The sequence below is a fragment of the Rhopalosiphum maidis genome, chromosome 3 (genome assembly GCF_003676215.2).
Source record: "Rhopalosiphum maidis isolate BTI-1 chromosome 3, ASM367621v3, whole genome shotgun sequence".
NCBI lineage: Eukaryota > Metazoa > Arthropoda > Insecta > Hemiptera > Aphididae > Rhopalosiphum > Rhopalosiphum maidis.
Genome location: NC_040879.1, coordinates 7598862 through 7722183, shown reverse-complemented (window position 1 = coordinate 7722183; position 123322 = coordinate 7598862). Strand labels below are relative to the sequence as shown.

The window sequence follows — 123322 nt, the reverse complement described above, 5'->3', positions numbered from 1 at the left end:
AGTGGACAAACATTTTGCGGGGTAACCCCGTACCACTCCACTCCACACATCAATACTTTAAATACTTATCACTCATAAACTTAAATATATTTTATAAATTTTGTGATATTATTTATAAATTCAATTCAATGACATGTTTCTATTGTTTTGGTTTATTATAATTATCTTTCACTAATTATAATAGCATTAAAAAGATGAAACACAATGTTTATTTTTAATTGCAAGCAGAGTGGAGAGTTTACTCGTATTGTTTTTCAATGATCTGTGATTTTTTGTTTGTCGCAACATTTTTGAGTAAATAACATTTTTATTTGGTTTATTTTTCTTTTTACTTTATTTTTTAGGGGAGATCAGAAGTTGGCAGTTTATAGAACATTCATTAATTGAGAAAAAGCTATTAAAAATAGTGAGAAAACGGGAATATTTGATAAATTTTAGTCGACACAATCGATTTAGTTTCTTTGTTGTACCTAATATAGAAATAAATATCTATTAAGACTTGAAACACTTGAAACTTTCACAAAATATTAATTATATATTTTTTTTTTTTTTTTTTTTTATTGGTCTTGAAATTTATACAATTTCTGCTTCGACTACTAGGTCATTAGCATATCACTATACATATAAATTAATTATACTTAACAGAAAAAAAATAAAAAAGAGTACAAGAGAAATAGTTAGAATTAATTAGTTGATTTATACATTGAAAGGTTGGCTAAAGTAGTTTGAGTAGCTTGGTTGTTTTGAAGAATTCAATGGTGTTGGTTTCATTGTCGGGATTTGGGCCTAGGCTTGTTCCAATTTGATGGCTTATGTTGAGATCCTTTCTTTGATTGATGTACGTTCTGCATTCTTCAAAAATGTGTTTGATTGTGATTGTTGTGCCACATGATTGACATATTGGAGGGTCGCTTTTTGTCATTAGGTATTCATGGGTTAGTCTGGTGTGGCCAATTCTGGCCCTATTTAGTTTTTTTTCGTTTGATGTACTAATATTTGGGTTTCTTCTCCATCGTTTGACCGTTTGTTTGACCTCGTTTAATTTGTTGTTTTGGGTGGTCCATATATTTTGCCACAGTAAGGTGGTGTCCTGTTTTATTTGTTTTCTTATATCAGAGTATGATGAAATGTTAATGTATTGTGAGTCCGGTGAGCTGATAGCTAGTTTTGCTTGTTTATCTGCCTTTTCATTACCGATTATTCCTATGTGTCCAGGTACCCACATTATTATTATGTTGTTGTTTTTTTGGTTTGCTTCTTCTAATCTATTTTGAATTTGGATTGCTATGTCGCTAGGATTGAATTTATTTTGTACACTAATAAGTGTGCTTAGCGAATCACTTAGAATGATATGTTTTTGGTTTTCCTTTTTGTTAATGTATTTTATGGCAAGTAATATAGCAAGAGCTTCGGCTGTATATATAGAGCATGTTGATGGTAGTTTGAACGATGTCTGTGAGTTGTTTTTTATTATGGCTATTCCTACTCCTTCGTCACTTTTGAAGGCATCGGTGTATAGTTCTTGAAATTCATTTTGATTTTCAAGGACATATTTCAGAAGGTTTTTGTAGATATATGGTGGTGTGTTTTCCTTAGGTAGGGTGTTCAATTCTGTGTTTATTTTGTATAAGCTTGTCCATGGAGGACTGATTATTTTTTCTTTTTTTAGTATTTGTGGGATCTTGGTGTAGTTTTGATTTTTTTGTAGTTCAAGGGTTATGTTGTTGGTTGATGCTGGGTTATTTGTTAATCTAGTTAGTCTCGCAGCGTATAGGAGTTTCAACTCTCTTCTTTTTAGGTCTGGCGTAGGTTCTCCCGCTATATTATAGATACTTTTAATTGGGCTGCTTTTGAAGGCCCCTATAGCCATTCGCATCCCTGTGTTGTGATTCGAGTCAATGAATTTTATTAATGTGTTTTTGGCTGAGTTATAAAGGAATGAACCGTAATAGAGTTTTGCTTGGATTGTTGCTTTACATATTTTGATCAATGTTTCTGTTTCACCTCCCCAATTTGTGTGGAATAATAGTTTTATTATTCTAAGTGCTTTATTTGTAGATATTTTCAGGGATTTTATGTGTTGTGACCATGTAAGCCTAGAATCGAATGTGATACCCAATATTTTTATGCATTTTTTGTTGGGTATAGTTTTGTCCTCCATTTTAATAATTAGTTCCCCTACATTTGATTTCCTAGTAAAGGTTATGCAGTTTGATTTTTCTATTGAAAAGCTGAAGCCCGTTTTTGCTGACCATTTTTCTAGGTGTTTTGCTGTTTCTTGTAGATGGTATTGTACTGTTTTAATATTATTGCTTCTACAGTGGAAGTTAGCATCATCTGCAAATATGTTGGATTTTATCGGAAAATTGCATTGTTTATCAATTTTGTTAATAGCCACCAAAAATAGTGTAACAGAAAGTGCGGAACCTTGGGGTACACCATTTTCCATCCAGTGTGAATGTGTCGGATAGTTGGTTTGCTGTTTTGACTTGGAATGTTCTATTTTTTAGGAAGTTCGTTATAAAATTTATCATGTTACTCTTACATATGACTTTATTTAGTTTTGATAGAATGTAATGTCTCCAGGTGACGTCATATGCCTTTGATATATCTATACTGAGAAGACCTAAGATTTGTTTATTTTGAAGAGCTTTCTGGGCTTCTTTTATTGTGGTAAGGTTATTGTATGTGGAGCGATTTTTTCTAAAACCACTTTGAAACGGCGTTATATAGTTAATTATTAATTATTTAAACATTTCTTTATAGACCATAAGTGATATAATTTTTTAATGATAACATGTTTGTTTCATAACAAGAAACTTTAACATTTAATACTGTCTACTATCTAGGTAACCCATTAATTTAATTTAATTAATTTGATTAATATCAAGAGGTTCTATTAATATTTTTAAGCGTTTAATTTTGTAATCGATTATTAGGCTAACCACTCAACTTAGTAAAAAAACTATATGGTTCCTAGACAAAACACACAACAGCCCCAGATGAACAATAATTTGAAAGCTTTGAGTATCGGAACTTGGAACGTGCGCACACTTATGCAACATGCGCAATATAGATAATCACTTCAGCTATCGAAAAATAAATAAATATAGCAGCAATACAAGAATTAAGATGGATAGGAGTAGGCAACATAAAGTAAAAGACTCGACAATATTCAATAGCTGCGGAGATAAACACGAGTATGGAGTGGGATTTGTTGTAAAAAACGACTTTTTACCACACATCAAAAAGTTTGAAGCGTGTAATGAGTGATTATGCTAGCTACAGATAGAATGCAAATAGATATATATACAGCACCAATAAAGAAAAAATTTTTAGCCAGCTAGATATGATATACAATAGTATCTCTTGAAGAAAACAAAAAAAATATAGTGGGTGACTTCAATGCGAAGGTCGAAGAGAGGATTTTTTTAGATCAATGATTAGAAGAGAAAGTCTTCAAAAAGAATCAAATGATAATGACGTGAGATTGATAACTCTCGTGACTTCAAAAGAAATGATGTCGATTAGCACATGCTACCCTCACAAAAATATTCATAAACAAACTTGGACGTCTCAAAGGGGTTCAACACATAATCAGATAGACCATGTGTTAGTAGATAACCAAATAAAACACTGGTTTCATGACGTGAATCTAAAACATTGGTTTTCATTACACCTGCATTTCATTTACGACGAACAACTATACTAACATTACTAACACTATTATACAATAGAACGACTTTGATTTACATACAAATATAATATAACTATGCCTTACTAATGTAGTTATATATTTCTTAAAATCTATTATAATTCTTCAAAGGTTATAAGTAATTTATTAACGTCATATTGCTATGCATTAAAAAATAATAAAATTTACAAGGTTTTTTTTTTTGTTTTACCTTATTAATAGCCGCAATATTACGTTCCATCAAGAACATACTGTATAGTTCATGAGCTTCTAAATTCCTCACGCGATCCTAAATATTAGTGAATATTAAAAAATAATAAAATATTTTATGATGTCATATTAGATAATGCTATGTTTTAAATATTTATAACTTTATAGTTATAACTTTTTATCTTGATATGGCATTATTTTTCAATTTTATATAATCTAAATTCGTAAAACGATATTTATATAATATGTACCTAAAATTTTCCAAAAAGTGTACTCATATTTGTATATTTTTTTTTTGTTTATAGAAATTTAAAAATGTCTTAGATTACTAAAACATGGGGAATCTGATAAAAACAATAATTAATCAATTAAATAAACTGAAAAACATTGCTTTATATTATCTTATTATTGTTTTTAGTACAATATTATAGTTAAATTTAGAAAACTTACCAATAGTAACTCATTAAACTATACTACAAGCAGTCATACTAATTATAGAATATTTTAATGTTTTTTTTTTATATAAAATAAATAACCTAATAGAGCCATGAACACGAAAATATCATGTATATTATATTTAATTTAATTCGAAAATGACAAAAATTAATCAGATGCCTATTTTTTCAAAACAATATAAAACAAAGTTTTTCCGTTTCTAACCTTAACACTGCTTTTTCCAAGCTTCCAAGCTGTGGCTTTGTGAGTTATTAAATATATTATGTTGAATATAGAAGATTATGTATTTTAATGTAGATATACCTCAGAAGTAATGACTGGAATGTACAAAGCACTCTCTATGAATGATTTTGCTGATTCGTGATCCCCTTTCATCCAATGCAATCTAAATAGTAGAGTATATACTTCTATAATATTAAAGAATGGACTATCTGAATGTATCTGACTTAACATTTGTGAAATGCATTCTGATTCGATATCTGTAAATGCTTTTTTTGACCATACTAAAAAAATATTTGTTTCATTCAGAATCCAACCATCTGGTTTCGTAGAATTTTCCCATTTCTGTAATCCTACTAATTCCTGAAAAAAAGAATTACAATGTAATGTTTATATTTAATTTTGTTTTTTAACAAAATATGACATTGTATACAATATATAAGATTTAAGTTGTGTGTATATTTTTAGTAAATGAAATAACTTAGATTAGATTGTGAGTTGAGGATACTTGTTAAAAAGTACCTAGTCATTTATAGAGTTATTGATTAATGTAATTTAAGTGAAACTAAAATGGTTAGTCCTTGCTTATATTATAAATTATAATCTATTTGAGTATAGTAAGAGAAAATATCTACACAATCTCTCTCAGAAATGAAAAGATTAAAAATACGAATTTGTCAGATAAAGACGACAATATGTACATAAATGAGTCAACAATCGACGTTAGATTTAGGTATGTTAGAAAAAAGATCGTTTCTATGATAAAAAATAAAATAGAATAATATCCTATTTAACAATAATGTTGAATGAATGTATAAAATTGGTAAAAGTAAAAACATTTGTATATTAAATTAAACATCTCGGTTCATATAAAAAATAATTTTGAATTATTTTTTAAGATCACAATTTTTCGATAAAAATAACTGACATAATTTTGTTTCTGATTTATTATGGTGTAATCCCATTTATTTAAATATTTAAATAATTAATATGACTTGAAAAACTGATACAAATACAAATATATTTGCTAACGATACTATGTTGTTCTATGCATGAAAAAGCACGATACTTCGAATAAAATCCTAACTCAAGTAAACGTGATCACAATCTGGATAAAAAAATAAAAGATCTTGGTTAAACTGTATAATACAGTGATGTTATGGTAAAAAGACTATAAAGATAATATATTTTTAAAAAAATGGACAATACAACGACTAGAACAGGTATTTATATAAAACACTTGGAGTAACATTCAATACCTACCTAAATTACATTTTAAAAACTAGCCACATTTATCTGCAATAAAACCAGTAAAATGCATACTGGTAATAAATACCTAATACTTAATTTTTCTAAAAAAAGTTATTTTAAACATTTCTCCAGACCTCATCTACGCTAGTCAAACATAGGAATCATTAAAATTTCCAAGTATGAACAAAAAAATCTAATTTAATATTCCATTAAAGATTCATTAGATGTTTTCATAGTATTTGGTGAATCCAATAGTCCATTGATATAATGTAGCACTTGCAGAAAATTATGAGCTTCCAGAAATCAGGAGGATTCTATCCAATTTTTTATTGAAACTGACAAAATTATTATTAATTATTTTTAATTATTTCCCCTATTGTATAAAGCAGTGTAATATAATGCCAACATATTCACTTAATTTCTAACCTTCAAATAAAACACATCAATTCAAGCACAAAGACATAGAAGATCCCTAGAATAAGAAGTGTAATATAACACACCTAGGTTATATGCATCTGAACTATGATTCTCAAAAACAAAATAAAAATACTCACCGGCTCTGAAAAATCTTCTATAAAAGATTACAACTTATTGCATATTTGGAGCAATATAATTTTATGGTATATGTAAATTATTTTACTATTTATTGATATTACGTATACCCACAGAGCTTATACTGAATGCATATCGTAATATTGTCTATGTGTGTGTCATATATATATATATATATATATGTATATATTTATGTATGTGTATATATTTATGTATATATATATTTATATTGTAAGAATAACACCTACTTGAGCTGTTAAAAGACAATTTACCTTTCATATTTAGGTAGACGTTATATTATGATAGTTATAATGAAATAATACTTTTAGCTAAACTAATTTTGTTGTTTATTTTATATTTTGTCAAATCACTTGATAATGCGAAATACTTATTATCACGTATTAAAATAATATAATTATACAATCCTCATTCAAAATTGCAATTAAATAAATATTTAAATATATAGGTGAAATTGATCTATGTTAAATGACGTACGTATATAACGTACGTGTATCGTATGTAAATTGTAGGCAAATACTTAATCGGTGAATTCGTATAGGTACTAAAAATTAATTTGGCTTATTAAAAATAATTACTTTGCATTTTTTTTTATTTATTAAAAACTGTAAATGATCTTCTACAGATAATAATCGATCATCATCGAAATTCCGTTTATTTTTTAATTCAACTGCTCTTCTAAGAGATCTTGAAAGTTCTTTTTGATATAGTTTAATATAAGGCTGTGAATTCATACAAAGTAATCCGTTCAATTCAGCTAACCACTTAAAGGCTAAAATAACGTTTTTTAATCTGGTGCCTTGGTCTGGGGTATATTCTGTTACTGTATTTGATATATCATTTATTTCGTCTCTATCGTCGTTATTATTTTCATTATTTATTATATTAGAACTTTCTTCATCATCATCGTTCGTTTCTTCAATTTCATTTTCATTATTTTCTATATTATTTTCTTCAACTGTAGAAATTTGTTTTTTGTTTTTTTTTACTTCATTTAGTTGTCTAAATATGAATCTCTGTAATATTTTCATTGCTATAAAATAAAAATGATATGGATTATAAATAAATAAATAGACTTCTTCTATTTACATATTTTAAGTATCTACGCGGATGAGCCCATTTATCCACCCTAACACATGAAATAAACTAATTAAGGATATATGTACCTACAACGTTTTACTATCATTATAATAGTATTAACTAGGCAGTAAATATAATTATGATTATTATTTATAATATATTGTGATATATAATAATATAATACATTAAATTTTAAATTAAATAAAAATTTGGGGTCTTGTGCAATAAGCATGCTATAATTTATAGCCTATAAACATACATTAAACTGAATAAACTGAATTTATTAACTTTCTTTTTACTTATTGAATAGTATCTGAAATCTTTTCGGACCTTTACAAAATAACAGATATATCTTTCTTACACAAATTAATAAACGGCATTAAATCTTCAATTTTTTTTTTATATTTTCTCTGTCTGAACGTATTTTTTTCCATATGACATAGTATTACTCCTGATAATTTACAATATTGAATCTAAAAACTTACCATACTATTTATTATTGTCCACATACGAACAATTCTCTAAATTCAATTATCCTTAATTTCTTTGCAGAAGGTAATTTATCTCGTTTTTTAATTGTATTGATAGTCTACTCTATTTTAAATTACATCACTACCCTAATCATTAAATATTATTATTAGCTTTTAATATTTTAATATTAATTTCTGCAATATTTATGTTACATAACCTAATTTATTATCGTATATGTTAAATAATTAATTATCAATCTGTGCTTGAGCCTATCTGGTGTCAATACTATTTATAAATATACATATATGTATATTTATTTATTTTTTACCTTGTTTAGCAATTTCAATCTTTTTCTGATATTTTTCAGATGTGTAATCGATATCTATTGCCGTAGTCACAATTAGATGCAATACATTTTCATCAATAATTTTGCAGTTATCTGTTAAATTCTAAATACATATCGACATTATATTATTTAAAATTCATTAATAATAGCAAAATAAAAAGTGGTAAAGTGGGTACTGCTTTGATCTACTATTTCAACCCATCTAAAAGCAATAAGGACGATAGTTTTAACTTCATAATTGAATAAGCTTTTGCTAAATTTACATTCCACACAGTTATACCTTTCATGATTTATAAAGTTTATATAAAATAACTTTTTCAACCTTATACAATCATGAGACTAGAATAGTCAAAACGTATCTTGTGGATGTAACCTAATTATGAGGTCCTCATAGACACCTGTGGTAAAATAATGTAACAAGTAATCAAAAATAAACAATCCGTTATATTATTCAATAACAGAGTACCTACCAAATATAATAGGTTTAACTTTCTGCAATAGACCTAACCAAATCCACTTCTAACCTAGTACCCTCAATAAAATTACAAAGGATTTCACATAGCGGGAGTAAATACTGGCCTATAAAAATTAGTATCCAAAATACAAACACTTTGTATGATTCCCTCCTAAACAAAACTGGAAACTGTTTGCTAATTAATTAGGCCGGGCGCACACTGATAGAGCAAAACTGTTCCGAGCTAGTCAAAACATTTTGTTTCAAACGGCTCCGAACAAATTTCATTCATACTGACAAAACAAAACCGAACAAGACAAAATAATTTCCGATTCATTTTTTGTTTTTACACCAGTCGTCAAGATGAGTTCTGATGAAGATGATGTTGTTATACCGCTTTTGTGGCAATTTTTGTTAAATAGTGAAATAAATGAAAATAATCGTAAACGTAAAATTTGGGTGCATGAAATAAATAAAAAACGTACTGAAAATAATACAATTTTTAATTTTTTGGCCGAATTGCGTAAAGATGAGTTAAAATTTAAAAATTTCACTCGCATGAGTTCAACTACTTTTGACTTAATATTAAATGAAATTGGAGAGGCAATAAGATCACAAGACACAAATTTTCGTCAAAGTATTGCTCCTGCAGAAAAATTGTTAGTAACCTTGAGGTGAGTTCAAATAATAATACTATAATTATATACTAGAAATATTTATTAATCAAACTTTAGTAAGTAAGTGAAGTAAGTGAAAAACAAATTTATACAATACAATTTATTATTATTTTTTATTTAATAATTTTATTTTTTATTTATTTACTTAAAATGTATTATTTCTTATTTCTTATTTATTTTTAAATTTATACGATAAGTATTAATAATTTAATAAGTATTTAAAATAAGTAGTCAGTATGTTGAGCTATTTGATGATGAATATCCGGGTGGACTGAAAGTATAGTTGTAGGTTTGAAATTCCTGTACTGGTACATTTGATGTAGTATTATCATATGATACTTTATCATTACCTACTGATTCTTGAGCTTCTTGACTGTCTATGTATGTATTTAAAGTTGTTAACACAAACTGTTTAAACTGCCGCTGGTTTTTTCCATTTAATTTTTTGAAATCGGGCAAAAGACTTTTAAAAAATAATAAATCAACATCTTCTACAGCTGACTTATTTGTTTTTGAACGTAAAAATTCGATCATAGGCCCTGCAACTTGTTCTGCAGCCGAATTTTTAACTTGAGTTTTTTTTGGTTTTTTAAATACAGGTTCAGAAGATACTCTTCTCAGCTCTTGTCTGTCAATTAAACATGTAGTATTTGTACCTTCATTTTCAATTTCATTTACGCTCTCATTGAGATTTGGATTTTCTGTACTATTCTCAGTATCAGTTGCTTCACTTTCATCATCTGATGCTTCCAGATTACTTGATGTTTGCTTGTGTTGCAACATGAAACTTGACAAAAACGACATTTCATTGAATAAATACCACTTTTTTTTTCTCGAAGCAGCAGAACCAGATATTTTTGATTTTTCTTCACGTAAAGCTCTTGCGAAACTATTACGAAGACACGCCCACTTAGTTTTACACTCTGCCACTAGAAAATGTATATTTAATTAATTATTGTTTTATGCATTTAAAGTTTTCACAGACAGCATCAAAATCTCAAAAAACGGTTAATGTATAGATATTTTAGACTGAGCGAGCGATGAATGTATTGGTTTAAAAAAAATATATAAATTTAAATATCCAATTTCAATAAAAAAATTAACTTTTTATTCTATTAAGATTTCTTTTCATCTGATAGTTTTATTAAAATATAAATTTTTGTCCTCAACCTAACCAAATAAGATTTTTTATTCATCGTTTGATAAAATAATAAAATTTAGCAGGCGCGTCCTCAAGGGGGGGGGGGCGAAGGAGAGTTCACCCCTCATAACAATATTTAATGTTTAAAATACTATTATGTCAACAACATTTTAATGATCAAAATTTTAATTTACCATTATGCTTAAGTAGAAAATTCGAAGCATTATTTTCTTCGTGTACATACATATAAAAAACAAACAACTCTGTAAAATCAAAACATTCATCACTCCGTTCAGAATTTAAAATTGACGTAAAAAATAAAATATGCATTTATGGCTAAAATGCCCAAAAATGTGAAATAAAATTAGTATAATAAATAGGTATAATAGAATAAATAATTATTTTTCAGCTATTTAGCTTCTGGAGGACACTTTAAACGCTTACATTATCATTTTCGTCTTGGCGCTTCAACTATTGGAAAAATTATAAGTGATGTATGTTGTGCCATATGCGATATTTTATGTCCTACTTATATGCCACCACCTACAACTGAACATTGGATAAAAGCAGCAAAAGCTTTTGAAGAACTGTGGAACTTTCCGAATTGTCTTGGCGCGATTGACGGCAAACATATATCAATACAATGCCCTCCTAATGCTGGTTCAGAATATTATAATCATAAGGGATTTCATTCTATTGTACTTCAAGCTGTCGTTGATGCTAATGCTAAATTCATAGCTGTAGATATCGGTGATTATGGACGAAACAGTGATAGTGGTATTTTTAAAGAATCCAATTTTGGAAAATTATTAAAAAACAATAAATTAAATATTCCACAGTCAAAAAAAATTGACCCTAAAATTAACGACGAGTTTCCGTTTGTATTTGTTGGGGACGAAGCATATCCTTTGCAAACAAACTTAATGAGACCTTTTCCAAGAAAAAATTTAACTAATGAAAAAAGAATTTTTAATTATCGTTTATCGAGAGTCAGAAGAATAGTAGAATGTGCATTTGGGATTCTTGTGAAACGATTTAATGTTCTAGAGAATAAAATGCTAGTTTTTCCTGAAAAAGCTACTATTATCACAAAGGCGTGTTGTATTTTACATAACATAATAATGGATAAAGAAGGAGCCTCATCTGAAATCCATGATGAACTTCAACTTCAAACAACCCAAACGGTTGCTAAAAGCCAAATTACATCAAGATCAATTAATAGGGCATCTACTGCAGCAATGGATATCCGAGAGAAGTTCATGAATTATTTCAATTCAGACATTGGTGCAGTTCCATGGCAAAATATGTACAATTTATAAGTTTTGATATAACATTTCTTTAAATTTTAAAATTAATCAATTAAAATATTATAATATTATAATACTATAATTTTAAATAGCTCAAAAATGTAAATGTATAAATAGTTTGACTATTGATTTAATTTTGATTTATATTACAGATACATAAATACACTACTTACTCATCATGTAAAAATTATTTTATTTTTATATTTTTATTAACTAACCTGATGTTTCCATTTCTGTGCTGATTTCATTCCATAATCTATCTTGGATGATTCTATTACTATGCTCTTTATCGGTAAAATCGTAAATAGATATTCTTAAAAAAACAAGATTGATCAATTTCTCTGGATCGCATCCCATTTTAAAATAATTATGAAGTATAGTATGAAGTATAAAATAAATCTGTGAGTGACACCAAAATAACGATAGTGTTCAGTTGTAAGCTAATCGTATAAATAAACAAATTTATTTATTTATTTATTTATTTAGATAACATTTTCGTATTTTGCTCGGAGAAAAAATAGAACCAGACCGAACAAGACCGATCATGCTTCGTTTTGTCTTGTCGTGTGTTGATGTTGACTGATTAGTGTGCGCGCGTTACTTACTTTACATATGTTATAATTGCCTACAAACAGCTCCGAGCTGCTTCAAGCAGCTCGGAACAGTTTTGCTCTATCAGTGTGCGCCCGGCCTTAGACATGACTTGACATTACATCCGATTTATCTCAGTTTAAATATCATATAAATGATTGTTATCAACGATTGCTTTAATATGATATTAAAATAAAAATTGAATAAAATTTAAGAAACTCACTAAACACTGAGCGGTACCCAGATGGAATGATAATTGCAAAAAGGTTATAAAAAAAATATGAAACATCTTTTAATCGTTTATAAAGAAAACTCAATAGAATTCTTTCTAACACAGAAAATCCTACTTCAAATCATTACTAACATCAATACTATCAAACATATAGTTAAGACATAAACCATGCCGAACCATATATACCATCCTATTCTTCACAACTTCTAAAACTAAGACGCCCACCTCGATCTTTGAAAATTACACCTGAATTAAGAAGAAAATTAGTCTTAGATATTACTCTTAATATGGATCCAGCCAAAAAATCTTTCACGTGCACTTTGATTTAGTTTCTTGATATAAATACAGATATTTTCAAGTAAATATCAATCATAAATTCGAACATTGATCCTCATTTTCACGAACCCGTAGACCACCAATATTACGACCACACACTAATTTATACAGATGCATAATAACAAACGCAACTGGTATTGTCATAAACGGTCCCTAAGTCAGAACCTACTAATTTCTTTCATTTACCAGCATATGCACACCGAAATCCTACGTAATATACACGCCAGTTCAATTTACAGTCTCATTAGACAATAAATGTGGTCTTATAATGAGTAGCTCTCGCTTAACAATGTTACTCTAAGACCAACACCCGTATAACAATATAGTCCAACTCACTAAAGTACTTATTTTCTCATAAATAAACAATATACATTTTATTTGGGCCCTGTATAAAGAAGAAATTCGAGGAAACGAAAAAAAGGCACAAAGACTCATGAACCAGTTACTTTTGCAACTAAATACATTATAAATTAAGTTCAAAAACGAATTATAAAAAACACGACAAAACCACTGTGATTCTGTTCCAGACAACAAAAAACAGAAGAACGTCATAAAAGTATTAACCAAATTAATATAACTAGACATCTATAATAAAACTAAAAAACTTAAAACAGATTCGAAATAGGCCACTCCCATCTTACTCACTTCTATTTAATAACTAAGGAACCCAATCAATCTTGGGATGTATGAAAAACTATTCTTACAATTGTAAACATAATTATAAACTGCTCTAAATACTTAACCTCGCGTCATCTAACTAGAAACAAATATCAATCAAAGAAACCCTTGATGAAGAAACATAGTAACGCCAATTTGTGTACATTTTTTAAACAAATATATTTTGATAAAATACTGTAATTATAACTGTAAATGTTAAATGTTATCTCTTGTATTGTAAAAATCCATTATAGTATATAAATGTTACCTTAGGCTAATAATCGTTTTAAGCTTTAATATTAATAATGTTAACAATAATAATCACTTTGTCGTTTTGGAAACTGTCACGAAAAAATATAAAAAACTTACATCTTTAAGCTGCATTATTAAATTCACATTTTCCAGACTTGTATAATGTATCGAAGTTAGTTTAGGAAGTATTATCTTGTCTAATACTAAAAATTAATATAACATAAATTAATACAGTGAATAAATTAACTATAAATAAATAGCTAGGTTTATAGTAATTATTTTCAAGTGATTGATTAGAGTTTGACATTTCGGTGTTTTTTTAACAGTTTTATTAAAATAATTTGAAATCTTAGGTGTAACTGTTTTACGCCAAAATGACTTGCTCCTCATTACTATGGCTGTTGTCTGTCAAAGGTGTCCATTTTTCGCCAAAATAATAAATGATATATTATTTTAGATATTTTTTTGAAAACCATTTTATGAGTTATATCTTGCATTACTCGTATTATTATAGTTAATTCATCACAGGTGGAACCTGTTATTTATAAAAACTCACCCTCAATGTTGTTACAGAGCAACACAGATGACAATATCATTCGATAGATAATAACAACAACACAATACAAATTACGCGATGTCGACAGGAAAACAATAATAACTAAATACAAATCTTATCAAGAGAGCGCGCTTACAGCAGACCTGATATATGTATAATTGCCTATATATTCACACTAATTATATAATTAATTGTAACAAATTAAAATAAAGATAATAGTTTATGATCGTTGATTAATATCTATGATACACGATGTGGCGCATTTATTATAACCTAAATGAATTGATAAATTTTAGTTCAGGTGTTCTAAGCAAATATCTAAAATAAGTTATTATTTTTTTTTTTTTGGTAGATATCGGTTTATAATCTTTGGAGAAACGATTAAGGTCCGTGTTGATAACAAGCGAGGATAATTTTGCTGGAAAACAGAAACCCCGAAAATTTTAATTAGTAGTGAAATAAAAACACTACCAGCAAGAAAAATACTCTAAAAATCTTATACAAGCGGTCAGCATTATTGTAAACGATGAAAATATGACCTTATCGTCGCTCTTAATTACTGGTCATTCAACGCAGATGAAACAAGGTTCACTGAATTCTTCCATACTTCAGGAACTACATTTCTAGTTTGATGTGACTACAATGCCAATCATACTTATTGGGGATTGAGACTTTTCTATCTAAACGAATATACTCTCCTAAAATTTGCAAACAGTATACGAAGAAGTTGATAACTAATAAAAATAAACAAATTGGGACCTCTGCAGAGCTAATCTAGATGCAATGATAACCCTCTCAGTAACACTAAGAATACCGATAGAGATTGATAATGCTGTAGAAGCACTAACATACAACATCACCAAAGCAGCGAAATCAGCAATAACTGAAATAATATTAAGAAGAAATCAATAAGTCTCCTACTCAATTTAAGACAGGGAACTTGTCAAAGAAAAGCACGAAGTATGAACAAATTGGAACTGAACAAGTGACCCTTCAGATAAAACTATTTAGAATCGCACTAGTAAACTCTTACATGATGAAATAAAAGAGGTAGAGGTAAAAAATTTTATTTTAGTGAACTTTCTGCAATAAATGACACCAATTTTTTAGTATGGAAAGCTACAAGGCCAATAAAGAGGCCTATGCGTGACTAATTTGTAAAAGAGACGCTATGACCAAAACAAAGTTGACAAAATATCTCACCTGGAATGTATTTTCCAGTCAAACAGCATCGCTTCTAAATAATATAGTACAATTTAACTATTAAATGAAATACATGAAAAGATTAAATATTTCACTCCAATTAAAATCGCAAAAAATCGATAAGAATATCAATCCAAGAAAAGCATTTGGCTACAACCAAATAAACCCAACAATAATGAGTTACCTAAAAATGCTTTGATTCATCTAAATCTTATATATAATGCAACCCAACGTACAAAATAAGTTCCTTAACAATGGAAATAAGCTTAGGTTATCACGCTGCCTAAATCAGGTAAATTACCTGAACTTAATTCAAGTAACTTAACTTATACCGATATCGCTTCTACCGAGCTCATCAAAATAAAAAAAAAACTGCGTTTAAAAAGATTAAAAGGGTAAGACTAGGTCGAACGGCCTGACAAACGTTACAATTCCGGAATATTTCAATTATTGCAACATTAGTCACCGCAAAACGCCTAACGAGGTATCGGATAGATGTCTATTTACCCACCAAAAGTAAGTTTGTCTCGGATGAGTCTTACTATAATGCAGGTAAAAACTGAATAATGATCCGTCGATCACGTGGTCTTTTATACGTGACTTATCGGCGATTACGCGATGGCAATCCCGTATTTTGTGACTACAATATTTATAAGATATTGAAGAGTAATACAAAATAATGGTTGCATAATGACAATATAGATTGTTATTATGTGAAGCGTTAACAACCACAATGTAGTGTAATTGGACCTAATTTATACTTGCTCCACACAGGTTATATTATAACCAATACCTATTTAATGGCAGACGTTTGACAAATTTTTTAATTAGTTTTTAGTCAAACATGGTGTGACATTAGTATGCATTTGTGCAATACTGATGGAGAACAATTACAATTTTCCGATTACACATTTAATAAATATAAATATATATAAATAAACTAGAATTATTTTGCAACAATGAGGTTATTATTAGATGTATATTCTTATGCACAATGCACAAGAGTTCATCAGACGGTTAGGAATATCTGAGAGGTTCAGAGGCAGACCGTAACATCACTCACAAATTTAAACATCAATAGCCAGTGTTAGTTTATAATACTGCTCACCATCTAATAGCTTACTATTGTCATTTTGTATTTTAAGTAAATATTAAATAAAAACAATATTATACTTTATACATTGCGTTTTTATTAATGCGTCAATGGATGAATTGATGAGTCAGTATGAAACAATATTATAATATTTTGTATATTATTAATAAATAATAAGTCAGTCATAAATATATTAAAAACAAAATTACTTGAATTTGTGTTTCGATCAATATTAAGTTGATTACAAAAAGGATAAATAGATTCTTTAAAATTCCATCCATTTTCATCAATGCAGATTTTAACTTTTTCTAATGCCAATTCAGTTGCTTTATAATTTAATAACCTATCCTAAAATAATAAAAACGAATATACTCAAAAATAATAATAGTGCATTTTACACGTTAATCCGTCGATTTTGTTCTTTTTTTTGTAATATAACAAGATTTAGCAAAAAAAAAAACCTTATTGACGTAACTAAGTATTCATTAGTATTCATTCACAAGTCAATTAAGGTTTGAGAGATTGTCTAGAAATTATATCTCATAATATCAATTTCTGAATTTTATATACACAACAAAACCAATTTTAATGTTCTCTAGTTTCTAGGGATTAAGTTCTATAATATCACCATTGTACCATTATACTATAGGTACCATATAAGTTGGTTTTGATTTTATTTACAAATTAAAAATGTACATCTTTCATAGATTTTTTTATTTCTTACTCAATTTATATAGTAATTATTATTATTCTACGTATTTATGATAATCTTTTCTGTACATCATTCAAATTAATAAAAGCTCGTAAAAAAGGTTTTTAATAACTAAATTGCCCACAGAGAAACGTATAGAAGAAATATATAATTTCAATCGATTTCACAAGAGCGGATTTTAAATATCAACAAAATTCGTCTAAATCACAAAAATTCGATAACAATTGTATAGCTAAAAATTTATTTATAAAATATGATTTAAAAAGAATGAACATTTTTAAAATCTAAATAAAAAATTCTTAAACAAATTCTTGAAATTAAAAAAAAAATATATATAATTTGAAAATAATTGGATATTTAATCATAGAATCGTGACATATAAAATGGTTTTAGTAATTGAGATGTAATTCAAAATGTATAATTTGTAGAAACTTGAAAATTGTTACCTATACCTACATAATTACATTTTTTAAATAGTAATTTTCAATTTATGTTCAGTACCTATCATTTTTAGATTATTTGCCTTGATGCTTTCAAAACTTACTAAACTGGTATAGGCGAGTTTTCTTATTTTTTTTATTTAATATTTGAATAATAAATAGTAATCTAAATATTGGATAGTGATTCATACTGAACACTGATTGTTTTAAAATATGTAATATTATGCTTTAAAAAAAATTTACCAATACAATATATATATTTTTAATTTATCTTTATAATAGAACTTTTAAACTAAATAATTCAAATATATAGACAAATAGATAAATGTAAATATGTAGGTGTAGCTAGTCAATTACAATAGCGCAATATTAGGATCTATCTATTAAATAATTGAAATAACGATAATGATTTATGATAATTTATTATAGTTATTATAGAAATATTATCGTCATGAAAATCATTAACAGCCTGTTTAAAATATTGTCAACGTGCCAGACATTTATTCCTTACTAGTCGTTATAAACAACTCAATCGTTAGTCATCGATGGTTTTTATTAACTTTTGTTGCATGGTAACTGATTATAGCAATTATAATTATAATTATTTTTTTCAAATACAATTTATTATTTATACATCGATATTATAATTACACATGTATATGTAATCTCATAAGTCTGCCATACAACAAATACTAATTTAAAAAAAGACAATATCTAAAATATAAAATAAATAGGTATCTAATAAAAAGAAAAAAACATTGATTTTGATTATATTATAAGATCGATTATTTCGTTTTATAATTAGATTGATATAAATAAACCATAAACATAATTGTATAATTAATGTCAATGTTTTAAAATATTCTAGAATTTTTTTTAAAACACAAAATAGTTTATATCAATATAAAATACCTAGGTACCTAAGAATAACGACTTTGAAAAAACAAATTATCAATGAAAAATTAATTGAACAATTATGAATAACTGCTTATACAACTTAAAGATAAGTGATCTGATTTTTCTGTATTTAAAGAGTATATATATATATATACATAGTAATATCTTTACACACTTACTTCAGTAGATAAGACTGGTTTTATAATTGCTCTGCTTAAATATTCGAAGTTAGTTTTCCCAAAATCGTCTTCGGTATGACTCATTGAAAGTATTAAAAGTGAGTACATATTCATATCATCATCTTCATCTTCAAACTTCAAAAAATTAGTTTTTAACCAAATGTCTAGCTTAATTTTTTTATATTCATTAGGATCCTAAAAACGGAGACAATTGTACTATAATACTATCCTCATTCTTGTATTAAAATTATAAAAAAAATAATAAAAAATTTGAATAAAACAAAAATGTACAATTATTGAATAAACATCTATTTTAGCTAATTATGTATGCGATTTAGGTAGATCAGCGCCGATTCAAACAACTTTTGGTTTGGAACTGATTAAGTTATGTTAGGTGATAAATAGTATACTTAGTTATAATAAATCCGGTAAATAATTCGGTAGAAATTTGGCGATAACACTCTCATCTGCTTATGTTACAAATATTGTAGATTGTAAAAGAAAACCAAAAAGAATGTTGATAAAATAAAATGTAGAAACAGTGGATTAGTTTGGATATTAAAGAGAGAAAAACTGTGAGTTTTTATTGTTAGCAAGACTCAGTAGCGGAGGTCATAAGATAGTCAGTTAAATTGCTACAAGAATTAGAGTAGATGTGATAAGATCATGATGAAAGAAATCGTGGTAGGGTTATGGACTACAGAGAAAGTTATAAGTTGGAAGCAAAAAACTAGAGTTTGCACTGATTTACTAATAAGAAATTATTAAGATTTTTTACAGGAAGATAAATGATGATATAACTTATGAGTGAATTAAATAGGCTACTACTTTTTTTACGTGAAAAAGAGAGAGTTTAAAGAATCCTAAAGGTTGTTAAGTTATTTTAAAAGAAAGTCAATTAACACATTATAATGGTCTTAAATGTGTGATGTAAAGAAAGGAAAGTAGATAAGAAGAAAGAAGGTAAAAAATTAAGAGGAAAAGTTAAAAAAAAATTATTTATAAAGAAACTGTAACAGAAAAACAGCGTGAAAAATATAGAGAAATATAAATTAATTCAGAAATAATTGTTATTTAAAATCTAACGATAGATATTTTTGTGAGAGTTGAAACAGTATATTACAAGCTAATATGTATTATTGAGATTACATAGTAAAGCAAATAATAGTGAAAAAGAAAACATTACTTAAGAAATTTAAGAAGAATAAAAGGAAAAAAGAGTCTTGGAGCTTAAGACTAAATAAAGCGGCTAAAAGTTCAGTTAAAGTAGCGAAATTTTAAAGATAATATGACTTCTCTTATTATTTAAGCTGGATACAAAATAAGGAGAAAAGGAAATGTAAAAAAAGGTCTTGAGAATCTGTAGAATTCTGTATGAGTGTATAAATAGGGTCGGAGAAAGTGAAAAAAAAAATAGAAAAATTATTTCGAAGAAATTACATGTTTGTGGAAATTATATATCTAAATGATATTTATTAATTTAAAGATGAGTATAATGAGTATAATATAAGTATGATAAAAGTTCTGGATGGCTTATTGTGGTGAATATTAAGATGGAAATAAATACTGAGAGCGTATGTGAATTGTGAAAGTAAAAATTTATTGCAGAAACGATAGTGAAATATGTAAATACTTAATATATTAAGAATTTGGATATCAAAAATAATACGTACCTTATAATTTATTACATTATTACAATATTTATTAATATTAACTAAAATCATATTTATCGTGTGTAGGTACCTACAATACATACCGTGTCTAAGAAATATTTTCGATACAATAATGCTGCTGAACTGGGAAGAAATCCAAATTCAGGACTATCCAATTTCATTTCTTCTTCAAATAATATTAATTCTAAATTTGATAATATTTCGTTCGCATCAGTTACATATATTATAGCATTCAGTATATCCATTTTCAATGTTAAGCATAGTACTAACCACACATTTATATCCTGATCGTTTATACTATCATCATTAAGTAATTGTTCTTTTATTGAGTTGAAAAAATCTAAACCTGAAAATAAGATTCTCATAATTCATAACCAGAGTTCGTGACATAATATAGCACCTATAATTATTAAAATAAGAACTTAGTCATTTAAAAATGAGTAAAATAAAGAAATTTCAAAAACTCCTTCTACCGCTACAGTTTAAAAAAGATTTAAAAAAATCGAATTTCAAAAATGTCAAAGTTTTTTTAAAACTTTTTAAAACAAAACTTATATTTGTACCTAAATTAAGCTTGTGAGTTAAAGATAAAAAAAAATTATAAACACAATAGTTATTTTTAGTATTCCGTTTAGTTCCATAATATAGTTATGGTAATTTGTAGCGTACCGTGATCAGCAACGACTGATGCGCCAATTAGTTCAGTGAACTATACTAATGTAGTAATATATTACTAAGCATTAGAATACAAAGATGAGCAATTATTTTTAGATCTAATTGGGTCATAAACACACAAACACACACATACAAAATAGAGAATAAATAATAAATAAGTTGTAATTGGGAACCTGTATCGTATTGTAGAAGAGATAAACAAAGAAATCAATAAAAAATACGAGAAAAAAGCAATTTTAAAAAAAAAAAAACCCATTAAAATAAGATTAAAAAAGCATGTTCAAATTTCATATTTAATTATGAACATGACATTGGTTTCTAGATCATTCTGCTAAATAATATATTGAGCAACAAATATACATTATTTGAATTAAAGATAGTTAAACAATTGTATAACATATGTATTATATATTATTAAATTAAATTTACCATATGTATTAAAGCCTATAGGTACAATGTACATATTATTTCCAGAGGTGTTCCCAATATTTTTTTTGAGAGTATACTAAGACTCTAGTCAAGGTGAAGATCCATGATTTAAACAAGGGAGGGTAGAATGATACAAATAGAACCTTTTTTTAAGTATTTAAAAATACTCATAAATCTTTTTAAAATAAAAGTAATAAACATGAATATTTAATAATATACAAATATTTTTACTGTGGTCTATAATTATAAAGGATGTGTTAAAAATATGAAAAAAAAAATCAAACTTTTAAAAAAAGCTTGAAATTACCTTTATAAGTCAATAAAATATGAAAATATACAAATACTAAAAAATTTAATTAAATAAATTGTTAAAAAATAATTTCTGCATCTTATTTTCGTCGTCTATTTCTTTTCTTTCTTTACCTCTAGGAGTGGAAACGGCAGAACGGTGATCTCTTAACCAAATTTTAATATAAGGTCTAGGATTAAAATCTGCAATTGAAGGGCCATTGATAGAGATGAACATCAAATCTGACACATTTTCAATGTTTAAGCTAGTCCTTAAATCAGTTATTGTCAAATTCATATCGGAAAACCCTCGTTCACAATCAGCTGTTGAAGTTGGGAGTATATTTAATGCTTTCATGAAACTAGAAAAAACATTTCTTGAACGGAAGTCAACTACACTTTCAAATTCAGAAAAACCTAATGTCCGTGATACTCTTTTAACTTCATCTTCTCCCTTTGCATCATTAATTGCTACTTTGAACACTTCATCAATTACCTATAAAATAAAAGACGATTTATTAAATATTCATTTATTCTGTTTAAATAATCAAAATATTGAAATAAATTATCAAAATAATAGTTTTTTTCTTTACCTGAATGTCTTCTAGCATTGTTTTATTTTTTGAGTCATCAAATAAGCGTTGACGCATTCTGTCTACTAAATTTTGCAAAAATTGTAACCTGTTAATCCCTCCTGATTTTGTCATTGTAATATTGACACCTTTGTTAATTCCTTTCTGAATAGCTTCTATAATTTCCTTTTCTTTTTCCCCAGGTTCAGCTTTCAGACTTTCTAAAATTCTAATCGTTCTATTTATCTCCGACTGGGCACGCATTAGAGTTGTTTTTCTGGACTGTAATATACAAGATAACATTGCAAGCTCAGAAAGAACATCGTAAAAAAGTCCAAGTTCCTCCAAAAAAGAAGAGGATTCTAATTTTTTTTTTATGCCATTTGATGTCACATCATGTGTTTTACTAACATGTAAATATATTCCCGGATAATTATTCCATATGGCTTTTATAGTTCGAAAACTGCTTGCAGACCAGCGTACATTCAAAACACGACCTATTTTTTTCATTTCAATGCCTACTTCAACACAAGATTTATCTAAACCCATTGAATTTTTAGGACTTTGATGATAGTAAGCGTAGAGTTTGTCCATTAGACTTTGGAAACGAGAGACTCCAGTACAATCTTTTATTACGTCATGTACTGAGAGTTCGAGGCGATGACATAAACAATGCCAGGTAAATAGATTCGGAATTTTTTCGCGTAGTTTAGTAGCAACTCCAGCTTTCTTACCCGTCATTACACTTGCTCCGTCACTGGCAAAAGCAATCCAGTTGTTTAATGCAAACGATGTTGATATCCCATTACATTCTAAACTTAACCAAATAGATTTTTCGATAGTTTCAGCATCTTGTCTATCTAAGTCAATCAGGTCTAAGAATGCTACAACCGGCGATTCTACGTCAAAATATGATGAAATATACAAAATTAGTGTACATTTGGTACTCAGCGTTGTTGATTCGTCAATCATTATGGTAAATTTCGAATTCGACTGTATAAGGCGTAAAATAAGTCGTTTGCGCATCTCCTTTGCAATGACGTTTACCATTCGAGTGGCAGTTATTCTGCTATGTAAGGAAGATCCCATGTCCAATCCATTGATTTGTTGTAATTGAACAAGTTCTTCAAACTGTTTAAAGGGACGGTGATTTTTTGCCAAGCAATATACAGTTCTAAAAAGTCGCGTATTGGAATCAATCTCTACTTCAGATATACGTTCGAACATTTTATCTAATACTTTGTCTGAGCTTTTTTTCAATATGTTTTCAGCTAACACATGAGCTTTGCTTTCTGAATGTTGTTTAATTTTATTTCTTAATGAAGCCAGTTGATTTGTACGATTACACCCAGCAGCTATGATTTCAAAGCCTACCCACTCAGAAGAAATTCGAACTTTGCTATCGATGTTAGATTTTTGAAAATTGATACTATTTTTAGCTTGAATGCAATTATTACATCCTAGTTTCCCATTTTTGCTACTTAACCATGAGTTTTTCTTTTGAAACTCTATTACCTGTTCTTTTGTCCATAATGCAGGCCAAATTTTGGAAGTATCCCATACATCTTGTATTTGATTATCGATTTGACTATCACTAACAAAATTATCTTCATTGGGCATCACTAGCTCGTGTGAACTAGTAGCACAAATGGCAGTATTAGTCGCATTTTTAGGTTTTTTTTCTCGGGGCATAAAAAAACTATCAAGTGTTCCGCTTTCACGTTTAAAATTCGAACTCATATTTTGATAAAAATTTAAATAACACTTTATACAGTAAAACAGATTAGGATAGTTAATTAAACTCAATTAAATAAATTAATAAAACTGCTCAAATAAAATGAATACGTTAGTAAATAATAATTAATAAAAGAATTAAGAACTTATTCACGGTAAACACAAACGGTAGATCACACAACGCACAATCGATTTATAAAAATAATAAAATGTTACAAGTCGGCGGTAACGGATGTACTGATTAAATTAATCGTGTTCAGAGTCAGACGCATTTCCATCATCTAACGCGATAGTTCGTTTCTTGTTTTCTGAGAATCTAATAATAGTTGTAAGATATAAGTGTCATATTTCCGTTATCAGCGTCATAAATAATAATTGACTTTCGTAGCATTTTCTGAGTAACCAAAACCAGTTTTTTTTTGTATATAATTTGAGAGTATACGCAGTATACCCATATTTCTGACAAAATATCTTGAGAGTATACGGCGTATATGTAGTATACCCTATGGGAACACCCCTGATTATTTCTCATTAAAAAAAAAGTATCTTTTTTACAATACGTTTTTGGCAACTATCTGGTTGGGTCAATTTGGATAGAGACAAATACACACTTTACGTGTCTCATTTTAAAGTTTATTACATTTCACTTAATTACTATAATTGTTTACCTATTCCTGAGGTTTATTGTGGTAATAAACGACACGATTATAGACAAGAAATAATAGACATTTGGGAAATGATTTCTGCTAAATTACGATAATATATAATATTGAAATACAATAAACAATGTTTCTCCAACCAGGCATCTGATTAAATTTATTTGAACTGATTTAACTATTCTAACTTAGAGGTTTCTTCTAGAGGTTCTGACCAAAGTTATTTGTTGAGCATTTCCTGCCGTCTCACACTTATATTATTTTCAATTTATTTAGAGGATCAAAATATATGTGTTTTCTTCAAATTATAGACATTTTCCAGGGGACTTGGTCGTTTGTGGTTTAGTTCAATTTATGGGATTTTTAAAATTATTGAATAATATTTCATTAAATATTAAAATTGCAAAAATCAACAAATGATCACGTCCATAATACTTAGACAAACAAAAACATAATTCAAACTTGTGTATTTTTAATTTTTATGATATCCCACTACCAATATTTTATTATTATTTATGTATTGTATTGATTACCGTCACTTATCACAATAAATGCAGCTTCTGAATGCTTTGCAAAATACAAGGTACTTGCTGAATTATAATACGATTGAATAAACACCATACACTCTTTACTCGAGAGCTGTTCTTTTTCTGGCTTATTCTAAAAAATATTTTTTTATTCATCGATATTATTACGTATCTACGAATGCAAATTTATAGAAAATATTGATTAATGTAAATAAAAATATTTCAAATCATGAATTCGTTATTACCGTTCGTATGATCAAGTGATAAATTATATAATATATTTACAAACATATAACTAATAGTTTTTACGTATCAAATGAAATAATGATGACACTACAGATTTACCGGGTCTAAAAATCATACCTTATATTTGTTTAATAATTGGTTATGTAATTTAAGTATATATGTGTCAGTGCTTTTTGTAAGAGCACCATCCCAAAGTGTTTCTATGGCTGAAAAGAAAAGTAATTCAATTAATATACATTCTCAGTGTTTAAAATATACTAGAATTTATTGACAAGATCAGTGGGTCCCAACCTGAGGTACGCGAGATTATCTCAAAGTGTACGCAAATATAAATTGAGTTATGGTGGAATGATGAATAAAGATGATTAAAGTTTAAAATTTACGATGGTGGGTACAAACCAGCAAAATATTTAGTTTAGGGGTACGGAAGTAAAAAAAGGTTGAGAATCGCTAAACTAGTTGACTGCTGCTTGTGGTAGAAAAATTATGTGAAGCTACGCAATTGAATTTCGTAATCTTTGACAAACTTAACTTAAGAATTACCAACTGTTCGCATAATAATATTGCGTTAAATTTGAAATACACGATAGGCCGAGAGCTGAATTGCTATTGTTTTTACGTACAATTGTCTTTTATGAGTTTACTCGTCGTGTGTGTTGTGCAAGTTTCACAGTCCCGTGGCTCACATGCGAGTGCCATTGCGTATATGACTTTCATCTGACGTATTACATATCAGTATATTACATAATATAAATATTATCATAGTATACATGCCAGGCCGACATTGGACGGTTATTTTATCTTCTTACATGATAAATTACTAACTCGCAATTTTACATAAAACAATTTATAATATATGAAATAGTATTTTATAAAAATAAATAGAATTCAGATTACACAATATTAGTCCGTGTTCGATAGTAATCATTATGCACAATTCTATCAAAACATGTCTGTAATCACCCCCAATATATTTGGCTGCCATTGTTACCGACCTCCAATAATCACGATCCTGTTTTTTTTTTCCCAAACTGTTATTTCTAGTATTTTTAGATCTTGACGTACTCCGTCCTTCCAATGTTTGTTGGATCTGCCTCTGGGTCTTCTACTTGTTGGTTTGTAGTTAACTGCTACCCTAACTAAATTTGTTTCCTCTCTTTTTCATTTGTTGTCCAAACCACTGAATTCTCTGGCCCTTTACATAACTTGTTATACAAGGTACTTTGGTGATTTTCCTTATTTCTGTGTTTCTCCTTCCACCCCGGTATTGAAAACTGGTCCACATAATGTTCTTAGTACTCTATTCTCAAAGGCTCTAAGTTTTTGTTCAATTTGTACTGTTATTGGCCATACCCCTTATTCATAAGTTAACTTCGGTCTCATAATACTCATGTAAAGGCGTGAATTTATTTCTCTGGAAAATAGTTTTGACTTGAAATATTTTATTAGTACAAAAAACCCTTTTCGTTTTAAACAAGCGACTGGTTATTTCAGCATTCCGATCGCAGTTACCAGTAATTGCTACTCTTAAGTACTTTAAGCTTGAGGTTTTTTTTTAAAAAAACATGTCTATTTAGTATCTACTGTAAGGTCCTCCCCGCCTCTAACATCCAACGTTTCCATTACTTTCGTTTTCTTTTCATTTATTTCTAGGCCAATATTGTTTGCTTCATGTTTGAATGTTTTTGTGTGTCGTATTATCATTTCTTTTTTATCTCCTACTAAGTTGAGATTATCTGTAAAACAGTACATCTAGTGTAATTTTGCCAATATTAATTCCAAAATTTATTACTTTGCACTATGCATATCAATTTTTCTAATGCTATGTTGAAAAGTATAGGGCATCTTGTTTAAGCCCCTTCATCACTTCGAATTCTTCCGATATTGTACAATCCACTCTTAATTTCATAACTGGTCCCATTCATACACATTTTTGTCAATGATATGAGTTTTTTAAAAAGCCAAACTCATACATTATATTATATAGACTGATGTGAATTAATTTTATATATTTTATAGGACACTTGAGGTATTTTTAAATGTTGTATTACATTATGAAATGTAAACTATAGTGAAAAGTACAACTGACTTAGATTAATAAACGTATATAATAGTAGAATTAACTATAATGCCATGTGAACGAACTATGACTTTCGAAGGACGCAACAGCGGATAGTGGCTGAGTTATGGACTTCAGGTATAAGAAAATAGTACCAGGATAGCCATATAACCCTTATATTATAAGGAAGCACATGGCATAATATAATTAGATGTATCAAAGCCCTTGAATCCACGGCACCTTCACACCTCACACGTATGTACAACTTATATGTACACTACAATATCAACGATAAAAACATATAATACGACACCTTTAGTTACACTCCGCGGTATCATTCAAAACGACTATAGCTACCTATTTATAATTGCATTATTCCTGTATTCACTTTTAATTTGTGACGGATCATTGTTCTTAAACCTACTATGTTTTGTGTAGTTCTCTATTTATTCCACTCGTATGACCGTCCGTTTATTCATTTTTCTATAATATGCATATTTTTCCGTTTATTACAAATATCTTCTTTTATACACATAAATGTACACAATATTTTCTTTTAACATAAGTACAAAAAAAATATTTTTACATATGAACATAAATACGAGGATAAATAATAGGGACTCACGATCTTATTCACCAGTACCTTTGAACCAGCACTCATACAGCGGCAATAATACGGGCAAACCGTATTCCAGCCGTGTTAACGCCGGTGGTAGATGGTAAATCGGCTCCTCGACTGCTGGGCGGCGGCTCCTAGCTGTGGCTTGATCCGGGTGTAACGACGGCGTCAGTCATCGGGTTAGGTCAAGAAAACGTGTAGCGTCGTTAATACGGGCCTACCGTATTCCAATTATGTATGGAATTCAATCCTAATCTCGGCTTCTTCAGTTCGGCGGTTGAGATTCGAAATTCTGGCTGCGGCCGGGTCGTATATATGGACTTTAAGAATATCGGCGGCGCAGCAGAATTTCATTTCGTTGTAATACTTTTTCATTGACGTTCTGTGATTGTTCTTTGTGGATATTGATCTTTAATGTGCTGGTAGTGTTTTTTAAGGTGCACTTTATGATCTCGCTTAATAATTTAGTACTTTTTATTTATTGAAACACTTAAACGGCTGTCGTCCACGGCGACAGCAAAAAACAAATTCTGATCATCGCGCTCTAACGGTACTAAGTGCCGCGCGTGGTGATCGACGTCGTGTAAATTACTGCTGTTAAAATATTAGTCGCGTGCTCTATGAGTACCCGTATTCATTACATACTACAGTATTATAATATATGTTTATGTTTAAAAATAAAAAATTATAGATTCATAACAATAACTAGTTCTAAATAACTACAGTTCTGTAAGATTTTGGGTTAATAGACAATTTTAATATTTTTTACTATGTAACATACTATATTTTATTAATTTTTATACTTCAGTTAATATACTTACAATCATTTTCGTTTAAAGCTAAAGAACATCCTTTAAGTAGAAACAAAGCATTCAATCAGAACACTTTTTGACTAACATATTTTGGTTCAAAAAAAGTTTGACTAGTAAATATAGTTTATACTCACTACATGTTAAATATCTTATTCCAGGAGGTGTTGCTAATTAACATTAAATAAAATATTTAGTATATCATAAACAGTTTTTTATCCGTGTTGAACCACAAAACGTCTAACCAAATGAACAACAAAGCAATAAATAATTTATCGCAAAACTAGTTCTAATCAATTTTAAATTAGACAAAATATACTAGAATCAATTTATTTAAATTCCGTTTTTATTTTTGGCGTAATACGGTTGGACACAAAATGATATTTTTACCTGCGATTTTGGAGAACGATTGGGAACACACGTTTTGGCGCACTTTTTTCAGAACCAAAAATTCAATACGTTTGGGTACATAATATTTTTAAAATAATACCACATTTAGGTACACTTTTTTTTACTTTTAAACTTTAAAATTTAAAACTTAAAAGTAAGTTTTAGAATTTAAAACGATCAATAATCACACACTTTTTTCCGGGTTTCAAACACTTCAGTAATACGATAATCCATGACCGTTTGTATGAAATTGAAGACACATCTGAGACACAGTCACACTGAATGACAAAGAAATTTGCAAAGATATTGCTACGTGCTCTGACGACTTAGATAATAATAGTATTACATTATAATGAAACCATTTACACTCTATAGTAATAACAATAGACAACATTAATAATACTGTTTTTATTGTCTGTATAAGGCGACTAGTGAGGCAAAACACTAGAATTCATATCGAGACTAGTGCCAACAAAATACTAAGAAAACTGAGAGTATCAAAAAGAATAGGCTTAAGGGACCTAGCCTACCGAAATACACCAGCTATAAATTATAAATAATATTAGAATATAAATCCTTCGCTAGAAGAACTAATCACCTTGGTTCATAACAAACTACGCAGTAGCAATATGACGAAGAATACCATATATGGACATATACAGAAAGGGCTACACCCTCCTCCGTATCTAACTAGGTCATCGCACATTCGCAGAATCCTATACCGCGTAAACCACTCGTGAACAACAAATGAGTCACATCCTTTAACTAAAAGGGTCAGAGGAAGAGTAGGAAGGGGGAAACTGACTATATAAGGGGGCCCCGAAGAGGACCCCGGCAGACGTGATCTACCAGAGCCAGCACAAGCACCTTCGCATCACTCGACACTACGCAATTATTTGTACTTTTGTACTTTTGTACTAATTTACACATTGATTACTTTGTCAATAAATTAAAACTTTAACGTATTTACATCACTCTTATTATTTAGCTACGGCTACACCACCACTGCATACCCCGTTACTGATTGGCTCACTACAATATATATAATAGCAGGCGTAATAGAGATTATAGTCAATAACAAGTACAGCATGTTTTACCTACGAATAAATTTGTAGTCGCGTATACTACGATAATATTCATAGAATGATCAAAATAATATAAGTAGTTGATATTAATTGGTTTGGAGATAAAGTATATGACTATGAGTATTATATTTAGAATATACTACTATTGTAGATCACATGTTTATGAAGTGTACTCAAACGTTCTCTGACTTACCAGGTAAAAACGAAAATACCTTTTTTTTTTATGTGCCCAAATGTTCAATCCCCATATTTTTCAAATATAAACTGAAATTTTGGTTTTTTTAATTCATTAAAATCTTTTTAATTTTACTGGTGGAAAATGTATAAAAAAAATTTTTCAAGAATTATATGAATTATGTTTTAAACAGATTATTAAAAAATATTTAATAAATTCTATTACAGTTTTTTACCCGGTATTTATATATTATTGTATGTGAACGTGTGATTATAATATAATATGATGTAGTACATATTATTGTATTGTATTATTTATACTATATTTTTATTCTTGCTATTGATTAATGGAATTGAGTTTTTTCTGAAATACTCTGAACGTAGATAATCACCAAATATATCTGATAGTTATATAATTATAGTCTTAAGATTGATTGATAAGGTTGAAAAAGGTTAGGTTGTACAATTGAATTCTAGGTAAATAGTAAACACTTAAAACTTTTAAATGCATTCTATAAAAACATAACGCTTTTATGTAAAATAGGTATATATTAATTTTAAAAGAATATTTGAGTAGGTTTACTTACTTATATTAAGTTTGATTTTAATCTTAGAAATTAGATCTGTATCTGTATGAAAAATAGTATGAAAATATTAATATAATAATTAAAGCAATATGATAATATTTAGAATAATTGATAAAAATATGATTTTAGTCTTGTGTTAGGACCGAAATTAATGTCATTAGAGTAATGATGACATTAAAGAGTAGGATGTTCGAGAAACATTTAGTCCCATATTCATACTAGTCTTACTAATTAGTTATATCGATGTAAATAGGATGGACTTAGGTTACTAAGTACACTAGTAGCCACTTTATGGGAGTAGATTTAATTGATCCAGTTATAATTCTCATATACCCAGTGTTAAGATGGGTATCTATTTTATTTGTGTAGGTACTTTGTAGCCATACTGGTGAGCAATAATCAGCTACCGATCGTGTAAGTGCTAATGTTGATATTTTGAGGGTATAAGTATCCGCTCCCTATTCTGAATTTGTTAGTTTTTGAATGATATTGTTCCTTGTTTTCAGTTTTGCAGCAGTATTTATCAGGTGTTATGTACATGAAGGTTTTATCCAAGGTTAGGTACTTCAAGATATTTGGGATTTCGACTGTTATTAATCTCATGTCTGTCAAAATATACGTTGATTTTGTCCTAGTAAGAGTTTATCTGACAAATTTACAAACCCGGTTTGATTTCATCTCCACTTATTGATTTATGTCATTAATATATTGCAAAATATATAAATATTATATAGTATGTATGTATAATATTTTTTCTGATGTGTGAGATAAAAATTTTTTTAAGAATAGTTTGAATATGTATGATTAGTTAAATCTTTTTAGTGTAATGTAATTCACTGTACTTATATCTCAAACGCAATAATATTTTAATTACATATCAACAACTAATCTTAGGTCTACCGTTATGGATATAAAAACCATTATTTCACTTGATTCCATTTAGCAGCGTTCATAAGTAAATAAGCCGTTATAATTGTTTTAAGACTTGTTTGCCGAGTATATATTGAATCAAGTACTTAAATCTGAATACAAAATATATACAATTAATTTATATACACATTTGAAAAAGTTAAAATTTTATCAAAATTATATAAAAAAAAAAAAATATAGCGTAAAATAAACTTGGTTATTTTTGCTGACAGAATGTCTTTGATTAGAATCTCTTTTGATATACATTATACAATGATATGCATTGAATTTAGTTAAACATATCCATAACAACTCACTTGATACATAATGTAGTACAGCAGAGCGATACCTATTGTTTATTTTTTTATTTTTTTTTTTATTCACAAAGTTCAAATATTCAAATCATAGTTCTATTCCGTAATATTATTTTTTAATTTACCATTTTAACATTCAGTATAATTTGCCTAATTTATCTGACATAAATATAGTATTAAGTACATATAAACGTTCATAATGACTTAAGTCTAGATTTGATTTAAGTAATATAGTTACTATTTACGATTTAGGTTACTTTTAATTAGAACTTAATTTTCTTATTACAGTGTTTTTTATAGTAGTAAATATTTAAAGGGCTATATGTAAGGCGCTTATTTAATATATTTTTTTAAAGTTATTCGTTTATCTGGGATCCGTTGTCAGTAAAAATATCTTCTCATTAATAGATTATTTAAATTGATTTTTGAAATATATCATATAAATAATTATCATAGTCTCTTTTATAACAATATGAACAACCGTATCATGCATAAGTATAGTATTAATAGTATTATCCCTTTATAGAGCATAATATTAGAGGTGATGTTGTGTGTCACCTAGAGATCGTCGAATGTGAATATTGATTCCACTTCTCAGTATCCAAATTATATTTTAATATTCCTTGCCGATCCCTACAAATTCGAGGTCTTATTACTATACCCATTTATATTACCAACTACCTTAAATACAGTATAATGTTTCAAAGTAAACGATTAGCCTCAACATTAATTATATTAGTTTACTAAAACAATTTGTTTTTTGTTTGTCTTTGATTATTTATATTTTAACATATGTATATAATTATAGTTATCATAAAACGGGTTGAAGTAAAGTAGGTTTATATAGCATAACAAAATTATTAGTGTGAAATATCCTTAAATGATGATAATTATAAACAAAATAATGTAATGTAAAAATAAAATTTGATGCAACTTACATTTAATGGACTTTTTTTCATCTGTATAAGTTTCAATCTCTTCTATAAAAATAAATATCATAAAATAGTGATTAAACTTATAAATCTTATTATTAAACTTAAATAATTAAAATATTATCTTTTTGAGTTACTCAACCACTTATCTCTTTCCAATTTACTTTTAACAGCGTTTATACTAAAAAACTTACCAACATTATCCTATAGTAATCACACGATTACCTATTTAAATTTAATCTAATTTTTAATAAACATTTTGTTCTGTTTTAGTTTAACTTTAAACTTTTTGTAAATACTAAGTTAATCAAACCGAACTGAGTAGAGGAAAATTGAATATTTTAAATTCAATAGAATTAAAGTTGTATTTTTTATGATTTTAAGTAATTTTTAAATTTTAAATATTTGAATATGCATATAATTGCAATAGATCAAGAGATATAACTTTCATTTTTTTTTTAATTTAAACTAGAAAAACTTTGGTTGGAAAAACTAGAACTCTGTTATTTTCTCATCTTCATATCATTGAATAGTTTTTGATTCTTGAATTTATTTGTCAAATATTGTGGAGTTTACCAATAACACACTATTTACCACAGTATATGTAAATTTAGTATTTTTTTTTTTTTTTAATGAAAAATAAAATAAAAAATAACATAAAGTATACATTAGTTTAGTGCTACTCGCATAATTAAATTACGTCTTATATCACAGGACGGACTGCATATTTTTTTGTAAAAATAAAAACAAAATATAGATCATGATCGAATGTGTCAAGTAGCTTGAAAAATTGTTTATACAACTGTATCGCCTAAACTGTCCTAAATTGATAACGTTAAGGTCATAGTAATTTATTAGTAGTTTATATTTAATACTAATGCTAAACATTTTGCTTACCATAAACTGTTTCATCAAGTAAGAAATTGTTATTATTTTCTGTAAATAATAATAAGAATATTTAACCTTAATTTAAATGTACATACAATACATTGGTACTCTGAATAACTTTAGTTACATTGCATTATTATACATTCATAATATTGAAAATTATTAATTTGTGAAAAATGTTTGAATCATTTTTCTACGAATTATTATTCATATTAGAATTTCAAAAAAGACAGTGATTAAACGGTTAAAATATCTTATGTTTTTAGCGTTTTTTATTAAAACGTATTAAAGTTTTCTAAAAAAATGTAAATGTAAACTACAATACCTATTAATTACGAATTGATTAAAATTGTTAATATGTGCTCTGGTAAGCTTTTTACCACTAAATGTCTATAATTTATTCGGTTGAGTTTATTAATATTCCGCTGGTAGTAGCTGTTGACCCATATAGAACCATACGTGTACTGGCGGGATTTGTATTTCGTATTCGTGTTTATACTTTAAGATTTTAGCAAGCCTGGGCAAGTTAATGATAATTTTTAACTGAGTTAAGTTAAGTCAATAGAAAATTTTTTAGTAAGTTAATAGTTAATCTAATTTTTTTTTTTCAACTCAGTTAAGTTAGAAGTTATATGGAAACTTTCAATTAACTCATTAACTCAAGTTAAGTTATTATTTTTTATAAATGTGTATAAATACTAAATAGGCAGTAATATGGTTTGAAATAATAATATTCATAAATATTATTAAGCCCAGAAAATTACTTTACATGTGTAGTTGCGTACTGCGAGAACCGAGAACGAAAAGTGAACCACCAAGAACTATTTTGTCTAGTGACAATATTAGCTGTTTATAAATATAAACATTTTAAATAAACATGACCATTACCAAAAACGGCAAAAACAGAAATAACTGATTGGTTATTTATGACGAAATATTTTATAATATTATATTCTTGTTTTTTGAGAATTGTATATTTTTGATTTATGCGTCGTACCTTTTACCCATATCATATTATATATTATAAAAAATAGTTATTACTATATTAGTATTTACTATTAACTATTGAATATTATCATTATTACAATATGCCCGTATGCCGCGGTATAGAATGCTATACCTACATAATATATTTAATTAAGTTATTTTTATTAAACAATTCTGGTTAATAGGAGAATAATTAAATTAAATTAAATTAATTCTAGTAAATGTTTATGTTTATGTTTTATGCAATATGCATCGTAAATCAATAATAATTTTATTATATTTATTATTTAATTATTTATAAAATAATGTAACTTGGATTTGATTAAAAATAACTCGTTATTTATTAAGTTAATGTCAATAAGAATTTATTAAGTTAAAAATTAAGTTAGTGAAAATTAAATTTAAAAAAGTTAAGTTACAAGGTTAAAATTAACTTAACTTTAACTTTTTAAATCGTTTATGCCCAGGCTTGGATTTTAGTAATTTTAGTTTGACTATAATAGAAAATTGTTATTTAAATTATATTAAACTATTCAAATTAATTTAAAAACTACTTACTTATAGTAGTATTTAAACTTGCTAAGAAAATATAATATTACAATAATAATTATTTACATATTTTGAATAAAACTAGACTAGAATAATTTTATAAATTATAACAATTAATAGTTTATAATTATTTTGTATGACAACTGATTTATTCAACTCAAAAGACGTATATAATATGAATTATTTAAAAAATTAAGATTTTCTAAAAAATATGTCATTATACTTACATAGATAACATTTTTGCAAAACACTTTCTGTAAATAAACTAAATCTATAATTTAAATTCTGAGTGGATCAAAAAATGTTTTTGTATGACAATGTATGGTTTTTTGTTCTCGGTATTAATAAATAAACCATTCACCAGATACAGTCTTAGTTTGATACGAGTAATAATGAATGAGATACACAAAGCAAAAAAGTTCGATGTCTTTAAAATTAACATATTCGTTATTTTCGAATGAGATTAAATAGAACCTTATTACTTCATAACTTTTTTTGAGGACAAAATGATTCTATATTGAATAACAAAAACATTATTAAGAGTAAAAGAGTCCTATCATTACCAATAACACAATAATATCAATATGTTGATACGATAATTATTGTGTCGTGATCAAAACAAATGTTTCCTATCCCGCCAATCGGATATAATAATATGAGTATGCATTACTATAATATTGTTATCAGCTTATGTTACTGTTATTGAATACAATTTATAAATAGATTGTTTTCTGGGTAGTGGATACCTACTCATGAATTCGTGTTTATAGTTTTGAGTTAATTTTTTTTAAAATCTAATTTTCCATTACATGATGAAAATACATTATGAAATAAAATAGAATAAATTGAAATACCTAGCTAAAATGAATTTGAGGAAGAGGACTCTACAAATGTCTTCTATGTCTAGAATGGCTAGTCAACAAAATTATGACAAACAATTGTCTGTTGATTCTAAATCAACTGATGAAACTATGTATTGTTATGACTCTGATGCTGACAAAGAGTATAAGCCTCACACTGAGAAAAAAATGTCAAATAAGTAAGTACCTATTATGTCCTATATATTATACTGTATAGGTACCTATTTAGATATAAATAATAGTCTTGTAGGCGCTTAATTAGATTTTGTGTGTACCTATATTACAGCACTTTTTTTCTTAAACACCAATACATCATTATAAACAATAAAAGTTATCTCGTACCATTAATATCCAATTTTGAGCCAATTAGAATTACATACCTAGTTCATTCGAACAAATATTTAAATAATATACTATGAAGGAGGGTACCTATTTGGAAACAATGTTAAATGTATTGTTTAAATATATCATTAAATTATTCATTTTTTTTTTTGCAATTATAATTATCATTGGTATCTACAGTTCATAATAATAGCATAATATAGAACACAAGTTACCTACTTTAATATTATTATGTAGATTACTTACCTAGTTATTTTTATTTTAGAAAAAGTTACTCTAATACGAGTGATTCAAATGATACTAAAGTTCACAATTGGCTCAATAATAATTGTAATGAATCACCACAATGTAAAAAACACAGTATTTATCGGAGGTAAGAAGAGTGTTATTAAAGAAAAAAAAATATTTTAATTTATTTTAATACAGAATATTCTATATTGACACATTTATTCAATTTATTAAATTTGAGTTATAACAGTTAAATTTAAGTGTAATTTAAAAATATTTATATATTTATGCTCTCATATGTTAGGTTTTTTATTTCAAACCATACAAAAACTTAAGACAAAAGTAAAGATTTTTCTGAGAATGTGAATACTCTGGATGTCTCCTCAAATTATAATAATGGCGAACAAAATATAGTTCAAAATAGTGTTTCAGGCATGTTTAATCTAGTTGATGTAGATGCCAATGCTGAAAATGATGATTTAGAACTGCTTAAAAAACAAAAGCAGTTTTTTTTTTACTTATATATATAATACAATAACTATTAAACTATTTTATTATTTATTTTATACAATTTAAGGATCCGTGTATCTCTAGTTGAGGATGAATTAAATATGAACATAGATCAGGGGCGTCATTTCACATTTTTTCATGGGATGCCAAACCAATATTGAAAATTTAAAGTAATACCAGTCACTCGCATGGTCGAGTCATCCAATGAATTTTTCATCACACTTTTTTTGTAAATGTAGATCATTTTATAGATATTATAGTATAAAACAAATAACAATAATTTTGTTCACGGGATGCATTTGTACACCCTTGCATCCCACAAATGACGTCACTAACATAGATTTTGCTGAGAATGTGAATATTCTGGATATCTACTCAAATTTTAATAATGGCAAACAAAATATATTTCAAACTAATGTTTCAAACATTTTAAATCTAGTTGATATAGATACTAATGCTGAAAATTATGATAGAGAACTGCATAACAAAGCAAGGTATTTCATTATTTTTTAATTGGAGCTTTAAGTTAATATATTTACAATTAATCATTTATAGCATAAATACTAAATAGAAAATATAATTTTTATTTTTTTCAGGCTTGTAATTTATACTGACTCATCAACTGAAGAATCGGAAACCGAAAAGTCACCTTTAAAATTTATTAAAAAAACTAGAAAGCGTCAAAAACATCCTTTAACACGGAAGAAAAATATTACCAAACAATTGGTCAATAGTGGTACATATATCGACAAATGGAAAAATTATTAAAACAAAAGAAATTAACATTGAAAATACATGTAAGGAAAATTGCACTTTTAAGTGAAGCCTTAATTTTTCTATCTCCAATATTAAAGACATATATAATCTTTACTATTCATTAAGTAGGAAGGATAAATTAAGTTATTTAATTAACTATTCAGAAAGAGTTGAGTGTTTTAAATCTAAAAAGAATAGATATTTTTTTTGATATTATTTTCCTAAACATGATTTACCCAAAACTCGCGTTTGTAAAGTATTTTTTCTTAATAGCTTGTCTATAAGTCAAAAAGTTGTGTACAATGTACATGAAAATAAAAATCCACTGTCCCTTACTCCTCCAGATGAAAAAATAGGTAAAAAAATTAATAATAGAATCTCTAGTGCACGCAAAGACTTTGTTTTTAAATATATTTCTTCATATCCAACTAAACAATGGCATTACATTAGAGTAGATTCTCAAAGAAAATATCTTGACTCAAACTTGAATATTTCTAAAATGTATAACCAATATGTTACTCTATGCTTATCTCAAAATGAGACACCAGTTAAATCTCATATGTACAGAAGTATTTTTAATAATAATTTTAATTTGTCATTTTATTCACCCAAAAAAGACTTGTGTGAAGTGTGTGTTGAATATAATTATTTAAAAATATCTAATTCTCATGATACCCAAAAAACTAATTTTTATGAAGAGTACATCTTAAAAAAAGACTCCATGAGACTAGAGAGAAATACAGACAAAAATATTAATCCAAATACTATTGTAGTATGTTTTGATTTAGAGAATTTAATTAATTTACCCATGACAAATTTTGGTTGCGCTTTTTACACAAGAAAACTAAATGTTTATAATATGACTGCTCATGTAAATGTATCTTCTCAAGTGTATTGTGCGATATGGAACGAGGCTTTGGTTGGATGCTCGGGCAATGTTGTAGCTAGTACTGTTATTTTTATCTTAACTAAAATTGTAAAATACATAAATAGTATAGAACATATAACCTAGTCTGACAGTTGTGTACCCCAAAATAGAAATTCCATTATATCCACTGCTATGATCAATTTTTTATTGAATAATCCAAAATAAAAATAATAACTATGAAATATTCTATTCCAGGCCATTCTTGTATACAAGAAGTAGATAATGCATACTCTCAGATTGAAAAAAAAAATAAAAAATTTAGAAATTTGGTCCCTACTTGGGTTCATTAGAACGTTATTAAGAGTTAATGAAAAAAAACCGTTTAAAATTTTACAGTTAAATGAGAATACTTTTAAAAATTACCACTTTACATCCAAACAATTTAAGTTTAATCTCATTCCTTTCAATTCTGTAGTTCAACTTCAATTTTCCAATATGAATATAAATATAGTTAAGTATAATACATTACATGGTGTAGATGATTTTATTTAAATTAACTTGTGTTCTAACTCAACTCCAAATTTTATACAATCTTTAAAAAATATGAACTTAGCTGTGTCAACTAAAAATAATCCAAAAAGAAAAAAAGAAAAAAAATTCAAGATGTAGAGTATTTATACAAATTTATGCCTGAAGAATAACGTACGTTTTATACTAATTTATTCCACCGATATAAAGAAACTTTTACATAAAAAATTAACAAAAAATAATACATAGCTGAGTATCTTATTAGTTGAAAAAAAATTGTTTTGAAATTTGATTTTATTTTTATGAATTTATTATTAAATGTTGCTTCACAGTATTATACATTTACACAGAATATTTAAATAAAAAGTGATTTAATAAAATATTAATAATTGACGTTTTAAATAAAATAAAATAATATTATGTTGGCCTGGCTGATCAAAACTATGTAATGTGCTATAGGGTAAATAGGTTCTAACTATTAAATAAAAAATATTTAGCGAGTAAAATAGTCCTTTGTATAGAACCTTTTTACTCCAAACTGTTTTTTTGATGTTTTATATTTTTAGAGATTTAACTAAAAAAGTGAGATGTTTTATTTGCATGTTATATTATTATAGACAACATGCTTGATTTTTTGATATCAGTTATAAACAATTATTCCCGTATGATAAAAAGATATTGACAACAAACCTTAAAAATGCTTTTCTGAAAAATTAAATATTTTGACATAGAACCTTTTTACTCTCAGCCCACGAAATACGTAACGTAGAGGTAATTAAAATAAAAAAAAATATAAATGGAAAAAAAATTTTTTGAAACAAGAAATGTTGAAATATGAAAATAAAAATATTTCAAGATTTAAATTTGTTAAGTGGACGTTATACACGCATGGGTTGCCTCTGTCTTACGAACGTAAGACATGGCAAATTTGCGTTCAGCAGATTCAATTTTTATGCTGTTAAATTTAATATTAGAGTCAATTTACCTATTATCAAACTTAAAGGTAATAATATTATCTGGGGAATCTCATAGGCTTTTATTGATATTTTAATTTTTAAGTAAGTTACAAGCATTTTAAAGTTTTAATATTTTACATAACTATAACTCACTTAAAAATTAAGATATTAATAAAAACCTACGAGATGCCCTAGATAATATTATTTCCTTTAAGTTTGATAATAAGTAAACTGATTCTAATATTAAAGTTAACATTATAAAATTGAACCTGCTGAACACAAATTTGTTATGTCTTACGTTCGTAAGACAGAGACAACACATGCGGGTATGACGTCCTCTTAAGAACATATCAAATACATTTTTAATTATGTACATAATAACAATAACAGATAGTCTTAAGCCTGTAAAAGTGAGAAGGAAAATGTGCTGTTTTGGAAACTAAACCTATTATAACCAAGGCCTCAATTTACCCTATACCTTTTCAAATCCGGGACTCAGTTTATCACAAAAACGGTATTTCGCACTCAATTTACCTAGCTCCAATTAGAGGTTACATTTAAATATATTTCCACTAATATTAATAAAATTAATAGATTTTCATTTTTCTTAAAAAATTCCAATACAAAACTCTTATAAAATAGGATGTGGCATTTTTTTAAATTTTAAACATTTTTGTCTAATTGCTGTGAAAAAAATTAATAAAACGGACTTTATGGTACCTATTTAAATTCTGTTAAAAATATTTTTTTTAAATTATTCAGAATACTTAAAAAATATTTTAAAAATTATTTTCTATTTTTTTTTCCTAACAAATTCTAATATATCAATTATTATTCTATTTTAATAAATTAATGTAAATATTTTTATTTTATTGAAATATATCTTAATGAGTACAATACCTGTTATTAATTCTTCGCAAAGACCTATATTAGTTACTCCTCCTAAAAAAATATTGATTCATTTAGGTTAAGCCATAAATGATATAACTCATAATCAATTATAAAAAGAATAGTTTAAATATGCATTTGTATCGATTTATATTAACAATATATTTGCTTATTATATAGTATATACGTATTTAGTATTTACCAATTGGACATTGAATTAAAGCTCCGTGAATACATACAAAACTTAGCCATAGAAGTCCTAAAGTGATATACATGACGTCTTGTGACTGATAAATTTTCTCTATTTATAAAATGAAATTCTGTAGAAACCAAAATTATTGAACGAAATTCTAATTGTTATTAAAATTTAATATCAACTGATCAATGATAACACTACTGTTGAGCATAATATTATATTAGGTTAGAAAATCTTTCAATGTTTAAATAAATAATTTTTTTTTTTTTTATAGAATCAAAGAAGTGTTGTATGTAAACATAATACTATTGGTATATTTGTATAATACCAATGTATATTTCATTTATACTTGACGTATGTATAGTTTATTTATTCACAATTTTATGATTGGGTATTTTGCCTTTTACGTTTGATTGTATATTTTTGATTTTTTCAAATTACTTCCCAGCCTCTTAAATCGGTGTCATTTACAAATAATGTTAGAAAAATTGTTTATTTTTATCCCTTGCCGTAAAATCTCTTAAATTTAAAAAATAGTTATAAAAATATTTAGTTTTTTTTTAAATATTATCAACCGTAATTCTATAACTCAAAAAAGAAAATATATACAACACAATTATAAGCATAAAAAACCTATTTAATTTTATGTTGGATAAATTATTATTTTCAAATTTATCAATAATTACTAATTAGCAATAGTTATAACTCCAAATATCTAACACAAGTTACATAGCTTACAGAATATAGTAGCAGGTTAATCAAATAGAAATCATGATAATATAAAAATATGTATTAAATTTGCTTGATTTTTTGACAAACTACTACTTGTAAACTTAATTACAGTCTTGAAAATATTATATAATTACAATGTTGTTATCAACTATTTATGATGGTTCTAACTTTTAGTTGAGCCTTTCCTACATAATAAATTATCAGTCCCCCCAAAATGAATTATATATTTTGCTTAAACAAAATTTTCTTTATTACATTGGGTTTACCTTTACAATTTTTGAAACGCTCTTCTATACACGTCATATATTGATAGAATATTTTGTAAGTCGCTACTACTTGATTTGTTTTTTTTTCTAACTCTACTTGTGCAAATTAAGACTATATTTATAATAATTTAGTAACCCAATTTGTACACGCATGTATTTTAAACTTTTCAAAATAACATCATACCTAAAAAAATATATGACCTCATACAAAATCAACATAGTGTAGCCACCTATTCTATATTAAAATTAAACATGATTAATTTAAAAAAATAACCTATATTTTTTTATTTTTTTATTTCATATTTCACTGCAAATATTTTATGAATATGACAGTATCAAAATATATTAGTAACATTGTAAACGAATTGATGGCTTGAATTATCAAGTACCTACACAAATGTGAATTGTATAGTTCTTATCACACTCAATCTTTTATCAAACATATCCATTATTAAAAATAAAAATTTAGTCCAAAATATTCATAGTATTATTATTTATATAATATTATTTAACAATTTATTTTTTAGTAATTTTCTGTGCTAGGCATTATAGTGTATCGTATGGTTACTACGATATACCTAAATCAAATTTGAATTTGCGTGTGTCTAAAAAAAAATATGACATTATACAAAATCAACATAGACTTTATATAGATTTGTACACCTATTTTTTTTTTTTTTTTTTTTTATTGAAAATATAAAATGCTAGTTATACAAATGCATATTATGTCTCAATGTTGATCAATATCTAATAATATCTATGATTATTGTAGTAATGTCATTGTACATCGGTTACGGTTACAGAAATGTTTAAATTCGTTTGTGTAATATCAAAAAGATGATTACCATCTACAAAAGTTATAAAATGTAAACTTAAATTTCAAGTTACATGTACAACCAAATTTTATTTAATTAACACAAACAACATCTACAAGTACAATCACGTATTTTTCTGCAAGTTACATCTGAAATTCGTTCCGGATAGTTGATGTTCACTCCCATGACTTTAGATACGTGTCTCTAGCACTCTCCAATTTTTTAAAATAACTGAATACCAATGATATTTTGATTTTTGTCTCTTCCATTACTATATCTTGGTAAATTGGTCACTTATTGGATGATTGATAACAGTCACAGATACATAATGAAAATCTGGTAGAGTATATTGATTTATATTAACACTAAATACCAATCAGCAATCACAGTATTTATTAATAATTTAAATAAGAAGACATAGAATACCTATTACCTATATAATATGTAATTATTATGAATATTAAAATAAATTATTATTCAATTATCACATTTTAATTTTAAATTAACTGAAAAAAAGGGATAAGTGAGTTTGTATGTTTAGTTGAAATGAAGGTTCCCAATAAGTTTATCTTATAACAATTAAAAAATATTGAAAATAAATAAGAACTCACTATGTTTTGATTATGTATATATGCTTGAAACTGAAATTTTGATAATTGTTTTAAAATTTATTTAGTTATTAAAAGTATGAATTATTAATTCTAATATGACTATAAGGAATGGACTTTACGTTACTCACAAAAAGTCAAAAATACATAGTTGCACAATTTTCGTTTGTTGAATTTTATGTTTGTTTGATCTAAAATAGATTTTTCCTTCAACAATTATTATTTTTGGCACATTATATTTTTATTCTCATCCAGTGATCGTGATACCTTAGATATAACATTTCAATTAGCTTATAATACTAATAGAGCTTATACACATTTATATAGATATTTATAATTTCAAACTTCTATAGCTTAAATATTTATTTATCATAAAATTTTAAAAGTTTACAATGTTAAAAACACATTTTAAAATGTGCAATTTATTATTGCAGTTATAATTTGTGGAAACAATAATAATAGTATTAATTGTAAAAATAATAATTTAGAATTATTTTAATAATAAAAATAATAATTTATAATAAATATATAATAAGTAACTAATACTACTGCGAATAATAACAATAATAATAATAATAATAATCATAGTGTTAGCATTAATAATAATTATTATTATAATTATAGTAATTCATAAAACTATACTATGGCTCAGCTAAATAAATAGACTACACACAAACAGTATAACTATTAAACTACTTTGATAACAATGTTTATAAACTAATAATATAATAAATATTATATTATATGGTATTCATCGTCGTAAAAATGAGAGAGAAAGACACTCGAATATAATAAATCACATTATAAAAAAAAAAAAAAAAAATCGTAAAATATTAAAATGCTTAAAATTTGTGTTGGAAGACGAGGACGTCGATATGCATTTTATTAACAATATAATACCTTTATTATATTGATTTTTATCTTTAGTAAATATTTATGAAAACGGTGATCACACCGCAACACTTAAATGTATTCTCTAAACAATCAAAAATAGTGTTAATTATAATTATTAATGTGTTTGTGGAACAGTCTAATATAAGAATAATTTCACAGTAAAGATAATGATAATACATATTTTAACCATAAGCGTTAAGTTTTCACATACGAAGTCTACTCAATTTTATTAATTCAATTATAATATTTTTGCAAAAATTTAATAATTACGATGTATTTTATCAACTATGGTATTCAATAATAAAAAATCTATTCAAATATAATTTAAGCGACAAAAGAATTAAAAAATTAAATCATGTTTAGGTAAATAGATAAACAATTTAATAATTTGTTAATCTTCAATACATTTAATACTTGGTTATATATCATAGGTATTCTATATCAACATAATCATCAAGCAGGTATTTAATATATTTATGTATCGAATATATTTATCACATATTATTGACGAATATGATATGATATTATTATTTTTTAAATAGTGATGTTTTTTTAAATATATTACTTATTAAGTAAGAGCTATCTTATAAAATTGTAATATTAAGACTAGTATAGAGAAATTTAAAATTTTTGACCATTAAGATGTAACCTTATAAGATATGTAAAAACATCAAAAATTTGTTAACACTCGTTTAGCGAATATTTGCATTTATTTTTTTAGAAATTTATCATTTATATAATTCTTTCCAAAATTATAAATAATTTATCCATATAAACTAGTTTACTTGGAAACCATTAAATATGAATCATCAATTTTCTGTTGATATAAATCGAGGCTTAACACCGGTATTTAAGCAAAAATAATATCCAAACAAAAATTGGGAAAAAATCAATAATGGAATTCGAAAACGAAATGAAAATTGTGAAAATTCAATAACGATGTATGAAACAGAAATTGAATTGAAAAAAATTAATAGCGATATTCTAAAATTAAAATCAGCATTAAAAAAAAAAAAAATGTTTTATGTTTAAAATCCGATAAAATGTTATATGCCATGTTAAGTGAAATATTTTTATACGGTTAAGTAAATATACAATATAGTTTATAGTACTAGAGTAAGTCGCTTTTATTTAAAATATGGTTTTAAAAACATTGTAGTTATTGGTTTTATATGAAAATTAATTTGTTAATGGGATGTATGGTCGTTTTTATACATTATTGAATTTATTTGTCTATTACCCGTTAGAAAAAAAAGGATGTTTAATACAACTAAAATAAAAAATATTCAAGTAATATTGATGAAGATAAACTGATGTGTATGAATTTATATCAATTAATAATGAAGAGAATGGGACAATGATATGCAATAAATTTAACACGTGTGTATAAAAACGGATATGAGATTTCTAATTTTGTCCAAATATTAGTTATTACGAACACAGTAAAATAGTCCTTAAATTGAACTAATAATATACTAATGATGGTCCTTATAACAAACGCAAATCTTGTGTTTTTTGTTTTTTTGTTTTTTTTTTTTTTAAGAATTAAGTGTTAGCATAATTTTGTATTTCATTATAGCCCATTTGATTCCTCAAAAGATGGCTAAGGATTTTCTAAATTCACTATTGTCTACGAAATGTATTTAATTAGAATATGTTGATAATGGGCGTTATACTTAAGACTGTACACACTTACAATACTAAATAATAACATCAAAGATAATAATATCATTTAATTAACTAAAATCTTGCATTTCCAAATTAATTTTCGATAAAATGACTGTATTTAAAGATAATTTGAAATTTGAAAATGGCGATTTAATGTTCAACGTGTACTGTGTGCTGGGTAGTGATCATATTTGTAAATCAGTTTATATTTTTTATACTAACAACTTAATGGTAAAATATAATAATAGACAATCTATGACTTAGCCGAAATAAAAAATATAATCAAGCAGAAAAGGTGATAAATCTTATATGAAATTTGACTTACTACCTTTGTAAATCCAAAACATAAAACTTAATTACTGATAAGAATATAAAATATAAAGAGCTTCATTAATATTGCTTACAACAATACAATCTGATATCCTAAAACAAAATAAATATAAAAATGCATTATATACTAAATTAATTTTAGAACTTTCATATAATAATATTGCTAATTTATTATTAATAATAATGTTGTAATGACCAGTCAATAAAGGGTTAAGTAACATAGGTGTTACACGAGTAATTTGTTTTGCTACAAAACTATATTAGTTTTAAAAGATTTCACGAAAATCAATCCAATTACCCAATGCGTTACTACAAATCGTCGAAACAAAAGCATATTATGTAGGTAATTGACATCTGAATAACAATAGTTTCTCTTGTAACTTATACACAAAGAGGTTAAAAGTTTAAAACCATTTTAAATACATTGAATAAAAACAAAACTAATCCATATTTATAATAATATTTAAAAAAATTCCTAGTCATTTACACTATTAGTAATAATTATTTATATAGCACATATGGTTTAACGTAGGTATACAGTACAAGTGTAAGCAAACATATTGAAAATAATATGTAGATTTTGCTATTACAATATCATATTATATAAATAAAAAAATACGTACCTATAATAACAATTTTAAATAAGCTTTTTAAGTTGAATAATATCAAATTAACTATATAATGGGATAAAGTTGACAAATAAATACTCAATAATAATAATAATAATAATAATAATGAGATTTTAATGTGTCTAAAAATGAAATAGTTAAAGTGTATAGCTAATTTATTTAATACCGATTAATATAATGATAAAAATTGATTTTTTTTTAAATAAATAAGAAAGAATACTTCAGTAATAAATTACTTAGGTATATAAATTAGTTTTAGAATTTAGTTTTTTTAACGTTATAAAACAATTAAAAATATTAAAAAAAAAAAAATCTACGCCAAGTAAATTGGTTACGAGGGCTAAAAAAATGAAAAAAATATGATAGAAATTTATGATAAATTAGTCAAGTTTTTAATACCAATGCTTAGGTACTTAAAATAATTATCAAATAAGTACCTGAAATTTACACTTTAAATAAAATTGTACGTTGAATGTTCTTTTAAACGTCGACAGTACAAAAAAACTCTAAAAAGAAAACAAAATGTACAAAAAATGTGTCATTGCAGTATCGAGTAATAGCCTAATCATATTATTATTATAATATAAACTATATTATGATAAAATAAAAACGTCGTCTATGCGATTATTGCTGTTTGATCAAAACAATTGAAAAACGGTATAATCAAAACAAAATCCCAGTTGTTCAGTTCGTCTAGAGTTCCCATGATTCAAATAATTTATTCCATCGTGTCGTACTGGACTTTCTTGATTTTAAAGTGTCTAAATACCGCATATCCACCAACCGTGAGTATGGCGACGGCCGCTAGAGTGATTCCGAATATGAATGGTACGGTTTCGTTCCGCATGGCGCCAGCACCGATCGACGAACACTGGTAAGCTATAACATCATGAAATAAGTGTCACATCGTCGAAATAGATTACTGTTCAATAGGCATAATTCATTTTGTGGGCACATTGAATATATTGTATACGGAACACCATTTAATAATATTGCTACTACCGAGTAGGTACTAATTTTGCGCACATTTTTAAACGGCTCACTTGAAAACAGGAAACAGTTTATGCGCAAAACATCATATAGACTTAACTACTCATTTGCGCAATAATATACCTATTGCGCATATAATATGCTCTAGTAAACATTTTTTATTTGAGTATAAATACATACACGCAGACAATGACGAGAAAAATGATTACGTTTCGATAAACTGTTTCTTTTAAATGTATTTACGTATTACCTATAAAGATAAAGTTTTATCGTTATATTGTATATTTGCATAAAAGTTATCAACTTTAATTCGGAAAATTCTATTATACATGCAATTATGTTAAATACCAACAATATTATAGATAACTGCAAATTAAAAATGATTTAAAAATATAGTTAGTTAAAACAGAGATCAACTAAATTCTAAAAAAAATATTAAAATATTTTCAAGAATAGGTGGTTTTTTTAACTTCAACACCGTTGATAGAGAGTTCGAGCTATTATTTCTTCCACCGGTAGTGTGTTAGTGTGTGTCGAACTTTTTTAATAACCCCAATAAGATTTATAATATATGATGGTATAAAAGATTATTATACCATGCATTTGTGTCAATGTGCCAAAATAGTTAGAGTTTATTTTATTAATAAATTTGTTCTTCTTCTCGGATGGAAGTTTTTACGTTTATTCGAGCTTTAAAAATCCAGCGTCACAATAAAATAAGTATAAATCTCTTTCAAATTACAAGTTTATTTTTTTCCACGCACCTTTTAACCACATAAAAAAAAACAACACAAAAACCATATATCCCGGCTTAAATGGATATCGTTTTGCAGTTGGCTACCATTGCTATATTTGGGCGATATACCAGATTGGACTTGTTTTTCCGAAATGTAACAATCCGTAATTATTATTTATTCCGTAATAGAAGTTATAAAGAATATACTTAATAAGTATAACTTATAACTTATAACTTATAACTTATGACTGTTTTACCAAAAACTTCATACATTCAATATTCATACCGACTAAAAATATTCAAAATTGAATTTTTAGTTTGAAAATCACTAATGGAATTGTACTGCTTATTTACAATTTTAATATGCAGTGAATAATATCTGCTTTTAAATATTGCAATGCATTAATTATAAATAAGTGGGTTCGAGTACTAGTCACGACTTGTTTTGCAAGTTCTGTTGTTAATACCTGTGGTGTCGAGTAAAATTAAAAACTATAGTGCTTTTTATGTACGTTCTTTTATATTGTTTTTAATACTTACAATACATAAAGCTTGGAATTTTTAAAAATAAAGATCTCTAGCGGTTATATTAATACTAAAAGCAAAATGTTATAATTAAATGTAAAAATAACCTTTCATAAACAACCTACGCAATACGCATAGGATTAATTTCATAATATAAATTAAATAATATTTGCTTAACGATTTAATGATTCGATTATTAATATAATAAAATTAAAACAATAATAACTAATTTATAAAATAATTAATTGCGATAATTATTCATTATTTTTAATACTTTAACTCAAATCCTTGAATTTAAAACTAAAAATTATTGGTGTTTACATTAAACTTTTAAGTTGCCTGTGATCATTAAAACACCTTGAGTTTCATGTAATAAAGATAAAAAAAAATATTGATTGGTTGTTTTTTCTATAATCATATAATATTATAATATTATGTATGTATATTATATTAAAAAAAAATTTAATATGCATTATCTTTGATATTTTTAACCATTGTAAAAAATATTGTACAGAGAATACTGTTAATCAAATTATTAAGTGATACATATATTTTTTTTCTAATCTAACTTCTCTATCTAAAACTCTGTATATGTATAAGTAATACACTTATGGGATTTGTGAAAACAATTTAGAATCAAACCTTAATGATCCAGCAAATCGAAAATGAAAAATAATACCATTAAAGTAGGGCTTGCAGTGAACTCAATTTTGGATAATGGGTTACACAGAATGACACTATTGTAATACATTATACTTTATAAAAGTGTTTCTTAACCTGGAGGTCGCCAACTTATTATTTAGGGTCACTAACCTATGATTAAAATCAATACAATGAATTATAATTTATAATCTCAAATAATAAAATAAAGTAATAAAAAATAAAATCAATACGTTATATTGGTTTTACTTGACGGATCTTCTGATATTAATAATTAAGATACGAATACTATAAGAATTTTATTGTTGCTTAAATGTATAAAAACATAATATATGCAGGAGTCGCTAATTGAAATTTGAAAAAAGGGTTGCCACAATAAAAAGGTTGAGAATCACTGCTTTGATTACAAATAATGCAATTGGATGCATGGGTATTTGGAAACTTAACCTATAGTTTTACTATTTAAAATTAAAAAAAAAATATTTTTAATTTTATTGTTAAGAATAAATTGTCTTTTTAACTTGTTTATACAAATTATATCTATCTATTTGAATATGTAAAATATTATTTTGAAAAGTTTTTATTCAGACTTTTTTTGAAGATTAATAATTATAAATCATTATTGGTTACATTACTGAAATATTCGGTCCCAAATTATCATAAATTGAACGCATGTCTATAGAGATAGTATTATATTTATATAAGTAATGTTATAGATAATCGACTTTCAATGTATTTAAAAATAAAAATATTAAATTAATGATTTTATAAAGACCAGTATACTTTTATATTACGCTTCGTAAATCCTTTTTTATGTCAACATAATATTAATTAATCGCATTATTTAATATTCATACTAAATTAAGTTATATAAAATACTCTTTTTACAATTTTCCACGTAACTAATAGTATTAATATGGGTTATAAACCAGCATAGTATGTTTCATTTTATATGTATTCTCACTAAGTTATAAAATGGAATATGGATGATAAATAGTGTATGAGAAAATCAAAATTAGTGGCCGTCATGCGTACAACGTATTCATGCATTATAATGTGTATTAAATTATATTACATGCGTTAAGTCTCATCTGATGTTTAGTTAACTGTATGATATTAAGGATGTGGTTTAGCGTATTTTTACTGTTAAAACATAGTTTATTCTAAATAGGTCATATATGTATCTAAATATATATTCTACCGTATGTTAAAAAGTCGATAAGTAATATAAACTAATAGACACGGAATGGAATCGGGAGATTCTAAAGAAGAATTTAATATCGTTCAATGCCACACGGAGTTTAAATAAAAGTATCAGTTCAATGCAAAATTTTTTTTATAAAATAATCAAGTTAGTCAAGTATATAATTATAAATTATCTTCTATTAAATTTTATGATATACTCTAATTTAAATATGGTCAAAATATGAAACACACTAACTGACGAATTAACTAGAAAACTTGTAATGAAATTAAAATGTTGAAACGTCAATATTTTCAGAAAAACGAACTCTACAAAATGGCTATCTTTAATTTTTTTGAAAATAATTAAATAAAAAAATATATTTGTTTAACTTTTTAACTAAAACATTAAAATAAATTAAAACATAAAATATTCGTAGTTATAGTCTCTGTGAAACTTATTAAAAAATCAAAATTATGATATCTTCATGATATTTCAGGAAATATCGCATTGAGTAAATCCTCACAGGACACTCTGTACATATATTTTATTTTTAGTGATAATTTGTGTGTAGCAAAAATAAGTATAATTCTTTAATTATGATTTCAAGAAATAAATATTAGAAGTTTATCATATGTATTAAAGCAAAAAATGAAATAAATTAATGCATAAATATTTTAAAACGCATTACTTTGAGGATAGTATTATACAAGATATTTAAAATGAGAAAAATAAATTATGATTTTAGGATTACTCAAATACTTAGGTATATAATTTAAAATATAAACGGATGGATTAAGATAATAGTTAAATTAAAATAATTACAAAATAACGAATAAAGTTATTTGATATAATTATTACAAATTTATTTGTTAGTATCATCACACGAGTTTTAGTTAAATAATAATTTAGAGGATTCTATTTATTCATTTATTCTGTTGAAAAAATCAGTTGATCGTATTTAAAGTCATTATAAATTCCAATTAACATTGCTTTTTAAATGTAGTCTTACCTGGTCCAAATTCATTATTTTTGAATATAAACGGCTGAACAGTAAATGCTCTGAGCAATACGTATCCTTTCATCGTAGGTACATTTTGATCACTCAATACTACGCTAATTTCTTTTTGACACGAATATGACTGTCCAACTGGCGTCATGAACAGCAGTGTACCATAACTGGATACAGTTGACAAGCGTACGATTTTATCTGAAAATTAAAAATAAATAATTATATCTTAAAATATAACTAAATCCCTATAAAGTACGCACACGATAATATAAAAGATTATTTTATGTAATATTTTTGTATGTATATTTATTTATCTGTATAAATTCTATACCTACACCGACTGCATCACATAAAATATTCTTCTACAAAATTAAATGAGACAATGAATAAGAGCTCGATTAAGTCTATTTCTGAATGAATTTGTGATATTTTTTAAATTAATTTTAATTTTACAAAAAATGTGATTGATAATTTAAGTTTTTATAATATTATTCCTACAAAAAATAAATTTAAATAATATAATGTCAAACAAATAGAAAATTTTATAAACAATGCTAGGACTTATGAATTATCGAAAATCTACCTGTCAAATATAAAATATATATTCTGTATGTGAATGTATGTACCTAATTTACTTTTTTCCTGGTTTAAATGATATATTATAGCAGATATTATATGGCTTTTAATACATTTGCTGCATTCATTATTATACGGAGCAAAAAAACACCAGAGAAAATTTCGATTTTTTTCGTTACATAAAAGAAAAAAAGTTTGATATTTCATGAATTTTAATAATATCTTATGCATCTTTTGACTATTGTTAATGTACAATTTCTATAAAGTATAATTTTATATAGCATTGTAAGTTAGTCATACTTAGATTTTATGTATACTACTAAATTAAAATATTTTCATGAATAATATGAATATTAATAATAATATGATTAGATAATAGTTAATTTATTCAAAGATATTTTGAAATGTTTGATTTAACAACAAATGTTATATACTGTTTGAGAAAAAAGAGTTGTAAGTTAGTTTTTGATATTTAATAACTTACTGTTACTTCAAATCTTCAACTCTATAATTACAATATTGAAAAAATGTATGTTTAAATCATGTGATAAATAAAAACAAAACGAGTTATTTATACTTTTATTTTATGACATAGGATAATAGGATAAAACACATATTTAAAATTAAATATTGATTTTTTTTTTATTTTAATAAACAAAAGAGAATTTAAATATAAATTGTTTATATATAATGAATTTAATCTTAGGAAAAGTGCATTTCAATTTTATATCTATTTACGATCTATTGAATAATAATAATAATATATTCAGAAAATAATACTATTGAAACATAGTAGGTACTTTTTTACTTCGTACTTTTTTTTTAAAAATCTTTGATTAAGCTGATTTTTCATGGAATAAACTTAGTCAGAGAGGCAGAATACTAATAAAAAAAAAAGGTTTGTCCGTTGTTGAATGGATACTAAACATCGCCGTTAAGTGCTAAGAGCGAAGAAACTGTTGCGTATATTTTTTTGACTAGGGAACAATGCAAAACTAAGAAATAAAGAATTACCGTGAAAATTAATCAACACGTTGAAAAGGATTTTGGAAGGCATTGTAAACTGACGTGAGCTCGAAAATTGCCGAAATTATACATCCCGCTATTCTTCATTAAATACATTTATGAAATAACCGCTGTCGTGGTTTCGCTCTATGGTTATCCGAACCCTTATTAATTTAACGTCATCCGTGTCAAACCTTTGAATAATATGGATTATAAAAGTCGGTTGAATGAATAATAAAAAACCATAAAAAAATTAGATTTTGAATTCATAGGGTTTAGCTCGATGTAAATTTTCTAATGATTTTCCATATAATAATAATAAAAAAAAAACAAAAATAAGCTATCTATGGTAAATTATCAGGTGATCAATAGCATTAATGATGATATTAAAAGGAAAATGATACACTGTAATTGAATTTCCGGCCATAGACTGAAAAAGAAAAAGAAGTATAGGTAGTAAATAATGAAACGATAGATGGTGGTGGTGGTAAACGGTTAAATAAGAATATTTAAAAAATGAGAAATAATTTAAATTAAAAATTTTTTTTTTAAGGAAATTACTTAAACTGAAAATCAGAGATATTTAACTATAAGCCATCTTATGGAAAAAGGCAATAAGAAATAATATTATCCGGTTTAGTGAAAAATTATAGTTTAATTTATTGCTCAACATTTTTATTGGCATCTTTTTTTTTATATATATAAATAGGAATCCTTAATCTAAATTAGCATGTTTATAAATTATAAACAATATAATTTTTAAATGCGGCTATTAAAATGTAAGAATTAATAATGATGATTTGACCAAAAATGAATCAGCAATATATTTGAAATAATTAATATTATACAAAACAATTAAATGTTTTACGAATCATATTTTGTATCATACCGTCCTCCAACTTGTCTCTGTATATAAATAATAATAATAATAATAATAATAATAATAATAGGAATCTATAAATATTAAAAAATATTATAATTATAATAGACATGATCTTAATCAAATCAAAAAAGGTTTATTAAATTTTTTTAAATATTTATTTTAAAACAACAAACTATGAGAATTTATAGTTTAATGTACCTATGTGTTTTTTAGATTACGATAAAAATCTTGAGGAAAACCGGAGCTGCGTATACTGCTTTTAATGTTTATAAAAGGTCTATTTTTAAATTGTATGATTTTTTTCTCTATCTACCATTGTGATGTACCTCTACTTTCATATTGTATTAATCGGTGTTATAGGTATTATACAATAAAACAAAACATACAGTGAGAGTAACAGTGATGTAAATGTAATGTTGGGTATACATCCATACGGATTGAATAGGAAGGATGTAATAAGAAATAAATTGATCAGATGTAGTGTGGGAGTGTTATATATTTTAGATACAACGAGGGTGAATAATTTGTTATTTGTGATGAGTTACGTTGTGTTATGAGGATAGGAGACTGTGAGAGTGGATATGAAAATTAATGTAGTAGGTAAGAGAGGAAGAGCGAGACAAAGAAGAGGTGGATAAACAGAATAGAGAATGGCATAATAGTAGCTAGTGTGAGTAAAGAAGAGGTAGAGAATAGAGCTTTAAAGAGGGTTAAGCCACGATTGGTCGAGCCTATATATATGTTGGGAGTGAAGGGCGAAGAAAATGAAGAAGAAAACTAATTTAAGATGATTAATCAGCCTTGAAGGTGTTCAAAGTTTATTTTATAATATTATATATTTTATATTAACAGAAATGTCAGTAACAATCTCAGTGTGTCAGTGTATTTATACAATGACAGTCACTGATTAAGCACTTTTATTCAAACAATTATTTTTAAATTATAATTGAATACACGAAGACGCGAAGAACAAATTGATTATAATAGTGTTTTTTTTCTTTGAACTATTTTATACCTATCTTGGAACTCTGTTTTAGTTTAAAGTGATGCTGAAATGTAATACTTAAATCTTGAGTTCATTTTTTTTTTTTCAATAAATAAAAGTCTGAGAAGATTAGTTAAATTTGTGAATGGAGTTTAGTTAGAACAAATAATATTAAATAATAAATGAAATATATTTTTATTTGTATTTTTTTTTGATTATCTCTAACGGAATTTGTAATGGTTTATCCATAGCTTACACGAAATCACTTTATACTTTTCTGATTTATTTTTTATTTACAGAATATTGATCAGATAATTAATTAAGGGATAGTAATAAGAATAAATTAATCTAGATATAATTATTACATTCTTAAATAATTTGAAAAAAAAATAAAAAATATATTAATCAAAATATACAACATAGTTATAACAAAATTTAAGACTTGTTAAGTAATAAAAATTAATCTAATTAGTTTATTATTATTAAAACACTCATATTTAGACTAAGTTCTACTATGAGGTATATTTTTTTTTTAGAAAAAAATAAAATACAAAATGATTGAACAATATTTATATAGTTATTTACAAATTATATTGTATTTCCAATAAAAATAAAGTATTGTTCATGATTTATTAAAAAAATTATTGTTTCATGTTTCAATATTTTATCAACATTTCTTAAGGCTGTTGAAAGCGAACCATTTTTAAGGGGTTGTATTTAGGCAATATTAGATATCCATCGTTAGTTATGTTTAACTGTGTGTGTTGTAACTGATCATTAGTGTGCGTGAGTTCCCCGAACGCTTTATGTAATTAAAGATAAATTACGGTTAAGATTCTTGGAAATCAGTATCATACATACGTGCAGTTAAACGTCACTAAATTTTGCGATAAAAAAAGATTTTACATGAAAATCCCAAAAAGAGGAAGAAAAATGCACCCAGTACCAAAAGTCCGATTTGAATTTTAAAAACATATTTGAATTCATTATTCTCTTTTCTAGGTTACGTAGGAAATGGATTTTTGATTTATTGTATTATTTAATTACTATATAGTAACAAATGAATTATATTTATATATAATTTTTTTTAAAAATTCACACCATACTTTAGTGTTACTTAAAAAAAAAAAAAAATCAAAAATCCATCTCCTACATAACCTAGAAAAGAGAATAAGGAATTCAAATATGTTTTTAAAATTAAAATCGGACTTGGTATTGGGTGAATTTTTCTTTCACTTATTGGTCTAAAGGCACGAAAAAATGACCCGCTTTCAACAGCCTTAAATCGAAATTGGCTTTGAATTCGAATTATTCTGAAATCCTAAAATTATCTAAAATTTCAAAAAAAACCTATAGCCGAAATAACACGAAATACACGTTGAATATCAGTAGTATTAAAAAAACTAAACAAAATAATTATATAAATTACATAAGTATTTATTAAAATAAAATATATTGAAAAAAATTCCAATTTCCATCTAGAATAAGAAATATTAATCTATATTTACGCACTTAAATCACAATAGTTAAATTATAAATTATTTTATATCGAAACTATGATTTAAACGTGTAATTCGAATCGTTTATAAATACCCAATACCTAAATTCAGAATTTCTTATACCTATATAACACAATATGAAATATTAATAAAGCTATTAATAATAATATCTAGTGTCAAATTATTTCTAAACACTATTAACTTAAAACGTGAATTAAATTAGTGTGTTTAATTTGTTAAAGTTATAATATATATGTAAACTAAATATGAATAATTTATACGATTATTATGACTAACAATATAAATTATAATTGACAATTTTATTTTGCTTTTTTTTCGGTAATAAAGTCATATCCATTTTGACATACATGACAAAAAAATTATATAAAAATAAATTGCATACATATTATCTTCGTGACCTACGTATCAAACAGTTTCATTATAAACGTACGAAATGTAATTTGTAGACAATTGTATTGGCTTCATACAGCCGTAGCGATTATAGTCAAACGATCAATGTTATTACTGAAGGAAAAAACATATTGTGTAATTTAATTATTTAAAAATAATCAAAAACATCGTGTTTAATAATGTGAAGGACATCATAAACACGAGACTAAACCATAAGAGTCATTTTATCATCGAATCAATTGTATTAATCATAATTGTGTTATACCATTTACGCAGGCAAAAAGTACACTATCAGTAGTCATAAATCGTATTATAAATCAATGTATTTGCTATTGATTATGTCATGACCTTGTCAAAAATCTAATGTATTTTGTAAAGTTATTTTGAATTATAAAAAATATTATGTTGTCTTCCCTAGTTTCAAGTGTTTCGACGCGTACATGCCTTTTAACTGCCTATACAATGCGCCGTGTTAAGTTTTATTTTACCATAACGTCCATAACATAGATAATAATTAAACATTAAAATATACATAAAATAATATTATGATTATAAAATTGTAATTTATGGTAAAGTTATTAGTGGTTAGTAGTGAGAACGATGTTTTTCAATTGTATTATTGTGTATCCACTTTATTATAAGTTATAGATATTTTAGATTATATATAATCAAAATGTAATGTATAACATGCCTATGACAATATATTAAGTATAAAAATTATTTTGTATTTTATATACACAGTAATTCTAATATCGAATTAAAATTTAGTAAAAATGTTAATACATATTTTATGAATAATAATTTAAAAATTAAAACTTCGACAACGCAAAATAAGAAAGATTCAAAGTATTTTTGTTTGAGATCATGTATGTATTATTGAAAGCAAAATGTTATTTGAATCGAAATGTCTTAATACTGAAATAAACATTTTTAATGAAGTATTTGTTAAATGTAATCCTTACCTTTAGTTTTAATATGATCGAAATGTTTGTCAGCTGTATTTATTTCGAGTTCCAATGCCTTTACAAACCATCTTTCTCCTCCAAGAGTCTAAAACATTAAAACAGTTATAACTGCGTTTTTGAATTTTAACATAATTTTTTTATATATTTTAGATTGTAGTACTATTTTAAAGGTTTTTTTTTAAATACTTATATATATATTTATAAAACTACAATCAAATTTGTTAATTTATTATTAACTCCGTAGAATTTCTTTAATATTTGTGGAAATCGGATTTATCAGTTTTCACAATCCACACTTATGTTTATGTCATTAACATTCATTTATATGTTCTAAAATACTTTAAATAACTCCTTATAAATATATATAATCCATAAAAAATGTTTTCAGTGGCATTCTTTTGTTGGAGATTCTTTGTATACAAATCTACCTTATAATATATTCATTCCTGTTTTATTTTAGCATTTTCTCGCAATACACTGGTGAAAAATAAGAATATTCTTCATCATATTCCAGTTTTTTTTCTATAAGTTACAACCATTGGCTAATTTTGTATTTACATACAGTAACATAAAGTTATCTAAGTGTAATAATGAATTAAATTTAATCCTGTAAGTATTATTATATGCATATTTTTGTCATTAGTGTATCTCTAGAATAACTAATTAAATTTAATAAAATATCACCAGTCATAACTAGACATTCAAATATTTTTATTTTGTTATAAAAAGTACATTAGTATTAAACAAAATACCTTTACTTTTTCTACCAGAACTGATTTTGATTATTACGAAATAATTTTAAATCCGTCAAACTATAATACAGAATTAAATGGATTTATAAGTTTTCAACCCAACATACAACTTTATTAACAAACTAAAATAAAATATACATTCCTACTTAATTCATATTAAATTCCAAATATCTTGTTTAACATAAAATATATTTTTACAAAATTCTTATACTTAAATTTATATCTTACAAATTAATTATTGCAATACAAATTAATATTTTTGAAAGAATTTATATTTTATTACATTATGCATAAATATATTTGTTTAAGAAAACTAAAGATTTTCGAATGATCAACATATTATTCTTTAACTATTTTTTTTTTCACAAATTCCATATTTAATTTTAATCATTATAGAAATAAAAATTCCATACTTAAACAAAAAATATTTTTATTTTTCTCAACTAACATTATATTTGTAAATAATATATTGCTTTAATAATAAGTACATAAAAAGGATAAACTACCTACGAAGGTAGGATTTTTTAACTATCATATATTTTACTGTAAAAGAATTTAATTACATATTATTTATGGCTGGTGAATATTAAATGCTAAGAATATCTAATCGATGAATTTAAAATTAATTTATGTTTAAAGTTTTAGTTTAAATTCTCTTTAGCAATATACAATAAAATGATGGCTAAGAATTTAATATAAAACATGTGATGTTATTCAATATTTACTATGGATATTAAAATAATATGTATATGTATACAAACATTTTTAATTATGTTAACTTACTTAAAATAGTTTTATAAAATGTTATTGTATTATGTAATTTTTATTTTTTAATTCAAAATCAAAATACAACATTATTCTTTATAATCTTAGTGGGTTCAATAGTTAAAAAAATCATAGTTAAATAGTTAATAAAAGTGTACTTATGGTCTCCAGTTCTGAGGAAATGCTAAGAAAATCCAATACTGACAAAGTTTATACCTTGTAAAATAATATCTTACGTAAAATCAACAATACACTATCTTATATCTTAAATTTAACATTACATACCGATCCAAAAATCAAGACCCTCCACGAGGAAGCAGTATCCTCTTATAAAAGATTCCACTTTAGACTTCAGTTTCATATCGACCCTCTCATACCTAACCTTGCCATTCTCATAATTCCTGAGGATTATCCAAGATTATTCAAAAAGCACTGGTGTCGTCGTGACCTAATTAAGGTTTAATGATTACAAATATAAATTATTAAAAATAAATAAATAAATACCAAGTTACGGTAGTGTTACCACTGGGTAACTTCTTCTATCATGCTATTCTTGTATAAAATGAATTCTGTTATCACATATTATTGTTGTTTTTTAGGGAATAGATTGTATACACATTTAAATTTAAAAAAAAATCAGAATGTACGTGTTAAGGGGAAGAGAGTTGTATTTTTTATAGTGGATATGGACGTATATACTTAAGAACTCACATCAACAGCCGTGAATTGTGATATACAGTTTTAGAAGCATATAATAACATAAACTCGTGTACCACGTATGGAAATAATTTATTATAATAATGTACAATGTAAATGTTTTTGAATCAAGTATTTTCTGTAAATTATAATTGAATATTTCTGAGTGTCTTTTCTCCAAAATACAATATTGTTATAGAGAAGTATTTATACGATGAAATTAAAACTTCTGCACAACAGTTAACTGGAAAGATGAAAATTAAACGGTACATATACTACACAAATTAGTTAAGTATATATTAATTAAAATATTTCTGATGGTTTTTTTTATTAACTGTTAAATATCTTATCTTGTGTTATGTATTATAAGTAGTGATGTATTATGTGAATACATTTTCTCGGAGTATGACTCGTGGTTTATTAAGTATGCAGCTATAGCTTACATAATTAATTAATATCCAAACATCGATAAACTCAATTACAGTTACGTCTTCATGACGTGATCAGTTTAATACACTACGGTTTATTATATACGAGCTTAAACATTTTAATTATTCAAAAATAATACCACATGTTGGTTAATTATAACTCAGTCTTCTGATAAAAACTTTTAATACTTGGAATACATAATTTAAGAGAAAATGTATCGTATTATGTTTAATGGTTATAAATTATACATTCCCAATTATATTAAAAATAAATACATATTAAAATCTTTAAAAACAAATAAGATATTTAATTATATTACCACATTTAACTGATGCATATAATCAGTAATTTTATTTAAAAAAATACTTATAGGTTTGGAATAAAAATTTTAAATCACTACGAACTTTGTAAACATAAATGCTAATATTGATTATATTGTTTATTTATTATTAACGTGGTACCTAGCTCTTATTATTTATTTATATAGGAAATATCCTTCCTAGATACGTATAAAAATGTATATAATTTTTTTTTACACTGTATTAAAACACACACACATATATATTATATACATATTGGCTTTATAATGCAATTATTATTAAATATGTAAATTAACATATTATGAATTATATAAAGTAAACAGATAATGTAATATATGTATTGATTTTACGATGATGTGCGTTTCTTTTGTGGATAAGTATACGATAAGCTGTCAATAAAATGCATTTATATTAAAAAATGGGAGTGGTTTCGGATATACAATTAGATCTAGTTTGTACTTTAAAGTGGTAAAACTGAAAAACTTCCCAGTACTTATTTTTATGATCAGGATTTTTTTATATAATAATATTTTCAAAATATTTTGACTATTTTTGAGCTATATATATATATACGAGAAGTTAAAATAATTAAAACAATTTTTTTATACTTTAATTTATTAAAATAAATAATTAAATAATGATTGATACTTGACATTTTTACATACTGCTTGTATTTTTATTTAAATTATACGATAACATTTTATCATTTTTTTGAAGTTTATTGAGTTATTTAAGAGCACTAGAAATTTTAATATTTTTAGTTTTTTTTAGTTTTAAAAATTATTTACTGGGTAAAAATACTTGAAAAATGTATACATGAATCCATAAACTATATTCTTATATCTGTATAAAAGTATTAAAAAATATAGGCACATTTTTTTTTTTTTTTTGTACGTATTTAAAGTTAGAAATTGACGAAATTTGTTAAAATCACAAGCTATTTAATTATTTTGAAGTTAATAATTCCTAATAACTTTTATTTCTGTATCTAAGATTTGAAAATTTAAATCAAGGTTCTTCATAAATAGCTTACACTAAAATCATAAAAATCTAAAAAATGAACGATGATTATTATTTGTTATAGACATTCTAAGTTTCAATTTGGACAAAATTACGAATTTAAATGATAAATAACGATATATTAATTATTGTGTTATAATCTAAAAACATTATTCGTGGCAACTTAAACATTTTAAGTAAGTATTTTATATTATTATACATCTTACTACAATAAGCAATAATATTTTTGATATATTTTAAAATAATAAATATTTATAGTATGAAACTATTTTTACTGGTTTTCGGGACTTGCGAAAATATATTATTACATTTTGTGTTATATAAGTTGATATAATATGGTATACACATGTATTTCTATAATATTTAAATATTAATAATGAAATAAATGCAATATTTTTAGAAAAAATTATGCCATATTACTGTAATATTAAAAGAAAAATAAATGACTGTAATAGCTATGTAAAAAAAAACATATCACTCGGTGATATAGGCTGATAGACCGTTTCCGCTCAGAATCGTTTTTGATGTACAATAATATATCATTAAATTCAAATTTAACACACATATAATAAAGGCCCACTCAACGCCTAATGTACAACAGAGTGGTACCTATTTATCTCCCATCTTTATTATACTATATTTGAGTATAATTCAACAAAATAATAGTGTCTACAAAACATCTACATGAAAAATATAATTATTTAAATATTTATGATGCAAACAATATATGTTGTTACTTGATCAATTTTTTAGAAACCAGCAATACCCATATTTATTCCTCCAAGTAAAAACAGCTTTTTTTTTACTCAAGATAGTAAAATAATTAAGAAAATGATTATATTTTTACCTTTGTAAAGTACCAAGTAAAGACGAAATTTTTCCATTTGAGTATTAATGTTGCATCATCTTCATTGCTGCAATCACCAGTTACTTCTGCGTCGTCAGGAACATAGAGATCAGTTTGCTGTAGCTCACATAATATCCATAGAATAATATTATAATAAATACAAATTGATATTTAAATAATTTATTTCTGACCCTTACGTCTTCAGAACCTAGTTTAGTTTTGAACTTTACTTCTATGACAGCATCTACCCTCAACAGAATACACGTATTACCTTCCTCCTCGTTTAGTCGGAAAAGTGACGCAACAATATTCGATTGAGTTGCTGAAAAAATACACATATTTCTTTATCATAGATTACAACCAACTCTTATAAATAAACCATTACTATACAAATTACGCTTGTGCACAGTGTTCAGCACCATAATGTATTATTATGTAAATATAATGTGAATATTTTATAATTGTATTTAGTATTTTAAACATATGCACTTTATTTTATTATTTATATCAACAATGAAGAATAAATATCAATATTTATCATAATATAAATACTAAATACTTATATTCACATACTAATTTTTTTTTTTTTATCAGAATAATATATAATAATATTATAAAAAAAAACTAATTTATAAGAGAAATTTATAGTTATATATTATACATACATTTTACTATAAATGGTTAAGGTTTTGATTTTAAAAGTGTAAGATAAACATATGCACACAAAGTATACACTTATAAATTAAAATATATCCTATAAATTATATATCTTTATATTTACTTGTTGTTATGTCAGCTTTATTATACAAAACAGCGCTTTTTCGGACCGATCTCTGAGTTTCATCGTCTGCATTCGACACGGGATCTAGTGAGCTTTCGTCCGGTAAACGTTTCTAAATATACAAGACGAAAAAATGATTAATGCTTTGAATATTATATGTTATAATTCAAAATTTTGTAAACTTAATTCTGACAACCCTATCAAATAATTTGAGATCTCTTTACCTTCATCACAAAGAGGTTTAGGCCCAAGATTTATGATCCCTGTTCTAGACCGTTCTCTTGTTATGCATATTCGAACGCTTTTAAAAAATTTTAATCACGAGGGACTTATGGTTAAGTCACGTTTTTTATGGGTCACTACCTTTAGGGTGTTGTAAATAAATCCAAATGTAGGTAGTTTTAGTTTTTATTGTAACAAATAATGTACAACATAAAAACTATACCATCTTTGGTTTGACATTTAATATACGTTTTAATTATATTTATTTTTGTTTTACTTTTAACTTAAAGAAAAAAATTTTAAATTATTTTAAGGAATGAAATCTTACTTAGTATATAGTGGTATATTTTCGCAATTATTGCGTTTATTGACTGTATTAATGAAAAAATTATGTCAATAATACTAAAATTATTTCTGAATTACTATAATTCGTTTAAAATTATTTTGAAGACCCTAAATAAATAAAAATATAAGAATGTACAAAATAGTGAAATATACATAAAATGTATAATATATGTTTTTTTTTTGACAAAACATATAATTTCATTACCCCAAACTATTCTTATTTTACTCGGGATCGTTTGAGCATATTAAAAAAATATAATAAATGACTTTAAAAATAAAAAGTATAGACAATACGAGCTATAAAGAACTTATGCATATGGATTAATTATTACCGATTTTATATTTATATATATATATATACCTATACAGACGTTATGGATTTATTCTCCAAATAAACTAACACTGACCATAGCATAATAGTCAGAGTAATTGGATGTCAACGGTTGAACTTTTATTTCGTATTCTAAAATGTATTTCAAGATTTTGGCACCTTGATATTGCAATTGTTTTAACTTCTCTACTTTTTTCCATTACACATATAAATATAATCAAAAATTTAATTGAAAAAAACTGTAAGTACACATTTACTGTATATTTTTTAATGATTCACTACACTTTATAATTAATCTTACTCCAATTTTAAAGTATTTATATAAATATCAAAATTATTTTACTATTTATATTCTATATTTTTTGAGCATTTAAGTGTATAAAAATAACTATACGATACATACAACATAGAAAATATAAATGGCTTATGGTTAAATAGTATATAAAAGTATTCAATATTTAAAAGTAAATGTATAGTATGGAACACTTGGAACAAGCACAGATAAATATCTGAAATTTATATACTAATTCTATAAATACAACAAAATTCGAAATTCAAGTATCCAGATTGAATTTTACAAATAACGGAATGATACTAAATATTACAAACACAATCTATTTCAAAAGTACTTTATCTATAAAACTTCCAACCAAACAATGGGAAATACTATATTGGAGAGAACTAGGTTAAGAGAAGGTGAATAATCTAATATGTATATTATTATTTTTTACCATTTGTCATCCATATTATTGTTTGCTTACTTTAATGAATAAGTTGAATTGTTCAAATGTATTTATAATTATAAATTGTATTGTTGTATTGCCCGTTAATTAATTAATGAATAATAAATAAATATTGTTATTGTTAGAGTATAAGACAATAATTAAATAATTTTTAAAAACTATCAAGCACAGCAAATACTCAATTATTATCACTACTATTTAAAAAGTAGTTATTTGAATTTTAAATTGAGTGGACAATTTAAAATCTGTTAATTGCAATACCTTTAAAAAGTCATAATCACATGTGAAACATATCATGTCTGTATAAGTTTAATAGATAAAATTGCAGTCTTAGGAATCAAACAATTCTCTTTTATTAAATATCACAACAATTCATAAATCATAACATTATTATAATATAGATAATAAAAGAGTAAATTACTTAATGAAACCGTGTATTACACATTTATATTAAAATAGAACAATATCAGTGTACAAAATAAAAATAAAATAGGGTTACCCTATCGTACTTATATTTATAGATTTCAAACCAACAAAAAACATCAATACACTTCATAATACTGAAAGGTTAGTTAATTAATAAATTCATTTTTGTTTAAAAAAATCAAATTCTTCTAAAAGTGTATAAAAAAAAAATGCGAGTATTTATTCTTTGATCGATGTTTTGAAAATTGTTGGCAATTCTAATGCGTGGCAAGATTTTTTTACGAAACTTCTATGAATCTATTAGTATAGACGTTATATTAACTAGAATTTATGTACCGAAAAATGAATATAAAATAACAAACATTTCTTGACACTTATAAGCCCCGCGGATTAACACGAAAAAGTTGTTATTTTTCGCCATTTATTATCAAAAGTATTTTCCAATTTTTTTTCATTTTGTTATTCAATAATAAGGAGATTCTATAACAAAATTTTTACTAGTGTTCCATAAAAATAATTTTCTAAGTATTAATACTTGCGTGAGTTTTTTGTGAATGTGTGCAGAGAAAATTATGAGAAGTGTAAGTGACTGTAATGTAAAATGGATAGCGGGGCACTATCGTACATTTCGCTAATCTGTAGTCGATCAATAATATTTTTTAACAAAAAACCTGTACATTTTGTGCATTACACTAAGAAATTTAGTGATCCTACATGAAATATATATACATTTTTCGTGAATTTTACTTGATAACAATTAGCTGTGTTTTTTAATTTTCCTTAAAATTCGTGAACATTTACAATAATTATTTATATTAATTAAATATTATAGGTATATTAAATATTTAAATATTATTATACATTTCTTATGGTAATACTAGTTTTATCGAAACTATAAAAGTATAAATAACATGATAATAAAAAAATGGTTTTTATCGAATTCCCATAAAATGTCAATGGGTAGACTATAACTTCCATGTTATGATAATATTAGATATAACATATATATATATTATTTAACACAAACTACTTTTCATTTATAGTCTAGTCCAAGCATTACATTTAACTATCCATTAAATAATACAGAAAAAGCTGAAAGAGACTCAATATTGTACCCATTATTATTACCTAGTATTAGTTTTGGAAATGTACATACCTAATATGAGTTGGATTCAAAAAAAGAGTATATCAATACAAATAACAATTATTACATCAATTCAATTGTGCCTATTATTCTACAATATATTTACGTTTAAATTATCAATGCAATGTATTTCTATTAAACTTTGAGCTTTTAATTTTAAGTGAAACTATACTTGTATAGTTGTATGTAATAATAAAACAATCAATGTAAAAAAAAAATTGTTTTGTATTTGTTACTTATAGTATATACTATAATAAATATAAAAATAAATGCATTCTTAATAATTATTTAATAGTTTAATCAATAAAATAATATAAATAATCAAAATATTTATGGTAATTATCTCAGATAAGAATGTATTTTTAAATAAAACAAAATGTAAAAGAATAAGTCATTTGTATATATATTAATTGATAAGGACAACAATTAAATTATTTATATCACTCCAAATTTGATTATTTGACAGATTAATTATTAAGAAAAAATGTTATTTTTGGAATATTTAAAAATAAAAAATAATTAATAAAATAATTTATAAAATGAATAACTACCTACATACACTAAGTTGGCAATAATTCTTTGATTTTTATGATAACATATTATGCATATTTGTTACAAAATATTAACATTCATAAATGCATTTTTACATTATTATTTTCGAACTAATAAATCTGCATCCTTAAATATATAAAAGCGCATTACATTTTGTGCATGTATCACGTTTTTGATGATACTATTGAACTTTAGTTTGCAAAGCTGTTCTATATAACTCTTTGCCCTTTTTTAATTATTAGCCAAGGAAGGAGATTTCATAATATTTTACAACAGGTGAATTTGTGTAATTTTGGGGTATTTTTAAATTCAGCCCATAACTTCACTCAATTTGATCCAGAAACCATTATTTAGTAATGTAAAATAAATAAGCATAATAGGAAAATTTTAACATTTATGCTATTTTTGCTCACAATGCATATAATTTAATTTTGACTTGTAAAAAAGTTTACCCATCTCAGAACTAAACTATTTTTTTATTACAGACATGCTATGATATTTAAAATAATTAAATCACTAAAATAAAATAGATAACTAAATAATCATAAAACAAATCACTTACCAATTTTTGAAATGCAGAAATTGGATATGGTTTTGTGTTATTTTGTTCATTAATTTGTAAGGCATTTATTGGAGCGACGAGAATATGATTGAATATCACAATTGCTAAAAATCAAATAAATAAATAAATATTGTATATTTTTTTTAAAAAAATTGTCATTGATAAATTTTTAAATATATAATTAATAATTTAACATATTTCAACAAAATAATATCAAGTGTTTCTTTGAATATCATTTTATTAAAATGCTATGTGTTGAATGTTATTAAGGAAACTTTAATAAATACATCACAGATTAATTTAATTATAAGTTAAGAGTTGTAAACTGTAAATACATTGGAGCAATGTAATAATGAAGAACGTATTAGTTTATGAACAAAAATTATTATGTTTTATAAAAATATCTTGCCAATAAAATGTTCATATATATAATCTACATTTTTGAAATTATAAAAATGTATAATACCTAAGACTATAAAAATAATAATTTCCATAGTCTTATACAAGTCCCTGTTGTTTTTTAGAATGCTAATAATAGGTTGATATTACAATTCTGAATAACTTATTAGTACTATTTACGTTCAATTTCCATTTTTGAACATATTTAATGAATGCTTATAAATATATTTATACATAAACATTTTTCGAGAACTAATAAAATAATTTCGTCTCTGTAGCATTTTATTTTATATATAATATTAAAAATATCAATGATTAATAGCTAAATTTTAATTTCCATGGTATAAAAATGCACATAAATAAAAAAATAAAACTATTAATAATTTATATTGGTCGATATAAGGAAAGGTATTGTGACTTGTTTTACTATTTTACAGTTGCTGTATTTAAAAAAAAAATTAAATACATAAGTTTATAAGTCGTCCGATTGTCGTCTTTTACAGGTTTAGTATAGGTAATTTTAACGAAGTTTTTAGAAAAATATAAAACTTCTAAGTAACTTAATGGTGTACCTGCCATGTTATTATAAAGAAAAATTGTTGCGTGATATTACGGTATTACATAGGAAACAAAATAAATAAATAAAATCAAGTTTAAAAAGATCGGCAATAACTATTTTTATGAATCTTATTGTACAATAGGTATTTAACTTTAACAGAATTAGTGCATTTAATTTTTACTTTTCACTACATTAATTAGTAGGAATAGGTATTATGGGATTTTTTTTTTCTTTAAATATTTTACGATTTTTAATTAAATAATAGCATATATTTAAACATATTATTGAATTTAATTATGTTGATTTCTGGCATCAAAAAAAAAATATATATGTATATATATTTTCGAAGAAACAATTCTTTTTAAGGTGTTTGATATAAATTTTTAATTAGTTTGGTTTCTGGAAAATAAATAAAACATTTTTAAATTAAAATACATATTGTTTTAAAAAAAATCCAAGATTGTGTTTTATACTTGCGATGAATTTTTAGTCAGCCAATAATGCGGAAAATAGATAAGTGAGAACATCAAATAATTTAAAAATTACAGTTAAGCATAAAATTATAAATTTATTATATTTACGAGCATAAAATAATTCACAAGTTAAATAAAAATGTATGTCACTGATATGGAATATATGCAAACTACCACTTATATATGTAACTGTGTAAAACAAATTGATAATTAAATGATATAATTTTAATTATATCTTATACAAACTATATGGGTTTTGATTACTACGGGTACCTAAAATTATATTTTATTATTTTATTTAAGTATAATACTATCGTTAACCAAAGTTATAGTACAAATTCAATAAAACTAATTAAATTACATTGTATTTTAAAATCATATATATTAATTTATTTATACGTTCAAATAATTATTTTTCATTTTAAAAATGTATTTTTGTATACTAGCAATACTTAAAATTATTTATATTAGTTTATAAATTAGAGAATTCATTAAAAGTTTAAAACCATTGATTTTATATAATATGCAACTAGCTAATTTAAATAAGTGGAATATTATTGATATATTCTGGTTTAGACTTATGTTTAAGACATTTACAGAATTAATAAAACATTTTTGAAATAAAGCATTTTATTTATTTTTAACACATCACTATTTTCTTATGTTTTTAATCTATCATAAAAATATTTCACTGCAGTTTAGAATTATTTTATGGTAATAAAAGTTCTAAGTTGTAAAAAAACAAATAAAAATGATCTTATGTTTACTAGAAAAATAGAAGAAAAGATTCAATAAAATAACAATGGATTTAAGAAGAAACTATTAGCGAATATGAATAGATGCATAATATTATAAATTATGTTTAGTGGTTTATTTTGTATTTTGTTTTCAGGGAAAACCATTTTTAATATTACAAATTTCAATTGATAATTGGATTTTGGACAGTAACTACTGGATTTATATTTACATTCACTAAGAAGCTGATTATTTATGTAAACAAAAAACTAAAATAACAATTTAATAGAAATTACAATGGTCTTGAAAGTCAACAAAATTAGCAAGCAATAAATTAAATTATAAATCCTCAAAATTGTTCGCTCGAAGAACAGGTAACGATTTTTTTTTTTTTTTTAATATTTAACGAAGAAGGTCATTCAAATGTAGAGATGATACAATTGAAATATTCTAAAACCAACTATATTTTATTGTAAAAAATCATAGATCACTAATGAAAATAAACATTATGATAAAATAAAAATAAATACAATGCTGTTTTTATAAAACGTATATACAATGAAAACACTTAACTTTCAAAATAATAAGCTCTAATGATTGAATACATAATGAAAATGTGTTTATTGTTTTAGATAATTATAAATGATAAAATAAAAATTCAATTATGGGATGTTTATTCAGAAAATAAATTAAAACAAGTACCAAATATTTTTTAGTTATATAAAGAGGAATTTACGACATTACAACATGCAATATCAAATTAAGTAAAATTGTTAGTGTAATATGATGTATAACATAGATTATAGTGTAATTAGAGTATTTTAGACACAGACATTGTTAAAGGATTTGCATGGTTAATATTATTTATTCAAGGCCGTTAAAATGTATCAATAAATTAAAGGTAATTTATGATTTAACCATTATATTATTTGGATTATTTCACCTGCACCATCAATAAAATATTAAAATGGTTAATGAAAGTCAACGTATATAAATTTGATTTTAATTAGTTTATTCCATCAATAAAATATATGTATAAGAAAAAATTAGTCAACTGTTTATTATAATACATATATAACTTAATATAAACGTATTTAAAATTAAAACATTTTAATTAAAAACTATAATACACGTAGGTATCATATAATAAGCTAAGATAGTGTTAACTAAGTATAGCCGTAAGTAATTAAAATTTACTAAAAATGTAATATAAATGAATATAATATTAAATTGAAACAAAAAGGTTTGGCCTCCGAGAATTTATTTTTTTGTTTATGTATCTCGATAATAAGAAAAGGTTTACTACCACTAAGTTAACATAAAATAAGATTTAAAAGTATATTGACTATGATTTCTCATTGTGCAATATGAAGCATTGTATATTTGATGCCAAACACGTGACTATAGATTATGTAGTTCCATGTTGATGAATAATCAATTCTAAAATAAAATGTTATATCTACCTATCGCGTTATAAACGTCAAAATGTATTCAATATAATGTGAAAAGGAACCAACATTTTTTTATTTAAATTATAGTGTAATATTTTATTTGTGTGTCTACCATTTGTACACAGTATTATTTTATTCGTATCAAAAGCAGTAATAAATTGTTATTCGTAATTATTAAATCTTATTTCAAAACATTTAAAATAAACATTTTAGTATTCTATGTTTAAAAAGGAAAATCTGATATTTTTTTATATTTAATGAATTATTGTTTTTCTTAAGTACAACATGTAAATTTTAATAAAATTAGTAAATCTTATATTAGAAACGTATGTTGTAAAAATAAAAAAAATATTTTTTGAAATTAAATCATTGTAAATCGTATTCAAGAAAAAAACGATTTAAGTGTACCTTATACAGTTTCAAGTTTAGTTTTGAATAAAATATAATTTTAAAGCATAAATACGTGAGACATAGGGATATACCGCGTGCACATGCCATACGTTAGTCCAGTATTTTGTATTATTAAACATTATACGCAATAATACAACTTCAAATTCAAAAATTGTTTTTCTGCAAAAAGCATTTTACTAAAATATAGTTTTTAGATTGTAAGATCGTTAAGTATGATTAAGATCATAAATTAATGTCCATTTTACTATTTTATTTAATTCATTACCTATATTTATATACAATATACATAGTATGTGTAAATTAAGTGTACAAATGTGTGTCTTAAAGTTTTCGGACTAAATTATTTACATTATTTTATCTTATATGTAACCCATTTCAATGTTAAATTTTAGTATGAGTGGTATTTTAATCCGCAAACTAGTAAATTAAAACACCTCACATGGCATCAAACTTACAAACTCGATTTTTAATTTTATATTTGCTTAAACTAAAACCATCAAATTATCTTTTTATCTAAAGAAATATATATATTTAAATTTATATAATCTATAAAATACAAATAATTTAAATATATATTTGGGCTCATTTTCACTATATTTCTCTCAGGAAAAAATATTTTTCAATCACAATAATTGTAATAACAGATATAGAAGAATATTTTAATAGTCATTTTCAACTAACTTAAAAAACTAAAAAAAACTCAAACTTACTCTAATGACAAAAAATCGACTTATACCTTTGTATGTTTAACCTCATAATATATACATGATCGCATTTAATATTTATGAACGTTTTGATTCTACTTAAAGCAAGAGAGCTATGGTTCTACATCACAGCGGTGGTTATTTTCTTCAGAAGTCACCTTTCGAGTGCACTAAAAACTTTTATGCATGTTGGATTTTACTTTTGTGAGGTAATGTTAAGTATTTAGCAATTGTTTTTGAAAAAAATTCAAAGCATGATGATAAAATGTAAGTTAACCTATATTTTAACAAAAACTTTATTATTATCCTATAAATATATTAGCTAAACTATTTACCACATAAAATCGGCTTTTAGAACCAATTAAATTTAAAAATATCCAATCTAGTGTTACTATCGCGCCTTTACTTCTGAAATGTAGTATTGATTTTTTATAATTGGTGGTATTTTATTCATAAGACATGGTTAACTAATTTAAATATAGTTAATCATGATGAGTTAATTTTTTTATCTATTCATTTTTTTATTATTATTATTTATGTAAATGATACCCATTCTTTAGAATAAAACAATTTTAATTATCTTTATTTATTTTATTTATTAAATAAAACATAATACTTTATTGACGCTTATCAAAGGACGCTCTTTAAATTATATAAATAAGTTTCTTAGTATAGGTATTTAAATATTCACAAAATTAAAAGTTGACTAAGTTTATTATTAGACGAAAATGTGGTTGAACATACTTAGTGAATCTGAACCACCTTGTTTAGAAACAAAGTTGAGAAGACAAAAACAAGAAGAATGTTCTCGGATGAGCTACCTACACCATTAGTTTACATAATTGAGTTTTATATAAGTATCTGTTATAAATTTATAATATTATAACAGTTAGTTCGAATATTACATTATACCCTAGATTAGATTTAGTAAATATAATCTATAGTTTTTTCCCCATCAAAATTGTCCAAATCACGCCTACGGACTTACATATTATGTTATTTTTTAATAATACATTAATATTAATTATAAACTAATTAGGTAAGCAAATTAAATATAATATAATAGAGTTATATATATAAATTAAGGGAATTACTAAGAAATAAAAGTAATCTACACGTGTTCAATACTCATTTTCAAATAAGTAATACAATAGAATACATAATATAAAGTATTATAAATTATAATTCCACGAGAATAGTAAATTTTACAGAATAAAATACAAAATAACGTAAATTTTCGATTCAAATTCAAATTAAATTTGTGTTCAAACTGATAACAAGTAGCTAGCAATTACTTACTATTATACTGGGTGTATCTGTGTACCTAATAAATGAAAATATGAAAAGGATTTTGCCGTTCATGTATTTTATAACATGATCTACGGACATACGTAGACAATATACATAAGACGTAATTAATAACAATTAATATCATTATAAATTATACTAAAGGCAGATGTCGAGTAAACTGTTTGTAATATGTAATGCAAAACAAATAATGGCAATATTATAATGTACCTAGTCATCGTAATTCGTAAACATACTATTCAACCTAATAATACATTCACTATAGCTATACCGTGTTTGTGTTTACGGAACGCAGCGTCGTGGATCATAGCCCTCTGAAAGCAATCGGATATAGGCTTTGGGTAACTAGGTATTTAGTTCACAGCGTTAAGCAGCTAAATAAAGCAGCCGATTGCTATCGGTAGTTATCGTTCGCGGGATACGAACCAGTCTCGTTCGAAAACTGCTCGTAGGACGTGATAAAAACGAGTGTGATGGTAGTACCGGTTAGGTAGCCCGCGAAATGCGTATTTCATGAGGCGAGAGAAGAATCTCGGAGGACGGTGGTAGAGAATAAGACAAAAAAAAGAAAAAAGTTCAACGCGACGTGCGAGGTGATCGTCGCTGCAGATATCACAAACGACAAACAATTATACGACTTCTACTGATAACTACCATAATAATAATAATATGTAATATAATATACGACCATCATTGGTCATAAACAGTGGCTACCTATAACACTACGGTCAATTAATCAGCGGGTACGCTGCAACCATGTCGTCTGTCGAGTCGTGTCACTTTCAGAAGTCAAGGGAGGCCTAATTTTGGAAGTGTACTGATACGACGAAAGCCACGCCACAACACGACAAACGACGTAAGTGCAGAGCGGGTCCAGCTATAATATATTTGGGGCCAAATCTACGTACGATCTACAATCGTGAGATGCGCGAGAATGTAATAACGATAAAAATTTTTCTATCGATATAAAAACACGACATCGTATAGCCGATCGCGATTTTTCTTATTTTATTTTTTACCTGCAGTAAACAGAACGCATCGGGACGCGGTGGACCGGTAGGCGACGGACATCGTGCGGCCGCGTGTTACTCCGACGACGACGTGGGGTTGGCTCTCGAGAGACGGTGGGCAACCGCGGCGGCAGTGAGATGGTACCGGTGCAAACTGCGTCCGTCGACTGAGTCGGATATCGCGCGGCGGCCGTCGACCGCTTCGGTGTGACGTGCGTGTGCGAGTGGCGTGCGGTGCTCGGCGTCAGGTGCGTGCTAGCTTGTGTGTGCGTGTTTGTGTATGTGTGCGCGCGCGCGTGCGCGTGTGTGTTGTGTGTGTGCGCGCACGCGTGTACGTGTGTGTGAGTGCGTGTACCGTCCGCACGAATCTGTCGTCGATCGAACGACGATCGCGGCAACGATGGAGGTGGTGCCGTCGGCGTCGGGGCGCTGAAGGAGGCGGCCTAGGCGGCGGCGGTAGCGACGGTGGCGGTGACGACGATGGTGACGATGATGATGACGATGGCGATGGTGGTAAACGCGCTGTTATTGTGCGGCTGTAAAATGGAACGACAGAATCCGCGATATTATATTATTATAGTAATAATAATAATAATAATAATATTGTTATACTTTAAATTACTGTCGAGGAAACGGTTTTGGGGTAGGTTTGCGGCGGGAATGGGGTAAATTAGAATCGTTATCCGAACGACGCGCGGGGAGGACAACGACAGACGGCGGTGTTCGTGCGCGTGGACGAAACTGCGCGTGCGGTGGCGCGACAACGATGAGACAACCGCGACGGTGGTGGCGATGGCGGCGGCGGCGTGTGCAATGCGTGCGGCGCGCCGAGTGGATGGGCGAAAAATTGGGAGAGAAAAAAATGCCAACTCTTTGTGTATCGACGCGCGGGTAACACCCCTGAGCGGCTGCTACAATCTAAAACGCCTGTCTACCGCGAGATTCCGCAGTCGAGAGGCCAACTTTTTTTTTGGTCTATGCGTACATAACGTACGAACGTTTTCGCGTTTTCATGTATACATTTCTCGCTTCCTCTCTCTCGCTCCATAGGCTCCCCCCTCCCCATCCTTCCGACGGCCGCTGCCGAGGGTCGCGGTCAACGGTGTCGCGCGACCACCGCTTCGGAGTCGTAATTGACCGTAATAGATACGACGATAATTGCGACGGCTATTGAAGCGTGCACAAATAATAACGTGGGTTTATACCGCCGAAAACCGCGTGAACGTCACTCCGGCGGTACAATGCGTCACGACGAAGAATGCAGTTGCGTACAGCCCGCGCGCCCCCGTAGATTGCACGTTATTATAATGTGTACACTCGCGCGCGGCGCCGAATCAATATCATAACGTGTGCCGGCCCGACCTCGCCCTCACCGAAAGCTACGAACCGATGCGGCGGTGGCGGTGACGGCGGCGTGGGCGGCGACGGCGCGCGCGTATCACCAACGACCACTGGTGTAGTAGTAGTGTAGGGTTTTCCTCGGTGTATGCGACCGGCTCTCACTCACCCAACAACCCTTACGCTGCCGCCGCCGTGCCCCTGCCACCGTATGCTTCTTCGCGCCGCCACCGCCACCGCCACCACTCGTCGCCGACACCCCCGCGATGGTCAGGTGTGTACTCGCCCTCGGTGCGTCATCGCGCGGCCGCCTACGACGGCGGTAAGTCGCAGGCACCCACACGGATTTTACATACGTCGTCGTACCATAATACTCGGGCGACTAACGCGTATACGTATGTGCATGCGTTGTACGTGGGCGTGCGGGTGAATGTGTGAATGTGTGTGTGTGTGTGTGTAAGGCGACGACGACGACAACGCCGAAGGCGCTCGAGGCGGGCCATTCGACGGCAGCGGTCGCCGAACTTTTTCGTTTTTAATTTGATCCTCTCGCGTTCTCCGCCGACCGCCGTCCGCTTTCCGGTGCGTTTTTCGTTTCGCTTTTCCGCCCCCGCGAAACCATGCACGGGTCACGTGATCGCGTTAGCCCAAATCGCCAGAGCCGGTTGCGGGGTTCGTTCGTTTTGGGTTGGGTTAGGTTAGTGAACCGGCTTTGGATTTAAACCTATAAGCTTTGGTTACACACGCTTTTACAATCTATATATTGTATAGATATAAATTCTGAAACTTTGATTTTCAATCTTCGAAACAGTGACGGATTTACACAATTGCCGCCCCTAGGTAAATTTCATTTTGCCGCCCCATTAAACTTATCAACGAGAAAACGTATTTATAAGTACTTATATTTAACATAACTACTAGAAAAACATAAAGGCTGATACTAGACAATAATTATTGGTTATGATCACAAACTGTTCTAATCAAGAAAATAGTATACCAATACAATAAATCTATTAAAATATAATCTATCACCATTTTTTTGAATAAATATGCCACCCTAGGCAACCGCCTACTTTACCTGACGCTAAGTCCACCACTGCTTCGAAAACACTCCAGTTATACAATAACATCATAATACATTTCATGACTTATACATTGTGTGCGAGCATATCATGATATTATGCAAATAGAATATACGCAAAACATTGCACGTAGATCGATTTTAAATGATCGTCGTCCGTTACAATGGTTATGAACATTTCATTACAATACGTATGTGTGTGTATATATATATATATATATATATATATCGGCAATGGATATGAACTGCAATGCGATGCGATGTGGACGTAACAATATTATATAACATCTTACCCGCTGCTTCGCAATCGCCTTTTTGCCATACGTTTTTCATTATTGTAAACACAAACGAAGGTTATTTGTTTATTAATAACAATAATAATCAATTGGCCGCATTTATTCAGTGTCGAGTTTTTCAGTAGAAATGTAATTTTAATCCTATCTAGAATAGATTGATATCGGGAATATTAATTATCTGAGCTCTTGTGTTGCGTACATAATTAGGTAATATAAACAAAACTGTCGATTAATATTACCTATAATAATCGTCGTTTCTCATCCAATATTAAAATACATAAATATACTCAATTTATACGTTTTATAAATGAACCGATTTTCAGTTTTATAATATAAAATACAACCTTTATATTTTGCCACGGTGTAAACTATTTCGTCGTCTCACTTTGCACCAGGTATCTAATTAAAAATTGAAATAAATAATACCAGACGACATTATATCGTTTATTGTAAATGTAATGTTATTAAATAAAAATAATGATACATACTAGATAAATATCAATGTTAAACTTTATAAATGGTGGCAATATAATTACGGTACACGATAACTCAAAAGCCACCAGTGACAAAATTGACGAATGCGTCGCTAGATATATTAATGATATTGTTATCGAAACATCGAAAACACGGTTCAACTACATTATTATTGTGTGCACTATGTGCACTCGTCATTAAATGTATTGTAAAAAAGAAACATAATATACCTACTCCCAGAGTTCAATACATTTTGGTTACATTATCAGTTTTATTCAATATTTATCAGTGTCAAATGTCGATGCCCTTCTTTGTTGTTTGTTAGTGAATGGTGAAAAAGTCGACAGTACAACTGCAAAGTTATGATTTACATTAGTATTAGCTCAAATGAATAGTAACCTGTGGAAATTATTACTAATTAATATAAATAATACGTCGAGTATACTTATTCAATTCTGAAATATTTTTTATAAAATCGGGGAATTCATCATTTGATAGGTACTGGTTTAATGTATGTATATACTATATATGCTTGGACGATGAATATTAATTATTAATTTGTATGGGTTATATGTAATTATATATTAAATAACAATGCAATTATTTACAACAGGAAGTAAGATGTATTACAATTAGGTGTTAAGAATAATATCATGCATTAATTAAAAATAATTAAAATCATTTAGTTATTGGTACTTATCGATTTATAAACTATACAAGATGTTTAATGAGTACAATTAATACTTAAAATTAATATCATAATGAAAAAATTATGATAAGATTATATTTAAAAAAGGCGAAGAAGTGTGTACCACTCTGTTACACGGTAAGCGTTGAGCGGGTTACTGTATAATGGATGTGTGAAATTTGAATTCAATAATATATATTTATATATCAATGTGTACGAAAAATGATTTTGAGCAGACGGTCTATCAGCACATTATATTACTAAATAAGTACATATTATGATATGTTTTTTTACATTGCCATTTGAGAGTAATTTATTTTATTATTAATTGGTAGTATAATAAATAAGTTGAATTAATTTAAAATAATTTAAGTATTAAATAACTTATATTCGTATTAAAGTTACACAAATATACGAAATCTATTTTTTGTTTTCCCGTTATTTATAAAATACTAATAATTTTTTAAATTTGACCTCATAAAATTACGAACTAAACAAAAAACACCCTCAATGTCTATAACCGAAGCATTTTTTGAATTTCAAACGTATATATATATATATATAAACAAAAAAAAACCCATACATACATCATTCTAAGATCAATACATTCATTGTTCTGTTCAGAATCTTAAATAAATTTCCTAAATTTAAATAAATGTAAGCTTTATTTCCTTCATATATTAATAGATACATTGATAGTACAATGTTAATTGTTCACTTAATGAATTAATTTATAATTCAACAATAGTATTTATTTATTAGTAATAGTCTTTTAATGTCGTTATTTTTTGCATACGAGTAAACAGGTTCACACGATGAGTTTTAAATAAATTCTCATAAGTATTTAAAAAAGATACCTATTCTAATTGGTTATTTTAATTATTTTAATATTATCTAGGAAATCGGTGATTAATACGAATACGGATGCACAAGTGTATTGGGATAATTATGCAGTTGTAAGGATTCATATTAATTATATAGAGTATAATGATATTAAAGTACCTAGGTAGATGAAAAACGCCACTAAGCCCGAATAAAAAAGATAAAAAAAATAAAAAAAATCAATCACTCGTTTGAAACCAATATTAAAATATTATTATCCCTTGGTCTATAATGAAGTAAATATTGTTTATGTAAAAACAACGGTTATTTTACCGATTTGTTCTTAAGTTAAATATTTATTTAAATGTCAATGTGTAAAATGTACTTAATTAAATATTTGATACCTCTCGGAAAAGGCACTTAGCGTGAACTAAGCATCATACCTCATCCCTGTTTCTCCAGCTATGGTGTATGGAATTTGTTCGCTATATAGCTTTCAAAGATGTTTACTTTGTACTGGTAAATAATTAACCACCTCTCACATTTTTTTTTTATAATGTTATCATGTCTGTAAGCTTTTCACAGTGAGCCACATTATTTGAATACGAGTTATTATGAGTTGTTTGCACGCTAGGTATATCGGACCTACATTGAGTTTATATGTGTATTTTTTGTTATGTAAATTGTCAATATATTTTAATAACATTTTGTTTAGGATTGTTTAAAACAGAACAGAAAGTTCATACATAAAATATATTTGACGATGTCAAATTACCATTTTATATTATAACAGCACGAGGATTATATATTTAGAAAAATGATGTTTTATATACGGTTTTTATCTTTGTAATTGTTTTTTTGAGAAGAATCAATAAGCATATTATTATGGGCTATGAGTTCTGCCGACGTTTTTTTCGTCGACCTAGTACGGCTTGCTCGTGTGTCGCTGAAAAATTCATCGAAAGTTTTTTTTACAAATTATAACAATAATTTAAATTATTGGCTCTAAAATTTAAATTATGTGAGCTTTACATTTCTCTTATGTTCATATTTCGTTTTTTTCTTTATTAAAGTTTAATTTGATGTAATAATTTGTAATGTTTGTATACAACCATAAATTTACTCAAAAATACAAGTTTAGTTAACTATTTTGCTCAAACCAATCGAAATATAAAAGTTATTCCCAACATAGTTTACTAATCAAAATGCAGTTTATTGAAAGGTGTGTTGTATATTCATTTACTAAAATGCACATCTATGTATAAGTAGGTACCCAACAATATAAATCAAGTAAACTGAATGTTTTGGCGTTTTGCTCAAACCAATCAACATTTTTATCAATAATCGAATAATCGAATAACACAAATTTGTGGTACTCATCGGTGCTCGCATGGAGTATTTTTTCAGAATGTGTATTTTCCAACTACCACAGCGCGGACCGCGGTTAAAAGATATAAACCCGGACGAGTTTCAGTTCCATATCTCTCGACTATTTTCCTTGTTTTTCACGTTACTCGTGAGTAGGTAATTTTTACTTTTTATCAGCCGTTTTCTTCGCGTTAATCGTGCCATCTAGTCCATAACGATTCTCGGTCAAACGATTTTTGCTTCTCCATTCGTGAATGCGTAATATGTTGTGTGGTGCGGTGTCATAACAGCAGCACTTATGTTTATTTGCAATCCTCGAGACCCGTAATTAATAATAATGCACTCGTTATAATGACGTATTTGGACATGAATTTTTTAAATGCTAAATTATTTAAATACGGTTTTAAATATCTGGATACGATGTGTCAAAAAATCGGATATCTGCACACTGTGTGCCAGTGAAATATATACGATTGCGTTTAGTTGAATGCATCGATTTTAACTTCGTACCAAGTCAAAAATAAACACTATATTTCTAATGATATTATCAGTAGGTATTTATACTATAATACACAGAAATAATATTGTTTGAAAAACGTACATTGTGTGTCTGAATAATATCATTACAATAAATACTTTGTACATTAAAATATGCTTATACTTATAATATGATAATTCTGAGTACATCCCTGATTATACATAAACATTGTATAATAATTTCTCAGGTATCATTAAACTCTTAGAATGAATTGAATCTTACATTTTTCGAAAATCTACAAGGCACATAAACACACATTTTTAAAACATTTTAAATTGTTAACCCGACTTGTATCTACCCAAATATCCAGTAAGACTTAAAGATATTTTTACAACATATTTTTTATACATAACGTGGTTGTTAAACTTGCTTAAATGTATTGAAATATTGCAAACCAAACAATTTGTTACATAATAAATAATAATTTTGTTTTAATATTAGGAGTATTTATAAGTCGCTATATAATTGCTTAATTGCTCAATATTAATAAGTATGATATATATTATTAATTACTACATTTAACAAAAAATATCTAAAATAAATAAAAAACTAACTATTACTAACAAATGGGTTTCAATAATTTAATACGTCGATAAAACGTTTATTTTATGATTAAATTAGAAATTATTGTAATTCTGTCAATTTGTATACTAAATACATGGTTTTAATGTAAAAAAATCTTTAACAAACAAGTCCACTCAACTATATAGAAATCAGAAAATGTATATTAATACAAAACAGAAAATAAATGTTTTACCGCACACGCGCATCGTGAGAGATCTAAAATGGAAAAACATTCCTTAAAGTTTGTAAAAAAAAAAACCCAATTCAATTAAAAATAATCCAACTGGGAAATGTTAAAAAATGATCACACAATATACGTATATTATAATTTAAGGTTAATACTAAGAAACATAGAGATACATTTCACTAATAAATAAATATTAATAGATAATTTATTAATAAATATTACATGTGCATGTTGATATATTATATTGTAACTGTATAATATTCCGTTACAATAAAATGGTAAAAAAAAAAATAAGAAAAAATTCCCATGTGTAAAGATTTTTTCTAAACATTTATTAAAAGACAGGAGCTCACTTTTTTATAGTTTTGAGAAATAACTTGAATTTAATGCGTTAGAATAATGATCTTAAATCGTCTAAACGACTATTTTTACTATACTGATTAGTAATGTCATTGTATTATGAAGTAGGATTGAAATATCAATTTGTTTGTAGATATGATTGTTACACTTCACATACACCAAACTTCGAGTAACCTTAAAGATTTGCTTATGAATAATTAATTTGCTGCTATAATTATCCTCGAGTGATGGTAGATTATTTAGTTGTGTAGTTTTAGCAGTTATAACGTAAATTGTAGTATAAATAGCTGCTCATGAGAGAATTTCATGTGAATTTACAACGTATTTTCTTTTGTAAGAGTTAACGGTAAATGAAATATGAATAATGTAAAGTGTAAACTAAATAAATTAGTTTTTAGTCAAACTAGTTCATATTAATTGTCGATTGATGTATAAAACATCATTATAATATTAAACAAATATAATATTGCACGAAAATAACAACAATTTTGTTTGCCTAAAATAATTGTATATATGAATTTAAGTTAATTTAATTATTTCAATCAATAAATAAAATATGAGATTAAACTGTATTAATTGTATAGGGTCTTGCAGTATTTACTTTAGCTTAATATACTTTATAATCACTATAGACTTGTTACACATGGATATTAAAATCTAATATCTAAACATTTATGTACATTTTTCAAACATTATCGTTAAAATAGTTTAACATTCACAACATTGAAACACAAAAGTAGTGTTTGTAATATATTGCTACATCTGCACTCCGATGACTTTAGATCTATTCATTGTCCTTTTGTATGTCATTAATCACTATTTTTTTTCAATAGTATTGGTTATCTATATTTTGATTAATGGTTTTGTATTTCGAGCTTAAAATGTTTGTTATTAATAAATGTATTAGTATTTGTAATCCACAATAGTTGTAAAAATATTAGTTTTATTAATAAATACTTATAATATTATGTAATAGTAATTCATCAATGTATAATATATTGCAGTGGTTCCCAACCTGGGGGTAATTACCCAAAAGAGGGTAAAAACACGATTTTTTGAGGGGTAAAGGTTAAATTATTTATTTTAATTTTAAGTAGTTATTATCTATTTAGTCATGTGTACTATGACTGTAAATGTAATCGTAATAACTTTTGTTTTCTTTCTTTGAAAAATTAAAATAAATTATAACTATAATCATAATATATATTTGTTTTCGTTATTTTTTTACTTAATTTTTTTGGGGGAGGGAGAAGTATTTCTTAATATCTAACCTGACTTATGGGTAATAGTTTCAAAAAGGTTTGGAACCGCTAATATATTGGAATGTTTAATTTTCTATTTTAGTTTGCCGTCTTTAGTATTGGTAATGCATAGCAATATATAATAGTGGTCACTTTATTTTGATAATTATTAACTATTGGGGTACCTAATACAAATTGAGATTTAACTCGATTATAACTCTCATAAATCTATTAATTGTCTGTTTGTTATTTGTGCGATACATGTTTCACCAAAATATTGTCAGCCATTTCTGACAGTGAGATTTTGGAAATAAATTATTTTAGGTTATAGTTAATGTACAATGCAATTTTGTACCAAGTAAAAGTGCTTTGAAATTGTTTGATAATCATCGACCGATGACCATACGATAGTATACAGAGATAACCGTCATAATTACGATATTTGGAGTATCTATACTGCTATGGAATATTCGTAAACCGTTTCTTTTAATTGTGTAATTTTATTTAAATTTTAATTTATCTGTGTTTTTATTTGTCTTATATTTATTTTTATCATTAATTTTTTTAATATTTTAACATGATCAAATTGTGATTTTTTTGAAAATAAATAATAATAATTATCATTTATATAGTACCTAATGTACAACTTATAAAATCATATTTTCCTTAGTTTTTAGTTATTTAATAGTTAAAACTCGAAATAACATTTCATTTATTACATTTTCCTATTATATATCTTAGAAATTGTATAAAATGCCCGATCCGTATATGATAATTTCTATATTGCACCTAAATAGGATACACTTTAAACTATACGTTGCCAAGTGTATTATAGGGTAGAGTTGCCTACGTTGGACCACTTTGGACATTTATGAGTATTACAGCTAACAATTTAAAATAATAAGTATTTAACTGCACTAAGATGATAGCTAAACATGTAAACAACATTTTGGCATGGTTGGTTTTTTTTTTTAATGTTTCAACAGTAACATCTTTTTACTTTTCAAAAATGCACCAAGTGGTCCAACATAGACAACCGGTTGCCCAATTTGGACCGCCTATATCTTTAATTGGACCACCTATATCTTGTCCATATACACTCCTAATATTTAATTATACATTTTGTTCATAAATAAATTAGAAATAATTAAATCAAATTATCTCTTTTGGAATATGTAAAAATATACATACATTATATTTATTAATAAAAACAGATACTTTTATAAACAAACAAATTTTTAAAATAATAAAATAATAAGTACAATTTAAAAGTTATCAGTCATACCATACTGACTAGTAATTTTTATAAAATAAACAACATTTTTATACCTTCTTGGTTAAATTTAAAAAATAAACAACATTTTTAGAATAATATAATAAAAAACAATTTAAAAGTTATCAGTCACTACTTTACTGACTAGTTTAAAATCAATCATTTTACAAAATTAATATTTTCAGTCTTAAGTTATAATTAAGTCTTTATACCTAATAAATTTAAAATATAGGTAATCATGGTCTTTATTTAATTTTAAATATTGAATCTGTAGTAATTTTTACTGGTCACTTTTTTCAGTACACCAATGACACTCTTCAAATGTGTCACCACGATTCAATCCTAAACACTCTTCATGAAACCATATTGAACATTTTTTGCACATGACCATATCAATTATTTTTTCTTCCTGACAGAGAGGACAGTACCAACTAACATTACCAACATTTTTTGATGTAGATGGTATATTTTTCAATTTTTTCTTTTTATGATGACTTCCTTGTTCATTCAGTATCTTTTTCTTTTCTAATTCCTTAGATTTTTCAATTTTTTTATTTTTGGTTTTAACACCATCAATTTTTGCTGCAGAAAAAAGTTTTTTTTTTGGTGGTCCTTTTTTTATTGTTTGCTGTGCTCTACTGCTTTCTAGTAAGTTTTTATAGGGACTGCTTGTTAAAACAATTGCCTTTTGTGCAGATTTTTTTGGTTTTGCATTAGTATCTCTTTGAGTTTTGGGTATAGGTGAGATTTCTTCAATAACTTTCAAAAATGTAGACCTATTTATAGTTTTATCAGTGACAGTAATATTTTTATTTTCTTCCATATCATTTGTTTTACTGTTTAAATACACTTGATCATTTTCCATGTCTTCACTTACATTCTCATTAGGAGTAGGAGATCTATTTAAATTATTTGAAACAATAAAATGATGATCTTCAAATAAATGTCTATTTACTGGCCAAATTCCAGAGCCTCGGAAACCATTTTCAGCTGTACCTATTGTTGCTGCACGACCATACGCTTCATTTAACAAACCTGTAACCTGGTATTGAGAAATAGTTTTACCATAATTCTGTCTTAACCACTTTTCTTGAGTTTGTATGTAGTATAATCCCAATGGTTTGAAAAATGCAACGTCGAGAGGTTGTAAACGATGAGTGGTGTGCCCAGGTAGTTGCAATAAAATGATACCATGTTCCTTAGCAAATAATAATGCCTCCAAATTTTTGCTGTGTGTTGTGTGTCCATCCAATAATAATAAAACTGGCTCATCAATTGTAGATTTTACACATGAATGAAAATGTTTTAACCAAGATACAAATAGTTCAGAATTAATGTATCCAGTGTCAGAAATCTCAACTATACTACCTGAAGGTGCACCAATTTCTAATTCTGGCGCTTTACGTTTCCTTTTAAAAATTATCATGGGTGGAATATAAAATCCAGCAGCATTTGTGCAGCAAACAATAGTGGTATTAATACCCCTTTCTCCACTAGTTATGGACCCAACATAACGTTTGCCTTTTTGAGAGATAACTTTTTGTGGTTTCTTCTGTACTGTTGTAAACCCTGACTCATCAACGTTAAAAACTCTATTAGCAGTTAATTTATTTTGATCTACAATTTTTTCCAATAAGTCAAAAAAGCTCATAACATTTTCTTTGTTAAACCCTTTGGCTCTAGCCATCGATGTTGCTTCAGGTTGTCTGAGTACTATATTTGGATTTCGTTTCATAAACAAATAAAACCATTTTTTACCTGCCATTTTCTTCTCTTTATTAAATTTGTGATTTAGAGAATACTTTTCTGCTATATCGTATGCTAATTTTCTTATATCAGTAATAGTATATCCAAAAAATAAGGAGTCTAAAGCTAAAATATGACTAACCAATTCTTTTTCCATGTCTATGTTAAACGTAGTTGGTGTACCAAATTTTTTCTGTCCATTAACAAATATATTTTTATTGTCGGAGTGCCTCTTAATTGTAGCTTTTGGAACACCATATACTCTTTGGCACTGATTGAGACCATAAATGTTGTTACTATATGCTCTGATAGCATGTTGTAGGTCTTCTTCTGACCATTTTCCATATTTTCCACGTTTAGCCATGTCTATAAAATAAAATATATGAACTATTTGAATGGTCCATTTTTGGAAACTATTGGTGGTTCAATACAAGCAACTTTGTTTTTTTTTAGAATAATTAATGAATACATTTCAATATCAATATAAATGTAAATTATTTTAAACGATTAGCTTCTATACAAAATTGCTTATAACACCATTTATAAATTAAGTGTAGTTTACTTACCTATTTTACTGTAAAAGCTTAAGGGATATTTAAAAAAAACAGCATGAAAATGACGGTTTTTGGATTAAGTGATATCACATTGATAGCGATGATTGATAACAATATGTGATAATTCCAAAGACGTTTTAAAACGGTTTTAAACAAATGTATGAATGTTATAATCATTAGTTATGTTTAACAGCTGATTAATTGAGGTGGTCCAATTAAAGAGCCGGTCCAATATTGGCGACTTTACCCTACAATTTTTAATCTTATACTATGACCTTAACAGATACATTTCTGCAACCTAAAACAGTAACAATTGTAAAATTGTGCTAAATTATAGTCGTTGCTAAAAGGGATGTGTAATCTGTACTTATTTTAAAGAGTATTGGCCAGTATTTTTTATTCAAAAGTAATAAACTCCCATACTATGATGTTATTCAAAACAGTTATAATATAAGTATAGTACTATATTAATATGTTTTATGACCTATATGCATATGAGTCCAACCATACCTAACCAGACCAATATACTTTGGACATAGTTGCATAACATTTAAAAATGCAGAAAATATATAATAATTTATAATAGTTATTTAACTAATAATTATAAGTTGCTTTAAAAGTATAAATTAACAAACATAATAGGCCATGCATAGTGAGTAATTATAAAGGTTATTTTAACTCGGCAAATTTTAATATTCTTCAATTCTATACACATTTAATATTATTTATATAAGTATGTTAATTTTATTTTTGATTGAAGTTTCATCTTACATTATTAGACAAAGTAAAGTTCACATTTATATGTATCTTCTTACACTATAAGTATTTTGACACCGTGAAATGTACCGTACTTAAAACGGTAGTCAAAGACTTATAGTTCCTATAGTAACATCTTAATAGTTGTATCAAGAGTATAAGCATAATATAAATAAAGTAAGTAAATATAACTTATATAAACATAACCCTTGTATAATTATACTCCTTTAATCATATTTTTACTGTCAAAAAAAATTTACAGACGCGAAGAAAGTGAAGTCTACAACTGGTGAGCCAGCTACCAAAAAACCGAAAAACACTGTTGCATAGATTCAACAGCGTCAATGTTGCCTTCGTGTTTGGTTACTATGCAAGACATTTCATGAAAGTGAAAATAAATGTACATAATACAGTTTTGCTTAAATACATAATCAATTTGATTAAATATTAAATGGTATTAAATTTATATATTTTATTAAAATTGATGACGATTAACATCGGTTGCGGTATGAACTAGTTTTCGGTGGTGGCGGGCGACCTTTTATCGATTACCACCGTTACACCACACCACGAACGAGCTGTTGGATGTTTACACAAAACGAAATCTTGATACCTTTTGGATAAATCACTTTCACGACGATATATTTTCCAAAAAACTTTAATCGTTTATAGAAATCATGAACCACTGAAATTCTTCATTTTATAAAACTTTATAAAGAGTCTACATTAAGCTAACTAAAGGTGCGTCGGCGGCCTGACATTCCATACACTTTTTTTTTTTTAAATTGGTAACCATTTTTTTTTATTCTTTGTAATCACAAAATTAGAGTATTTAACCTAAGTCTTAATCCTATATTATATATGGGGTGCTCAGTGTAGTTATGTTTAATTTTTGTGAAATACGTATGTTTGTTTTATAATTTTCATGTTCTTGACCATAGAAAAATATCCTGTGAATTTATAAGCACAACTCACTAAAACTTGTGTAGTTTATATTTGTTATACTCGAAACAGTCGAAACCACAATATGAAATTTAATTATGTACATATTAATAATATAAATATTTTATTTCATGTTGTATTATATGTGAAGATCAGGAATAAGCTAAATACTTAGGTGGGTAATTTATTAATTTAAATACAATTATGAATATTTATGTTTGTATAAATATTATAAATTACTTGCTGAAATATAAAATGCCGTGTATAAAATTAAAAAAATAATAAAATATAACATACAAATGGTTATAATATAATAAAATTTACAAAATTATTGTTAATTTATTCAATATTTTAGTATTATATTAATAAAATAGGTATATTTTTGCAGAAAAAATCTATTTGAGATGTTTTCTAGATCTACTTTGATATTTGTATGAACACTTAATAAAACTACACCATTTTATTGGTTTTCTTCAGTTGGGTTTCAAGAACATGTTAGCTTACATTGTTAATATAAATTGTATACATTGTTAAAGTAGTAACCGATACCATTATTATTATTAATCTCAATTGTTCTATTAACGCTTGAAATAAGCCCATTATTACGTTTTGCATTTGATTCAAAATCTAACGTTAAATTAATAAATGAATTAAGTGATTTTTATAAATATTTACGTTAAAATAGTAGTTTTTGTAAGTATATAAAGTAAAGCAGAATTACGAAAAAAATTGACATGGACATTAAATGAAATAAAAAAAAAAAAGAGATGCTATACTAGTATACTATTTAGTGGTTCTGAAGAGAAACATTAATGACATCTCAATAGACATCATACTGCTTTGTCAAATGGAATTTGGGAATGTTATTATGGCACAAAAGATCATATTTCCAGGAAACAAAAACATAAATGTAGAACTTAATTATTCATTATGAAAAATTGAGTTTTTTTTTCTTAGTATAGTAAGCTCTTTGTACCAAAGATGTGAACATATCTTTGTTTAATACTGTTTTAATTATTTATTTTTAAACTATTTTATTTAAGACAAAGGTTGATCAACGTTTAATTTAGTTTTATTATATAAATATTAATTTTAAAAACATATTAAAAATCCATGTATATATTTTGTTTGAAATGTTCTACGATTATATTGTCTATTTTTTTTTTTTAAATACTTTGATCTAAATATACTCGTATGCTTACAGTGAATCATTAAATCAAGAAGTGATTTTATAGCTAAGTCAAAAAGATTTTAAAAGACGACAAATTGCATAGTATTTTTTTTAATTTGGTTTGAATTAAAAAATTGTAATATACCTATGGTTAGGTTAATCTAAATTATATAAATATAATTTATATTTATTATTTATAATAAAATACATAGAATTTCCTTGATATTAAGTTAAAAGAACGTAATTCTATAATGATATGATTTGTATACAATAATTTATCATTGAATTCATATTTAATACATACATTTCACTGACTTACTTAATGATGAGGTACAATCGATATCTGCTGTAGTGAATATTAGCTAATTTTCTCCTACTTTTTTACAACGATAGAATTCTACAGTAATTGTATCAATAATTATTTAATTAGAATCGATCTTGTATTTGGTTTTTCTTCATGATAACACACACACACACACACACACACACACACACACACACACACACACACACACACACACATATATATATTACAAATATTCAATGTACTTACCTACGTTTGTATTACCAACATACTTTTTATGAATAAGCATTTAAATTTAGAATTTTGTATAATAATTATTTCTTTCCAAACGATATTTGGTTTTGCTGTCATTTAAAAACGAGTAACCGTATAGATACTTAAATTTTCACAGTATGCTTAATTGCTAATATTATCATTTTCTATACATGGTATAATTTTCACTCTTTTTAAGCTATTTAGAGTCATAAGCATTTTTTGATTTTTTTTTTTAGTATTTTTTCTGTAAATTTCGATAATATATTGGATCGATATTTCTTGAATTTGAACCTGTATTAATTGACTAACCTAAACTCCTCTCTCAAAGCCAGATTATTTCCACATTAATGGGCTTCTATTTTTACGTTATTATATGTTGTGGTTATCTTAGTTCAGCTGTAAAATTTAAGTATATATCTAATTATAGTACAGATTATAAATATACTTTTGTTTAAGTAAAAAAATAAAATATATAGATAAAAAACTATTTTCTGGGTCAACATTTTTAAAAATTGAATACAAATTAAACATAAGTTTTTGTTTATATCTGTATATAAATATGAAATTAATTTTTTTACTATGCATTCTTGAAGAAAGAATTTTGTCAAAATCGTAAAAAATTGTGTAAACTATTTTTAGTAAGAATCTTATAAACTTCTCTTTTTATATCTAAGATTTGGAACATTAATACATGATTCCTCATAAATAGTTCATATTAAAAACTTAAAATCTAAAATATATATGGAAACAATTATTTCTTATAGACATTTTAAGTTTCAATCTGGACGAAATTACTTATTTAAACGATAGATAACGATTTTTATTATTATTCTGTTAAAATTTTTGAGAACTTACAACTTTTTCATAATATATTATATTATTATACATTTTACTAAGGACATTTTCATTTTTGATTTATTTTAAAATATTAAATATTAAACTATGCGCCATTTTTTATTGTTTCTCTGTATCTGCAGAAAAATAATATTAAATTTCGAGTTATATAAGTTGATATAATAAAGGTATAGTATAAATATATATTATTATAATAATTCGGTACTAATAATAATATAATACGTAAATGCAATATTTTAGGAAAAATATATAACAAACTATCGTTATAAATTATTATAAAAATAAAATAAATATCTTTATTAGCTAAGTATATATATATATATATAAAAATGTATTATGAAAAATATACTTATAGTGATATCGGCTGATGTGCTGTCTTCGCTCATAATCGTTTTTTGTATACAATAATATATATCATTGAATTGAAATTTAACAGTGGGCCATTCGACACCTACTGTACAGCTGAGTGATATAATTTGTCTACCTTTCTATTTTTATAAATATTGGAAACAATTTTTAGATCAGATAGGTTAAAAAATGTTACACAATATTTATTTAAGTTGATATAACTAATAAAATCATTAAAGGCACTAAGGAACGGTTTATGTACATATAATAATATTTAAATTAAATGTTTGTTAAATTTCGTAAAAATTACGAAAATGTATAAAATGTTTAATTTGTTTATCTAAAGATTCTATTTTAAAATTGAAAGTGATTTGCGATGTTTAACAACTGTGCGACTATCAACATGGGTGGAGATGATATTTTACGCTAATTTTATTACTAGTAATTTGCGCTACCAATAGGTAATTTTAAGTACGCAGGTATGTAATTCGCGTCAAAATATACAAATATAATATGTATTTTACGCCACGTCTAAAAATTGGTTTTGATTATTTGCACCATGACAGAAAATAAAACGGAATATATAATCTGCATGCGCCACGCTTTTAACTTCAATTGTTGGAATACTTATATACATTTATTTACCTAATTACACTGATTTTTATGTGTTTTTTTTTTTTAATAACCGAAATTGTACTTGTTTAATACTTTTTAAAATAATTTTATATGTTAATCTGTAAAAATAAATAAATTAGTTATTTTAAAGTTGTATAAATTACAATTTGAATAAGGTGAATAATGGCGTAAATTATAATTTTTGAAGTTACAAGATGGCACAGACTACACAATGCTCTTTTATTTAGTTTTATTATACAGCGCAAACTGCGATCTTAAAAAGTGGCGGAAATTACATACTCTTTATTTTAATATAATATAATATAATCTAGAATTGAACTATGTTATACAGCGAACACTACATCAAAACCAATTAAAAGTACATTTTCAATGGGCTCTAACCGAAATGAGCTCATTGAAAATGTACTTTTAATTGGTTTTGATGTAGTGTTCGCTGTATAACATAGTTCAATTCTAGATTATATTATTATATGGTATTAAAATATGTAATATTATTTTCCTTGATGATGTTATCAGACTATTTAAAAACATAAATCTTAACTAGAAGTAAAGGTATTTTCTTGTATTTTATAAAATACTATAAGTACCATTGAATTATATTTTATTTGTAATTTAAAATACTCTTCAACCATCATATCGCCCACCAACCGTAACCAAAGCATTATCTGCTCTACCCTAGCCATTTATTAGAACTGTTGTACGTGTGCACCGACTGGTACCCTTTTACTGTATCTTTACTCGTACGCTTTTTTCCGTTTTTCATTATTTTAATATAACTTTAATTTGTATAACTATTATATTCTATTCAGCAATCAGTTAATACTTAGAGCCACCCACACGTCTGATGCGTTTTAATTTAAAAAAAGTGGGGTAATGGTGAGATTGGTAAGCAATATAATATATTAGTATGGACAATATCGTTGTATAAGAGATACCATGTATAAGTTCTAGTTATATGTATAAGTTTCCCTCTTAGGTTACAAAACATAATATTACTATGCGATTAAATCAAACTGCATATGCATGAAAAAATCCTACTTATTTCAGATTGATTAATTATTTCTACAACTCTATAGTATTTTATGTTATATACGTATGTTTTGTAATGGGATTATAGCTGAAACATATTTTCCCCGTGATAACTGAGTTTGTTTTTACTTAAACCGTGCAAGTTTATAAACGTGGGTTAAACAGGTGTGACGTTGTATTTTAGTTTAATTTAGTTGAGTTAATCCAGGATTTGTATCAATATTTTTCCTACATACGTTATGGGAATCATGTCAAAAACGAATATGGTACAGTTTTAAAGTATAAGTACGATATATTTTAATACATTTTTTATCTTCAAGATAAACAAAAAACAATAAGATGTTAATCACAGTTGAAAAAATACAGAGTTAATATTATTTAAATTATTTTATTATGTCGATATTAATTTTGTATTGAAACGTGTATATAAAAAAAAAAAAAAATTAAATTGTAAAATTAAGTACATATTGTTTAATTTTATCATCTATAGTAAAATAAAATATGTAAATATGCAAATAAATAATATAATTTGAATTATAACATTCTTTTCGTAATAATTTGAATTAAGGGATAACATAGTATATTACACAAGGGCCAATGAAAAAATTATTGTTGAAACAAATATATATATATATAATAATTTTTTAATGCTATTATTAATATTAAATAAAATGTCATAATTGCATACATAACTAGTGTCGTATATCTTAATGTATCATTGTTTAATAACCATCGTTATTTTAATATATCCTAAATTAAAAATGAAATGGTTATGGAATATAAATTAAAATATTAATATTTTATAAATAAATGAAAACTCTTTTAACGCTTAAAAAGTATATGTAACTATAGTACTATACCATAATATACATATTACGTACAATAATTTTGGCACTGGTCAATCGCTTAGCTTTTAGCAAAAAGCAATATTTTATTATTATTTAATATGTTTAAGCCATGATAAATTGTAATATCAAAAAAAAATATTGTAGTCAGAGATTGATTTACCCAAAATATTGCACAAGCATTGGCTTAAAACGGGTTAGTATGGGTTAGTAATATTGTGTCTTTCTTCATTTATTTTTTTAAATATGATTTTTCTAATTAATTATCTTATCAGTTAAAAAGGGTTATATTGTATACATTTTATTATAATAATTTAATTAATACGATATAAAATTAGGGATAAAGGGAGCAAAGAATATGTAACGCGTAGTGATGAATGTGGTGAAAATCGTATACATGATATTAAATGGGAAGAGATTGTAAAGTGGATTTGATTTGAGAGGTTAATGATCCGTTAAAAATTGATGAAGGGACAATGTGTATGCATACAGTGGTTTTAAACCTTTATAAATAATATGCTTTGGGGTGTCGTAGCTGGTGTGTAACATGTAATAACCGTTGAAATATATTATTTAGATTACGCGTATGGTATATCTACGGGTTATGTTGAGATCGTTCTATGTTTTTATTAATAATATCGTTATTATTAGCACGAGTATGATATAATATTATTATTTTGGTTGCAGAAATTAATAGAAATTGGATAATTTAATACCATTTTTTTTTTTTTTTTTTTTTAATGTACTATGACATGGTTCGTTCACTATAAAGTAAATATGACTTTGAGATATGTCACACTCTCGTGTATTACAGTTAGGACCAAAGTAAATCGTACATCTTTACGAATACATGTTTTTATGTATTTTCTCTTCTACCAATAAATCTAATACTAATCGTAAAGTCGAATAAATATCTAATAACGAAAGAAATTTTCTTGACGTATATTTCAAATTAGATATTTTGATTCTTAGGATTTTTTGATATTTCAATAGCACGTAACACGTTAGGCACCGGTCGGTCAATTTGTATACATAAATAAACGAATGAAATAGTCATGTTCACACAGATCTTCCACTGCCGATGGTTGAACAGAAAAAAGTGATCAATTGGTATTTGAGAGTATCCTGATAATCGGACACTAAGTAGTAACCCAATTTAATGTGTGATTAAATTTGCAGTGAATACCCACTATATTAATATTAGTTGATATAATTTACATTTCAAACCGAATAAATGCTTAACTTGTAGTATTTTATTCAGTGTAAACCAATATATTTTTTATGTACTGTAATGTAACTTCAATTAAACTGATTAATCGCAAACTTAATTCAATAAATATTAATGAAATTATTATTGAAATTTAATTTAATTATGAAATCTATATTTTATCATGCTAATGATATTGGTTATTGAGTAAGGCATAGGTATAGATTTAAAAGTGCAATTAAGTCGGTATAAAGAGTGTATTTTGTGTGTGATACACAACAGTTAATTCTATGATTATGCCCAAAGTCTGAATAACTCAGTTATTCGATAGAAATATACACAGATATAATCACCGTTCTGGCAATAAAAAAAAAAAAAAAAACCTTAGACCGACCAAGATCGATGAACGATGATACTTATAAACTAAAAAAACACAGAAACCACTGTTCGTTAAGTATTTTGTATGCTGCAGTGTTCTGCTATATCCGCTATTTTAGTGTGAATTTGATTTATATCCATATGTTTTAAATTATCATTTTGTATGAAAAAAAGAACGTTGGTATGTTTTGAAGTACCCATATTTAAATGTTAAAACCTTTGTACGCGAAAACAGAATGTTCGTTTGTAATAAAAAAAAAATGAAACGTTTGATAATATTATAGCCCTATAGAATATACCGTATACAATGTATGCACATCAGAGTTAAAAATTACATAATATATGTAAATTAACATTTTTTAAGTAATTTTTAGTGTACCTACTGAAAAGTTTCAAGAAAAACTTATTACCTATAATCCAAGGCTGAAAATTATTAACAAGTTAATTTCAATTTATTTACATGTCTTACTATAATTTAATACTTTACATATTTGAATACATGAACTTAAATTGAACTTTTTTACTTTTTCCGAATTTCCAATTTTTATACAGCTTTATCGTTATACAGTTTTTCTATTATCTACTAATATTTACACTAATCGAGTATTATTTGATATTTGATATTTGATATCTACTACGACCGGGATTGTCTAAATCTCTATAAGCCTTTATTTTTTCATTTTGTAGCTATTATATAAAAAATGTGTACACATTTTTACGATTAATTCATAACGTTAAGTATCTAATAAACAATGTATTATTTATGCAAATACAGATTTTACAGTTAAATTTTTATTTTAATGTTAACCCATTTGCGTCCAAAAGATATTACGATTTGAAAACGTTTATCAATTTACTTTGAAAATAAAAATATCCTTATACTCCAACGTATAATTATATATAACATTCTTCAATTATTTATGTTAAATAATAAATTAATTAAATATTATATTAAAGTTACCAATATACAATTTAATCTGAAAAACGACATTTTATTATATCGGAAACAACATAATATGCAGTATACTCTTAATACAATTTTAATTTACTAATTAGTAATAACCTTTTTTTTTTAATTTAAAACAAAAAATTCAATGTTTTGAGCGTAACCGTTAAATGCGTAAAACAAAAAAAAAAAAACAAAAAAAAATACAAATAAAAAAAATGTTATAGTAATATAGGAAAACCCACTAATATTTTGTTTATGAATAAAATATTATCAATAAGGGTGGTATTTCATACTGGGCCCAGGGGCACGACATCTTTTAATCCGAAACTGAGTACATAAACTATAATACTCATTAATATAAATTAAAAATTAATAGTATTAATTCAATTTAATTATTTATAAAACAATTGTTACAATATACTATTGTATTATCAAATGTACAAAAACTATATTTATAAATAATGTAAATTTAAAATTCATTAAGTTTAAAGTTAAACGTTTATTTTTTATTTAATAACTTGTAGGTGCTAATAATAAATTTAAGATCCGACTATAATCCAAAATATTTTACAATTTTAATGCATTTATTTTTGGATTATGTCACCATTTAACATCATAATACTTTCCATTTATCAAAAAAATTATAACACTCAAGACTTTTGTAAATTGCATTGAATTATTGTTATAACGTACCACTACAAGTCCCATAATATTATACTTTGTCAAATATCACTTATAGCTAATGGTTTATTCAGACATCACAAGAAAACCGTTTCTTTCTTGTGTACGAGCTGATGTGTATTTAGTAGTTTAGTTAAATCGCTATTTTGACTTTTGAAAAAATAACTTAAGATATATATCACATACGAAAAGCTTTTCTCTTATATTGTCAATTTACTATTTCGTAGAAAATTGCTTTTCGCAACGATGACACAAAAAAAAACTTATTTTCGAGTGGTGTACCATTTCAAATCTATTTTGGTAATATCTTAACATAATATCATATTTGTTGAATTTAAAATGATGTATTATAGGAAATATTATTGTTTATATATTTCTATTATACAGCGGAATCGCTTTTATTTATAATAATTTAATATTTGTGTTGTTTTAAATAATTGTCGCATTCTTCAATATAATATGTTGCCCAGGTTTATAACAAACTGTATTATATGTATAACAATCACATGTATTTTTAGGATATTGAACAATTTAAAATATTTACGTATCTTTATTTGAATTTAAACGATGAATAAAAAATTTAAATTTAAATGTAAAACAATAATTTACTCGAGCGGGGTGTCCATATTTTTCAATAATCAATAGAATACCAATGTTGGAATGGTAATATCGCACTTCAACAACACGCGAATGTACTGAGAAAAAGCTGTTTGTAATATATACAAATTGACGAATCAGTCAATAAATTATTTTAAATCGTGGAGAAATTTGTCTATCTATTAAAATGTGAAAATATCTAAAAATTACTCTTTATATGGTTCCATATTATATGGAGTCGTTAGTGGTTGACGGGTTAATGTTGGATTAAATGTAACTATACTATTAATATTAATGTTCATAGGTAGGTTGAGAAGGGGCGTAGGACATATGAAAAATTAATCTTTTTACAAAAAGACTAGGGTCTTTACGACGGGGTGGCCTGTTCGCAAACTACTTATTATTTTTATAAACGACTGGCTGTTTTTCAGGATTATTGCAGACAGACTAATATAGCAATTAGTCCTTTAAAAAACTACAATTATTATCTAGCAATTTTATTGTAATTTATTACTCGTATTAAATAAAAGAACAAAATAATTATAATAATAATATGTAAACTGTATTATATAGTATGTCATGCCTACAGTATAATTAGTGAAGTTGTATGGCATTGTGTAGTTTTGACTATTATTATATAAATTCGTTTATTTGTTTTTAAAGCGTATTAGTCGAATTACTGTAAGGTTAGTAAATAACTGACTAAAAAGAAAAGATACAAATTGATTTATATTTATTTAATGTTTACAAATTGTATTTGTTTATATGTCAATCCGTATCTAAGCCCAAAGATAGACATTAACTATTAAGTAATTCGTTCACAACTTCACAAGCATACAAAAAGCCTTAATATATCTGGCCGTTTGGTTTTTATTTTTTCAGTTGTAATATAGGCAAATATAATAATGTTATATAAAATAGTCAAAAACACTATATAGTATTTATATGTACACAACTAAAAAGGTAAATAAGTATCTAAGCAGTTTACATATAATAATTGTAGTTTTTAAAAAGCCTGAGTAGTATTCTTAGTCTGCCTGAAATAGACCAGAAAAACAGCCAACTGTTTGGAAAAATAATAAATAGTTCGTAAATAGGAATCCCATCGCATTTTTGTAAGACGACTAATAATTTTCTATATGGTTTACTACATATACACGTTTAAAATAATTATATTACACACACATGACAATATCCATACATCACACTTCTGCATTCGAAATGTATTACTATATTATTATCACGTATCACATAGTATTATATTACATTTATTTTGTACAATATTAAGTAAATTATAATTTATCATTTTATGTATTTATTTATCTGAGCGTTGTAATGGATAACAATTCTGGTTTGTTTTAAATTGCAGTAAATATTATATTAAGGTATAACTTATGTGCTATGTGTATTACAAAACGTTCATGCCTTTTTTTCACAGTATCTGTCTTGAGACCTGAGTTTGTTTAATATTATAAAAATAAATAATATACAAAAGTAGATAACCGAAATTACTGTACAGTATGTGTCGAATGTATATCGTCATTAAATAGGTCACTGTAATAGGAGTGTTAAATTTAGCGATGCGGAAAATTGGTTTTGATCTTGCAGCCGGGTTTCGACGCAAGACCAAGAAAAAAACCAATACCGAGATGACGCTGGCACTAGTAATTCCAAGGCCAAGATAAATAATATATCTGTTGCAATTAGTAGTTCGGAATGATAATTTTATTTTTCGGAAATCAACTCCGACTTTAAAATCCGCTGATACGATAATTTATATCAATTTATACTGTGTTAAATTTCTTTATTTCTTCCGTCGTTCTTGAGACTTTTTTTTAAGCACCCTTCTTATTTCAAATCTAAAGCAAAGGACCCACAATTCTAAATTTTAAGTTCAAACGGTATTTTATTATTGAGAAATAACGATTAGTGAGTGGTATTTAGATATTATATAATATTATATTGAATAGCTGTATTACCCGACTTCCCATAGGTTAAGATTGATCTATTTCTCTGTAGTATTTCAATTTGTTTTAGTTGAGGTATATGATATAAATAATTAAATAGAAATTAATAATTTTATGGTTTTCTACCTCTTAATTATAATTTTTTAATTTTAAGATTTAATTTTTAAAAATATTTAGTAAAATGTATGTATTTTAAATTATGACAAATTATAATATTTATCTATAACCAAAGGTAAACATTTAAATATACAAGATAATATTTGATTTTTTGATTTTTGAGCTAAAAATAAATGCATCTGTGAGCTAGTCTATAACCAGTATAACCTATAGATTAATAAATAAGCTATAAATACTCTTCCATTCCAGTCTCCAGGATTCTACACAAAAATAAATTTTATTTAAAATGATTAAGTCGTTCAGAAATCATACAATTGCAATAGATCAATAGAATAATTTTAATAATATAATATATATATATTTATGACTTGCTTAGTTATGTGTTAGAGATCATAGAAAATCCTAATTTCTAATCATAATATAATAGATGTATTTTTTTTTGTATATATGTATAAAACAATACGGTGAAAAACTTACAGCAAGACCAGGCCAACTTTCAGTCTACAAGAACAAGACCCAGTCCCAAATTAATAGGTGTAACGAAGACAAAACTTTCATAGCCTGTCTTATTTTGTTTATCACTAATTAAATTTAAACTCAAAGAAAATCATTGTATACGGCGTAAAAGATTCAGAGAAGAGGCGGTCTAATTTTTTGGTAACAATAGATACCAAACAATTATTTTAATAATTATGTTAAAAATATTAACATATGTTTTAATTTTGGATTCTGATGACTGTATTTATTTTACAATAATATATTTGATTTTTATTTCTATTGTTTTTCCCGAAGAAAATTTTGCTATAGAAAAAAATTCTCTGCTTATCAATTTCAATAGAGGTTTATAGTAGTTACTTAAATGGGAGATCAAAATTTATAATTATCAGTACTTACTTTTTAAAACAACAGTGAAAATGAAAAATACGAAAATTTATTGAATTCATATACTAATAACCAATATTTTCATTAGAAATTAGAATCGTTTTTTTATCATAAAATTGTTTTTCAAATATTATACATTCAGTGCTTACTCAATGACGAGATACAATTGACTACTACTATAGAGTGGAGTGGTTAAGTATTTACCCTTTTTTTCCAGGATAGGGAAGGGTGGTAGTTAACGATTATTTAAAAAAAGTAATTTCGAGAGAATATATTTTTACATTTAACTCACCAAAGTACTAACTAAATCAAATTTTCTATTAGAAACCTTTCTTAAAGTTAATAATCACAGCGTTTTTTTTTATAAAAATAGTGGCTTCAGACAAAAACACACTTTATTATAAAATTAATTAATTTATTGCTCCGCTCAAAACCTAAAATAATAATAAGATAATACTGAATACATTTACGAAATTGGATTTTCAATTTATGTATGATTAAAATATTATTATAGTACAATGTAATACAAAATTCCTCGTAATTCATATTTTAATTAAAAATATATATGTTTTTATAGTGTTTTAAGTGTTTGAAGTTTAAATGTTAACGTATTAAAATCATTAAAATTTGCAAATTACTTGTTGGTGAACATTCATATATATTTTTTTTTAATTTTAATACGATAGATAAGTGTGTAATATAATAATACTCGTAAAGCTCATTCAAAAAAACTTAAAAAAAAGTCTAGCGTAAATGCACATATCATACTGTTTATGCGTTATTGAATTTTAAATTTTGATTACATTCGATGTTTATACGTAAAATAACAATTCTTATGGAATTAATTTTCTAAAATCTATACTTTATTAGGTTAACTGTAAGTGAATTATAAAATTAGTGTTTATTTTTAATATATCTTTATATTACTTTCGAAAATATTAGAATTTATTTTTTTTCTAAGCAATTTGAAGATATTATGTATTCATGTTTAAAATGCTAATCTAGACTTCTAATGTGCAGTGTTTATAAAAAATAGATAACATATTCAAGTAAATTTGTACCAAACACTGATATTTCAAAAAAAAAAAAAAATTGATACATCGCATATGACTTTTTCAATGTGTATACCTAATAATAACCTAAACTATAACATGTTATACCAATTTAAAATGTATTAATTAAATGTTGGCTTTTATACGGTTAAATGGTCAAAGTATTTTCTAAATAAAACGAAAAATGCATGAAAAACAAATAATAGTTCAACTTAATTCATTTAAATAAAAATGGTCTACACATAATAGTTTTCAGCGCGTTTCCATTGATTTTGTACGTCCGTAGCAACGGAACCAACAGTATACATACTACGACGCAGTATGGTTGTATGCTACAAATGTTTATTTTCCACTGGTCGTACTATTTCCGTAATCTTTTCTTTTGTCGGTGGTTAAATATTAGTAGAAAACAGTTAAAATATGTTACGCATCAAACAACTACAGAATAAATTATTTGAGGCCCAGGAACAAATAGACGTAAGTCCAAAAGAAAAATGAATACCTGACAAATAAAATGTTTATAGATAAATTAAAATTTGAATATACAGGGTTTGATGAGTGAAAATCGATTATTGAAAATTATGGAGAGACGGCAAGAAAACGCACTATCTAAATACGAGGGTGCACACGCTCAACTGCCTCAGGTGATTAAATCGTACAGTGCAGATATTCGGACACTTCAGACTCGACTGAAGACTATGAAAAATTCATACAGAGAACTGGAGGACAGAAATCGCTTGATTAGTACTGAGCTATTGGATGTTCAAAAACAACATAAACACTTGTTGGACTTGACCAAGAACAAACAGCTCGGCGAAAGGGAGAAATTGTCGAATCAGCTCGAAGAAGCGGAAAACACAATTAAACAGCAAGAGACAAAATATCAGGTACATGCACGTGAAACAATACGGCTTACAATTAGTAGACATTTCGATATAGATTTCGTATTATTTAATTGTCATATTAGAATTTATTGAACAAACTCGAACTTCTAAATAAGAACCACCGAAATCAAATAAACGTAGAGATAAGCAAAAATAAGGCTCTTCAGATGGAATTAAACCGTTTAATGGAAACAAACGACCAACTACTATCAAAAATTGAAAAACTCAAATACCAAAGTTATGGTGGCAGACAGAGCTACGCATTTGGAGTAAACCAACGTATTGCACCTAAATCCAGGTCAGTTAATTTTTAAAACATTCATTTTTATTTTATAAGCGTATTTTACGTTAACTTTATGTTACACCTGATTAGGTCTACGGTAATTTCTAAGAACTCATTAGTTGACGTCATCGGTGTCGTCGTTGATCGAAAGCCATCGTCGGAAGTCCACGTGAAAACGGTGAAACCTGAATTGGTTCACGGCGAGTCCGAGATCAGCGATCACACCAAAGACCTTCAAAAGAATTTAATGAGGCAAGTACACGAGGATGTGATCAATAAACCGAACATGTTAGTAAATGATAAAATGGAATCGCCTCATTTGAATTCTGGAATAACTGAACTGATGAAGGTAATATTATTTTTATACAATCCGTTAGATACGTTTTATTTTATTAATATATACATAATATTATTTATTTTAGAAAAAAGATTTATCTGACGAATTCGACGAAAGTGTCGTGCAGCAGATTGAACCCAGTGAGGCTGACAATCCTTTTTCTTTGTCAAAGACTAGTGGAATAAAGTTGACCGGAGAACATAAATCGGTGACAAACTTGAAAATTAAAGACGAAGAATTAACTAATACCGGTGAAGATTACTTGCAAAAAGACGATAATTCCTGCTCAGATGATGATGATGATGATGATGATGATGACGATATGAGTAGTGCATCATTTGTTAGTAATTCTGATGAATAGATATACCTACGTTTAATTTTAGTTTTATAGGTTTTGAGCGAAAAAAGAAATGTATTACCGCAATGGTTTTACAATATTATATTTTAGTTGTATTTAGTTAAGAATAGTGGTCCTAAAATTTCATCTGATCTCATACGTTGATTAAACATAGTATTATATAATTACTAATTATTAAGTTTTTTAGTTGAATTTCCTTAAAAAAAAAGGAAAAATCTATTAATACATTTTAAAAAAAGTGGTGAAATTTGTTGTATGACTGTTTTTATTTAAATTAATTTTGATTATATAGAACCTAATATAAATATAATAATCCTGGTAATTTTAAAAATGACCAATTAACAGTGTTGAGTTCAGATAAGTAGTTTGTCATTTAGATAAAGATAAAAATAAGCTCAACTAAAATTATCTATTTATTAGATAAAAAGCAGATACATTTTTTAAAAAAAAATATTTTAAAATTAAATTTATATTAGATAAAAATATATACATATTAGGCTAGGCTTATCGTGTACACAATATTTTGTATTTATTTAAGGTGTTTGAAGTGTGTTTTAATCTTAATGTTGCTTCTATAATTTGAAAATTGTTATTTTTTTAGAACAAAAAAGACAGGTACATTTTGAAAATCAAATGTATTTAGTTATGCTTTAAATCAAAGCTATTATCTTAAAAATTATAGGCTGTATGTAATCAGCGGATTTATTTTCAATGAAATATTTATTTTTTAGTTATTTATGATTTCTAGGGAGTTCTGACTTTATACGTTTCGATATGACATAATTTAATTTATTTTAATTACCCACATATCTGCTAGTATTTGAAATTTCGTGGTACGAATATCAATGTGGCAATAGAGTACAGGCATAGTCAATAGACTATAGTGATAAATGACTAAAGAGTAATAACTAATAACTAATAATAATATTATATTATAATAGAAATAGTTATAAGCCGATCATCGTCGTCGATATACGGCGACGACACGAACGAAAATAGTATATATTATCAGAAACATAAATATAATAACATTATAAATTAAAAAATTTTCTACAACATAAAAAAAATATCTAGATAAATTACAGTAGATGACTGGAATTTAAATCTAAAATAGACAAATAGATAACATTTAGATTTTTATCTAGATAAGATAATAGATAGTTGATATATTTTACTAGATAATTATCTAGATAAATTTATCTAGATATCTCAATACTGCCAATTAATATTAATTGAATTTGAAATATTAATTATTATGAAACAATAAATTTTTAAAACCCTGTTACCTTATTATAGCCAGCAAAATATTTTTTTATTTTTTGTTAGTGATGGTGGTGAGAAGGGGGTATATACGTTATAGTATAAATATGTTTTTTTACTAACAAATTTTAAAACGCAAATTAGTCTAATAAAATATGAAATTGGAAAATGATTAATTAAATTATTAAAATTAATTTTTTTTAATTTCTGTTACTACATTATTTTACATTTCTACACTGATTATATTTTATTACACATTAGTATAAAGGTCAATTACCTATACATAGACATGATAAAATAATTTAAAAATCAATAGTTTTAAATTTATTTTATTTTCCTTGAAGTATTTGAAAATCTTTTGATAACTTCTTCAGAGTCAATTTTAATGCCTCTATGTACATTGCCCTACATAAAGGATAACAATTCTAGACTTTTTTGTCAGGTTTTGTTTCATAAAAAAGTGTTGAGGCTCTTTAAAGTCGAAAACATCCATTTAACATCCAAATATGTTGATACTAGTGAAGTTTCCAACACATTGAATAAATAACAAATTGACGGAAAAAAGTTTAAATTGCACTTGGACAATGTATTAAAAATATTTGATGATCTTTCTTTTTAAAAAATCTTGTCCATTTCATCTGCTTTAGTAAAAATGCTGTTTCAATAACTAGTGATTTTGGATTAGAAATATAAATATTAACACATGATTTAATATCTTTAAAATCATTCAAATTTATGTCAAGAAAACATTTTGATAAACTCCTAAGGATGAGACATTGTATCTTAAACAATTGAAATAATTTGGTAATTTATTTTATTGTTATAACTATAATACAACTAATAAATTTTAAATAGTTATTTTATGACCGAGATTAACAATTTATTTTTATTCTTCGAAAAATAGTAAGAGGTAGTTAAAATTTATTCTTTTAAGAATTTAATTATGAATATCCGTGAAAATAATATTTTTAATATTTTATTAAACAAACTTTTCAAATGTTACCAAAGTTCTCAAAAATCAATAATCACTGGGTAACTTACAATTTTAAGCTGAAAAATCAAAATTTAATATATTTACATAATTAAAATAATTAAGCTTTGAATATATCTATTGTTTTCATAAAAAAAATAAAGTTTTACTATGTTAAATTTATTGATTTCATAATTTAAATAGCTATTCAAATCTACTTTATAAAATTATTTGTTTTATTTTATTACCAATTTTTTATTTTATTACAAAGTTACTATAACAACATGAATTTATGATTATGATATTAATTTTTATAGATAAACAGGTCCAAATTCACTGTTAAAAATGTTTGAATTGTTTTTTATTAATGTCTATTAAATTAAAATCATAAGAGTAAAAATGTATAAGTAAATTTTTATTTTTTTAATAATACTTAGATAATAATAGTTAATGTAATAAAATAAAAAATATTTTAGTGGCATAAAATCATAAATATATATGAAGACTTCTCATGGTTTTTACAGTGCCTTATGCAGTTCAATATCTACTTTTTTATTTTTTTTTTAACAATGATCACTGGACTTTTAAGTCTAACTCTAATACATTTTCAAATGATATTTGTACAACATAAACAGCTGTATATATAATACGATATATCGATAGAAGCTACTCTTTTATAATACAATTTTATAATAGATAGAAGTAAATTAACAGGATAATAGAAAATTGAAATTGAACGATTGAAATGCATAATAAAAGCATTACCAATTCGTATTGTTTGAGTTAAAAATATGATATTAACGCAGTTTGTAAAGTTGATAATTATATTTAAATTTAAACATTATTACAAAGATATTAGGTTTATATTAATCTAGTAGGGTGGGCAACGTTTCATGGTTAATTTATATTATTGTAATAATTAAATCGGCCGCTTGAAATATCAATGATTGCGCCACTGTGGGCTATAATTATACGTGAGACGGTTGACCATGTGACTTTTACTAGACCGTGACAGTCTGACAAGTTAGAGGTAAAGTTACCGGCTATACCGGGTAAATGGCTTTTAAATATATGCAATTATATTCTGACGTCAGTCAAATGATACTAAAGTGTACTATGAACCTATTTGCCTGATGCCTGCTATGCCATTATCAAAATTGGTTTTACTCGAGTATATATACATAAAATATATAGCACAGGTAATGTTTATAATTAGGTTTTTCGTATTTTTTTTTCCACCGAAACGTTCGTGTATAAGTATATTTTTTGCATTCATTTTTAATTAAAACTGCCGAACGTATAATACACGCAGAGCCACCCAAAACGTCCTCTAGGCGAACAAAATACACTATTTTGAGATATGTGTTGAATAATATTATCATTTGTACAACGGTTATACGACACAGTTAAGTTATCCATTACAAAACGAAAACATGAATATCACTCGTCTCTCAAACATATATATTTTTAAATTACTTTTTTAGTTTTTTTTTTTTTTTAAAACAAAAATATTGTCTTAAAAATTATTTGTAACAAAAAAATTTTATGACAATGGCTTTTTGTTTTAAATGTTATGATGTAAGTATGAGAAAGAGATTAATGGAAATATTGTTTTTTTCTCGTCGTGGCGAGCAATGGACTATACTGAGCGATTCCCAGACCCTAATGTGTTTTCGTATTTTTTCGATTAAACTAATACCACAGAATTTAACACTAAAGTCACATTGATTATTTGCAAAGAAACAATATAAACATTATTCATATTTGCCGTGGCTAGTGAAATACGTGTTAATCAAAACCCAGCCCCGGCGAGATGTACGCTCGAAATTACGGTTCTCAAACAAATTAAAAACTGTACAAAGCTATACAATACACCGCCATCGTTTACAAATAAACCGTTATTTTTGCGTGTAGTGGACGATTTAAACGCAGTGGAACAAATGCGAAACTTTGGTTTGCCCCAGGGCCTCGGTTTCGTGTTCGAACACGCGAATTAAACGGCTGTTTTTTGTCAATTCACCTGACATAAATCGCAAACTAACTTGATTTAGACTCGACGGCCCTTATTTGTTGTGGTACCTATCCAGAAATCGGTCGGCCACGAGCACGATCAACCCGCCACCACCGCCGCCACCACCACCACCACCACCACCACCCACTCGCCGTCAATTGACCACGCCCGAATTCCACAACGGGGGAATGTCAGACCGTGTCCCGATGTTATACACCTGTGCGCTCGGACGGACGAACGGAAGCGAAAAGTTTCATTCGACAGCCACTACTGCAGTTGATCGCTTTTAAACTTGTAGATATGAAAATCTCGTATGAGAGGAGAACGGCGAAAGCCAGTGGCGGCTGACGACCAATGTACTTAACGCGGTGTGCGGTCACATATTTTGACATTTCAAAAACGCGTGTTTAAGTCGGGTTCATCTTATAAGTTATAATTAAAAGTTTTTCCGTATACACAGGTATAAAGTGTATACACACACTGCACGGAGTTTAATCCATACCGACGTAGTGTGGCGCGGATTTGTTATACACTGTTATTATACAACCCGCGATCACACCCAATACTAAATAGATAATAAAAAATAATGTTTGTTGGATAGTGGAAATAATACATAATATTATACAGACATTCGCATACGCAGAATTATATACATGCACTCGTGTCAATACTTAACACTATGAAAAAGACACACCATTTCAAGTTCAATAAACACTATTTTAACACTATCGAATATAATATTACCGAAAAACTTCCGGCGACTGTAGTTATGCGTATTAATAAATATACCGACTAAAATATATATTATTGTTTGGAAAATATTTCCTAAATCGTAATCTAGGAGGCTACGGTTAAAATTATAATTTACTAAACTGAATTATCTAAATTATATAAAAGGTATCCCACACTCCCACTGCACTTAAATTGATATGTGAAGAGATTAAAATAAAAGCGTATTTCGTTATTTACAATTTCCATTTATTTTTCGTTAATTTAAGTACAAAAATTAATTATATATCAAAATATACTACAATTTAATATCCGTTTAAAATGAAATATTACATTACATTATATATATATATATTTTTTCAGTACGAGTGGTTCGACGAATTTATTGGTTTTAATATACAAAGTGCATCAGTTGACATTTATCTTTAGTAATTAATTAGATATACTCGTAATTTCTACTTTCAAAAAAAAAAAAAGCAACAAATTTTTTTTCGGAAACTTAGTTATAATTATGCAACACCAATTTTTGAAAAATATTTTAAATTTTCGCAAAATATTAATTTATACTAACATTATTTAAAAAAAAAACACAGTTCTTAAAATATCGAATTGCGTATTGTTTTTTTATTTAAGATTACTAAAATATTATGATGTAAATTAATAATTTGAAAATCTTATTTAATTCATTTATAATATTAGTAAATGGATAATTCTTTTTAGAGCAAACATTTGTTATTTTTTTTTTTAGTATAAATAACATATTTTTATGATTTTTTTAAAGTAAAATATTATATTTTTCTGAGAATCTCAATGTATAAAAATCAAATTTCAAACCATTAGAATTTAGTATAAAATATATTTTATTTTTGCTTATGGCTATTGATTTAAAACGCATATGAATGGTACTTTATATTTTGCATTGTTTGCAGAGTTACTATAGCACTATAAAAAACTTCTTAACAGTGACATTTAGGATAAGTAAGTCATAAAACATTTAAGTTATTTGTGCCTATTAAATGTTTTAGAACGGAATTCGTTTTAAGTGATATACGAACTACAATATGAACCCAATTACTCGTATCTTTAGTACAAAATAAAATGCAAAGCTTATGATTTAATCATTTGTTTAAAAATTAATACTGAAATTATGATTCTATATTGTGTTAAATTTTGAATTAGCTTAAAATTTAATAATTATATTTAATTTATTAGGATTGTATTTTAAAACAAAATAAAGGTCTCGTAGTAATTGAATATACTAATAGTTTAAAATTATAATAATGATTATAAATAAAAAATATAAAATGTATAAAGAGGCACAGCTACCCTCTAAAATATGAAATTTCAGATAAAAAAAAAAAAAATAGGCACATATATTGTATGAACTTGTTTAACTTTTTTTAATCTAAAATTTAATAGTAGATACACATAATATATGAAATTAAAATGTATAATGGATCATTATTGATGATTATTAAGATGATTGTTTAAAATATTAAACCAATTTATTGTTATAATACATTAGGTACAAAAAAAATATGATAAAACTATGGAAATACGATGAACAGTGCAAAGTGATCATTTGTAAACCATTTCTCTTTAAATCGTATAGAGGTAATATATTAGTACCTAATACTTATTGGTTATCAATATGTTTTATAGAATTGCTTGTTTATTATAAATAACAAAAAAACAGCGGATAATGGGATTATTTACACAGCGCATAATTAAAGTTTTCAGCGAAATCAATTTCTCTTAGTTAGTTTTTAGAGTAATTTAAGTGAACGAAAGTCTACAAAAAATTAAAATTAAAATTTACTAGACACAAAATAGTTTTGGTTTTTTTTTTTTTTTTAGATCTACTTATTAACATTTAAATGTCTCTTTTTTCGATTTTTGTTGATTTAAATACTAGTCTTAATTTTAAAAAAGATTGATAATTGCTTATAAGGTTACTTATAGGTTTTTATATTTACCATAAAAACTTAATGTATTTCATTATCACTTAAATTATCATTTTTATATAATCAGAAATATTTAGACTAATTTTATAGTATTTATGAATGTTTAGGTTTTGAATTTTTTTTTTTGGAAAAATAACCTTATTCTCGTTAAAAAAAAACCTTGAAAATAGTTTCTTTTAAGTTATTTTTATAGAAATTTAAGAATATCAAAAATTCATAAACTCACTTTTTTTTACGCGTTTGAAGTTTAAATTTGGATGTAATTGGATATTCAAACGAAAAATAACAATTTTATGTTATTTTGTTGTAATTTAAGAAGTATTAATCATAGAGACTTGAAACTTTTCACTATTACATAATATATTATTATTATTTTATACCCATAGTATGACAGTCTTTTAATACTTAGACCAATACGTATTAATACCACTGATTTAAAACGATTTTTATATTTAATTCGGTACATCCATTATAATTTACAGTAAATTAATTAGTTACACTCAAAACTTAATACTCCTATTTTATTTAAATTTTTTTAAAAATTCGGTTTCATAGTATATTAGATTAAGTTAGTTTAATTTATAATTGTAATGTTTTAATTTATTGTAAATTTAATATTACCTGTTAACAAAAAAAGGTATGCACTTATACAATAGAACCCCGATTATCCATATAGATGTATAACATTATTGTATATTCTAATTATAATTATAATTAAATAAAAAATTTCAAAATTGCTTTATTATAAAATTATATGTATGTATTTATAATTATAATTAAATACAAATTTTCAAAATTTCATTATTTTAAAATTGTACCTATATATCTCTTATTATAATAAAAATTACATTATTATAAAAAGTCTCGATTAACCGTGATTTTCATTTATCCATACGATTCCCTCCCCGCCATTACTCCGGATAATCGAGGTTCTACTGTATATAAAAAATTGCTTTCTGCGTTTTGATAAATATTTATTAATTATGTGTTGTGGTTGGATGACCACAGTTTGAATATAAATATTATTTATTAGTATAATTTGTATCGTTTTAGGTATAAAAGTATTTAATTAAAATTGACGTTGAGGTTGTTATATTCAAAAAAATAGACATAAGTTTAATAAATAAGGTTAGATAATACGTATTATTTGTTGTTGTATAGGTATACATAATATATTTTCGGTTGCAACATAATTCTACACTGTTGCTTATTATATAATACCATACAAAAAAATCAATATTTTTAGTTATTTTAGATATTTGTTTTATTTTATGTTAGCTATGGTATATCAATAAGATGATTACACATGTTTAATTATATGAAAAAAAACATGAGTAATGTTATCACCAACACTTTATGTCTAGATACTTTAAACTGAGGCTAATATTGTGCAAATCATTTTCTAAAATTTGTTGTTTAATTCTTAAATTTAGTCCTTCGTGCTTCTATTTTTTTTTCGCGTAGCATTCAGTAGTGGTGAAAACTTTACGCATATAAACGACGTCCCTATATGTGATAATAATTTGACGTATTGTTTAATCATTGTGAATTATTAATAGTATTATAACAATTTGAATTTATACCGACCTTTTCGATTTTTCTCAAATAACAACATAAAATCCATGTCTTTGATTGATTACCAAAGTTTCAAAGCAATCAATTTAATAAATTTGATATGATCTGTAACGTAGAATGGTTGGAAATTAATTAAAATATGAAAAAGGTTGAGAAATTATTCCTAGGTACCTACTGAGAAATAATGTAATCAAGTTTATGCTATGAAAATATGTATCGTATACCATACAATAATATCAGAAAATGTATGAGGAATGTCTCGGGACTCAATACTGGATACATGCGGTAATCTTTACTCGTCTGAAAAGGATAATCCTACAAGACAGTCGGTACTACACACGATTATGCGCTTATGCAACCCTGTTGATATCTTAAAGCTAATTCAATTTTGGCCAGCATTTTTAGTACCGTAGTTATATGGACCAATACACTGGATTGAGATGCTTCGTTGTCAACAAAACTTTTAATGACGCCGAACTCATCGTTATGACACTAAATATAGCAATATCTATGTCAACGTTGCACGACACATCAATGTGAAAATAAACCATTATAACTAATACCACGGTCCTGACAAGGCGATTTTAATGGTAACATCCAGCACGTAGGATGGTATATCAAAACGCCTAGTTTTCAAAAATATGGGAAGTTATAATAACGTTATTTTTGTGCACAATTTGTTTCTAATTAAATTAAGATTAAATGATGTGTGTTTTTTTTGTGTTTTATGTTTTTAAACTTAATTTAAAATGATTTCGATTACACTTTGTCTTCGTCAAACAAAGGTACAAACAGCAAATTATCGTTCAGACTTTACCGTTATCTTACTAAATTTCTTAATATATACGTATATTAATATTAAATTTTATTAGATTCTTGAAAAATTCCAAGACACTGTTTTCACTTATTATATATGCGCAAGTGTTTTATTATGTATCGCTTAATCTTTAAACTTTTAAGTATTTGAACATTTTTAACGGGAAAACACACTATTTATTCGAGTACTTTGATGCTTAATATTTCATATACGTAAACCATTAGGTACAATCCGACTGATAATTCACTCCCTTAAAATATATGAATGCTCATTATAATTTTCTAAAAATTCAACTTGATATATGTTTTGTATTCTTTTATAATAACAATAATTGTTTTTAATAAAAAAAATTATATTATTATTTGTTAAATTTATGATAAAATGATACGGGTTTTAAAAATACGAGTGGTTTTGGATACGATAAAAATTTTTCGAAAAGCCAAATTAATTTTTTATGATCATTTCAAGTTCAATTATTTACATTTGATATTCACTCTTAAAATAGAAATATTTATCTTCGAACAATTTTTGATATGTTGTATTTTTGAGTTCGATTTAATCGATTTTAACCTAATAATAAGCTCTTCCTAAAAAAAATTTAAACATACATCTTAAGAGGACGCTATAACCGCATGTGTTGTCTCTGTCTTATACACGCGTAACATAGTTAAAAAGGGCGCATATCGATTCCACCGATTTTATATTGATTCCGCCGCCAATTAATTCAGCCGGCTACCGTTTATAATATTTACGTATCGATTCCGCCCGCTACTGTTCATCCCTCCCTTGTAATTTATAAATGTATTTAAAAAAAATACAGTCCTACATAATATACTAAATAATATATATTATATATTAATAAATAATAATAATAATAATACTAACTAAAACGTATAGTCGAAATTGTATAAAATAATAAAAATAAAACGAGTCAATATATTTTATTTTATTCCGTACGTATTGCTATAACGCCTGTAACGTATTACGCTACACATAAATGTCAACGATGATTGTGACTGAAATCTTATCTTTAAGATATGATATATTTTAATATCTATAAGATCTATATTTATATATTTTATATTGTTAAGACGCGGACTTCCAAATCTTCCCATGTCACTTCTCACCTAGTTACTAATCAGTATCGATCTAGTTGACGAAATTGCTCCATCACATGCATAGTGTCGCACACTCGAATTATTATGTTTACTAATAAAGAGTATTACTTATTAATCATGAACTTTACTATAGTTTCTAGTGAAAGAAAAAAAGATTTAATTTTGTATAATAATTATAAATATTATAAAAAAGACTGTGTTAAATATTTAGATGTTTTTAAATGACAGTGTATAAATAAAAAGCGTACTGCAAAAATTTAAGTCAATGAAGCAACTAATTAAATTATTAAAAGATGAAAGTTTTCATAATATCAACCATAGCGAAGAAACTAGTAATAGTATTTAAAAAAAATCATTTTCAAATGGACTGAAACGGAAATCTGAGGACGAGTTGGAAAGACCGTCAAAAATTATAAATAGAGGCAATTTAAATAATCCACAAGTGACGCAAACTTTTACAAGATAACAATAATATTTATCAATGTTTATGCCGTTCTCGTAGATCATCGTACCTAAAACTCCCAACAAATATTACGGAAGTAATCAATGTAACGAGCGAGCGTCATATTAAAACCGTCCAAGATGAAGACTTTATTCTTGTTGTAGATTCACACCACAAAATTATTTGTTTTTCAACAAAATCTAACCTAAAATTATTATGTTCAGTAGACAAAATATTTGTGGATGGTACTTTTACAAACTGTGCAAAATATTTTCTCCAGCTTTTTACCATCTACGTATACATATTTTAATTATACATTTATACAATTATTATTACCTATCATTTTATACAATAATTTAGACTACCTATACACATTTTAATATTTCGTAATATATTCACATATACGTATTAATTATAGAATACATATTTTAATTTTGATTTATACAATTATTATTATTTTAATCTTATTGTATACTTTATATTTTAAAATATATATACAAGGGGGGGGATAAACGATAGCCGGTGGAATCGATACAAATCTTTTTCCTAAACAGGTAGTTTCGGCGGAATCAATAATTCCCCAGTTAAAAACTGTTTTGCGCGGGACAAATTTAATCTCTCGATATTTTAATCAAAACAACCAAAATTATAAATCCCATTGATAAGAACTTTACCTGTGTCGTAGTGTTTTAATTTTTTTGATAACATCAATGCAATCAAAGTTATCGGTTTGAAAACTTTAGGTTTTTTTCATTTAATTAATAAAAATTATTGGTTACCACTATCAAAAAAAATAAAATAAAAGGCTACAACACAGGTAAAGTTCTTTTCAATGCGACTTAAAATTTTGGTAATTTTGATATAAATATCGAGGGAGTAAAGTTGTCCCATGCAAAACAGTTTTTAACTATGTTACGCGTGTATAAGACAGAGACAACACGTACAGCGTTCTCTTAAAATGGGTATCAAAATATTTTAACCAAGAAAGTGATAAATGGATATAACCTTGCTTGTACCAAAGATACTTGTCTGCATGTACGGTTTATTATCCAATTATTTATTATTATACAACATTAAATCACAACGAACCAGATTTTAAGCGATATTTTTGATAAAATATTAACTTAGGTTCCAAGCAGAGTAAATGTTTGTATACCGCATAGTAATAAAACGTCAATAAACCAATGAAACTCCGCCGCTATAAAGGCAAGAAACTATAATAGACTAAAGCAATTTCACAAACATAAAGAGTAGGTAACCTTAATATTGTAGGTATCTGTAATATCTTAATATTATATTAAACCATAAACCATGATATAATAATATAAGTGAGGGTGATGTCAATGATTATTTTATTTTTATACCAAATACGATTCTATTCCTCGCTGTGATAATATACATTGTCATAGCCACTAGTGAATTTCTCATTTTCTAGTTTATAACTAGCAGTGTTAACGTACATTTAGTGTGAAACTTTCATTAAAACAACAGTCATTGAGTCATTGGAATTTTACAATATTCGTCAAATACATAGCACATACCTTATATTCATAATGTAATCTTACATTGTGCTATGTTTGTGTTTTACTTCATTAATACATTTCCTGATCATAAAAAGTCTCTTATTCATTTTATTTGTATTTTTAAGAGTTGTTTAAAACAATACTAAATTATTATTTTTAGATCATAACGTTCAAAACGATAGGCTATATTATATAATTCTATAAAACAATTTTAGTAGGCATGGTATTTTTAATATATTTTTCAGAAATTATACCAAAAATTGAGTTTAATAAAAATGTTCCGTGTTTGTTTTATATAATATTATAAAATACTAATGCATAATACAACAATAACCAAGACTTAACATTTATACAAATTACCTAGTATTATGACAACTTACATAGAACCAAATTAAATAATTCACTGCGTTTAAAATTCATCTCTACTTTTCGTATAATGTTTACACCTATGCCTGTGTTAATTAATTGAAATTTACTCACTTATTTTAGGGTACCTAAATTAAATTACATTACTTGTTAGCTCACAAGGCTAGGAACTATGGCAATGAAAATGTTTTACACCTACATATAATTGGGACGGACGTAGGTTTGTTTTATTACCAGTAAATTGAATTCACCTGTATTATGTGTGTAAATTGCAACTAGTTTGACGTATAAATGTTCACATTTTTTATAATAAGCAAACACGAGTCATAACATATGTCTATTTTGCTTTATCGCATTTCTTCAATGTCCCCGTTTGACTGTTTATTGGAATATTCATAGCCATAGTTTATTATTATACATATACCACAATAACAAATAAAATCAATATAAACTGCATATTTCAATTTAATATAATAAAAGATTAAAATTTGGTTAGATATGTATAACATATCTGGTATTTATATTTGGTAACATTTATTTTTATTCAATTTCTTAGGTTATTCAATCAAATCAAATTAATCACAATTATAGTCTTAAAAAATGTTTCAAACTACCGCTTACTTTATCATAAATATTTACGGTATTGCGTCTACAGAATAAATTACAAGACGTATAAAAATGTGGAAGAGTTGGTCGAGTTGGTCACTGGAATGGATCTATTTTATTTGAATTTAATGACATAGTGTCATTGTATCATATGAAAAACGGATTTGAATGGAGATAGTCTATCATGCGGGTATTTATCAATAAGTTCTTCGTTGTATGTTTTTTTATATTGTTATTAAAGTAGGTAATTAATTTTAATATCATATAATAATTGCGGTAAATTAATTTAATTGTTGTCCGAAACGTGCATTTGAATTTATTGCGTTATAAACACTAAATAATTATATAATATTATAATATAATTACGCCATATTTACTATTGTTAATAACTTTTGAGTCACACCACCTTACCGTAAAACTTTATGGATATGTGTATGATGTCTTAACAATATTATGTTAATGACAAGGTACAACTAACTGTTGACTGATACAATAACACATTCACACACAACTAACTGTAAGGCCTTTTGCAAATACACACCGTGTAAAGACAACAGTTCGCATGTAGATATCCACACACTATTATTGTAAAATTTGAAGTTAAAAATGTCATTTGAGTATAAATTGTTATAGATATTTATTAGGCAATAAAATAATAATTACTGAGGACTGGTCGCTTAAAAACATTTTAGATCCTTTATGTCTGTCTACCCTTAGCAACAGTAATTATATCCACAACGTCCCTGCACGACTCTACTTTGATATCTTATATTTTACTAGTCGTTACCCTGACTATGTTATAGTATCCATAGGTAAGTATTATCTAAAAAATAATATTCATATATTGATATTTTTTATAAAATCGTTACATTTAGTAAAATTCATAATATACGAAAAACTTTTAAGTCCCCCGAAAATAATGTTTTTGAATAATTAAAACATCGTTGTTCGTCGTAATTTCGTCTAAATTATTAATTAAAATAGCAATAAAAAAATAATAAGCTTATGTATTTTTAAATATTTTGGTTTTAGTATAAGCTAATTATGAATATCCTTGCATTAAATTGTCAACTTTTATTTATAAACATTTAATATTTTATAATTTTTTCAAATTTTTGTTATTTTGATAATTTTTGCATGTACGTATTTTTGAACTTTAAACGCTTATAAAAAACATGTCTATGTATTTTTAATGTTTTAGTTAGTTATGATAACAACTTTTGAAGATTTTATATAACATTTTTGAGCATTTGTACATCGATAAATATGTTTTGTTGACATTTCTATACATATGAAATACTTAAATAAAAATTTTATAAAAATTGAATTTATCTATGATTATTCATTTTTGAATTACTCAAAAAAAAAAAAATCGATTTTCTCGAAAACTAATATAACGTGGTCGGGGGAACTTTATTACGTTATTAGTTATCCAGGGAAGGTTTTCTGTTCTTTATAGATAAGTTTTCCGTAGCTGAGGGTTAGAGCACTGTGTACGAATATGAGGTGTTTATCAATAATAAGACACATTTGGTGTATAATCTATATTAATGGTATATTTAAAACATATTTTACAGTTTGGTAAATGGCTGTTAATTATTGTATTGCCGAGTTCGCTCGCGTTGATGGCCAGTGTCGAACTGGTGCCGTGTCATTTTAATAATATATTAAGTAATAATTTGGACATGTAAAAAGTGTTGAGTGTGTATATTTTATGTTAATTAATCATATAGTGTGTTTAATGTATAATAGGTATTTATATAGTGTGTAACCGAACATTACACTGGTTTACCATAAAAATTATCGTTTTTCTTTAATATTTTGTTTATTTTTCTCGACAATTTTAAAAATATTAGCAATTTTTAATTTTGACATTTTTAAAGTATTAACTAGATAGAATACTCTATCAGAAACCTTTCTCAAAGTTGAAAATCGAAGCATTTTTTTTTTATTACTTATTGTGCGCACTTACACAAAAAAACATACATAACTGTGTAAAATTAATATATTTGTCGCTCCGCTAAAAATTTAAAATTCAAAATTGTTGGTTATCATGTTTAAGTAATGTTGATAAATATTTACCAAATTAGATTATCTTCACATAAGATTTTACGAGTTTGTTAATCGACTAATAATCGACCTTACTATATCGAAAACACTTATACAAATAGAATTTTAATAAGATCTAGTTTCTAAATTATACGAATAAATATAAATCACTAGGTACTTGTTCGTGTATCGCAGCAATTGTGGTTTTCTTTTAAATAAATGAATAAAATGTTTTGCTAACTTAACTAATAATTGTTTTTATTACTTTGACTTATTTTACGAGTTTAAAAATGATACGAATATCGTATATTAGCTCCAATATCTAATAAATATTTGGATTTGAAGAGACTACATTTCTACCTATTAAACTGTTATATTATTTCGCAAACTGTGTGAAACGAGAGTTGGATAAGATTAACGCATAATACTATAAGAATTTATTTTATTTTAACTATTAATAACTATGATTTGATCATAAATACGTAAAAAAATATATATTTAATATTTTTGTATTATTATGTATATTTATAAAATAAAATCAGATGAACACTTTATATATACTGCCTGAATTTCTCAGCAACCACCAAACCGACTGTCTTGATATTTTACACGGAATTTCTAAATCGGATATTTCCTCGGATATTTTAACTCAGAATTTCAGCGTTGACTTTTTAAACAGAAAAGATCACCTCCTATTTCACAAGGATTTGGAATTAAAATGTTTGTAGTATCCACATCACATTTTAGTTACAAATTTTCTTAGGAAATGTTAACCAATTCACTTGAAATTTTACATGGATAATCCCCTAGAACTGAAGAATGTCAGTGTCAACTATAAACACACCGAAAAATGTAATTTGTAGCCATTTTCCATCACCCAGAAGAGGTAACTTCCATAAAATGTTGCCAATGTTAAAAACACCATGTATATATATTTGTTTTCCAACTAGTTATTATTATTATTTTTTTAGATTAAATCATCTTTTAAAATAACTAGTACTCTACCCACTATGTATTTGTTATTGTTTAAATCGTGTTAAGTGTATTCAAAACTTTGTGGGCTACAATATCTGAATAATTGAAAAAGCTATCATTTCAGACTAAAATAAAAGCATTTTTAGATTTAAAATGAAGAAAAACATTATAATGACGAATTTAATGATGATAAAAAACTATACAAAATAAGGAAGGAAATAAAAAACTAAAAACTCGAATAATTATTATAACTTAAAAGTAACTATAGATAAAAAAAATGAATAATATAAAATAAAATAAAGAAAAATAAACTAAAGTGCGGATAAATTAATTTTCAAATATATTATTTATAAGATCGATAGAGTGGGTGAAATGGTCACTGTTTACTCAAAACATAATAATGACAGCTACAATAAGAGAGATATAACATTGATAGATTGTTCAAACGAAAAGGCAATTTATAGAATAATTAATAAATTATTTTAACATAAAACTCATATTATTATGCAAATAAATTGAATACTATATAATTTTAGAGATAATTGGTTACAAATTTAGCGGCCACTATATTTTAATGTATAGATTATACAATTTTCACAAAATTAAAAACAAAATGCACATTTTAAAATATATATTAGTATTTTGAGTTGTATATTTTAAAGATTTTAAGTGGATATATTACCCGTGCCAAATTGTAATAAAATAATTAATAATCACTTGAAATATAATAATTTATGTTGCATACGGATGAATACCTCGACTTAGATGAATCTATATCGATGAAATGGATACAAATCTAACAATCAAAGCGAACCATATAGTACAATATCATAATTCAACATATGTACTACGTCCACAATAGGACATTAAATGCCTCGTTATACGTGTATATTTGATTGAGTATAGCGCACGATTTGCAGACCTGTTACAATAAATTTC

At 26.1% G+C, this 123322-nt stretch overlaps 7 protein-coding genes across 7 annotated transcripts; 3 read left to right on the top strand and 4 right to left on the bottom strand.

Moving 5' to 3' along the window:
* Nucleotides 1-715: 715 nt before the first annotated feature.
* LOC113558216 lies at nucleotides 716-8584 on the bottom strand. Its single transcript, XM_026963712.1, has 6 exons — nucleotides 8561-8584; nucleotides 8280-8400; nucleotides 7390-7433; nucleotides 4664-4942; nucleotides 3906-3983; nucleotides 716-2488 (listed from the first exon to the last, which is right to left on the bottom strand). The coding sequence occupies exons 1-6, from the start codon at nucleotides 8582-8584 to the stop codon at nucleotides 716-718; spliced, it is 2319 nt and encodes a 772-aa protein (XP_026819513.1).
* A 2518-nt stretch (nucleotides 8585-11102) lies between these two features.
* LOC113558215 (putative nuclease HARBI1) lies at nucleotides 11103-11888 on the top strand. Its single transcript, XM_026963711.1, has 2 exons — nucleotides 11103-11309; nucleotides 11409-11888. The coding sequence occupies exons 1-2, from the start codon at nucleotides 11103-11105 to the stop codon at nucleotides 11886-11888; spliced, it is 687 nt and encodes a 228-aa protein (XP_026819512.1).
* A 10174-nt stretch (nucleotides 11889-22062) lies between these two features.
* On the bottom strand, nucleotides 22063-24316 carry LOC113559470 (E3 SUMO-protein ligase KIAA1586-like). Its single transcript, XM_026965322.1, has 2 exons — nucleotides 22683-24316; nucleotides 22063-22585 (listed from the first exon to the last, which is right to left on the bottom strand). Exons 1-2 carry the CDS (start codon nucleotides 24279-24281, stop codon nucleotides 22154-22156), a joined length of 2031 nt encoding a protein of 676 aa, XP_026821123.1. The 5' UTR covers nucleotides 24282-24316; the 3' UTR covers nucleotides 22063-22153.
* A 12673-nt stretch (nucleotides 24317-36989) lies between these two features.
* LOC113558214 (putative uncharacterized protein DDB_G0282133) lies at nucleotides 36990-38468 on the top strand (the record flags this gene model as incomplete). Its single annotated transcript, XM_026963710.1, has 5 exons — nucleotides 36990-37165; nucleotides 37594-37676; nucleotides 37893-38058; nucleotides 38134-38186; nucleotides 38407-38468. Coding segments are annotated over exons 1-5 (540 nt in total), but the record flags the coding sequence as incomplete, so codon positions are not given.
* A 10057-nt stretch (nucleotides 38469-48525) lies between these two features.
* LOC113556921 (lysosome-associated membrane glycoprotein 5) lies at nucleotides 48526-77320 on the bottom strand. Its single transcript, XM_026962152.1, has 8 exons — nucleotides 76625-77320; nucleotides 69566-69669; nucleotides 65241-65352; nucleotides 64657-64781; nucleotides 64460-64576; nucleotides 59628-59715; nucleotides 53307-53504; nucleotides 48526-49079 (listed from the first exon to the last, which is right to left on the bottom strand). The coding sequence occupies exons 1-8, from the start codon at nucleotides 76674-76676 to the stop codon at nucleotides 48919-48921; spliced, it is 957 nt and encodes a 318-aa protein (XP_026817953.1). The 5' UTR covers nucleotides 76677-77320; the 3' UTR covers nucleotides 48526-48918.
* A 9805-nt stretch (nucleotides 77321-87125) lies between these two features.
* LOC113558213 lies at nucleotides 87126-88955 on the bottom strand. The gene has a single exon (XM_026963709.1). The coding sequence runs from the start codon at nucleotides 88953-88955 to the stop codon at nucleotides 87126-87128; it is 1830 nt and encodes a 609-aa protein (XP_026819510.1).
* Nucleotides 88956-104494: 15539 nt separating this feature from the next.
* On the top strand, nucleotides 104495-106046 carry LOC113558917 (uncharacterized protein PFB0145c). The gene is made up of 5 exons (XM_026964499.1): nucleotides 104495-104593; nucleotides 104665-105003; nucleotides 105084-105298; nucleotides 105374-105632; nucleotides 105706-106046. Exons 1-5 carry the CDS (start codon nucleotides 104537-104539, stop codon nucleotides 105979-105981), a joined length of 1146 nt encoding a protein of 381 aa, XP_026820300.1. The 5' UTR covers nucleotides 104495-104536; the 3' UTR covers nucleotides 105982-106046.
* Nucleotides 106047-123322: the final 17276 nt, after the last annotated feature.

Coding starts and splice junctions, on each gene's coding strand:
- LOC113558215 (XM_026963711.1), top strand. CDS start 11,103: ATGCCACCACCTACAACTGAACATTGGATAAAAGCAGCAAAAGCTTTT. Junction 11,310..11,408: donor CTAATGCTAAATTCATAGCT/GTAGATATCGGT, acceptor AATATTCCACAG/TCAAAAAAAATTGACCCTAA.
- LOC113559470 (XM_026965322.1), bottom strand. CDS start 24,281: ATGCCCAATGAAGATAATTTTGTTAGTGATAGTCAAATCGATAATCAA. Junction 22,586..22,682: donor CAATGCTAGAAGACATTCAG/GTAAAGAAAAAA, acceptor TTTATTTTATAG/GTAATTGATGAAGTGTTCAA.
- LOC113558216 (XM_026963712.1), bottom strand. CDS start 8,584: ATGAAAGGTATAACTGTGTGGAAT. Junction 7,434..8,279: donor GATTGAAATTGCTAAACAAG/GTAAAAAATAAA, acceptor TTTATTTTATAG/CAATGAAAATATTACAGAGA. Junction 4,943..7,389: donor TATTTAGACAACTAAATGAA/GTAAAAAAAAAC, acceptor TCTTTTTTTCAG/GAATTAGTAGGATTACAGAA.
- LOC113558917 (XM_026964499.1), top strand. CDS start 104,537: ATGTTACGCATCAAACAACTACAGAATAAATTATTTGAGGCCCAGGAA. Junction 105,299..105,373: donor CGTATTGCACCTAAATCCAG/GTCAGTTAATTT, acceptor ACACCTGATTAG/GTCTACGGTAATTTCTAAGA. Junction 105,633..105,705: donor GAATAACTGAACTGATGAAG/GTAATATTATTT, acceptor TATTTATTTTAG/AAAAAAGATTTATCTGACGA.
- LOC113556921 (XM_026962152.1), bottom strand. CDS start 76,676: ATGTCCGTCGCCTACCGGTCCACCGCGTCCCGATGCGTTCTGTTTACT. Junction 65,353..69,565: donor TTTCTGCATTTCAAAAATTG/GTAAGTGATTTG, acceptor TTGTATATTTAG/AAACGTTTACCGGACGAAAG. Junction 64,782..65,240: donor TAAAGCTGACATAACAACAA/GTAAATATAAAG, acceptor GTATTTTTTCAG/CAACTCAATCGAATATTGTT.
- LOC113558213 (XM_026963709.1), bottom strand. CDS start 88,955: ATGGCTAAACGTGGAAAATATGGAAAATGGTCAGAAGAAGACCTACAA.